This window comes from Salmo salar, chromosome 13, assembly GCF_965601325.2.
Source record: "Salmo salar chromosome 13, fSalSal1, whole genome shotgun sequence".
Taxonomy (NCBI): Eukaryota; Metazoa; Chordata; class Actinopteri; order Salmoniformes; family Salmonidae; genus Salmo; species Salmo salar.
Window position 1 is genome coordinate 41,681,283 of NC_138303.1, and position 144,179 is coordinate 41,825,461.

Here is a 144,179-nt window from a genome sequence, read left to right on the forward strand (position 1 = left end):
GCCTTGCGGGGCTGAGGCGGTGTCTGGTATGCCAGTGTCTGCAAGCTGCAAACTATTGTAAATAAAGCCCAAGTTACACGCTATTTATCAGTGCCCAAAATCACTTGCTAACTCGCTGAGTTCCAACTATGTGTTTGTCAATGAAGCTAGCAAGTAGAAGCTAGCAGGCACATTGAGCAGCCAGGCCACAATCAGCTTATAAAGTTACTGGCTAGTGGTGACGTATGTGCTTCGGTGACGTTTAGTTTGGTACAACTTTTTTACTATCTATTACCAGAGTGTGTGTCTGTCTGGCAGTGTTTCATAGGGAATAATTTTACAAAACAGGTCATGGGGGACACAAGATGCTTGTGAATGGGTTTTGGAATATTGACAAATTGCATTTGGGATACAAGTGCTCGCTGATCTTCTCAATTCTAATTTTGCCCCAAAAAGTGTCAGACACAAGTAGTTACACTATCAAACACATCAACAAGTGGCCACTCCATAAAGGGCTTAGGGCCAAGGGTTATTTCAACATATCATTATCAAGCAATGTGTTGTCTTCTGTAAAAAAGTTTGCCGCGCTGCATATTGGGCAGGTCTGTCTCACTGTCTGGACGTTCTGGCTGCTATGAATGTGCACAGTTGAAAGAGAGCAATCAGCACAGCTGCTTCTCTCAGATTAGTGGGCACTGGGAAAGTGGGCATGATCGTAATCCGTACCCAACCCTCCAGTAAGTTATGACAAACTCACTTACAAACTCAGTTTTGGATAAGACTGACTGTATGAACAAAATCATCCTATTTACACTTTGTAGTCAATTTGGACACTATAATTAATGTTTCTGACTCATATCGATGCCATATTGGCTGTTTAAAACTACAGAAGTTGGTTCTAAGGGTCAGTTGACCTTTCATGACTGACAACTGGTCCGCAGGTGCAGGTTGATGTTTTTTGATTTGTGAGCTAAAAGCTTTGTGTTAAAATGACCAACATAGAGGGCCAAAAGTGTGGTAACGGTTGCAGCCTAAGATGCACCCCATAAGAAGCTAGAGATATGTTGATGTCACATATAGAGAACCGACATTACGAGAGTAACCAAGACATTCTGTAAGGTCGGCATTGTGCTTCATTGGGACGTCATGTCCAGTAATCTGAATGAAGCCTTTGAATCTCTGATGCTCTGGACAGACCACCCTATGAGCTGATTGTAACAGTCAGACTGGAGATAGTTATGGGGCTCCCTGCTTCTGTCTGACCTTCAGAGGGGGATCAACCAGCAGACCAACTGAGTGACCAGACAAGACATAACCCGGAGCATCAACACCTTGAAGCCATACCACTTCTGTCTACTCCCCCTCTGTGAGATACTGTACCACCTCAACGTGTAGTACTAATGATGCCCTGGGTTTGTCAGTTCAAATACAGGGCTGTTTGATCAGGTAGCAGATAAATACCACACCACCACACTGCTCCACCACTCTTCAGCAGTTATTTATCCCAGACATGTAGAGATACTAAGGTTACTGTGAGCCTTTTGACTGACCCCTCTGTCAGTTTCAGTCTTTCTGTCTGTCTGTCAGCCTCTAATAGTGCTCTCTTGGTGAGCCTAAGGATCCATCAGACCGTAAGGAAGTCAAAAAGCTGGAAAAGGAAGATATGTTTTGGATGTTCATAGAGATACAGACCATAAATATACCTGCAACCTAATAAGACCGGTAACAAAGTCTCCTTGACAGAACATCTTTGTGGGCCTCAATACACCTTGGTGTATTGTTTAAAACCTAGGTTTAGGTGTATACAAAGATATTGGAGGGAGATCTTTGCTGACACATGGTATATTAGCTCTAGCCACAGACACCATAGTCCGAGCGACCCACACCATGGCATTTGGAACTGAGAAGCTCCTATCCCCCTGGACAAATGATCTGTATTCTGGCATGAAATGTCAGCCATCACATCACACCTTCTAGTCCATTTATTAGAAACACTATGTTTCTACAGCTTTCGCATCAAACACTTGTGTTGCTTTCATGTGCAAACTTCAAAGAAACAACATGTCAATCATTAAAGAGGCACTGTGGGCTGAAATCTTTAATTTACCCTGCAGTTAATTAGTTTGACCTTTGTGTTCATGTGAACTGGCATAACCTGGTTTGGTTTAGCCAATTAAGCCTTGTTGACAGTGGCAGTTTGAAGCGATTCAAATCATATTTTTTTGCATATCCGATTCAAATATGTTATTTTTCCTGCAGTCTGAAAAGCCAAAAAGCCCATGGAAAATGATATTTCAAGCCACAAATGTGATTCCTGGTCATGCGACTTGTGTCTGAACGGTCAAATCTGATTTATTTGCCCTAAAGTGGTTCTTAGACTTATTTGGCATATCTTGCCAGCTACTCTGTTGACAGTTTGACAAGAACATGGTAGCTAACTAGCTTGTTAATTGTTTACAAAGAGATTGAATGTGCTAGAAAGCTAAACAGCTACCTAGCTAGCTAGTTGACTGCTGTGCCAGCCAGAAAATAATTGTTTTGAAAGTTGGATTATCTTATCCTTTGATGCTTTAAAGGTGTTCTTACACTATGATTTTGAACATTCAAAGCAACTGGGAAAAATCCATTATAGGCATTGTTGTCACCTTAGCTTGCTACGTAACTTCTAAGTGATAAGAAGCACAAGCACCACCACCAATCAGCCTACACCACTGTGCATGCACCCGCCGTTACCATGATAACTAGTGTAGCCATGTCAGCAAATTACTGCTGTCTGAACACACACAAATCCGATTTCATCACTTGTAACTTGCTTTTTGGAGAGTCGGTATTCCAAAACCCCCAAAATATATATAAACCGATTTGAGGAATAAGGCCTGCAGTGTGAACAAGGCTTTAGAAGCCTTGTTAAGTTCGGTTTAACATACTATGGGGAGTCAACGACCAATCATATTCGCCTGAAGAAAACTGAAATCACGCTCAACAAGCCAATGGGTGCCGAGGCCATCCTCTGAAACCCCGCCTTCCTGGCTATAATACTCATGGCTCGCATTTATTTCCTAAATTCTTCGCTCTTCAGCTTGCCTGAAGGAAGAACGTGTAACACAATTTACAAACTTTTCAAGCACACGAAGACTACAAGATTCGGTTCCGACTTAGGTGTCTGTTAGTGGGGAGAGAGTACTCGTCCCCCTAGATGTTGCGAATTTTTGATCTTGCTATCGGTTTTTGTGTTTGCTAAAAGATAACTACTTTCTGCTCTGCTTGTGTAGCCAGTGACTCCTTGCTTGAGTAAGATGGCCAGTGGTAAGAGTAAGTTAAAAAAGGCTAAACAGCCAAGTTTGAACCTCTGACCGTGCCCGAGGCCATGTGGTTTCACAATGAAAATGAAAGATGTTAGTGCTGTCCTATTTTCCTGGTGTGGAAACGCGCTCATGAGGCTTTGGCTTTGGTGGGGGAGACTGAACCATTGGTGCTTAATGTGCCTTTGATGGAGCTGTGTTGTAGGGCAGGAGATTTCCTCTCTCCTTTGAAAGCAGGCGATTCGGGTGGTCCCTATGTCAGAAGTACAGAGCGGTTGGTACAGCTGGTACTTCTTAGTTCCCAACAGCGATGGAACATTGCGTCCCATCCTGGACTTTTAAACAAGCACCTCAAGCACCTATTTTAATGTGGCTACAGTGAACATCCTCCCCACATAATGTGTCTTGGGTTTCATTTCGAGGGTGCCTATGAGTTTCTGGTTCTGCCTTTCGGGCTCTCCCTATCGCCCACACATTTTCTATGGTGGTGGGCAATGCCAGAGGATCAGAATTTTGGCCTATCTGGACGATGTGTGTGGGCTACTTGCTGTGTGTGGACTACTCGGAAAGAGGGATTTGGTAAACAGCGCAACATATCTATGGCGCACATATCAATTTATCTAGAGCTACTGACTGCTTTGCTAGAGCTGAGGCGTTTCCTTCTGATGTTGGAGGGCCAGCATGTGTTGGTAAGGTTCGACAACAGGACGGCGATGGTGTAAATCAACAGGCAGGGGTGGACGCGGTCTCTCTCTCCCAAACCTGTCCTGTTATCTCCTTGTATGGAGCAGGGCGCAATTCCTGTCACTTTGGACGACGTATCTTCCTGAATCTCTCAACATCTGTGCGGATCTACTTTCCAGGGGGATCCTATGTCTAAGGAGTGCAGACTGCACCCCTCTGTGATTGCCAAGATATGGGACCAGTTCAGCTGGGCCGACGTAGATCTTTACACGTCACGAGAAAATGCGGATTGTCGTTTGTTCTTCTCAATGAGTGATCAGGGCGCTCCATTGGGAATCGATGCTTTGGTGTATCAGTGGCCTCGAACCTTGCTCTATGCGTTTCCTCCGGTGGACCTAATTCAGTCCATCATGGTGAGGGTCCATCAGGAGGGTCTGTTGTTGATTCTGGTGGCTCCCCTTTAGCATAGACAACCCCAGTTCCTGGAAGTTATCAACCTGTAGGGCAGGGACCCGTGGAGAGTTCCATATCGTCGGCATCAATTGTCCCAGGCGCATGGAGAGATTGGCACCCACAATCACAGATATGGGATCTATGAGTTTGGCCCCTGAAAGGTTGAATTTGAAGGCTAGGGGTTTACCCTTGAATGTGATTACAACTATACAGTCGGCGTGTGCGCTCTCTATGAGAGGATTGTATACAGTTGAAGTCGGAAGTTTACATATACTTAGGTTGGAGTCATTAAATCTCGTTTTTCAACCACTCCACAAATTTCTTGTTAACAAACTATAGTTTTGGCAAGTTCGGACATCTACTTTGTGCATGACACAAGTAATTATTCCAACAATTGTTTACAGACAGATTATTTCACTTATAATTCACTGTTTCACAATTCCAGTGGGTCAGAAGTTTACATACACTAAGTTGACTGTGCCTTTAAACAGCTTAGAAAATTCCCGAAAATTATGTCATGGCTTTAGAAGCTTCTGATAGGTCATTTGAGTCGGTTGGAAGTGTACCTGTGGATGTATTTCAAGGCCTACCTTCAAACTCAGTGCCTCTTTGCTTGACATCATGGGAAAATCTAAATAAATCAGCAAAGACCTCAGAAAAAAAATTGTGGACCTCAAGTCTGGTTCATCAAGCTGAACCTCGGCAAGACGGAGCTGCTCTTCCTCCCGGGGAAGGACTGCCCGTTCCATGATCTCGCCATCACGGTTGACAACTCCCTTGTGTCCTCCTCCCAGAGTGCTAAGAACCTTGGCGTGACCCTGGACAACACCATGTCGTTCTCCACTAACATCAAGGCGGTGACCCGATCCTGTAGGTTCATGCTCTACAACATTCGCAGAGTACGACCCTGCCTCACACAGGAAGCGGCACAGGTCCTAATCCAGGCACTTGTCATCTCCCGTCTGGATTACTGCAACTCGCTGTTGGCTGGGCTCCCTGCCTGTGCCATTAAACCCTTACAACTCATCCAGAACGCCGCAGCCCGTCTGGTGTTCAACCTTCCCAAGTTCTCTCACGTCACCCCGCTCCTCCGCTCTCTCCACTGGCTTCCTGTTGAAGCTCGCATCCGCTACAAGACCATGGTGCTTGCCTACGGAGCTGTGAGGGGAACGGCACCTCCGTACCTTCAGGCTCTGATCAGGCCCTACACCCAAACAAGGGCACTGCGTTCATCCACCTCTGGCCTGCTCGCCTCCCTACCTCTGAGGAAGCACAGTTCCCGCTCAGCCCAGTCAAAACTGTTCGCTGCTCTGGCACCCCAATGGTGGAACAAGCTCCCTCACGACGCCAGGACAGCGGAGTCAATCACCACCTTCCGGAGACACCTGAAACCCCACCTATTTAAGGAATACCTAGGATAGGATAAAGTAATCCTTCTAACCCCCCCCCCCCCCTTAAAAGATTTAGATGCACTATTGTAAAGTGGTTGTTCCACTGGATATCATAAGGTGAATCCACCAATTTGTAAGTCGCTCTGGATAAGAGCGTCTGCTAAATGACTTAAATGTAAATGTAAATGTTTTTAGAAATGTTGGCAAGTGTATTGAAAATGAATGGTAGAAATATCTAATTTACATAAGTATTCACACCCCTTAGTCAATACTCTGTAGACACACTTTTGGCATGATTACATCTGTGAGTCTTTCTGGGTAAGTCTCTAGGAGCTTTCCACGCCTGGATCTTTTCAAAATTTTTCAAGCTCTGTTAAGTTGTTTGTTGATCTTTCCTAGACAACCATTTTCAGGTCCTGCCATAGATGTTCAAGTAGATTTAAGTAAAAACTGGAACTCAGCCACTCAGGATCATTCACTGTCTTCTTGGTTAGCAACTACAGTGTAGATTTGGCCTTGTGTTTTAGGTTATTGTCCTGCTGAAAGGTGAATAAATCTCAGTGTCTGGTGGAAAGCAGGGTGAACAAGGTATTATCGGATCTCAGGAAAAGACCCAGATGCAGACAGCTAGAGTCACAGGTGTTTATTGACCCAAACAGGGGCCAGGAAAAAGACAGGTCAAAGGCAGGCAGAGGTCCATCATCCAGGGCAGAGTCACTAAGGTACAGAACAGCAGGTAGGCTCTGGGTCAGGACAGGCAGAGGTTTGTAAACGGGTCAGAGTCAGGCAGGTACAAAACGGCAGGCAGGCTCTGGGTCAGGGCAGGCAGAATGGTTAGAACTGGGGTAACTAGGAAACAGAACTTGAGAAAGCAGTGAGATGGGAAAACATGCTGGTAAGACCTGACAAGACAAATCAAACTGGCAACAGACAAACAGAGAACACAGGTATAAATACACTGGGGATAATGAGGGAGATGGGTGACACCTGGTGGGGGTTGAAGGCAAGCACAAAAACAGGTGAAACAGATCAGGGTGTGATACATTTCCTCTACGATTTTGCCTGTGCTTATCTCTATTCTGTTGCTTTATATCTAAAAAAAAACCTCCATAATCCTTGCCCATGACAGGCATACCCATAACATGATGCAGTCACTATGATGCTTGAAAATACGAAAAGTGGTACTCAGTGATGTGTTGTATTGGCTTTGCCCCAAACATAATTCTTTGTATTTAGGACATGAAGTTCATTCTTTGCCAAATTGTTTGCAGTTTAACTTTAGTGCCTTATTGCAAACAGGATGCATGTTTTGAATATTTTGATTCTGAACGGGCTTCCTTCTTTTCACTCTGTCGTTTAGGTTCGTATTGTGGAGTAACTACAATGACATTGATCCATCCTCAGTTTTCTCATATCACAGCCATTAAAATGTAACTGTTTTAAAGTCACCATTGGCACAATGGTGAAATCCCTGAGTGGTTTCCTTCTTCTCTGGCAACTGAGTTAGGAAGGACGCCTGTATCTTTGTAGTGACTGGGTGTATTGACACACCATCCAAAGTGTAATTAATAACTTCATCATGTTCAAAGGGATATTCAATTTCTGTTTTTTAATTTTTTACCAATCTACCAGTAGGTGCCCTTCTTTGCGAGGAATTGGAAAACATCCCTGATTTTTCTGGTTGAATCTGCATTTGAAATTCACTGTTCGACTGAGGGACCTTACAGATAATTGTATGTATGGGGTACTGTTCCTAGGCCGTCATTGAAAATAAGAATTTGTTCTTAACTGACTAGCCTAGTTAAATAAAGGTAAAATGAAAATAAATAAAACAGAGATGAGGTAGTCATACAAAAATCATGTTATACACTATTATTGCATACAGAGTGAGTCCATGTAACTTATTATGTGACTTGTTAAACACATGCAACTTATTATGTGATGTCATAATAATGGCTGATTAGCTCTCCTAAGTAAAGTATCTTTGAAAACAAATTGAAGTAGGACCATCCTGTTATTCTGCTCAAACCATCGATACTGCTGGCTAGCCTATCTTCAAAGAAGCCTCTTCAAGAGTGAATGGAAGGGAAGTCAACTCTGTAGTTCTGTTCAGGACTACAAGACAAGTCACCGGATTCCGGACAACTGCAAAGGACAGCAGTAGAAGATTTGTCGGAACCATTTCGGACAATCAGAGCCTTACAAGCGTGCAGAGAAAAGGCCCAACTCCCTTTCCAAGAATGCCCTTTTCACCGGGAGAGATCCCCGACAAACCCAGGCATTTCACGTAAATACATTCATGATTTCATACTCAAAGCGGGCGGCAGTTTGTGTGCAAAGTATATGGTTACTGAAGGTGAGAATACTTTCTGAATGTATCAATGTTAAGGGTCTCTATCCCTCTCTCTCTCCCTCTCCATCTCTTCTTTAACAAGCAGCCATGTTGTTGTCATTCTGCTAGGGACCTGTATTAAGCGTATTAAGTCCCCAATCAATAACCTGTGCAAAGTGTGAATGTTTATCCTGTGTTCCCATTTAATTAGCTAGTAAATAAATAATTAAACCACTTTGTGTAATACCAAATCATAAGTAGGGCACGGGTTTGTGCAGATGCAAGGAGGTTACGACTGTTCAGAATGATAAGATGAAAAGAGTTTATGATTAATAAGTTGACTGTTTATAGATGTGATAGGTAAAGACCTTTTAGAGTTTAATTCGGGAGATGGTAACTCTTTAAAGAACCGCTCTCGTGGTGCCACAGATCCTAATGATTTAATTGTTACATCATTAATTTAATCGGGTAACAATTAAACATAGTTAATTAGATAAATAACAGTCTTCAGATTAATGTTAAAGTCAAGTCACGACATTTTTACTCCTGAACTTTAGGTTTGCCATAACAAAGGGGTTGAATACTTATTGACTCAAGACATTTCAGCTATTCATTTTTAATACATTTGTAAGGATTTCTAAAAACACAACTCCATTTTGACATTATGGGGTATTGTGTGTGGGCCAGTGACACAAAATGTAAATTTAATCCATTTTAAATTCAGGCTGTAGTCGAATATTTTCTGAAGGCATCTATCTATATATCCGTTATATTACAACATGAGAATATACAATAACTGAACAATACTATAGAGTAGATTCATTATAGGCGCATCATCCCACAGCTGCCATTGGGACTTCCATTAAACCCAGTGTTCCCGTAGACGTTCTGGTCTGATTTGATTCATCAGGACGACGTTGGTTGGCATGATTTATCTATGCCACTTACTTGTTTTCATTTTGCCCGGGGGCTGCTGCCAGCATCAGGGGCTTCTTTTTGCAACCTGACAGCTCCATCTCAAGAGAAAAGACTCCCCCAATGCAAAAACAGTGCATCAAAACAAATAAGGCCCAAGCCACTTAAGAGACGTGGCTGCGATCAGTTCCCATTTTCACAACATGTCAACCAAATGATGCAAAAGAACACATGGAAGTGCACCAATTCTATTCGTATAGGGTATTAGTCTGGCCTTACCCCCTTTGTCTGGGTTGGCAGTCTTGTGCATGACCTTATAATATGGATTGTAAAAAATATGGAAAAACTGTATAGCTGTATATTCCAATTGCACCGAATTTGGGATAAACATTTGGAAATTAGCATTTGGAATATTATTGTTTGTATATGAATATTACAAATGTAATATGAATATGTTTTGTGTCTATGTAGGAACAGGTTTCCATCCCTACTGTACCTGTCACTGTAGCAAAACTGAAATTCTTTGAAAAATTCCCCACCACCTCTACAGTACCTACCCCTGCCCTTCCTTTCCCTTCTCTTCCCCAAATCCTGCAGGCAACAGGACGCTCTTGTACATTAAATAAGAACTGTCACCCTGGGCAACTTGCAGCAATGAAGCATTTATTCTGCCTCACATTTCTTTGCACTTAGAATTATTTCCTTCATGCCTGATAACCAAATTACAATATGGCAGGTCTCCCCGGAGCCACGGGATTGTTAGTGCCAGCTCACAACATACTTTCAACTGATGTGGCATTTCATGTACAGCTGCCAATCAAAGACACTGGAGAAGGGAAAGATGTAAATGAGGGCGGGCCCGACGATGTTCAATTACTACTCTGAGCCCTGCATAATCCCCCCCATCCCTGCTACTGACTGACTGACTGACAGAGACAGACAGACAGACAGCTGCACATTTCCTCTGATTCCTAGTTTTACTCACCCAATTTCAATTCCAACATTTTCACTTAGACCAGGATTAGAACAGCCATTGGAAGTACCTTGGAACAGTGTTTACATTTGGCAATTGTTGTTGTATGAAATCTCACACTTATCCGAAGGTTCTTAAAATGTATTGCATTGTGTCCTGTATTCTGAAAAATATATTTGTTCACAATATTCTGACATGAGAGAAAACATGTTGTAATATTTTCTGAGACTTTCACATTTTCACTGAATATCTAAGTGTATTCCGCCCAATAAAGATGGAGGTGGTGGATTACAAGACATTGACATACATTTCAAACCCCTCTTTCAGTCTCAAGGAGGGGATGTCTCTTTACCTGAGAGGGATGAAGTGCTCTGAGCTGCCTGTTCAGCATCAACCTTTAGTAAATAGTCAGATTAAGGAGATTCATGAATAGAATTCGTCTTCCTTCTTCTTGTAAAGGGAAGCTTTAAGATTTCCACTAATCCTTGTGTTAAAGGTAAGCCAGCTTAAGCAATGTTCAGCAAGTGTGCCAGAATTCAAAGATGAAGGAAAATATGTCACAGAGAAATGGTTTTTATAACATAGTATATCAACTGATGGACACTGTTTCAGGTAGCCTGACTTTATTCAATTCATGTGTTTTTTCTTCTCTCCTGTCACCTGATTTCATGTCTGGTGTCTCCATTGTCTTCCTTTTCTCCAACCTTCTCTTTTTTATGCGCTTTTGTTGCATTCCAAGAGGTTGATAAATCAATCCATCAAAAAATTATTTGCGGTGAAACTCAATCAAGAAAGGTCATGTCTGCGGGAAAAGAACAGATTAAATTAGCATTGAATTAGACATGGAAAGTGAGCTCTGTCAAAACCATCACTGTGCTCAGCACAATTAGAATATGTTAATTATGCATTTCATTAAGGGCCTAGGCGCTCTTTGAATGTGAGATGAAATGTCACTGGTGTAGGCAGCCGAAAAATGGAAGATTGCCAGGCACAACTTTCTTTGTGCAGTGTGTGACACCTTCATTAACATCGGGGATTGCTAGTCTGATTAGACTTTTTGTATTAGTTTAAGCCTTTAGGCTTTCAAATGCTCTGGCTTTTTTCTGCATTTTGATGTGGCAGCCTGTAAAAAGCTGTCTCTGTTTCCTTACAGATATTGTCTATTGGTTTGATTCTTTGTTGAAACATTCCTGAACATAATGCCATGACACTGTATGTAACATCTCGTTGATGTTGAGGTGTTTCATGAGTATTTTGAGTCAATTTAACTGATTCCAGTGGTGTAAAGTACTTCAGTAGAAATACTTTAAAGTACTACTTCAGTCGTTTTTGGGGGTTTTTGTACTTTACTTTACTATTTACATTTTTGACAACTTTTACTTTTACTTCACTACATTCCTAATGAAAATAATGTACTTTTTACTCCATACATTTTCCCTGACATCCAGAAGTACTTTACATGATGAATGCATAGCAGGTCAGGAAAATGGTTCAATTCAAACACTTATCAAGAGAACACGTGGTCATCCCTACTGCCTCTGATCTGGCAGACTCACTAAATATAAATGCATTGTTTGTAAATAATGTCTGAGTGTTGGAGTGTACCCCTGACTATCCGTAAATTAAAAAAACAAGAAAATAGTGCCATCTGCTTTGCTTAATATAAGGAATTTAAAATTATTTATACTTTTACTTTTGATACTTAAGTATATTTAGAACCAAATACTTTTAGACTTTTACTCAAGTTGTATTTTACTTTTAATTTCACTTTTACCTGAGTAACTTTCTATTAAGGTATCTATAGTTTTACTCAAGTATGACAATATGGTACTTTTTTCACCACTGTTAATTTGTGAGTGGTTATTGCGTACATTTAGTGGTATCATGTTTGTTAGTATGAGCTCATGATAATGCCAAGGAAGTTGGGTTGTCATGCTTTGTTTCTTCCTTTCAATATTTGTTTCTGAGAAGCTTTGGAAACTTGTTTGTTATGGCGATGTTATGGCAATGTTATGGGGATGTTCAGGGAGCATTATGGGAACATTATGCAGATGTTATGGTATGGGGACATTATGGGAACATTATGGGAATGTTATGGGGATATTATGGGAATGTTATGTCGTTGTTGTGGGAACATCACAGGGACGTCATGGTGATGTTATTGGAACATTGTTGGGACGTTTTTGGGATGTTATACAGATGTTATGGGAACATTATGGGAATGTTGTGTTGATGTTATGGGAACATTATGAGGATGTTGTCGGAACATTATGGTGATGTTGAGGCATTGTTGCTAAGTGCACCTTTAAAATAAAGAATTGTGGAATATTCCAAACAATGTAATGGTTGACAATCCCTACACATGAGAGCCATACAGTGAATACACGAGAGGTCGAAAGAATGAAAAGAAAAACTTGGACCGGAACAGCTTACAGATCAGTCAACTTGAGAAATTTCATTAAAACAAAATGAAAGTACTTGCCAGCACACTTAAATTAAATAGAAATGCTTGGGAGAGGGATGATGAGAGCTCAGAGTGGGAGCTGTCTGACAATTTCAGTGTTCACATTCTTTCATGGCATAAGATGATTCTTTGTGCCGAAAGTGAAACAGAGAAATTATTATCTTTGGAGGACTGCATCCCGCAGATATAATATAGATGTCTTGAATGAGTGACTACCTGCAGGTCAGGCTACAGTATGTAGCCATAATGGAGATCAGAAATATACAGTACCTGTATGTACTGCCTGGGGAGAGCTGAACATGTTCACAAGGGCTGTGTTATTTGTCCAGAAGAGCATGATTGAAAACTCAAATACCATTTAACCTCATATGATGACATAAGAAGAAGACGTTAGGATATGGTGTGACCAGTGTCACTCATAGCCACAACATTTTTATTTTATCGTCTCTTACTGATCTTTATCGTCTCTTACTGATAACCCAAAAAACCTGAAACACACAAAACAAACACACCCCTGCCACATCCTGACCAACTACAATAACAAAATGACCCCTTTTCTGGTCAGGACGTGACAGTACCCCCCCCCCCCCCCCCCCCCCCCCCCAAAAGGTGTAGACACCAAATGCACCTTAACCATAAGACAAAAACTACAGGGAGGGAAGGGAGGGTGGCCACCATCACTGACGGTTCCTGTGCAAACACCCCCCCTTCCTCAATACTCCCCCTTACGGAGGTGGCTCTGGTTCTGGCCCTAGTCCCCAACCTAACCTGTCCACCCCCGCTGAAGGCTCAGGGCTAAGGTGCATCGCTGGAGACCTCGGGCTGAGGCGCGTCTCTGGAGACCTCGGGCTCAGGCACTTCTCTGGGAGCTCCGGACTGTAAGGCGACTCTGGCTGCACCGGTTCCGGACTGTAGGGCGACTCTGGCTGCGCCGGTTCTGGACTGTAGGGCGACTCTGGCTGCGCTGGTTCCGGACTGTAGGGCGACTCTGGCTGCACCGGTTCCGGACTGTAGGACGACTGTGGGCCGTCACTGTCGGTTCCGGACTGTGGGCTGTCTCTGTCGGTTCCGGACTGTGGGCCGTCTCTGTCAGTTCCAGACTGTGGGCCGTCTGTCGGTTCCGGACTGTGGGCCGTCTCTGTCGGTTCCGGACTGTAGGACGTCGCCGGAAGCACTGGATGGGGCACTTTCGCCGGAAGCTCTAGACGGGGCACTGTCGCCGGAAGCTCTAGACGGGGCACTGTCGCCGGAAGCTCTAGATGGGGCACTGTCGCCAGAAGCTCTAGACGGAGCACTGTCGCCGGAAGCTCTAGACGGGGCAATGTCGCCGGAAGCTCTAGATGGGGACTGCGTACTAAAGGCCTGGTGCGTGGGGCTGGCTTTGGAGACACCAGGCTAGGGACGCGCACCACAGGGCTAGTGCGAGGAGCAGGAACAGGACGTACTGGACGTACTGGACTGGACAGGTGCACTAAAGGCCTGGTGCGTGGGGCTGGCTTTGGAGGCGCCAGACTAGGGACACGCACCTCAGGGCTAGTGCGAGGAGCAGGAACAGGATACACCGGGCCTTGAACATGCACTGGAATTCTGGAGCGCACAGCCTGCACAACCCGTCCTGGCTGGATTGTTACTGTAGCCCGGCACGGGCGGAGTGCTGGCACAGGGCGAACTGGGCTGTGCTGAGGCAAGATGGCTGCCGTGCGTAGAGCAGGCGCAGGGTAGCCTGGGCCCAGGAGATGCACTGGTGGCCAGATGTATTGCGCAGGCATACTGGTATCACCCGTACCGGACTGTGCGTGCGGATGGGCGAGACCGTGCGCACTTCCGCATAGCACGGTGCTCTCTTGATCCGTCACTCCCCGTAATAAGCACGGGGAGTTGGCTCAGATCTCCATCCTGACTCTGCCCAACTCCCCGTGTGCCCCCCCAAAACATTTTTGGGGGGCTGCCGCTCGCACTTGCCACTCGGCGCGTATAACGCCTCGTAATGACGTCGCTCCGCCTTGGCTGCCTCCAGCTCCTCCTTAGGGCGTCGGTACTCCCCATCCTGGTGCCATGGTCCTGCCCCGTCCAAAATGTCCTCCCATGTCCACGACTCCAGATACCTCTCTCGCTGCTCCCTCTTCCGTTGCTTGGTCCTTGGTTGGTGAGTAGTTCTGTCACATTCGTCGTAAGAATGGGACCAAAACGCAGCGGGGATATGAATACTCATCTTCTTTTATTAGATCAAAACAAACACACCCCTGCCACGTCCTGACCAACTACAATAACAAAATGACCCCTTTTCTGGTCAGGACGTGACAGGTTAGGCTATTAACTAGACAAAAATAGGCTACATGAAACGTGTAATACTGTTAATGGTGTGTTAGTGTGGGTTTTCAGTGAATTTCTGTAAATCACGACGCTCATCCGCAATTCTCGGGCAACAAAAGAGTGATAAAATGAAGATCCTATATCTGTATGACGATTGGTTTGCACTACTTATACCACCCAAGTATGTTGGGATTTCATGATATTTCAGACTTCATGAACCATTCTGAGAAAATGTATTACACCATGCAACTATGTGACAATTCCATATTCTATGTGCCTATTGTACTTTTTCTCCACTGGTTGGTGTGGTCAGCATTATGTTCCATGTGGTTAATGGTTCTCAAACTCCACAAGGCTGAAGGGCCTGTAAATAATGAAGTCAGGTCATTCACTGTTTCAGCTCCATCTATGTTTTGGGTTCTGAGGGTCCAAGGGTAGCAGGACAGAGAACTCTGATGGGGAACATTCAAACTCTTTAGTTTGCCACAGGTGTGTCATTTGCTTTTCTTGCCTTGCTGTCAAACGTTTGTCACATTAATAACGGAAACAGTTCTGACAGCTACTCCCCTTAGAGAGGCATGATCATTAAAATTTAATAGAAAAACAATGACTTTTTTTAGCTCATACACCTACTACTTCTTGTTTGATTTCATAAGGACTGTTACATCACAACAACTATTGAAATGTTAAAAAACAAGAATCTCTACTTATAACACCACCAACTGCAGGAAGCACTCAATCAAATGAGAGAAATGGAAGCTCACGTCCCGAGTCCTAAATGTATTCCGTGGCCGGAGAATGAACTTGGAGGCCATGTGACACATGATTTACGCACGAAAGGCCACTGACCCTCTACAATGATAGATCTCCGCCTCAGTCTGCTCAGGCTCATTCTATGACATATAATCCTTCTCTTTTAAGCTGTAAAATAGAGATAGATAACAAAACGCTGTATTGATTTCCCTGTCTGCAGACTGGCTGGGCTTTTTAAGAGAGCACAAGCACATCATGTCCATGTCTGAATCCTAGGCATAATGACAAGATGATTGCTATTGCAGTTTTTTTTCTTATTTTTCTTCTGTTGTAGATAATGTTATTCAACTTTTTACGACTGATGTTTTTACCGATTTTCTATGAATTCCTATATTCATTCAATAACCATTTTCATTTTGTTTCACATGCTATTATTGTATTGTAAATGTTGAATATAATGCTTAGTATGCATATCAACATTCAGGGCATTACAATTACACTTTCTATTGCATTCAAATAACAGCTGGCGATGGTATTGGATGGAATTTGAATTTGGTTTTGTGAGTAAATTGAAAGCAATAATGTGGGTCATGTACCTGTCCTGAGGTCAGTGGTTTCAGGGCATGGGGAGTGCATGGCAGGTTGTTCTTTGGCTTTAGGCCTGCTATGTGAACTCTGCCTGTGTTTACAGACTCAGAGAAATGGCTTAAATCTGCTGGCGTCAACCCTGATTCATGTCACTGTGAGTGAAGGGTGACCCAGGAGCCGCTGGTCTGACAGTGAGACGGATTACAAGTGAGCAAAACGCCAACAACCTCTGGCCTGCTGTGGGGCAACAGATGACAGGAGAGGAGGGCAAGAGGTGGAGAGGCAACCCTGGGCCTGCACTCGTACTCCCATCCCCCCTTTTATTTATCTCTGTACGCTCTTAGACAGACTAGGCCGAATAGACAGAAGAGGGGTTGAAGAGCATCCGGTAGCCTAAATTTCACCTTTCTGTTTTTTATAAATCTAATCATAGACATATCATCAAGTACAGTATGAAGCATTTGCGACATATTATGATATTTGCTTATGAATTATTTCTGAATACTATTATGTAGGCCTTATATAGGTTTTATAAAGGCTTCATTAAGGCCTTGAAAATTATATTTAGTTTAATGTTTTGACAATATAGCTACATTCAGAGTTGGTTTAGTACCCACATTTTGTTCCATCAAACAACCTCATTTGATTCAAATGAACACAGAAATTATTGCAGATGTAACCTCTATTTATATCTCATCCGTGTCTTTATCTCCTCACACTCTACACACATTTTTACAAGCGTATTAAAGTCGTCTGATAAGCATAGGTGTCACCCCCATCTCTAGCGCCCAGCCATTAGCGTTTGGTCTGTGAGTCCGGAGATGCTTGGGAGGCACAAGCAGCCAGTCGGCATGAATTAGCGAGGCATCCGTGATTGTGCTGACGTCTGCAAGGGGGCTAGGCTGCACATTAGGCCCCAATAAAAATGTGTGATTTGTTGCTTTCATATTTGGGAGATGTCAGCTTCAATTTGAGCCAGCACGCTGCCTTGAGGCACGCTCGGTGACACATTTGAAGGATGCACTGATGAACTGCTGGCAATCAAGTGTTATTTCTCTCATCCAGTATATGATGGCAATGAAACGTTGCCCATGCATTCCTATGCTAAAATTCGTCCACAGTTCTCTGTGACAAACTCATCCTGTAAAAAAAAACTGTAAGGGGAATGCAGAAAGATGTGGACTTTAAACAATCTTTTGAATTAAAGCCACCCATGCCGTCTTTTTAATTGTATTTTGAAATCGTCACAATCACTGTGTGTGTTTATTTCATGAAAATAACAGTTTGGGGAAGGCCCTTTCCTGTTTCAGCATGACAATGCCCCCGTGCACAAAGCGAGGTCCATACAGAAATGGTTTGTCGACATCGGTGTGGAAGAACTTGTCTGGCCTGCGCAGAGCCCATACATATGGAAGCAAGTCCCCGCAGCAATGTTCCAAAATCTAGTGGAATGCCTTCCCAGAAGAGTGGAGGCTGTTATAACAACAAAGGGGGGACCAACTCCATATTAATGCACATTATTTTGGAATGAGATGTTCGACGAGCAGGTGTCCACATACTTCTGGTCATGAGGTGTTCTTTAAGAAGGAGGGAGACTCTTTGAAAGTGACTTCAATTGACTGACCGACACATCGGTGAAGCCTTTCAAATGTTATTCTCCTCTCACAGAGAAGTAACAACATGACTCCATCATTGACTGGCCTATGTCTTTTGCGTTGAACACAGAAATGAAACCAAATTAATAATAAAGGAGGACCATTACAAGTTGAACCATAAGAGACAGACAGAAAAGAGGGACAGAAAATCATGAGTAGGCCTAAATTATGAAAGCAAAAAGTTTGAACTATTGTGATAGAAAGTTTTGAAGACAACAAATGGATTATCACACTGTTCCTGGGTTTTCACCTTCACTTTATCAACCCTTATATTTCCTTGTTAGAATCAGGTATCAGGTTACATGATTGATAAAGCATGCATGTGCTATAATCGATAAATGACCAGGAGTTGATATTCATGATGCACGATGAATATGCTGTATCATGCGGCTTAATTGATTGATCAAATGTTTTGCAGTATATTAATCAAGTGTTTCACGTGATTAGCAAATTTGTAACAACACAACAATCTAACAGAAAAGACATGACAGATAGGCCTACCCAAAGGTGGTGGAATGGAGATTGCTATTCATTTAGACCACATCTTCAATCCAGTCATAGCTCATGTAATAAGGCATGTACATGAGAACTGACAATTGAGGCCTGGAAGTAATGACTCACTTGGCACACACTGGTGGAATCAACATTGTTTCCATGTCATTTCAATGAAATTACGTTGAACCAACGTGGAATAGACATTGCATTGACATCTGTGCCCAGTGGGGAGGTGTGATGGTGAGATCCAGGATGTCTTAAAAAGGACATCACATATCATAAGGATTTCAGGGAAGAAGAAATTAAACTCAAAGGCTCGGTTTCTGTCCCTTTTCGCTAGCACTGTTAGACTAACAGGTAATTTTTGAAAATAGTAATTCATTAAACAAATTAGATGAACATATTATGATGTTGTGTGATGAGCTTTTCACCCCTCTTTTCCTCTGTGAATCACAGATAATGCAGAAAACACATCCTTGTCTAAGCCACAGAAGGAAACAAAGTCAGGCAGATAGTAAATGTTTTGTGTGTATCCAAGCAGGAAAATTCCAGTGCACATTTGTCCCATTACAGCACATCAACATCAGAAGGAAGCATGCCAATGTAAGCAAGGAGCGTACACTTATCATTATTTGATAACATGTTTAATGACAGATTGACAAAGGATTTGCAAATGCGAGCTGGCATCAATTTTGCTAAGTTTGGTTTTCACAGCCGCCTCTGCAATGCAAGTATACTTATGTGCATAATTTGATTTTTCTACTAAGCTATTAGTATGGTTTTTAAAAAGAATCCCCAAGCCCTGGCCTGTGTGAAGAGTGTAAGCTGTTCTGATGTTTCGTATCCATCAGACTATGAATAATCAGAATCATGACATTTATAGACCTTAAGATGGTTTAAATGTTTCAAAAACAATTTTACAGCTAGACGTACCGCATAATGGTATAGGCAGGCTGTTACTTTTGATTGTCTGAAAAACATTGGGTAAGAATAATTTCTTTAACACGATATGACTAAGACAGAGAATTACACATACTAATATTTTTCTAAAATGTATTTAATGTACTTTTCCTTCATTCAAGTTTCCTGGATGAGAGGGAACGTGATGACACATAATACAATCTAACATCGATAGAACACCACAGCTGCTGGATGTACAGTACTGTGTATACCACTGTCTCTGCTAACCATGTATAGAGCCCCACAGTGGAGGTGTCATAATACCCATAAAACCTTGTGATCAATCAGGGAAATGGTTCCAATCGTTTTTCCACCATTCATTTTTCCCATAGGGGATTTTACCCTGGCGTAACCTTTTGATAACCATGTAAATCTCTCTAGGATAAGGTGACTTTTATCAATATATTCGCCTGTAAGGTGTAAGGAAGTGTATAATTAGGGTGTCCCATATTATATCAACTGTAATTAAAATGAAAACATCTCAAATGAAAAAAAACATGGATTGTTTGGCAACTCCACTGACTTGCTTACTTGATATGAGTCCGCTTTTTTTTTGGTGTGATGAAATGGCATTTGAACCTTGTGGAATATTTTTTTAGGTCATGGTCACATGTACTTATCTTTTACTTATAGACTATATCTTCTCTGTACAGTAGCAATACACAGCCAATGTGACACTGACTTATTAAACCAAATTCAGGTAAGAGACAATCCTGCTGATTGCATTGATGACAGCATTTTATTTTTGCTAAGCCTAATGTGGATCACTTGCTGATAGAGCAAAACATTTGTATATGCTTTGAATAATATTGTTTCCCCACATGCAATATTGCAGTGAATTTCTATAGACATTTCAAAAAGGATAAAACAACTCAAGCTAAATTGTGTAATTCTGAATGATTACAGCTGCAGCAGTACTGAGGCATATCTCCTTTTTAATAAGCCAATTCAATCTCACGTTTGATTTCCATTAATAAACACAAAAGATCTGACTATTGCAATCAGTGTTTCACTATGTTCCACCCATACCTTAGCCTCAATTTAAAATAAGTTCCTACTCTACATCATAATGGCTCGACAGACGAATCAAGGGATCCATTGGTGGGGCGAGGCATTAAATAATTTATAGCTTTAATCTGTTCACTGAGGTGTGTGGTCTATGAGAGTAATTATACATGCAAGGAGAAATTATATCTGAATATATTTAACTGCATTAGGAGTCATCTGATGAACAATTGAGATTGCCTGCTCATTTCCAACAATAGAGGGCAAGTTGGTGTCACAGTATTCAAATCACCATAGCGCCCATGTGCTCTTTCTCCATTTGCCATCAAATGTCAGTCGCCTGGTTATAAACCTATTTGATGGGTGGTGAAAGGTGGTGGTAATTGATGGACTTGATTGCGTGAAAAAAAAATGGATTCATTGTGTAAAATGTCTATGAATTTAGCAGGCAATTATTTGTATAGCTGTGAAATAAGAGAGCAAAAGGAAATGTTTAATTGCTATGAAGAACACGGTCACTCCCAACCACACATTGGTCTATGCATATATTTTTAATCTATTTCAGGAGACATACAGGAGACTCGTGCAAACTTAAAATGAACACAGGCTGGTAGCAAATGTTAAGTCTTTATTTCAATTGGTAAAAAAAGGTGCAGGTATCATTTGTCTCACTGTCATCCTTTTAACATGAAACACGAATCATTTTTTTGTCTTCATTTTTTTGGTGGCTTTTACATGTGAGACATCCTTGTTTCCAACCTGTCTAAATGTGTTGGGTTCATGTACAGAATCTGAGTCTAAACTGGTTATTTAACATTTATTAAAGTGCTTTTCTGTTCTATCATTGCAACACAAAACATTTTTACATAGCAATATACTGTACAGTTCAGTAAATGTGTTAACATGTGTCTGGCTACCTGTTTAAAAAACTGCATATTTATGCAGGTATCATTGGAGTTAAAAATTACAATTTACCCATTACTTTGTCTTTGAAATAATACAACTGAAACTTGACATATCATACAAATAAATAGTAGTCATAGCCATAGCTATTGCATGCAAACATCAGCAATTATGTTTCAAGCATTAATACATTTCATTACTGGTGATGCATTTGAGCAGGGTGCAAAGGTATAAGTTGGTGTATTATTTAACATTTTAGGGTTTAGTCTAGCCAGTGTGTCCATGTCATCTTCAATTAAATGTTTTCAATCATTATGCATACTACACAATGCTACTGGAAATATGGTTGAAATATCTGACCCGTGTTTTAAAAATCAATAACAAAACATTTAGCAAAAATGAACAACTCCTACTCTTTGTCCATTTCCACATATTGTGAATGGTTCTCAGGGGATTTGCTGTGAGTTTTACTCAAGTGGAGTTTAACCGCATGGTTACTAGCAAATGTCCTACAGCACAGCTTACATTTGAACTTAGCATCAACGTCCTCCTCAGTGACTAGCGTCTCTGTTGCCCGGAAACTGAGAGCCTTAGACAGTTCTGGCTTCTCTACCTTCGTCTGATGTTCGATAGGCAGTTTGCACATATCTTTGATTTGGAACCCTAGGTGTGATTCCAGGTGGGAGATGAAGGCTGGTGGTGTCCTGAACTGGGAAGCACAGTCATTGCAGTAGAAGATCGGATGGCCAGTATCCATGCTCTTCAGAAACTTGGTTCCCCCTGTTTTCCTAAGTTGGTATTTCACATTGGCCAACCAATGGCTGATGGTTGTCATGGACAGTCCAGTAAACTTGGAAATGTGCATTCGTTCCTGAGGACCAAGATCTGAGAGTAAGTACTTGCCCTCAGAAGTCAGAAAGAGGCTGGAGGCGAACTGGGCTTGGAGGATGAGAAGATGCCGGGGGTTCCAGTTCGACTGCCTTCCCTTACGCTTGTGAACCGAGTATACCTCAGCCGACACATCCTCAAAGCGTCTCACGTCTGTTTCCAGTTTCATGGTGGGTATCCTCGATGGCATGGATGATTTTGGTGTGGTGGCTTTAGGAAGAACCTTGACCATGTCAGCAATGTCAGACAGAGCGTGTTTCTGTGGCATTGGGGCAGATGGCCGTAGATGTGAGGAACTTGGCTTGTTAGGTTTATATTTTGTCAGGTCTATTGGCTGATCATTGCTAGTAAACAGAAAGGCATTGTTAACTCTGTTCCTAGCAGGGGTAGCATGCACCACTGCTGGTTTCTCCATACTCCGGTTGAGTTCAGCGAAAATAGATTGAGAGCAAGCAGATAGTTGACTGTTTTCAGATCTTGAATTGGTGGGCTTATTTGCTTTACCCAAATGATTGTTCAGAACTGACTGCAGTGCACTTAGAGGGTTTATGCCCAGTATTTCTGGGGTGTCATTGACAAGCTCTGAAGTAGCGCTTCGTCCATTGCTGGCAGGAGGGCTTGGTGTCTTGCCTCTGTCTGAGAAATCTGGGCTCAACTTCCCTTTGATCGCATCACTCCCTTCATTCAGACAGTCTGCTTCGAGCTTTGAAGAGGTAGAGAAATTGTCCTGACAATCGCTGTCATCATTCTCCACCAGATCAAACTTAATATTCTGACTTTCTTTACCATCGCTAATGCCAACCTTTTCTTTTTTGATGTCCGCATTTTGATGCTGTTGCTGTCCCTTCTGAGTTTCAACTCCCCCAGCACCCTGAAGAAACTTCCCCTTTGGGGCGATCGATCTGAGCTTGTGGTTGAATGTCTGCTTTAGCTGAATAGGGGGAGACGCTGAGAGGGGATTGCTGCTCTTGATGATCCCAGAGAGTTGATAGGCAGCATGGATACTGGGGTAGGCACTCCAACTGGGGGTCCCAGTCTGAGCCTTGTTGATTGCAGAGGCCACTGTGTTGGCTAAAGACTTGAGGATATCCCCTCCTCCACCTGATGATCCCTGCTGCTCCAGATCCTCCTCGCGGAGATATGGATATTTAAATGCCCCTTCCCCTGCCTTTTGATCCTTACTCTCTGCCTTGTCATCCTTCACTTGACTTTCTTCAATTTTGTCCAATGTGCCTTCTCTCTGGTTATCTTTCTCACTGTCCCCTGGGGAAGCAGTTATTGGAGACACTTTATCACCTTCAGTTTCATTAGCAAGAGGCTCAGCTAATACCTGCATCTTCTCTATAGCCAAGGGATCCAGAGCTAATTGTTTCCCCTTCTTAGAGGCTGAGTTTGTAACTTTTATGAAATGTCCAGTGACCATCATATGAGTGGTGAGCTGTTGCAGGGTATCATGTGAGCTCCCACACTCCATACATTTCAGAATCTGAGACTTGCATGTCTCAAACTGCCAAGTGTAGCTAGCCCCATTCTGATAACCATAACGATTACTGTTAGCATTTGAAATAGCCGCGGACCGTTGGGCCTCGCTGTAACCAGGTAACCCTGTGGTAGAATCAGGAGAACAAGGTCTATTGGCTTCGTAGGCCCGTTTCTTTGCTGGTGGCAGTAATTTGGGTGAGAGTACTGGGATTGGTTCTTTCAAAGGCACTTTTTGGTAATGCTTTGTTTTTATCATATGGACACTCAAGTCCTGGAGGGATTCAAAAGAATGGCCACAGAACATACATTTCAGAACTTTCTGTGCATCATCTTTCCCTTCCATGTCTTGCAAATTTCTTTTTCTTGATTTGGAGGACGTGGAGGCATTGCTCGGTTTGCCGTGGTTGTTGTCCTGGTAATGTCCGCTCTTATTCATGTGCACTGTTAAATCCACAATAGAGTCGTAGGCAGCACTGCAGTCCTTACACTTGAACCGACTTGCTCCTGTGAACACCGTCCCACCTGCTTTGCTGCTCTGTCTGTAGAGGTGGACCGAGCTGAAGAGGTTGGGTTTGGACACAGGCCTTGGGGATTGCGTTTGCTGGAAGGTTTTGGAGAGTGCATCCTGGTGCCAGTCAAATTCACTCTTGGTGCTCCCATTGGTGCTGTCACAGTTGGCTTTGCTAGGTGTTTTGCCAATTTTCAAGTCCATCCCAATCCCTGTCCAGTAGGAATCTGAGAGAAAGTTAGCATACGCAGCCCTCATTCTCTCCAGACTGCTGTGCATGTCATCCTTGTGTTTTGAACCGCTGCTCTCCTCGACTTTCTGACTTTCAGGTGGTGAGGCCATTTTGAAGTCTGAGAGCGAGAGTCTATCGCTGGTGTCGCTAAGGCGTGACTCCAACTCGGCCTCTTGATTGGAAAGGACACTGACGGGGGAATTCTGGTAGCTGTAGCTGTTACTGCTTTTGTTGTCCATCTCTTTGTCCTCTGAGGCCTTGGGACTCGTCTTCTCAGAACCCTCCTCTTCAGTTGGAGTGTCATTCTCTCTGTCATCCTCAGGGATGGTCTCTTGCATGATGCCATCTTCATCAGGCTCATATACTAACAGAGAGGGAGAGAGAAGAGATTCAATTGAATGACCATTTCTCAGTACTCTGTACAAATCTGCTAATAATAGTAAGAAATCGCCATTGGGAGAAGGAAATGATTTGCCGTGCAAACATTACAGGGCATTTGAAATAGGTCCAATGTAAAACATGCAAGATATTTTTGAAAAACTGGAAAACCCACAATGCTGCACAATGCAGGCCAGAGCTACTTGAGAGGATCAACGATATGGACGGACATAATGCCTGTACTAACAAACTGCTGGTGGTCAAACAGCTCCTTGTGATTCACGGCGGGCCATTGACTTAGTGCTGTGTCAAAGGTTTCCCTGCCTCATGTTGAGATGTTTACAACAATCGTTTGACCAATGACTGACAAAATGCAATTGATTTCTCCTGGGGTTTTACTAAGTGTTTTTGCAAATGGCCTATTCCAAAGTGATGAGTGTCTCCAAACTGCAATGAAAAAATGTAAGCTTTCTCTCTTGGATAATATTTTGTCATGCGTGGATCTACCAGATTGTGTTGCAGCAAATTACACAGACATAGATATTCTAATATCCCACAAGTGTTCTATTAATAAATTAAAAAGCCTGAGTCTTGCAAGATGAGAGGGGTTTACTTCAATTTCATTTTTTTTCCTGAAATATATAATGTCTCCATTTAAGTGGTCACAGAGTGTCTGTAACAAAGTATTTTATCTGTGTTGACAGACAAATGTAAACGCTTTAAGCTAAATAAAACCTAAATATGGCTAATTATTAACAAATTATATTGTTAATCACAGCAAAGAAACAGTAATATGTCAGAAAATAGATTTACTTAGTATAACTAGATCATTATCTAAAATACAGAGCGATTACTGGCAACCTGTCACTTCGTTATATTGCCCTTGACAGTCTCATAAACAGCAATTATCTATTTCATTATTCACCTGTTTGTTCACACTCATAGGGCACAAATGCTATTACATCAATTAACTGATAATTAAACAACAGTATTTTTAAATCAGTAACCATCATCTAATTTGTATTACTTGTGATACAGCATATTAGGCTATTTTGATGAGGCTGGTGGATATGTTAGTCAAAAGGTAATATCAGCAAAACTATAATCAAAACAATACAATCAAAATATTCTCTGTTCATTAAGTTGCCTCTTAAACGTTGCCAATCCACAATATGGATACACAAAACCCATCAACAGCGGTCACAACACTTTTGAAGAGACATCTTACAGTATATGCAGTTTGTCAGCTTTGTCACATATACGGAACAAAAATATAAACACAACATGTAAAGTGTTGGTCCCATGTTTCATGAGGTGAAATAAAAGATCCCAGAAATGTTCCATATGCACACAAAATTTTTTTGTTAATATCCCTGTTAGTGAGCATTTCTCCTTTGCAAAGATAATCTAACCACCTGTCAGATGTGGCATATCAAGAAGCTGAATAAACCGCATGATCATTACACAGGTGCACCTTCTGCTGGGGACAATAAAAGGCCACTCTAAAATGTATTTTATTTATTTTATTTCACCTTTATTTAACCAGGTAGGCAAGTTGAGAACAAGTTCTCATTTACAATTGTGACCTGGCCAAGATAAAGCAAGCAGTTTGACACATACAACAACACAGAGTTACACATGGAGTAAAACAAACATACAGTCAATAATATAGTAGAAAAATACGTCTATATACAAAGTGAGCAAATGAGGTGAGATAAGGGAGGAAAAGGCAAGAAAGGTCATGGTGACAAAGTAAATACACTGCTCAAAAAAATAAAGGGAACACTTAAACAACACAATGTAACTCCAAGTCAATCACACTTCTGTGAAATCAAACTGTCCACTTAGGAAGCAACACTGATTGACAATAAATTTCACATGCTGTTGTGCAAATGGAATAGACAACAGGTGGAAATTATAGGCAATTAGCAAGACACCCCCAATAAAGGAGTGGTTCTGCAGGTGGTGACCACAGACCACTTCTCAGTTCCTATGCTTCCTGGCTGATGTTTTGGTCACTTTTGAATGCTGGCGGTGCTTTCACTCTAGTGGTAGCATGAGACGGAGTCTACAACCAACACAAGTGGCTCAGGTAATGCAGCTCATCCAGGTTGGCACATCAATGCGAGCTGTGGCAAGAAGGTTTGCTGTGTCTGTCAGCGTAGTGTCCAGAGCATGGAGGCGCTAACAGGAGACAGGCCAGTACATCAGGAGACGTGGAGGAGGCCATAGGAGGGCAACAACCCAGCAGCAGGACCGCTACCTCCGCCTTTGTGCAAGGAGGAGCAGGTGGAGCACTGCCAGAGCACTGCAAAATGACCTCCAGCAGGCCACAAATGTGCATGTGTCTGCTCAAACGGTCAGAAACAGACTCCATGAGGGTGGTATGAGGGCCCGACGTCCACAGGTGGGGGTTGTGCTTACAGCCCAACACCGTGCAGGACGTTTGGCATTTGCCAGAGAACACCAAGATTGGCAAATTCGCCACTGGCGCCCTGTGCTCTTCACAGATGAAAGCAGGTTCACACTGAGCACATGTGACAGACGTGACAGAGTCTGGAGACGCCGTGGAGAACGTTCTGCTGCCTGCAACATCCTCCAGCATGACCGGTTTGGCGGTGGGTCAGTCATGGTATGGGGTGGCATTTCTTTGGGGGGCCGCACAGCCCTCCATGTGCTCGCCAGAGGTAGCCTGACTGCCATTAGGTACCGAGATGAGATCCTCAGACCCCTTGTGAGACCATATGCTGGTGCGGTTGGCCCTGGGTTCCTCCTAATGCAAGACAATGCTAGACCTCATGTGGCTGGAGTGTGTCAGCAGTTCCTGCAAGAGGAAGGCATTGATGCTATGGACCGCCCGTTCCCCAGACCTGAATCCAATTGAGCACATCTGGGACATCACGTCTCGCTCCATCCACCAACGCCACGTTGCACCACAGACTGTCCAGGAGTTGGCGGATGCTTTAGTCCAGGTCTGGGAGGAGATCCCTCAGGAGACCATCCGCCACCTCATCAGGAGCATGCCCAGGCGTTTTAGGGAGGTCATACAGGCACTTGGGGGCCACACACACTACTGAGCCTCATTTTGACTTGTTTTAAGGACATTACATCAAAGTTGAATCATCCTGTTGTGTGGTTTTCCACTTTAATTTTGAGTGTGACTCCAAATCCAGACCTCCATGGGTGGATAAATTGGATTTCCATTGATTATTTTTGTGTGATTTTGTTGTCAGCACATTCAACTATGTAAAGAAAAAAGTATTTAATAAGATTATTTCATTCATTCAGATCTAGGATGTGTTATTTTAGTGTTCCCTTTATTTTTTTGAGCAGTGTACAATATAACAAGTAAAACACTGGAATGGTAGATTTGCAGTGGAAGAAAGTGCAAAGTACAAATAGAAATAATGGGGTGCAAAGGAGCAAAATAAATACATAAATACAGTAGGGGAAGAGGTAGTTGTTTGGGCTAAATTATAGATGGGCTATGTACGGGTGCAGTAATCTGTGAGCTGCTCTGACAGCTGGTGCTTAAAGCTAGTGAGGGAAATAAGTGTTTCCAGTTTTAGAGATTTTTGTAGTTCGTTCCAGTCATTGGCAGCAGAGAACTGGAAGGAGAGGCGGCCGAAGGAGGAATTGGCTTTGGGGGTGACCAGCGAGCTGAGATAAGGGGGAACTTTACCTAGCAGGGTCTTGTAGATGACCTGGAGCCAATGGGTTTGGCGACGAGTATGAAGAGAGGGCCAGCCAACGAGAGCGTACAGGTTGCAGTGGTCGGTACTATATGGGGCTTTGGTGACAGAATGGATGGCACTGTGATAGACTGCATCCAATTTATTGAGTAGGGTATTGGAGGCTATTTTGTAAATGACATCGCCGAAGTCGAGGATCGGTAGGATGGTCAGTTTTACGAGGGTATGTTTGGCAGCATGAGTGAAAGATGCTTTGTTGCGAAATAGGAAGACAATTCTAGATTTAACTTTGGATTAGAGATGTTTGATGTGAGTCTGGAAGGAGAGTTTACAGTCTAACCAGACACCTAGGTATTTGTAGTTGTCCACATATTCTAAGTCAGAACCGTCCAGAGTAGTGATGCTGGACGGGCGGGCAGGTGCAGGCAGCGATCGGTTGAAGAGCATGCATTTAGTTTTACTTGTATTTAAGAGCAGTTGGAGGCCACGGAAGGAGAGTTGTATGGCATTGAAGCTCGTCTGGAGGGTAGTTAACACAGTGTCCAAAGAAGGGCCAGAAGTATACAGAATGGTGTCGTCTGCGTAGAGGTGGATCAGAGACTCACCAGCAGCAAGAGCGACATCATTGATGTATACAGAGAAAAGAGTCGGCCCAAGAATTGAACCCTGTGGCACCCCCATAGAGACTGCCAGAGGCCCAGACAACAGGCCCTCCGATTTGACACACTGAACTCTATCAGAGAAGTAGTTGGTGAACCAGGCGAGGCAATCATTTGAGAAACCAAGGCTATTGAGTCTGCCGATGATGATGTGGTGATTGACAGAGTCGAAAGCCTTGGCCAGGACAATGAATACGGCAGCACAGTATTGTTTCTTATCGATGGCGGTTAAGATATCGTTTAGGACCTTGAGCGTGGCTGGGGTGCACCCATGGCCAGCTCTGAAACCAGATTGCATAGCGGAGAAGGTGCGGTGGGATTCAAAATGGTCGGTAATCTGTTTGTTGACTTGGCTTTCGAAGACTTTAGAAAGGCAGGGTAGGATAGATATAGTTCTGTAGCAGTTTGGGTCAAGAGTGTCCCCCCCTTTGAAGAGGGGGATGACCGCAGCTGCTTTCCAATCTTTGGGAATCTCAGATGACACGAAAGAGAGGTTGAAACAGGCTCGTAATAGGGGTTGCAATAATTTCGGCAGATCATTTTTGAAAGAAAGGGTCCAGATTGTCTAGCCCGGCTGATTAGTAGGGGTCCAGATTTTGCAGCTCTTTCAGAACATCAGCTGACTGGATTTGGGAGAAGGAGAAATGTGGAAGGCTTGGGCGAGTTGCTCTGGGGGGTGCAGTGCTGTTGACCGGGGTAGGGGTAGCCAGGTGGAAAGCATGGCCAGCCGTAGAAAAATCCTTATTGAAATTCTCAATTATAGTGGACTTATCGGTGGTGACAGAGTTTCCTAAACTCAGTGCAGTGGGCAGCTGGGAGGAGGTGCTCTTATTCTCCAAGGACTTTACAGTGTCCCAGAACTTTTTTGAGTTTGTGTTGCAGGAAGCAAATTTCTGCTTGAAAAAGCTAGCCTTGGCTTTTCTAACTGCCTGAGTATATTGGTTTCTAACTTCCCTGAAAAGTTGCATATCATGGGGGCTGTTCGATGCTAATGCAGAACGCCACAGGATGTTTTTGAGTTGGTTAAGGGCAGTCAGGTCTGGAGAGAACCAAGGGCTGTATCTGTTCCTGGTTCTACATTTCTTGAATGGGACATGCTTATTTAAGATGGTGAGAAAGGCATTAAAAAAAATAACGAGGCATCCTCTACCAAAGGGATGAGGTCAATATCCGTCCAGGATACCCGGGCCAGGTCTATTAGAAAGGCCTGCTCGCTGAAGTGTTTGACAGTGATGAGTGGAGGTCGTTTGACCACTGACCCATTAGGGATGCAGGCAATGAGGCAGTGATCGCTGAGATCTTGATTGAAAACAGCAGAGGTGTATTTAGAGGGCAAATTGGTTAGGATGATATCTATGAGGGTGCCCATGTTTACGGCTTTGGTGTGGTACCTGGTAGGTTCATTGATAATTTGTGTGAGATTGAGGGCATCAAGCTTAGATTGTAAGATGGCTGGGGTGTTAAGCATGTCCCAGTTTAGGTCACCTAGCAGCACGAGCTCTGAAGATAGATGGGGGGGCAATCAGTTCACATATGGTGTCCAGAGCACAGTTGGGGGCAGAGGGTGGTCTATAGCAGGCGGCAATGGTGAGAGACTTGTTTTTAGAGAGGTGGAAGTAGAAGTTCAAATTGTTTGGGTACAGACCTGGATAGTAGGACAGAACTCTGCAGGCTATCTCTGCAGTAGATTGCAACACCACCCCCTTTGGCCGTTCTATCTTGTCTGAAAATGTTGTAGTTAGGGATGGAGATTTCAGAGTTTTTGGTGGTCTTCCTAAGCCAGGATTCAGACACGGCTAGGACATCCGGGTTGGCAGAGTGTGCTAAAGCAGTGAATAAAACAAACTTAGGCTTCTAATGTTAACATGCATGAAACCAAGGCTATTACGCTTACAGAAGTCATCAAAAGAGAGCACCTGGGGAATAGGAGTGGAGCAAGGCACTGCAGGGCCTGGATTCACCTCTACATCGCTACAGGTACAGAGGAGGAGTAGGATAAGGTTACAGCTAAAAGCTATGAGAATTGGTAATCTAGGACATCCGGAACAGAGAGTAAAAGGAGCAGGTTTCTGGGGGCGATAAAATAGCTTCAAGGTATAATGTACAGACAGGTATGGTAGGATGTGAATACAGTGGAGGTAAACCTAGGCATTGAGTGATGATGAGAGAGATATTGTCTCTAGAAACATCATTGAAACCAGGTGATGTCATCGCATGTATGGGTGGTGGAACTGAGAGGTTGGATAAGGTATAATGAGCAGGGCTAGAGGCTCTACAGTGAAATAAGCCAATAAACACTAACCAGAACAGCAATGGACAAGGCATATTGACATTAAGGAGAGGCATGCTTAGCCAAGTGATCAAAAGGGTCCAGTGAGTAGTGAGGTTGGATGCGGTCACGGCGATTCAGACAGCTAGCCGGGCCATGGGTAGCAAGTTGGCAGAAGATGGTTTGTTTTTAGCCACCTCATGCGTTTCCATCGGTAGATTAGTGGGGTTCCGTGTGGTAGGGGGGACCAATCCAATTGGCAAAATAGTTATAGTTATAGTGGCCCAAGAAAATTGGCCGATAGACCTGTTCAGATAGCAGCCGATAAGACAGCTAACGATTAGCTGGCCGCAGATGGGCGTTCAGGTTACGTCGCGACGGAGGGGCCAGTTGGATAACTCCCTCGGGCAGATAACGTCAGTAGTCCAGTCATGAAGGCCCGATGGGGCTCCGCATCGGCAGTAAAACGGGTCCGGATAGGTGATTGTAGCCCAGGAGTGGCTGATGGAACTCTTCAGCTGGCTAGCTCCGGAATAATTGATGTTAGCTCCGGGGACCGACGTTAGCCAATAGTCACTCGGATAGCAGCTAGCTAGCTGCAAGATTCAGGTGTAAATGTCCAGAGCTTGCGGTAGAAATCCGGGGATATGGAGAGAAAATAGGTCCGGTATGCTCTGGTCTGTGTCGCATTGTACAAAACTGGCGATAGCTTTTCGAGCTAAGGAATAGCTGATGACCGCCAACCGTGGTTAGCTGAATTCTAACGTTAGCTAGTGAACTGGCTAACTTCTGGCTAGTTTCTGTTGTGGATTTCAGATTTCAGGTAAATAATACTTTTTTTTAAATTGGTGAGGCGGGTTGCAGGAGAGTGTTTTGAAGTTGAGTTTTTAGAAAAAAAAATATATAAAAAGATATGCGAAGAAAAGATGTAAATATATATATATACACGGGATACGACAAGACGAGGACAAAGGACGTCTGACTACTATGCCATCTTGGATATATATGTGCAGTTTTGTCACATAACACAATGCCACAGATGTCTCAAGTTTTCAGGGAGCGTGCAATTGGCATCCTGACTGCAGGAATGTCCACCAGAGCTGTTGCAAGATACTTGAATGTTAATTTCTCTACCATAAACTGCCTCCAACATCATTTTAGAGAATTTATCTGTACCTCCAACCAGCCTCACAACCGCAGACCATGTGTAACCAGTCCAGCCCAGGACCTCCACATCCAGCTTCCTAACCGGATCGTCTGAGACCAGCCACCCGGACAGCTGATGAAGCTGAGGAGTATTTCTGTCTGTAATAAAGCCCTTTTGTGGGGAAAACCTCATTCTAATTGGCTGGCCTGGCTCCCCAGTGGGCGGGCCTTGCTCCCAAGTGGGTGCAAGGCCCGCCCATGGCTGAGCCCCTGCCCAGTCATCTGAAATCAATAGATTAGGGCCTAATTTATTTCAATTGAATGTTGCGTTTATATTTTTGTTCAGTATATAATCCGTTATGTCCTCTTCGAATTCATGTTTGAAAATGTGCATTTTGGGAGAAGTTATGGCAGATGTGCTTTTAGTTAAATATAAATAGGACACAACGGCCTTGTCCAGGCACTTATGCATTTCATGTGGGTAATATTTTTATTTTGAGTTAGGGGCACTCTATGGAGTGGAATGTTGAATGTAAGTAGCACTCAGTACACTGGGTCGGCCCATAGAATGTAGAATGTCATCCTCCTTCGCATTCTGAAAATAAGCCTTTTCTATCAATATTTCACAAGTGCCGCAGGAGAAACCCTGGAGGTGAACTCCTTGCCAGCTAATGGATGAAGATGGAGATGGGACTCAGTCTTTCAAAACAAACATGCAGAATGGGGCCTTTGTGAACAAGGAGCCATGCAGCACACCAGAGGTTCCCCAATGCGCTGTGACCCTGATCTACCGCAGGAGAGATTTCTGGATTGGCCAACCGAGATCGTTGATGGTCTCAAAAAAAACCTCTTCCCCCTCTTCCAGGGTGAAGAGGGAGTGAGTTTTGCCAGAGTACAGAGACATGTTTTATTGATAGTTTTATATATAGTTTTCAGTGAAAAACGAGAATACTATCGGCTACGACAAGCTTCTAGTTGATGTCTTCTCTTTTGAAAGTCTTGAGAGAGACTATGGACAGAAGTCAATGTAGCATAGCTTTTTTGCCAAGTTCAAATTATTGTAGAACCTTTTATTTCTGTCTTCCATAACTGAACATTGACTGATAAAATGTGCATTATCAAGTCAAGTTTCAAGGAGGTTGTCAAGCATGGTCCTATGGACAATCAATGGAGTAATGATGCCCTACCGTATAACTAAGTTTCCCATGACAAACGTGCATGTTCATGATTCTGTAAAATATCCATCCATATGTAACATTTACATTTGAATGATTATTTGAGGCTGTAATACAGTAAACTGGTGATATATTGCAGATATAGCTAAACTGATTTTCTTCTTCATGGGATACTTTATGGAAATAGCAAGCTCTTATAACTAATTAATGGTTTAGGAATTAGCATGAATAAATATTTAACTAAGAGACACTCCGCAATCATACAGCAATGGAGCATGCGGACACACATCCAATAAATTGTTATTTCATGGCAATTAGATGATACGATTTACCATGTTCAAGTAGCTTTATCTACCCTGCCATAGAGCACTATGAAATCCAGTATTGCTATACAAACAAAAAGTTAATCAAGATAACTTTATTTTATTTTTGATTGGTGTTGACTGAATGCACACATTATGATACAGAATATCACCTGCAGTTTATTAAATAATAATTATACAAAAAAATGTTCCCCAATAAATGGTTTGACTGACAAGACTGACAGGCATATATCCACAAAAATAGCCATATAACATTAGCATAATCACTCATTATACTATGGATATATTTCCAGATGACATTGACACAATTAACAGCAATTCCTGCCATTTTGCCCCTTAGATCAGAAGTTCTATACATCTAAAGGCACCAATTAAACTTTGGCAGGGTTCACTCCACCCACATGTCTACTTCCACTTCTCACACTATTCACCACTCCAATTTGCCAACTTTTGGTTGATGCCAAGGAGCATGACTCTTCAATGCAAGATCAAATGCAAGGGCAGAGACTTTGTGTAAGCTCGGGCCAGTCTACAAGACCTCATCTGACATGAAGAGAATACATGTGTAGCAATAAAACATTGGAATATCCTAGACTAGCAATAGATTGTCAACATAATTCCTGTAGTTATAGAATTATAACTGTCAAAATACCAGACGTAATACTACAAGTACATTTAATGATCATTTTTATGACTTTTATTCATTATTCCTACACTTCAAACTAAGCCTACCGACCAAATGGTGTGACTTTAGTATGTTAAAGGCAGCATTCAGTTCAACTAGGCTTACAAAATAAGAGGGCTGGCACGCCAGGAATGAGATTTAGCATGCCATAAACCCCTGTAACGCCTCCAATCTGTGTCACTACAAATGTATATCTTCAGACAGGAGTATGCAGAGGTGAAAAAACCTAGGGTGTCCATCATAAATCAGCTACTTGAAGTGATAATAACACTAATCCGTTAGAACAAACTCCTGGCACAACAAGGCCTGAATATCCAGGAGTGGCAGCCGGTTTGGGAGTCAAGTGCAATTTTACTCAATGTTGAGAGCACAGCAAACTGAATGGGCAGTGGTAGTAGTAGTATAAGAAATCATGTTCTCATACTTACAGGAATTCTTTTTCTGTTAAAGCTATACTGAATGGACAACAATACTAAACATTTTAAAATGTACCACTAAATCTTTACGTTTTTCCTTCAATCTACTCTCAACACAGGACAATCAGCGTGCAGAAATGTGTCAGTATGTTTCCCCAGTAACAGTATTCAATGTCCACTATTAGCCTGCTATTAACTTTTGTAATGGCAAAGATATCAACATTTATCCCATGGAAGGTCAACATTTCCCTTATTAAAGTGACAAGGCAATGTGAGTGAGCAGCCTGAGGGGGTTAGCTAATGGACAGCTTGCTTGTAATACCCTGCGATACTCTGAATATCCCAGGAAATACTATCTCACAGAAGATTGGGTAATTCATATCTGCAAGTGCCAGGTCTGCATGTCTGTGCCACTTTCCCCAACTGCTCTTTGGTTGTCTCAAGCTACAGTTTTCCCTGCTTGCAAATCAATATCTCTTTTTACTTCTCATTGATTGCCTGGTGGTGGGACTGACCTAAGCAGGACTGTTATGACATTTCTAGATTTCCCCCTGTCCTTGGAACAATCAATTACACGCACATTGCAATCAAAACCTCTTTGCAAAATGAACCTGCTCCGTGACATTTTCATCTCCCGGATTTATGCCACGTTAGAAAAGAAGAACGAAAAGAAGGGGAAAAAAACACAGCAGGCCCGTCCGTCTACGGTGTCCCACATAAGAACGTAGCTTCTACACGTTAACAAAGCAGGTCAGGCAAGCGAAGCAATCCACAGACATCTCTCAGCCTGCTAGAGTCCAATCTTCACTCCAACCTCTGGAAGACTGTTGTCGATATGCTTGTAAATGAGCCTTTTAATTTGTTGTCACCATCGATTTTTTTCTATATGATTAAAGTAAGTGAGGTATGTTGTAGGTTGCTTTTCAGAATCCTATAGAGCTGGAGGGCTCAGAAGTGTGGAGGGAGACACTACTCAAAACGAGGCTGTGGGGGGCCAAACACACTGTACTTTAATGTTGATCAAAGATCTACTAAAACTATACTTTTGTTGTTGACGTCATACTGTCTGCAAGATGGCTACGCACTTACCAGGGTTTCCGTTAGGAAAATGTGGCACCGGACATTTACCGCAGCACTTTAATTTGCCGGACATTTGAGAAATGTACTAGACCCATATGCTTTGGGTGCGTAACCTGATTACGGCGTCCACCCACGGTGCTCAGAATGACAGAAATCACATTTAGAATATGGTAATTCATATTAACAGAACATGCAAGTTGATGATGCAACGATGTGAGGTCTTTCTTACCGAATTCAGATGCTCACTTTGAAGGTGTTAGAATGACTGTCCACATTTACTTTTCCTCAGCCAACAAGACACGTAACAAACAGCAAAATCAGCCTATGTCAGTCTACTATCCCCCATAGTAGAAAAGTTGACCTATTCTATTGGTCAGCTTGTCAAGAAAGAAATAGCCTGTTCCAAACAAAACTTTGGGACAGTTGTGGGACGATAGATCCCAAATTCATACAACCAGCAGGCCTAGGCAACATAAAGAGTCTGATGCAACAAATCAGAACATTTAGCATAAAATGTTGATAAACTATTAGTTCTTCACATTACAAGCAAAGCAACGTGCACAAAGCAGTAGGCTACACGCAAATATTCGTTTAATAATGTAATTACTGGGAAAACCCTGTTGTCAAAAGCGCATCGCACATGCAAGCGGTTTCATGTGACAGAGATTAAAATATCTGTTATATATTCAGAGAGAGGAGAGATCTAATATGCAATAACTAGCATTGGTTGCTAATATGACTAGGAGTGTGTCTTTGGCTACTGGACAATGAAAGAAAGTTGATATAAAATAATTTCCTCCGTGGATATGATTTTGTCTAGGCTACTTTGAAGCAAGGTAAGACATGCCTCATAATATGTAGTGAAACATTCAGGTTTCAAACAATTAAATATGTTTTCAAAATGCATACTGCATCTAGCTCATTGCAAAATGGTGTGTAATGCACTAAAGAAGCTTGCCTTCTACTGCCTATGCATTTGATGTTTAAGATGCTGTAGCAGCAGCTCTCGTGCTGTCCGGCTAATGGAAACCCCAGACACTTACATTATGTACAGTATTAACTTCTGCTGGATGCACAAGGCAATCATAAAACTATCTGAGCCCAACATGCCAGAGATGTAATATTTGACAGAGATGTCAGTCAGGTAAAGTCAGGTGTTACAGTACACTGTTTATCAAGATCAATCTGAGAGCAGGATACATGGCTGACATTGCATGAGTTAATTCTTAACTGATCACATACCGTAACATTGTTGTAAAGCAGTGAACTCTGTAAATACTTTCCTTTATTGTTGCAAGTCAAGATAGAAGACAAATGCTTCCCCAAGTGAAGGATACTGTCTTTAAAATAAGGAAATAATCATTGAACTTACAGTAAGTTATTGTCTCTTATTAATTATTACTGGAAGGTAATACGAAATATAAAAAAAAACATGTATCTTTATTATTTGATTGTGAATTCAGTAGGCCTACATAACTTGTATGACCTTTCTCACCACCTAGCCTAATGTGTTCAACATTTCCTCATGACCCCAGCTGGTTTATATAGCGAGATACAATACGTCAACCCCACAGTCATAGATAAACCCAGAACAACACTGTTATGTTACCAACAACCATAAGATGCAGTCATACAGTGGTTTAAATGCTGTAAAAGGAGGTTAAAAACCTATCTACCTTTCCACAAAGTGGTTATGTTAAGATCTCTCTGAGGGTACTGCCGCAGTGCAAAACCATACGACTCAGAGATTAGTGTTAATTTTTGTATGCATGAAAGGGATGTTACTTAAAGCGCATTACCTACTTCACTAAACAGGGGCTATTCATGCAGATAAATGCCTTGCTTTCATACACCCGCACATTAAATATTTAATAGTCTAATATACTCAAATAGAGAACCTTACCATTTCAAAGCAGACAACATGGACAATGTGAAGAAAGGCAGACTGTGAATTTTGCTTAAGGCAGCAGGATGTACTGGGAAGGACTCATACCCAGATTAATATGATAGGATCACAGATATGACACCATATCCTACCATCTGGCTGTTCATTTGGGCAAAAATGATCACAATAATTATGGCAATTAATCAAAGAATGTTTTTTTTTTTCACAAACCAACATTCTGTTCATTAATGACGGTAAAAACTACTTGAAAACGTGACTCTACAACCTTGATAGCAGCCTCTTTACAATGGCTATAACACATCACAACCCTAACATGCTGACCGCACTGCTCGCGTCACGTTCGCGAGCGTTTCAAAATAAATGTACAAATACATGTTATTCAATCATTGCACCCACACCGCTCGTGCACGTCAACGAGCGTCTGCATGGCCAGGTGCTAAAATAAATGTTTCTATTTGTGATGCATGACGCGCTGCAAGTCCCACCTCTCCCATCTCCTCATTGGTTTTTAGGACCATATACCCACGTGAGTGATTGAAAGATGAACTGAGGTCCACACTCCATTGCAGTTGGTGGTGGTAATGCATCTTAAAGTTTGTTGCCAACTGCAATATAAAGTCCCAAAAAAAAGAAGGAGGAGAGATTACTAGAAACAAACTCGGTTTACCCTTTTATCTGTGGATTAATTGTCGGAGTAGAGGCCCTTGTGCATTTCAGGTAAAATAACAACCCAATGTTTATATCTCAGGAAATATTAGCTAGCATGCGCAAGCTAGCTAGCTAAATTGCCATAAATGTTTAATGCTTTTCGACCTGTCCCCAAATTAATATAATTGGTTCAGAGTTCGCTTTGATATTTCAACCTGCGTCTACTGATCGCGTCTGGTGTTGGCGAACAAAATCAACATGCATGCTATGGCGCACGCGGACGCACGCGAGCGAGCATTCTGGTCAGCATGTAAGACGGCTGTGTTACAACGATGTAAGAGAAAAATAGTAGCGAAAACAGCATGCTTATTTGGAGATTTTATCTTTTAGATTTTGGGATTTTCATGTTACAAAATACAAAAGCTGGTATTTGCTAGTATGTCCCTGTCTCTCCATCGATATTAATCACAATTCTTACTTAGTCACATCAAGCTGTGGCTGCCATCCTACAGTAGCTCCAGGAGTCCCGTCCTCCCTCCATGATGTCACTGAGCGACGCTGCTCTTTTTGATGCCTGGCTGCTAGAAGCTTCTGCTCCAAGACGCATCACTCGGCCCAATGCCTAATTGGAAGTGAGCGGCGGGAGAGCATTCCAATCTGCACTCCAGCACCTAAGTCATCACTTTGAGCGTGCCACGGTGCTACCGCCAGCCGCCATGCCGCCTGCCTGCCACCGCCTCACAGGCAGTACTATTGCTTCATGTTGCATCTCACCAGAAGAGGGGAGCCACCCTTTCAGGGCTGTCAGGAGAGGTTTTACACCCCTTCCCAAAAAACATGGATGGAACCACGTGAATATTACATCACTGGCAGTGGCACTGCTGTCCAAGTTCAAGGATTTTAGTTTCTGGAAAATGCTAAATATCCTTTCTTAGAAAAAAGAAAACTACATTTAATTATGAACAGCAAAAATTGTCAACATAAACTCAGCAAAAAAATAAATGTCCCTTTTTCAGGACTCTGTCTTTCAAAGAAAATGTGTAAAAATCTAAATAACTTCACAGATCTTCATTGTAAAGGGTTTAAACACTGTTTCCCATGCTTGTTCAATGAACCATAAACAATTAATGAACATGCACCTGTGGAACGTAGGAAAATAAGGTCACAGTTATGAAAACGTAGGACACTAAAGAGGCCTTTCTACGGACTCTGAAAAACACCAAAAGAAAGATGCCCAGGGTCCCTGCTCATCTTCGTGAACATGCCTTAGGCATGCTGCAAGGAGGCATGAGGACTGCAGATGTGGCCAGGACAATAAATTGCAATGTCCGTACTGTGAGATGCCTAAGTCAGCGCTACAGGGAGATAGGACGGACAGCTGATCGACCTCGCAGCGGCAGAACACGTGTAACAACACCTGCACAGGATTGGTACATCCGAACATCACACCTGCGGGACAGGTACAGGATGGCAACAACAACTGCCCGAATTACATCAGGAACGCACAATCCCTCCATCAGTGCTCAGACTGTCCACAATAGGCTGAGAGAGGCTGGACTGAGGGCTTGTAGGCCTGTTGTAAGGCAGGTCCTCACCAGACATCACCGGCAACAACGTCGCCTATGGGCACAAACCCACTGTCTCTGGACCAGACAGGACTGGCAAAAAGTGCTCTTCACTGACGAGTCGTGATTTTGTCTCACCAGGGGTGATGGTTGGATTCGCGTTTATCGTCGACACTGAGGCCTGTACTCTGGAGCGGGATTGATTTGGAGGTGGAGGGTCCATCATGGTCTGGGGCGGTGTGTCACAGCATCATCGGACTGAGCTTGTTGTCATTGCAGGCAATCTCAACTCTGTGTGTTACAGGGAAGACATCCTCTTCCCTCATGTGGTACCCTTCCTGCAGGCTCATCCTGACATGACCCTCCAGCATGACAATACCACCAACGATACTGCTCGTTCTGTAAGTTATTTCCTGCAAGACAGGAATGTCAGTGTTTTGCCATGGCCAGCAAAGAGCCCGGATCTCAATCCCATTGAACATGTCTGGGACCTGTTGGAGGGTGAGGGCTAGGGCATTCCCCCCAGAAATGTCCGGGAACTTGCAGGTGCCTTGGTGGAAGAGTGGGGTAACATCTCACAGCAAGAACTTGCAAATCTGGTGCAGTCCATGAGGAGGAGATGCACTGCAGTACTTAATGCAGCTGGTGGCCACACAAGATACTGACTGTTACTTTTGATTTTGACCCCCCCTTTGTTCAGGGACACATTATTCCCTTTCTGTTAGTCACATGTCTGTGGAACTTGTTCAGTTCATGTCTCAGTTGTTGAATCTTGTTATGTTCATACAAATATTTACACATGTTAAGTTTGCTGAAAATAAACGCAGTTGACAGTGAGAGGACGTTTCTTTTTTTGCTGAGTTTAATTAATAAACTGCATTTAAATTGACTTATAAAACAACTACATTTGTATTTGAGAAAGGGAGAGAGCTAATGCCCAGTTCAGCCCAGTGCTGCAGCTTTCTACTTTCTTTGTCACTTGGTTTTTGAAGAGCTTGTGACATGGCACTCCAGGAGCGACATGATGAGGTCTGATGGTTCCTTTCTGCAGAATAGCAGTTTACCCCTCATTCACCCTTATCAGAGAGAGAACCCATCATCTTAATGTACGCCACTCATCCAACCCTCGCATATTGGAGCTGACCAGTCAAGCAAACAGGGAGGAACTAATAAAAGACCATCTTGCTTCGGTTCAAATTTCCCTGATTGAATGTCAGTCAGGAATGTTTGCGTGGATGGCAGGCAGGCAAGCAGGGTAGGGGAAAGTGGGCCATCGTTTAAAGGACCACTGCCTCGCACAGATTAGGCCTTTGTTCAAAGCTTTTATGAGCCACTGGCTGATAGGAGGAATATGTGACAATCTATTCTACACTTGTCTGATTGGACTGGGAGTTTATGATGCCCAGCAGTTCTACCGCATACAAACTCATTAAAAGATCCACAATAATTTAACCAGGTCATTTGATTTCATATGTCTTTTTATATATGTGGATACATTTTCATTCTACACAGAGGAATTGGTTTTAATCGTTTTGGAGTATGTTCCAAAATGAAATCAATGAAATTATATTTTGGTCCTTTTCTATATGATGTGTACAGTGATACAGCGTGTTTTCTCAATAACATATATCATATCAGAGAGTATTCAACATGTGATAATACAATATGAAATAAAAAGGCGGTGGTGGTCCATCTCACTCCAGTGCATTCGGAAAGTATTCAGACCCCATGACTTTTTCTACATTTTGTTACATTACAGCCTTATTCTAAAATGTTTCAAATTGTTTTTTTTCCTCATCAATCTACACACAATACCCCATAATAACAATGCAAAGAATTTTTGAAATGTTTGCTAATTTACATATATATTTTTAATAATATCACATTTACATAAGTATTCATAAGTACCCTTTACTCAGTACTTTGTTGAAGCACCTTTGGCAGCGATTACAGCCTCAAGTCTTCTTGGGTATGACGCTACAAGCTTGGCACACCTGTATTTGGGAAGTTTCTCCCATTCTTCTCTGCAGATTCTCTCAAGCTCTGTCAGGTTGGAATGGGCGCTATTTTCAGGTCTCTCCAGAGATGTTTGATCGGGTTCAAGTCTGGGCTCTGGCTAGGCCACTCAAGGACATTCAGAGACTTGTCCCAAAGCCACTCCTGTGTTATCTTGGCTGTTTTCTTCGGATCGTTGTCCTGTTGGAAGATGAGCCTTTGCCCCCGTCTGAGGTCCTGAGTGCTCTGGAGCAGGTTTTCATCAAGTATCTCTCTGTACTTTGCTCCGTTCATCTTTCAGTCAATTGGAATTCAGGCCAAGGAGTTTAATCTTGGTTTCATCAGACCAGAGAATCTTGTTTCTCATGGTCTGAGAGTCCTTTAGGTGCCTTTTGGCAAACTCCAAATGTCATGTGCCTTTTACTGAGGAGTGGCTTCAGTCTGGCCATTCGACCATAAAGGCCTGATTGGTGGAGTGCTACAAAGATGGTTGTCATTCTGGAAGGTTCTCCCAACTCCACAGAGGAACTCTGGAGCTCTGTCAGAGTGACCATCGGGTTCTTGGTCACCTCCCTGACCAAGGTCCTTCTCCCCCGATTGCTCAGTTTGGCCATGCGGCCAACTTTTTCCATTTAAGAATGATGGAGGCCACTGTGTTCTTGGGGACCTTCAGTGCTCCAGACATTTTTTGGTACCCTTACCCAGATCTGTGCCTTGACACAATCCTGTCTAGGAGCTTTCCAAATCATGTCCACAGGTGGACTCCAATCAAGTTGTAGAAACATCTCAAGGATGATCAATGGGAACAGGATGCACCTGAGCTCAATTTCGAGTCTCATAGCAAAGGGTCTGAATACTTACGTAAATCAGTTATTTCTGTTATTATGTTTAAAACATTTGCAAAAAAATCTAAAAGCCTGTTTTCGCTTTGTCATTATGTGGTATTGTGTGTAGATTGATGAGGATTTTAAATTTTATTTCATCAATTTTAGAATAAGTCTAACGTAACTAAATGTGGAAAAAGTGAGGGGATTTGAATACTTTCCGAATGGACTGTAGGACACTCGCTGTTACATTTCCTCTTCCCCTGAGATAAGTGAATGTATACAGTCACAGTTACAGCATCATGAACTTTACATGAGCCAAAACACTGGCCATCAACAACAGCAGACCCCAGTCAAGGTCAAGCCTAGCCTGATGAATCTGATACTGCAGCTGCCTGGACAAGAGTGCGTATTCTATTAAAACAATCTGCATTTCACTAACTCTCCCTCCCTCCTCTGACTCTCTATGGATCCTTCATTATATTCTGGATGGGATCCAGCCTAGGCATTCCCTTATACAAGCAGTTTTCAGCAAAGGGAGGCATTTTTTTTATATATTCCAAATTCATTAATAGTGGATTGTTTTTAATGAAGGGAAAAAGTGGCAATGAGGCTACACAGTAAATTTGCAACAGAAGCGTGGTACTGTCAAATGGTTTCTTGTGGGACCAAAGGCTGTTTCATGGCAAGCGTAAAGGGGAGAAGCAGACCCGCCAAACCTGCAGCAGCTCTGGGGGACGAGACGAGCTAAAAAGTAAGGCAGAAATGCTTCAAAAACACTCTGCCTCCATCCCATTCATTTTAAAGGCAAATTTGTTGTCAAATGTCCTCTTGCAAAATGATTAGGGCCTGCTGTTTTTCTGAAAAGCGTAAACTTTGGGATTTGCCTGGCGCTGCATTGTCACTTTGACAGCTCGTTCTGAGAACAATGGCTGCCCAAATAGTGAAATGTGTTGGCACCCAATCACTGAAAGTTTCCTCTCAATACAGGCTGGCTTCTTTCTGCTGTTTGTGGATATTCTGCAGCATTGATATCTAGATGTTGATTAGAATGAAAAAAGAAATACGCCAGTGAATTGAAGCTCCCTGAGGAGGCCCATCAGCTATTGTTGAGAGATTGACAGTCACTCCATTGAGTCAATGTTTCAGTTCATAAAAACCTATTTCTATAGGAGCTGCTTAAAGAGTACATTGTTGGAGTGTACGCCTCAGTTTGTAAATCAGTAACATTTAAAGTAAAGCAATATCATTTAGTGGTAGGGGCCTAACACTAATACTGTTTTCACTACAAAAATAACTGTACATACCATAACCTTGTCACCCTGGCTACATTATTTTAGGATGATATTATTTTAGGTTGTTTGATTTTCTAGAGTTCAGTAATATTTGTATGTAACCGAGTGAAAAAAAAATCCCTTATAGTTTAGATGTGAGCAGTGGAACTAACAGCCAAATACATACGGAAAATCTGAGTAGGCTACGTTTATTATTACATGCATATAGAGGTGTTCCAATAATATTTCCATTGCAAAGTTAGTAAACCTACAACAACACAAATGTTGTCTTTGCACTATATCCTCATTTACTCTGAGCGTCTCAGCAGTGACATTTCTGTGGTGTTCTACCGTAATGGAGGAGGAGGAGGAGCTGCCTGCCTGCCTGCCTGCCTGACGAGTGCAGGGCCTTTTTTATTCATTGGTTAATTTATTGAAAAGAAGGTAGGCGGATGGACGAGGCAGTGGAACGGAACCGATACCCCGTGTGGCTGTAGCTTTTGAACTGAGGAAGAGGGAGGGAGGGAGGAAGGAAAAGGAGGGATGGAAGGAGAAAAAAAAAGGTTGAGAGGAAGGCGGAGACCAGAGCAACAGAGGAACGTTAATGGAAATGAGTGACAGGCTTTCAGGATGATTTACAACGGGTGGCGCGCCGGCAGAGCCGGAACTTGATGGATGATCCTGAAAGACGGAGACGAACCATAAATCATGTCTTTGAATCATTGACAGAGATAAAGGAGAAGGAGGAGAAGCGATGGCATTGACGTTCATTCTTCCAATAATGTACATTGACGAGTTACACTACGGAGCCTTAATTAAAAAGTGAACACGGCGGGTCCTCTCTCTCCCCCTCTCCTTTCCCTCCCTTGTTCTACTCCTCTTTCCTCCCTTCTTCCCTCTCTCTCTCTCTCTCTCTCTCTCTATGTGGCGATATCAATGGTAATTAAAGATGTAGTAGCATCCCTGTCCCCTCTCCCTGCTCCTGTCCCGTATAGCCGCTTCCTCCAGCTTCCCAAAGCACAGCGGACAGATTAGATAAGTGCACTGCTTAAAGATAATGTCACTCCTCAACAATATCAAGGAGGTCCTACTCCATTTGTTTTTACGTGTGCAAACAGACCCGGCAACAGACACTGAGAAAAACATACAGCGGGCCTACACACCTACACAGTGATAATAGCGTGGAGGTACACACTAACAGTTTATTTGTCACATGCGCCGATTACAACAAGGTGTAGACCTTATAGTGAAATGCCTATTTACAAGCCCTTAAAAAACAGCATTGTTGGTTGAGTAAGAAAACAGTTGCAAAAAAAAGTAATAAATAACACAATAGAACACAATAGGGGGTACCGGTACCAAGTCAATGTGCGGGGGTACAGGTTAGTCGAGGTGATTGAGGTAATATGTACAGTGAGGGAAAAAAGTATTTGATCCCCTGCTGATTTTGTACGTTTGCCCACTGACAAAGAAATGATCAGTCTATAATTTTAATGGTAGGTTTATTTGAACAGTGAGAGACAGAATAACAACAAAAAAATCCAGAAAAATGCAGGTTAATAATGTTATAAAATGATTTGCATTTTAATGAGGGAAATAAGTATTTGACCCCTCTGCAAAACATGACTTAGTACTTGGTGGCAAAACCCTTGTTGGCAATCACAGAGGTCAGCATTTCTTGTAGTTGGCCACCAGGTTTGCACACATCTCAGGAGGGATTTTGTCCCACTCCTCTTTGCAGATCTTCATTAAGTCATTAAACTATCGAGGCTGACGTTTGGCAACTTGAACCTTCAGCTCCCTCCACAGATTTTCTATAGGATTAAGGTCCGGAGACTGGCTAGGCCACTCCAGGACCTTAATGTGCTTCTTCTTCAGCCACTCCTTTGTTGCCTTGGCCGTGCGTTTTGGGTCATTGTCATGCTGGAATACCCATCCACGACCCATTTTCAATGCCCTGGCTGAGGGAAGGAGGTTCTCACCCAAGATTTGACGGTACATGGCCCCGTCCATCATCCCTTTGATGTGGTGAAGTTGTCCTGTCCCCTTAGCAGAAAAACACCCCCAAAGCATAACGTTTCCATCTCCATGTTTGACGGTGGGGATGGTGTTCTTGGGGTCATAGGCAGCATTCCTCCTCCTCCAAACACGGCGAGTTGAGTTGATGCCAAAGAGCTCCATTTTGGCCTCATCTGACCACAACACTTTCACCCAGTTGTCCTCTGAATCATTCAGATGTTCAATGGCAAACTTCAGACGGGCATGTATATGTGCTTTCTTGAGCAGGGGGACGTTGCGGGCGCTGCAGGATTCCAGTCCATAACGGCGTAGTGTGTTACCAATTGTTTTCTTGGTGACTATGGTCCCAGCTGCCTTGAGATCATTGACAAGATCCTCCCGTGTAGTTCTGGGCTGATTCCTCACCGTTCTCATGATCATTGCAACTCCACGAGGTGAGATCTTGCATGGAGCCCCAGGCCGAGGGAGATTGACAGTTCTTTTGTGTTTCTTCCATTTGCGAATAATCGCACCAACTGTTGTCACCTTCTCACCAAGCTGCTTGGCGATGGTCTTGTAGCCCATTCCAGTCTTGTGTAGGTTTACAATCTTGTCCCTGACATCCTTGGAGAGCTCTTTGGTCTTGGCCATGGTGGAGAATTTGGAATCTGATTGATTGATTGCTTCTGTGGACAGGTGTCTTTTATACAGGTAACAAACTGAGATTAGGAGCACTCCCTTTAAGAGTGTGCTCCTAATCTCAGTTTGTTAGCTGTATAAAAGACACCTGGGAGCCAGAAATCTTTCTGATTGAGAGGGGGTCAAATACTTATTTCCCTCATTAAAATGCAAATCAATTTATAACATTTTTGACATGCGTTTTTCTGGATTTTTTTGTTGTTATTCTGTCTCTCACTGTTCAAATAAACCTACCATTAAAATTATAGACTGATCATTTCTTTGTCAGTGGGCAAACGTACAAAATCAGCAGGGGATCAAATACTTTTTTCCCTCACTGTACATGTAGGTAGGGGTAAAGTGACTATGCATAGACAATAAACAGCGAGTAGCAGCAGCGTTAAAAAGGGTGTGAATGCAAATAGTCTGTGTAGCCATTCGATTAACTGTTTAGCAGTCTTATGGCTTGGGGGTAGAAGCTATTAAGGAGTCTTTTAGACGTAGACTTGGCACTCCGGTACCGCTTGCCGTGCGGTAGCAGAGATAACAGTCTATGACTTGGGTGGCTGAATTTTTAGGGCCTTCCTCTGACACCGCCTGGTATAGAGGTCCCGGATGGCATGACACATTTGAAAAAAAAAGCTGATTCAATAGAGTAATAAACGTCAGTTCAGTCTTTGACCACAGGGATTGGCTCTATGGAAGAAAACAAAGCTAGAAGAACCCTGGAGTAGCAGTGAGGCTGAATGAGTGTCATTCCACATCAGCTGAGCTCTGTGAAAGTCTGCACAATGGAGCACCGAGGTGAAAGTAATCCTAAACATCTGTCGTATGTGTCCTACAAGCGCACACTGTTTGTTCAAGTTCTAGGAAAGGTATTAGCAAGCGGAGGAAAGAGAGGGACATATCAATTCATGCACTAGTTTCAGGGATTCAGAATGCAGACGACATCTGCTGTGCGTTGTGTCACTGCTCAGGCAAACAAAATGGAGATGACTGCTCTCGTAATGCTAACACTTTGATTTTTGGAACATTAACAGCAAAGGGATTCTCTACATCTCTGTTTGTTTATGGATGCTTTAACACACTGTGACATCAAGTAGTGCCCCCGGGGCATTACCGTGTGGTTTGTTGCATGTGCGCGGCCTCCATGGTGAGTATGTAGCTGGACTGGTGGACTGTCCTAAGTGTCCTATATACGATGTCTGTAGAAGGAGACTGGGGACAGTTGGGATGTATACTGGGTGTGGGGATATTCACCGATGTTGCCGAAGGACAGACAAAGCACTCTCACTCCAGCTGGGAAAATCTATTTTGGCAGGCTAAAATGGAAATGAAGACACAATGGCCATCTAGAGTTGAAAAGCTGTGACAGTAGAACTCATATTGGTGACTACTGTGAATATAGTATACACAAGCTCACATGCACATTGACACAAACAGCTTTTCAAACGCAGTAGTAATCATTTTCAGGTGGGATTTGACATTGTATATCAATCATGTTTGATCCAACAACGGAATCAAGACAGTTTGATGGACAACAGAAGTAATTGCTTGTCATTCATCTGTTTCAGTTTTCCTTTCTCTGTTTTCTTATTGTAGTCCCAGCTCATATTCTTTTTTTCAAATTCAAGCCACTGAGGGAGATCTCAGAAGTCAAACAAATACCATATCTCCTACAAATAAAAATAATAATGTACTGTATGTCATAACACTGGTGGTATGCGTATTCTGTACAGAGAAAACAAGCACATCAAAGAAGTGCTGTCCAGCTGAATGAATGAAAGAGCTTAACGAACCTCTGTGAGTGTTGGAGCAGTCATTACTTGACTCTGTGACTCTGGGCACTGTGATCTTAAATGGTCTTAAAAGATGATCCATACAGTAATGAAGCCAGTTCTCCTGTTGGCTCCCAGCCCAAAGTGGAACATAATCAAAGTGAAGTCACAGGGGATAATACTGTAGCCCTGACTACTAAACCACAGTGTTTCTTCATTGTCATATTTATCTTACAATTTACCAAAATGTCTGTTTCGATAAAGCATCCTGAATACTTGTATTCAATGTATCCTGAATAATATTGTTTGTATTCAAAGAGGCAAAATCATATTCAACGAGCCCTACCCACCAGCAGATTGAACTGAAGTCTACTGCGTCTGTGCAAATGCAGCATGTAATGGCTAAGGCCCACCCTGTCCCTCTTCCTGACTCCTCTGCTCAGCTCAGACCACCCTGCTCGCTGCATAGCTGTGGCTGGAGCTGCACGTGACAGGATGATGCTGCTCAGTCCTTGGACCCATCGCATTGTTTTTCCTGGACCGTGGTGAAAGCAAATAGCAGCTTAAGGGCCCCGGCACTCACAGTAAAAACCAAAAACCCGTGGAGTCATTCATCAAAGCGTCAGACAACCTCCCCCACCTACAGTACCTCCCACCCCCCAAGACATGGCTATCTCCCCCCACTCTGGGTTTTAACTAGGACTCCAAATAATTCCAGAAATGACAAATGATACTTATAGCTCTGGTCTGTGCTGAATCAATAAGCATGCAGAACAACTATCCATCTTGAGAGGTATTGACAGCAGCGGCTTGACCAACATTGCTGGAGAAGCTCTTGGTGGCTTTATTCAAGAGTAGGATGCGGAGGGAGGGAGACAGTACACACAGTAGATTAATAATATTATACAGTTCAAAATCCAGCCTTTATAAACCTATTTTAAAAATGGCAGCCGCCTCGAGATAGAAGAGCCAGGATGTAAAACAGTAAAACCTCACAATGCAACGTGAAGGAGAACAGGCCATGTCCTCTATCCTCCCACTAAACAAGGACGACTATCCATCCATTTGTGGAAATAATGTGACCCGCTGAACTGGGACAGGGGTTATTTTGACAGGAGCACCTGCACGTGTTTACATGGCAGTTTGTAGCTGGGCTATGAGCTGATGGGCACTGATAGGGCCCCTCTTCTCTCCTCTCTGGGGGTGTCAGGCCTGTATCAGAGCAGCAGCTGACAGATAGCACTTCAGCCCAGCTTTAGCTGCAGCTCCCCTTGAGGGCCTGTGATTGATGACTAGCACTGCCACCTAGATCCATTTTCTGCTCCAATCTGACTCTTTTACCCCAGGTAGCCTAGCTGGTGGATACCCTACAAAATCTGTTATTTTTAATTCCCTTTTCTCTTCTTCTTCCGAAATTCAAGGGTTGTTTTAGTGAAAGAGTTTACAAACACAGTCACTGGAAAACATCTAGGTTAAACAAATTATTTAAACTCAATGCTTGCTAGTGAATCTTGATCTTAAACAGCATTTAGAACTGCAGGATGTTCAGAACAACAATACCATTAGTACTGAAAATGTTTGGACCCCAGACCCCTGCAGGTCTAAAGGCATTTAAGAACACTTAGCTTAGCCATCTGGTAGACAATTACACAGGAACAAACACTCCGCCTCAGCAAATAAGGCCTGGGTCATCAATCACAGAGGATAGCCAGAAGTTCAGCTGCTATTGCTCTAATGATTTAATAACCCCATGAACTGAAGTCCTCTTTTCTACTCTCTACAACAACTGACGAGCGACACAAAAATAAACCATCGCGTCCAGTTGGTGGGGGTTCGATTCTGAAAGAAAGCTGTATTTTAGAGTTTAATTTTCAAATTGTGATATCAGCTATCCGTAACAAATGTGAATAGCTATCATTTAAAAACAAAACAATTTGTTTTAAGACACAGCAACTATAATGAGTATGCCAGTTAAATGCAGCGTTATCATTATCTTAATGTGCAACAGGCAACCAAGATAAAATGGAACTTAAATTGTAGCACAGGGTTATAAGTCAAGGAATTTCAAGCATGCATTGTTTTCCGTTTCAAGCAGTTTATTTAATTAACATTTGGCCAATGCTTTTTAATTGCAATCATGGTTCCCTAAGGGATTCATAAGGGGGCTGTGCAGTAATTGCGAACGTTTATATGAGTTGGTGACACATTCTTAACCCTCCATGGTGAATTTGCAGAGTAGAAAACAGATAGACCAGCAGGTTGATTAGTCATGCCTGTCTACGGAACAGCAATACACTAGATAACAGGAAGAAGATGCTCTGTGTTTCCATTCCTTCCACTGTAGTAGTGCTATGTTAAGTTATTGAAACATTTTACCCAGGATACTTACAGTTCATATACAGTATGTTACTGTAGCACTATGCCATATATCATAGGGAAGTTGGATAATGGTTTGATGCTGTGAAGGCTGTGGCTAAAGGTTGAACAAATCCTGTAAACCACCTATTCATGTTTTATGCAAGGAGGATGTTTCTGAGCCAATAAGAATTCATTGGGTTGTTTCTGGGTTGTGGCCCAGGCCTGCATGGAGACAGTAGAAGAAGTAGGCCAGCACCACACTACAGTCTCTAGTCTAGATCTCCTCTCCTCTGGTACACGTGTCACCTGCTTGCCTGCCTGCCTATGTGGCCCAGTTGAGACGTGACTTGAGCAGGTCTGGCAAGAACCAAATGTTTTCATTTACCTCAGGGGCAGCTACACTCTCCTTCAGCAGGAAGTGGCAGCCTTACATGTCAAGATACCGGCCCCAGACTCTACTGCTACCTGAAAAGGTTGTGCACTCTGAGTTGGGTTTAGAAGACTCCCCGACACACCTCTGCACTCAGTGAGAGTGAAGGTTGTGAAGGGAGCGACGATGTCTGTCTACAGTGGCTAGGAACCTGGTCTGGTGTTTGTGTGTCTGATAAACATTATGAAGTAAACCCAGAAAGTTAATGGCACAATTGGACATTAAATACAGGTCAATTATGCCTTTTCATAGAACCTAGACTCTAATATTGTATGTAACAACATAGTGAAAAGTGAACATATGTTCAATCAATTGCACATTCACAGTATGATCAGGTTTGCTTATGTGTTCACCAGATTTGATGGATCTCTATTCAGCCGGGCAGCATGAGATAGAGGTACTTTATAAACTAAGCTCAACACATTTATTTCTAGCTGAGGACTTGGTGACAGCACATTTAACATTGTGATCTCCATATGAGAGACAGTTAACACTGCTGACAGTTGAAAGGCTCTGAGCATGCAATTTCCTATAGGCCTACAGTATGTTCTCATCACTTTTCATTGGATGGCGACAGAGTATCACTTCCTGATAAAACTTTTAGTTGGACCAATAAACTTAGATTTGATTTTGGGGGAAATAAGATGAACAAAGATTGCATTCCACATTCCAGCAAACCCACAAAAACCAATAAAGTGGTGGTTAAGGGGGTTTTCTTGATGGGGTGGACACAAGAGGAGGGTTGGGGGTTGGGAGGCTGGGTCTGTCTATAGAAACCTGATTCATGATGTACTTAGTTTAGTGTGTGTGTTCACAGGTTTCAGGGATTTACAGTCAATTAGAACAGCAGGGGTAAAAAGGGGAAGGAAAGGAGGTATTGCTCTGAGAATAAGTTAAGGCTTGACACATTTATTTCTGCTACTGCAGCTGAAGACTTGGTGACAGCGCATCAGAAAAGATTTTGTGTGATCACCATATTCAAAACGTGAGAAACGGTAAATGCTGGAGACAGCTGGAAAAATATTCCAAAAGAGATCAAAATGCCTGCAGCGCCTTATCTTACAGTTGGTAGTGTGTTTTGATTGTTTTAAGTATGTTCATGATTATTCAATGTTTGCCATGTGACAATTATACAAAACCTACCACAGAAACCACTGGATATCGAAACAGTTTACAGGTATCAGTTAAAATAAATAAAAACATGTAACAATAATACCAGTAGCTCTATTTGATAACTAATCAGAATTCAACACACCTGGACGTTTTCACACCCGGCAAGGTACTGCTATTAGCCCCTTCAAATGTTATGTAATTATAAGCAGATGTTAGAAAATGATTATGATACCATGATCATGCTAGATTGCCAACCCAACAAATACTGCAATGTTCAGTTATGGATCTACCAGCAGGTTGAAAAATCCTACTGCTAACGATATGTCACAAGCCTTCTGCCTCCATTGAGATATGAAAACTCTTAAATCTTCTTTTCTGAGACATTGAGTGATTGAGCCAACCAGTGCAACAGGGCACAAAGTAACATCTAGGAGAGGTACTACTCATATCCCCCTTTGAAAAACTCCAGTGTTTAATGATCCCCCACTAAGGAGAATCCACACAATTCAAAATCTCTTTTCCCACAGCCTCTTTCAGCCTTTATGATAAATGACACCCGTCATTCCACCGTTGCCAAACAGCACAGAGGGGAATTGTACTGATATATGATTCACAAGAACAGGAAATAAACTCTCCCTTTCTCTATTGCTGCGTCTCTTGCCAAGTAGGACGGACCTGGACAGTGTCAATGCTCAGGCTGAAAGCTCAGCTGAAGGACTGAGGCACTGACTAAACCTAAAAAGGAATAGACAACAGTATCAAAACCTGAACTCTACCCTTTCTCAAAAGCTTGAGCTGTTACTAACCAATGATGAAAGATGGGTCATTGTTTTAAAAAAGAAAAACCTAACAAAAGAATGTATGAGAACAAGCTGAGGAAAAGACAGAAAAAAAAATCAAGCTGGCTTGAGAAACCTAAAGTACGTCATTATAAAATAAATAAAAAAAGCATTTGAGAAAGAGCAACCTCCTCCTGCCCTCAATTACTATAAAGCAAGTCAGGCTAATTACCGCTCCTTGATTATCTCAGATTCCTGTGTGAGTGAGTGATAGAGAGAAGGGGAGAGAGAGAGATACGAGAGAAAGCAAGAAACAGAGAGAGAGAGAGAGAGAGAGAGAGAGAGAGAGAGAGAGAGAGAGAGCGAGGGATAGTCCTATTTGAAACTGAAAGTTAGCAGGGCACACAACAAACTGTATTGATATGTTATAGTATGTGTGAGGCTAGGTGAAGAAACATTTATCACATGATCTACTAAAAGTTTTTATTATGTTTCTCCACTACATCCATGGTAACAATATGATTAAACACACCAATTTTCACATTTCATAAATGTTTGTACGTTTCTCCCCATAGATGTAGGCCTAATATGAGACAAAACCCCATTTGCTCTGTGTTCACGGTGTAGCTGGCTGGTCTCAAAAGGAGCAAGGGTCTCTGCTGCTTCTATGCTGTGTGTGGCTGTATGACTGCTCCTGCTCGGCCTGCTTTAGGAGTAGAGCCCCCTCAGGCCAGCCAGCCAGCCCAGTGCTCTGCTCAGCTCAGCGGTAGGCCTCCCACTCGGGCACTGAGCGCAGGGATGTGCCCAGGGCCAGGAGCAGGAGCACTCAATCACCCAGACAGCGACATCCTTTCGCCATCACCATCAGAGGGGCCCCTATGGGGGGACGGGGATATTTATGAGCAGCACGTTCAGACACACGCCCATGCGGCTGCGATTCCGCTGATATACTACCGGCTGGACTGTGGGATGGAGACATATAGTTCATCTACTCCTCATCCCAGAGTCAGAACTCTGGAAGTGCTCCTCAGAGCTTTGTACTGCAGGTTGGGTCAGCCACATGTAAATCTGTTCAGGATATGTTGTTAGGATGTCTGACTTGAATTGATGTAATAGTTAACGGGGTCGTTGTTAACAACGCCTTTAAAAGTGAGAATATGTTGACCATCAAAATACTTAACTATCTGTGATGGTGAATAAGGGCAAAAATGTTTCCATTGCTGTGATGTATCTGTATTATTACTAAGTGCCATTATGTGTTTTGATTGCATCAATCTAAACATAGATGGAAAAAATTGATTTACCTCAGAGTGTTGTGTCGGTATCTTTCTTTACTTATATTTCAGCGAGTAGAGTGAGACCAACGGAAACCATGTATAGCCTACTGACATATAAGGAAATGAATTGGGAACGGCTTAAAACTGTTACTGTAAAGAAAAAAGGCTACTTTGCACCACAAGGGGTTTCTTTCCTCCGGGCGGGTGGCTGGGTGTGTCGAGGGATTAAAAAAAGCCATAAAAAGGTCTCTGTAATGGCATTAGTAGTGTTTCACTGCCATTAAAAATGGCGAGAAATACATCTGCTTTGCATTTTTTGCTCCCTCTGTACTAATTTGTCTTCCAAATGATATTTTTGTGAGCACTGATTTAAATGCTCTCACCTTTTTTTTAACAAAACAAAAAAAGTAAAAAAAGTCAATTATATAAATATACTGTACGATATTAATCATTCCATGGAAAATGATTTCACTCCCACACCTGAGCCAACTATACGTGTCTACTACTTTTACATTAAATCAGAAACCAATAAAATAACCAACTCTTACTGTCAATCTGTAGCGTCAGCATGTACAGTGCCTTCAGAAAGTATTCATACCCCTTGACTTTTTGTTGTTGTTACAGCCTGAATTCAAAATTGATTCAATGGAATTTATCACCCGCCTACACATAATACCCCATAATGACAAAGTGAAAACATGCTTTTAGACATTTTTGCTTAATTGTTGAAAAGGAAATATACCTGGGTCAATACTTTGGCAGCGATTACAGCTGTGAGTCTTCTGGGTAAGTCTTTAAGTGCTTTCCACACCTGGTTGTGCAACATTTGCCCATTATTCTGTACAATTTTTTTTTTTTTTACTTTTCAAATTGGTTGTTGATTTAAGTCAAAACTGTAACTCGGCCACTCAGGAAAATTCACTGTCTTCTTGGTAAGCAACTCCAGTGTAGATTTGGCCTTGTGTGTTAGGTTATTGTCCTGTTGAAAAGGTGGATTCATCTCCCAGTTTCTGGTGGAAAGAAGCCTGAACCAGATTTTCCTTTAGGATTTACCTGTGCTTAGCTCAATACCATTTATTTGTTATCCCAAAAAACTCTCCAGTCCTTAAGCATTACAAGCATACCCATAACATTATGCAGCCACCCCTATGCTTGAACATATGGAGAGTAGTACTCAGTAATGTGTTGTATTGGATTTGCCACAAACATACCAATTGTATTCAGGACAAAAAGTTGAATTGCTTTGCCACATTTTTTGCACTATTACTTTAGCGCCTTATTGCAAACAGGATACATGTTTTGGAATATTTTCCTTCTTTTCACTTTGTCAATTAGGTTAGTATTGTGGAGTAACTACAATGTTGTTGATCCATCCTCAGTTTTCTCCTTTCACAACCATTAAACTCTAACTCTTTTAAAGTCACCATTGGCCTGATGGTGAAATCCCTGAGTGGTTTCCTTCCTCCCCGGAAACTGATCAAAGGGATATTCAATGTAGTTTTTTTTAACCATCTACAAATAAGTGTCCTTCTTTGCAAGGCATTGGAAAATCTTCCTGGTCTGGTTGAATCTGTTTGAAATTCACTGCTTGACAGAGGGACCTTACAGAGATGAGGTAGTCATTCAAAAATAATGTTAAATTAGTGCACACAGAGTGAATCCATGCAACTTATTGTCTGACTAGTTAAGAAAATGTATACTCCTGAACATACTTAGGATTGCCATAACAAAGGTTGAATACATATTGACTTAAGACACCGCAGCTTTTAATTTACAAATAATTTGTAAAAAAATAACAATAAAACATAACTCCACTTTGACATTATGGGGTTTTGTGTGTAAGCTAGTGACAACAAAAGAAATCGCAATTTAATCCATTTTAAATGCAGGATGTAACACCAACAAAATGTGGAAAAAGTCAAGGGGTGTGAATACTTTCTGAAGACAAAACATCCACAAACAACACAATGTTTATGTTATTTTTATTTTCTTGCCTCTCCTCCTACTAAAAGAAAGAATGTATAAAGCTTAGCAATCACATTCACACCCAGGTCACATAGCCAGTGTTGAGTAAACACCTTGATTGCTTTATGGCTGGCCCTCTAACCGTCAGCTATAGCAGCCCTGTCTGTCTGTCTGTCTGTCTGTCTGTCTGTCTGTCTGTCTGTCTGTCTGTCTGTCTTGTCTGTATCCGTCCTCTGTTTGGTTCTGGGAAATCCAGGCCCGCAGTAATCTTTTCCCTACTAGCCCTTTAATAAACCACAGGTCGCTTCATTAGCCTGCGCTCACACAGTGATTGATTGCTGCCAGTCAAGAAACCCCATCCTACCTCTTCTCTCCCTCAACCCACAAAATGAGCCACTTTTTCAGCTACCTCCCATCATACTATTAAAGGAGTGTATTCACTTGGAGCCAGAGAGGGGAGTGGCCTCAGCTCTCTAACATGGGCAATGTAACAGTGTTCCTTTTGTTCAAACGCTTGGGTCAACATCGATTTATGTGATGCGCTATACAGCCTCGAATTCTATTATTTAGGAGTTCACATTCTGTTTGGTACGAGTAAAGACACCAAAATGATCCAATGAGCGGGTTCAACAATGAGCTGTTCATTCTAATAAAAAAAAACTGTTGAATGCACCTAGATTGTTAAAGAACCAGTTGGCTTTAGTAGGGAACGTTTTTGTAGTTGACATTTAAAGAAAAAGTCATATATCATAATCTCAGTTGTAATTCCAATTTATTTTGTTCACCACATTATAGTCCTTGGCACACATTCCTATTTTGTGTGGGAAAGTCTACTACATTGTAGTAAATTAATTAATTTCAGAAATAAAACATTTTTATGGTGACGTTGGTGCTTATAATATAGAAATATCGAACATAATACAAATGGATAACACAATTTAGGTTCATATTATAAGGTGTAAACAAGTCGGTGCTGGAGAAAACACCACCACTACTACCAAGGGCCACAACTACAGTAATTTAACAGAAGACCAGGAAACTGTATGACGCCTTTAGCTACAACAGTGATAGAACATACAGTATAAATGGGTAATAAGGTTTTATGTTTGGGTGGCTTTTCGTCCTCCTATCCTGTACTATACTGAAGCACCGTTTCAAATATTCCCTTATCTAAAATGTATGGGCTATGCGATCCTTCACAATACTCAATAGAGGAAGAGAGATACAGAGGGGGAAAGTGCTAGATGGTGTTCAGCTGCAGTAATATCACTATCTCGCTCTCCTCACCAAGAATTGCTATAAAGCTATTTCGAAAATTGCACCCATATATTTCTGGGAGACAGTTAGCTCCTCTTGGTGACAGTGCATCTTTTACATTGAATTATACCATTCAGAAGAGTTATCAGAGCAGGTCAATTACTCACAGCACAGGCCGGACTCAGAGCCAGCCAAGCCCAGCGCCTGACGCCATAGCCAGCCTACTGCCCACAACCTACTGCCTTCTGCCCCTGCAGAGAGAGGACTCAAGATAGACATTCACAGTCACACCCCTACGGTGCTCATATCTGTCCACACACCAATTCAACACAACACCTTCTTTCGCTCACAGAAAGGCGTCTGCATGCTTCTCATCCGAAACAGTTTGTGCATATAGTGCATTCGGAAAGTATTCAGACCCTTTGACTTTTTCCACATTTTGCTACGTTACAGCATTATTCTAAAATTGATGAAATTGTTTCTTTCCACATACATCTATACACAATACCCCATAATGACAACACAAAAACAGGTATCTAGAAATGTTTGCAAATGTATTAATAATAAAAATGTGAAATATCACATTTACGTAAGTATACAGACAATTTACTCAGTAGTTTGTTGAAGAAACTTTGGCAGCGATTATAGCCTCGAGACACTACAAGCTTGGCACACCTGTATTTGGGGAGTTTCTCCCATTCTTCTCTGCAGATCCTCTCAAGCTCTGTCAGGTTGGATGGGGAGCTTTGCTTCATAGCTATTTTTCAGGTCTCTCCAGAGATGATCGGGTTCAAGACTGGGATCTGGCTGGGTCACTCAAGGACATTCAGAGACTTGACCCGAAAGCCACTCCTTCGTTTTTTTGGCTGTGTGCTTCGGATCGTTGTCCTGTTGGAAGGTGAACCTTTGCCACAGTCTGAGGTCCTGAGTGCTCTGGAGCAGGTTTTCACCAAGTATCTCTCTGTACTTTGCTCCGTTCATCTTTCAGTCGATTCTGACTAGTCTCCCAGTCCCTGCTGCTGAACAACATCCCCACAGCATGATGCTGCCACCACCATGATTCACCATAGGGATGGTACAAGGTTTTATCCAGACGTGACGCTTGGCATTCAGGCCAAAGAGTTCAATCTTGGTTTCATCAGACCAGAGAATCTTGTTTCTTATGGTCTGAGAGTCCTTTAGGTGCCTTTTTTGGCAAACTCCAAGCGGGCTGTAAAGTGCCTTTTACTGAGGAGTGGCTTCCGTCTGGCCACTCTACCATAAAGGCCTGATTGGTGGAGTGCTGCAGAAATGGTTGTCCTTCTGGAAGGTTCTCTCATCTCCACAGAGGAACTCTGGAGCTCTGTCAGAGTGACCATCGGGTTCTTAGTCACCTCCCTGGCCAAGACCCTTCTCCCCTGATTGCTTGATTGCTCAGTTGGGCCGGGCGGCCAGCTCTAGGAAGAGTCTTGGTGGTTCCAAACTTCTCCCTTTAAGAATGATGGAGGCCACTGGGTTCTTGGGGACCTTCAATGCTGTAGACATTTTTTGGTACCCTTCCCCAGATCTGTGCCTCAACACAATCCTGTCAAGGAGCTCTACGGACAATTCAGTTGACCTCATGGCTTGGTTTTTGCTCTGACATGCACTGTCAACTGTGGGACCTTATATAGACAGGTGTGTGCATTTCCAAATCCTGTCCAATCAATTGAGTTTACCACAAGTGGACTCCAATCAAATTGTAGAAACATCTCAAGGATGATCAATGGAAACAGGTTGCACCTGAGCTCAATTCCGAGTCTCATAGCAAAGGGTCTGTATACTTACGTAAATAAGGTATGTTTTTTATTATTAATACATTTGCAAAAATGTCCAAAAAAAACATGTTTTTTCTTTGTCATTATGGGGTATTGCGTGTAGTTTGAGGAAAAAACATATTTTAATCAATTTTACAATAAGGCTGTAATGTAACAAAATGTGGAAAAGTTCAAGGGGTCTGAATACTTTCCGAATCCACTGTATATTATGACAAAACATTTTGACGTTTTTGTTTGTTTTGATCTTCTGCAAGGGTAGCCAAAGTCGGTAGCCAAAGTCTACGCTTCTTCATCTGTGATTGGTCAACAGTAGAGATTCTTCAACTAAGTGTTTGTTGACTTGTTTCATGCATATTTTTTCATTGAGAAATACTACACCAAACATCTTAGTTAGATGTAAAATTAATGGCAGTTTTCTTGTGTTATCTTAGATTAATTTGAACTATTTTGGCTACGGCGTCTCAAGATTGACAAACAGTATTTTTTCTCGTTTTTCAAGCTAATGTTGGCTACAGTAGGTGCCAGCCGAACCGAAACAGGCTGCCGCCTTAACACAGCTAGTACAAAGCAAATTTGTAAGTGTTAAAATCTGGGTGTTAAGGTAAAATGTGTTGTGAGCGTTTTATCTGAGTGTTGATTCTAGGGGGGTTAACACCAGGGGGATTGAAACTGACACCACATGCGGGGAATAAATTAAGTGTTATTTGAATCACTGTGGAATGAACACTGCATGGTGTTGTTGTTACTTTGACTGTGTCGAGTTAATTTCCGTTAACCCTCCCAGAGTTAAAAAGACGTGGGAGGGGCCTCATTATCATTCTTCCTAGAATGCTTTGTTGCAGGTTGATTTTTAGAAAAGTTTGTTTTAATATCTATGTTTCTGCATGCACATTGATTGATTAATTAATCAATAAATAACAAATAAAAATCTAAACTAATCCAATCTGTAAGGAGATGGACTCAGGTTGTGGGTGATAAAATATTCCAATTGTTGGATATCCTTCCTCTGGCTCGATTCTGATGGGAATTACTAATCATTTGACAAACCAGACAACAACAACAACAACCCCCCCCCCCCCCCCCCCCCCCCCCATCCCAATAGTTTAACACTATTTTGGTGGGTCACATCAAATTTCTAAGTGTTGAAGGTGTTTAATTTAACACTGTGGCTGTTAAAATTCTGATCTCAAATTTGCTGTGTACGATTCCATTACTAATGAAAAACGTATTTAGGCACTCTAATTATACTATTTTTCTATTATATTTTGTTTCAGTTTCCATTTAGTAATCTGAATCTGGCCTTTATAACTGTCACAGCTGCCAATACAGTAGGTACTACATTATGACTGTTAATATGAATCACATCACCTATTTCAAAGAAGAAGGAGGTGTCTTTACAATAACTGTAGTTGTGTTTCTGTTACTCAGATCAAAACACAAAAGGTTCTGTTCTTGCTAAAATAAGCATAAACCATCATATGACTTTCTGTCATGAATAATGATCAATGTGGGCTGTTTGCAGACCGCAAACATTCTGTTCAATGTGCCTGAAGGCGGGAGGGAGGCAGAGAGCAGGGAGCACATTCCTCTCTGACTGAACAGAGCTGAGACAGAGACCCCTCATGATCGGAGCCAGAGGTGGAGATGATCCTCTCAAAGCTAAGGCGTTGAGGTTGTGTGTATGTGTGTTTAGAGTTGACATGGCAACTATACAGAATCACAGAGCTATAGCGAAGCTACCCAGCCCAGGCCTGCGTATGTAGAAGAGGGGGAAGGATACTTATTGTGCTGATGATACCGGAGGTTTGGATAAATAGGGTGATGCGTATACTGTCTGTGTCATATCATCAAAGTATGCCAGTAATTACAGAGTTGAGTAACATGACTGACTGACTGTTGTTTTCATTACCATTCATTTCCTCAGTAACATACAGCCAGCAGTCTTATGATAGGGTTGGCTATTTATTTCAAACCATCACAGTTATCTCTATGATATCAGGCCCTAATAGCTTTATTATATAAAGCAACTTAGAATGTCATTACACATTTTTTTAGTAAAAACGTGTACGCTCTAAATACGAAGGATCTCAACAAAAAGAGGTCAAACATTTTCTTCCACTTAGTCACTTCCCCAACACTACACTCAGTAATCATCCATCCTAACATAGAGCTTTCCTTCCTCCCTTTGGTGTGGCATGACAATCATGTGTAAATAGTCGAGGGTCTAAATCCAATGGGAATGAGTGTGCAGGTCTTTTCAGATTTACGTTGTGTTGTAAGTTACGCAGGCAAACTTGGCAGGAAATAAGAGAGGGGGGAAGAATCTCGCCTTTCATCATTTCCCCCAAATCAGAGAAGGAAATGAATATGGATGCCCTCCGGCAGGCGAGAAGGAGAGGGAGAGTGGGGAAGGAAATTCAGTGCCTGATGAGGTCCCTAAAGAATGCGTCTGGACACAGCCGGAACCTTCTCAGCTGGGTCCGTGCCAGGGTGGGAGGGCTATCATGGAGCATGTAGGGAACATGCAAACGGACACACATGTACATATGCACGTACACACAAACACATGCACAAAAATACAGTGTTGTCAAAATACGATGGAAATGCAGTTAAAATGTAAGATGGATAGGCCTACATTGTTTACAAACAAACCCAGATCTATATAAACTACATCAAATGTGTTCCATCTGGTATATAGTTTCACGTATCAAACAGCCAATCACAAAGTCCCCTTTTTCAAATGTAATCAACCTCTGTCACTAAGCCTCTTTCAGCCAGCCTTACAGGGCTGTGTATGAATACATATATTGTACTGAGACATGCCATGGTTGTTGTTGGATACAAACAGAACTGAACCCAGTCCGTCTCAAAACATAACAATGATAGAGGTTCAGACCGTTTAGATGTATGTTTATAGTACAGTAGATATGAAGGGATAGGCAGTTCAGCTGAGAAAGAGCCAGTCCAGTGTTAATGTCATGGCTCCGGGCGATGGGCTATGATCTGTGTATGACCTCTGTGACGTTGTCGTGGAGATGATCTCCCCACAGGCAACGGTTACCAAAGAGACACCAGAGCCCTGAGTTCTGGTCATGTCACTCACAGACTCACAGACGATTGCTGTGGCTTATGGCCAAGGAGACGACTGGTTCGTGGTTGAATCCAAATATGATCACTCTCATCACCAGACACAATGGGCCAATCTTCCAGAACTTCCCAAAATAACCTGAGGGAACTGTGAGGCAATTCGATCAAACAGAAAGGAGGATGCTGAGCTCCCACAACAAGACGTCCTACAACAGTTTCTGATCACGTCACTGTTAGCTCAATGCTAATATTTAATGCCAGAGTATCCCTAAACAACTACAGGTACTCAACAAATTATAAAGGGAAACAATAAACAACAAAGATTAGACAGATTTTTTTTGAATTTCCTATATTTTATTAATATAATATCCCTTTTCCCCTTGTATTTTACATTTTATTGAAACACGTAAAAATTGACACTATGTTCAGGGAACAACAGAGGAAACGCCTGAGAATATCTAGATCTTGTTTCCATTGAAATGCATATTGTCGTTATCCCTCAGAATGAATTGAACTACAGTATGATGTGGAACAGGATCCTGCTAACCCTTAATGACTCCCCCTGGCAGTGTAATGGCAGGTATTAGAGTGCTGATCCCACAAAGCCCTGCCTCCCTGGCCTAGACACACACACAGGCCCCTCAGACTATTTGCCATCATCAGACCAGATGATCTAGTTAGTTCTCAGACGTCACCCGCCTTCTCACTCAGTTCATTTTCATGTTCAGTACAGCAAAACGTTTTACCACGGAAAATGAAAATGAGCGTTCCTTATCAGTCAGTTTTCAAAACGTTCTTTCCCTACTGCTTTTGGTTTATGAGTGCAATCTGAAAGACAGGAAGAGAAACGTGGAGATACTTCACTAGCTTGACAGCATGACTTATGAGGGGCCTGGTTAGTGACCGCTTGAATGTACATTATGTGATGTGAAATATGGTGAGCAGGGAACACAGGGACAACAGACAGGGGATAGGATACAATATACTTTATTGCCCATTTACATATAAATTCCTTTAGTGACGTCAGCATACAAATACACAAACAACATCATATATTATATGCAGTACAGAAAACTGTAGTTAGTACACAAGTCATTAGATTTTCACATATTCAAAGTCTCTGGGGCCTACTGTCCGACCGTGTATTGGGCCTGCATCTGTCCAATGTCCAACTCTTCCCTGAAATTCCTGTATCAGAGGACACAGATGAATCTGTATCTGCTCATACTGTATTGTATGTGGATAATCAGTTATTAATGAGTTATTACTAAAGTAAGTGGTATTACTAGGTATTCAATAGATAAATGTTACCTTGAAGACTTGTATCCAATAACAAAAATCTTACTTTGGTTTCATATTAATTCAATCCCTTTTCAATCACAATACCTACCTTTTTAACCAACAGTTCTTTGGAAAAAGTTGCCTGGGTGTTATTTAGAACTTTGTAGAAATGCCAGAAATGCATTTGTCCAATCAGTCATGAAACATTTGCGGTTCTCTAAATCTCATCTGTGACATCATCACAGGCATCCAACACCCACATGAACCTTTCCTGATGACAGCTAATGTTCTTTCTTATGTGTGAGATGATCATCTTAAAGAAGAGGTGAGGAAAAGGCTAAGAAATTGCTTAAATAATCAGGGGTTCGCAGCGAAGCTCTAAAACATATTGTTATTCTGTTATTTAAAAAAATGACATGGTCAAAGAACTCAAGCATAGATTGGAAAAAAAAAATCTAATTTGACACACAGAAAGTAGAGGCCATGAGTAAGTTGGTAAAAAATAATGGCAATGATTGGCCTATAGGGGGCACTGTTATAAGCATCATAGCTATCACCGGGGTTGACCTAAAGATTATACCATGCGCCAATATGCTAAAATATGCTAAAAGTTACATCAAAAGTATTTTTCCAATGAACCATAGGACCAAATGACACCGCTATCATGGTCATCCCTAAGATGAACCACACTGAATTTGGTATTGATATCTCAAATCATCTGCAATCATCTTCTTCTCGTGATCCATACGTCAGATTCACTCATTACATCAGTCTTAATGGTTTTGATAAATAGATACTGCATTAAAATATGGCTACACTGTACCTATAGATGCACGGTAGCACATATGCTAATGCTAAAAATACTTTAAAAATGTTCTAACGCATCCACCTGACGGGTGTGGTAAATAAAGCTGACTAAACATCATGATCATTACAGATAGCAAAAGCTCAGGTTACAAAAGCTCAGCAAAAGCTCAGGTTGCCCAGGCCGGCGGAGATACAATCTTCGGCAAAATCATTCGCAAGGAGATTCCTGCAAAAAGATTATTTGAATATTATTTGTGCTGGGGACAATAATAGGTCACTCTAAAATGTGCAGTTTTGTCACACAAGACAATGCCACAGATGTCTGAAGTTTTGAGGGAGCGTGCAATTGGCATGCTGATTGCAGGAATGTCCACCAGAGCTGTTGCCAGAGGATTGAATGTTAATTTCTAGACAATAAGCTGCCTCCAACATCGTTTTAGAGAATTTGGCAGTACCTCCAACCAGCCTCACAACCGCAGACCATGAGTAACCATGCCAGCCCAGGACCTCTACATCCGGCTTCTTCACCTGCAGGATCGTCTGAGACCAGCCACCCGGACAGCTGATGAAACTGAGGAGTATTTATGTCTGTAATAAAGCCCTTTTGCGTGGAAAATCTCATTTTGATTGGCTGGGCCTGGCGCCCCAGTGGGTTGGCCTATGCCCTCCAAGGCCCACTCATGGCTGCGCCCCTGCCCAGTCATGTGAAATCCATAGATTAGGGCCTATTGAATATATTTAAATTGACTGATTTCCTTACATGAACTGTAACAGTAAAATTGTTGACATTGTTGCATGTTGCGTTTTTTGGTTCTGTACATGTATACTCAATGAATTAGCCTCTAGTGAATTTGAAAAAGATAACCAACCTACAGCACTAGTTTATTATTTCACTTGTGTCATCACTGTGGTATTATGAGATAAACATGGCAATGGTTTCACTGATTGCACATAAAGGAAGATAGTCCCTACATGATATATTGCTTGTTTTGTTATCCAACTGATCTTGTGTCCTTTCTGTCTTCCTGTGAACCCCGTTCATTGCTGCTTGCAGCTATATTATTTGAAAATGTTTTTGCACTGGTCTCTAAACAGAAGCATAACATATCCTCATAAATATAAAAATATACTATCTATGCCCTTTTCATGTATCACACATGTGAGACAGGTTACCACCAGACTATAACAATGTTAGAAAATATCTACTGAGTAACTTGCTATCATAGATTTCTTGGGATATTAAGTGGAATTAGTCAATCTTCATGGTGTATCAAAATGCAACAGAATCATTATATCTTGGGTTTGCCCGCATACATTTTCTTTCCTTAAATTATACCATTCGTCATACGCTCATTACAAGGACAGACAATTTTGAACCAACTCCAATTTCCTTTCATTGCTAGCTTAGATGATACAGGATGCATATTTTTCAAAACTCTGTCTAGACTCTGTTATTGTAGCGAAGAAAATATATTGTGCAGTGCATGAATAAATACAATAATACGTTAACATGATTCACATTTTAGGTTGCATGCGAACGGTCCTGTTACTGTATGTTGAGTATGTTGAGTTTTCACGTTAACACTTCAAATTAGGTTCCAGAGTAACTACCAGTGGAAAAACGTATGTAATTACAAAGTAACAGGCTATTACAAGCTTTGACATACATATTACAAGTTATTACATACATATTATTAACGTATGCAGTAATTGCTCAATCGTTGTTGTAGTATTGCATTTTATTGCAAACGGAAATAACTGTGATAAGTACTATGCACGTAAGTAACCTATACCTGTTACCTAATATGTACATATGTGGTACAAAGCCATTACACAGGTTATTCCCTTTGATGATTTACTTATGAATTCTACATACCAGAGTAGACCAAGGCATAGAACATGAATATGTTCTCTGGATCCTCTTAATCAAGTTGCAAGTACAACAGAAGTATTCTATATTCAACACGGACACCTAAGCTGTCAGTGCTATTTAATGAGTCTCAATTACGATGTTAGTTTCAACAGACTGGCTCAGCACATGCAGGCAAATTTTCAAGGCTTGAAAAGCACACCAATGGAAAGTGAAGAGCAAGAATAGTCTTACATTATCACATTGTATGGGTACTCGTACTACATTTAACGTATTTCCAACCATGTCGCATTTTCAGGAATATTGTACAGTATGAATCCTTATTGCCATATGTTATTAAAGAGGCCCATTAACTAACATTATGAACCGAAGCTACTATAAGAACATGGTTTAAAATGGCAAACATCAGAAGAAATCGATATACGGTTCTGCTTATGGAATCAAGGAATTGATTGAATGTCAAATACAATACGTATACAGTAATTGACATTGGAAATATCATGTTTTTATTGGCCGCTGTATATTCCTGATGGGTTGTATTCTAAGAGGTTCATGTCCAAGCATTGTTCTTCTAGACACCAAATGTGATTGAATTGGTGAACATTTCAAAAGTGAAAGCCCCCGTTTGACACCAGTCTAGAGAATGGAGAGCATAGGCCAGGGAGGTCAGCCTGGACGACAGAGTATTGAGTTGATTCATCAAATTAGGTCCTATGTAATTACACTGTGGAACGACTCACGAAAGGTGTCAGCTATAAAACAGCCAGACGGGCAATCAGTGCTCATATTAAATGAAAGTGCAAGGTGTCCAACTTCCTATTCCTCTGGCATTATAGAGATGAGGTGTTTTAAGCCGGCTTGGGCAATGTAGCAATTAAGCCCGCTGATTACCTCAACAAATGCAATTTTCATAGATGAATTTGCTAATCAATTTTGTTACGCCTGTCAATTTTGAGAAAGCAGTACAATAGTTTTTCTTAAAATAACACATCGTAACAGCACATTACCAAAAAACTCAGTTTAAACCTATGAAGAAATGTAGTGCGATTGTTTGGTCCTTGTTCCAACTTTCTGAAAATAATTAGAAGAATGGAGTCTTTCCTGGATGGAGCCTTTCCAATATACTAATAAACTAAATACGAACAACATTTAAATGCAAATTGAACTGCCTGTTAACCTTTAGGAAAAGCATAGAGGCACAGTATGAAATCAGTTACCTTTGTAATTGTTACAGATCACACCATTAGCACAATATTGTCATAGCTCCTGCTACTGCAGACAGTAACTACTGAGGGTTAATTTGCATAATACATCTTAATTGAAGCCCATTAAGGATTTGATTAGAAGCAAATCAGGTACAGCGCAGATAACTTCAGATGAATATTTTCCCTGTGTTTTGTCTTTTTGTTTATCTTGTATAGTTTGTATAGTTTTTCTGTCCTCCATTTTGCATTTGCTCTACGCTATTATGTTCTTCACAATTTAAGTAACTTACAATACAATGTGGCATGTAAGTCCTTGTATAGAGCTGAAATGAGAGAACATCTTTGCATCTAGGATATTCTTCTGTGAATTGTGGCAATTAGAACAGATATGGATCTGTATGGATATCTATTTGAGAGGCATATGGTGGTGGATACCTGATCCAGCACTGACTTCAGAGCCATATGGCTGACACTTTGGTGTACAACTATACATTTCAGTCAACAACTCAATGTACCGGTCCTATTTTTTACCTCATTGTGTAAGAGTAAACTGTGTTTCAGAAGGTGATGTACAGGGTAAAAGTGATTATAACATTCTTCTAAGAATGCAGTGCGCTTTGCAAGTAGACAAACTCCACTGCACTTCATCATGGACAAATGTTCTTCATGTAATCAAATAGCAGGACCACAGAGTGTTGTTATATGATCTATACTAGTCCCTTCCCAATTTTCATTCTCAAAGTACATTGATGAACTGCCTTAGCTCTTCAGTCTTTTCATCATTTCGGTCTTTAACCCATTGTATCTGTAGGGACCTGGACAAAACACAGTGCCGTGGCATAATTTCCTTTATACTTGGGATGTCAGGTAGAAATAATGAGATTTAGCCTGCTTACAATAAACTCTCCCAATACTCTAGTTATTGTCTGCCTTAATGAGGAAATAAATCATAACAAGAAATAGTCTTTTTCTGCTGTGATGATCACATGGAAACATTATCCACATGAATCACCCAGCCCAATAGCATATCAAATTGTGTAATTTGCCTGGAAACTAGTGCAGGTCTCAGAGGGAACACAAGGTGAATGAGCGGTTGCAGGCTGCAGTTGCGTTGTGACTGAGGAGCAGTCAGGCACTTGCCTTAAGACCAATCATAACAGTCTGTTTTCCACACAGGAGAGGAGGAGAGGAGAGGAGAGCGAGATCAGTACGCTGGAGGGCACAGTAGTCTGTGTTCTTATCACCTAGACAGTGCACCGCCCTGTCTGACTCCCTCTCAGAAAAACAAAAGCCTTCCAAACTATTAGCTATCCACACCTGCTGTCACCTCAGCTCACTGGCATGGCATGCAGGTGGCAATGCAATGAGATCAAACAATACAACCCCATATTACTCTCACACCAAATATAAGCGAAGGATGGGGCCAGCTATAAAGGGGAGCAAAACCAAGCCACCAAAATCCAAGACATGCAGCAAAGTCTATATTTTTGGAACAAAACATGATAATAACAAAGGTGGTAATCTTCTACAGAAAAACAGGCCAGATAATTTCTCACAATTTTATTTGGTGGTGTAATTTCCTTTTATCCATGTCACTCAAATCAAACAGCTGCTTTGGACTTATTATTTACCTAAACTAGGATCAACAACATCTGCCTTAATGGTAAGATGTTTCCAGAACAAACCACTTAGGAGGAATTTCAGCTAGCCAATTCCCACAAGCTGCTGTCACTCACTTAATGGTACTGCAACACTTAATGCCTTTGTCTGTTCTCCAGTTTATCTTGTTAACAGCAAATTGGGCTAACGGTTTGAGGCACAGCTAGAGGTATTGTAAGACCGATAATTCTTCCACTGCCGCAAAATAAACGTATGGCCACTTTCACTCAGAAATGTATTTAGTCCACTTATAAGGACTAACCACTTATAGGGTTAAATGTGTATCCAACATATAAAACCAAAATACACATTTCATAATTGTTTACTATATTCCTTCCCATATTCATTAACGTTTCTATAACGGTTTAATGTGTAGACTTACATCTAAAGGTTTAGTGTGTTCTACAGTGTGCCAGGAAGGAATTGTCACTTTAAGTTACCTTATGCTCAATGAATGTTGAAAAAAATCTAATAGTGTAACTGGCCTTTACTTGAATGTCTGTAGCCTCAAATGTACAAACATACCTATTAATAGTACTATTCTCCAAGGAGAAGAGAAGCACCCTGAAAACCAAATGTCCCATGAATTAATGTGTACCCTGAAAACCAAATGTCCCATGAATTAATGTGTTGTTGCTTGAGGATATTGTCTTTACTGCACCTTAACATTTTTAATTTTCACAGAGGGATAGGCCAACTACATCTTTAAGAGCACTACATATAAATGAAACCTATTCCTTGCATCTCTTATTTCAATACCACTCTCTCCTTGTTCCCTTCCACACATCATTAAACATATTATTATAACATGACTGTCAGCCCACGTCTCTCTTCGCTCCATTCTTGCTCTGCCAGGTAATCAATTTGTCGTCACTCTCTGTAACCCCAGTAAAGTCATCAAGCGAAATGAGTTACAGCTGCAAAGACCTTTCAAGAATTACAGAGAAAAAAAGCGAGCGAGAGAAATGACAACACAGCCCAGGAATATTCTGCCGCCTGATAGCACATCCCAGGTCTTGAAGATGAAATATTAATGCACAATTTGTTTATCTGCAGGCCCACATCTCTCCAGTGCCGAGCTGTTAATTTTCTATCGGCACAGACAACGGATCAGTCAGTCATGAACTCTTCACAGCCATTACCGGGAGACATTTTGATTAAGTATTCCTAATGTAGTGGATAGGAAAGAATGAAAACACTCTGCCTGCCAACTTTTGATTGACCATTAAGCCACTGATGAATGTGCCTGTCAAAGAGGAGACAATTACCTCAACAATGAAGAAACTCTTCTGGAAGGCTTATTTCTCTATAGGGCTGACACATTTACCAGATTACAGGCGAGGCAGCTGAGAGCGTGTAAAGGGATCGCTTAGGAACTCTCAACAGTTCCCAGAATAATAGTGGGATGGGGCTTTTTTTCAGAGTGGAATGTGGGACAAATATTTTCTGTATGAAAATGAGGATGAGTCTCTGTGTTTGGTGATGTTTTTTGTTTTTCTCTCTCTCGGTGTGTGTGTGTGTGTGTGTGTGTGTGTGTGTGTGTGTGTGTGTGTGTGTGTGCATACACTTGAGTGTGTCTATTAGATAAGGGTTTCACTATCTTAAGCGGATATAAAGATCCGCCATTATTGGCAGAGAACAATCACCATCTGGTGTCTACATCGCAACCATAATAAGGACTGATAACTTCTAAACCCACTGAGCAGCATCCCACCACCTCCACTGATAATACCCTTCATCAATTCATTCATATCCATCATCTCAATTATTTGGATTCCCTCTTTTAATAACGCCACTTGGATGCACTATAGTATGCTATTGTGTAAACACTATCAAGAACAAAGTCAAGGTTAATCATACGAGTGATCAATTACTAAGCAATAACAATAATTATTTTGCTGTGTGAGGTAACAAAGGATGAACGAAGGAGTAGTTTTTTTTGTTGGTACTGGCCTATCTGGTCTTAGTAACCAGGTTAGTAAACACTCAAATGAGTTGGTCACCATAATAAACCCACTATAGGCACACTGATGACCCTTAACACTACAGTAGGCAAAAAAGCGTGGTCTACTCTCGTGTTTATATTTTGCACATTGTACTGTAAGTGTAGGCCTACTGTATGTATTCAGCTGACTGAATCCAGATGAGTGACAACCAGGTATAACTATTTACATAAAATGTGCATTACACTGTTACAGTGTGTGTCAATGATTGTCTCAGGTGTAATCCATCTAGGAAAAAGAATAATTGTTTATGAACATCATAAACAACACAGTACACACACACACACAAACCAAAATGTGACATGCTTGAATAATAATAATTATATATATTTTAATTTAAAATAGATACTCTCTCTCTCTCTGCGTGTGCGTGCTTGTGTTCTCCATTTGTCTGGGCTATAGATATAAAGAGTTCATCGGAAGTTCAAATGTTTAGGACAGCCACCCGAAGCACACATGAAATATACATTTACGCAAGCCTTAATTCTTTATGGCAATACACACCACTTTTGCGTTATACTAAAACAACTTTTGAACGACTTGGACTAAATTACAATACATTTCCTTCTAATTCAAAAACAGAAAACTTAAAAATTTCAGCCGAAGATAGCCAAATATTCAAATATGATACTCGGCTATAAAAGATTGCCGAGTATCATATTTTAATAAATTGCACCTTCGTCATCCGGTATTACTGTCACTTTGACATTCGATTTGGGCCAGTGAAGACGGGCTACTACCCAAAACATCATACAGATCAAAGTCTACTGCTATACTGTTTTAACATATACAATATCAGTTTGATAATAACAACATCTAATACTGTTTAAGACGAATATGATAGGTGTGAATGTCCTCTTACCCGCAGCCCGTTTCGGCGCCTGCTGTTTTCTTCTTGGCATTTTTGAACTGGTAGTTCACGTAGCTCACTCTGCCCAGGTGAAATCGGTATGCGGTCTAGTATGATAGTCCATGCAGAGAGAGCGACTCTTTATTTAGAGTAGCCTACTTCTCTCACTATAAAATCCAGAGTCAGAAAATGTTGTCTAGGCAAAACAGATGTCAGAGCAGTTATTCTTCTTTCACCTCCGTTCCTAGATCATCTAGGGCGGATTGTCTTCTTTTCTTTTCTTGTTGGACCACCAAAGCCATAGGACTACGTCCGTCAGATGCCAGGCAGGTTTTGAGAGCGCTCTGTATTGAATCGCGTGTGTTCAAGGAAGAGCGTAAAACGTTGGGTAATGGTAGGCTATCACGCACGGAGCAGGCAGGGTGAGGCGATGCCAGCAAACATCGATCCATAGAACAAACTGAACATTAAAAACTCCTCCCTCCTCGCCTGGACTTGATGATGGCAGCGAGACATTTGTTACACCAGATAATCATGAGTTTATTAAAGGGACAGGGGCCAGAGAACACACCAGGATATGTCAGGGCTGTTTCAGCGATAATAATGTGCTAGATGTCATTGATTTAAGTTCCATTTTGTTTTTACAAAGGTTTTCTGAGATGATGGAAGAAAGGAACTCTAATTATTTCCATAGATAGTAAATGCTATATTACCAAATCAAATTGTATTTGTCACATGCTTCGTAATCAACAGGTGTAGACTAACAGTGTAGTGCGTTGTTATGTGCCCTTCCCAACAATGCAGAGAGAGGGGGAAAAAGATAAATAATAGAAAAAGAATAACATTAGGAATAAATGAACAATGGTTACGCTAACTTGGCTATATCATTTTTTTTTTAAAGATGACGCCAACAGAGATGGTCGCCTCGCTTAGAGTCCTTAGGAAACTATACAGTATTACATTTTTTTCATGTATTATTTCTTACATTGTTACCCCAGGAAATCTTAAGTCTTATTACATATAGCCGGGAAGAACTATTGGATACAAGAGCAACGTCAACTTACCAACATTACGACCAGGAATACGACTTTCCTGAAGCGGATCCTCTGTTTGGACCACCACCCAGGACAATGGATCTAATCCCAGAAGCCGACCCAAAACAACAGTGCCGCAAAACGGGCAGACGGAGTGGCCTCCTGGTCAGGCTCCGTTGACGTGCACATCGCCCACCGCTCCCGAGTATACTACTCGCCAATGTCCAGTCTCTTGACAACAAGGTAGACGAAATTCGAGCAAGGGTTGCCTTCAAAGAAACATCAGAGATTGTAACATTCTCTGTTTCACGAAAACATGGCTCTCTTGGCATATGTTGTTGGAATCGGTTCAGCCACCGGGCTTCTCCACGCATCGCACCAACAGAGATAAACACCTCTCTGGGAAGAGGAAGGGCAGGGGTGTATGCTTCATGATTATCAACTCATGGTGTAATCATAACAACATACAGGAACTCAAGTCCTTCTGCTCATCTGACCTAGAATTCCTTACAATCAAATGCCGGCCATATTAACTCCCAAGAGATTTCTTGTCAGTTATCGTCACAGCCGTGTACATTCCCCCTCAACCAGACACCAAGACGGCCCTCAAGGAACTTCACTGGACTCTATGTAAACTGGAAACCATATATCCTGAGGCTGTATTTATTGTAGCTGGGGATTTTAACAAAGCAAATTTGAGAACAAGGCTACCTAAATTCTATCAGCATATTGATTGCACTATGCGTAGGGGTAATACACTCGACCACTGCTACTCTAACTTCCGCAATGCATACAATGCCCTCCCCCTCCCTCCCATTGGCAAATCCGACCACGACGCCATCTCGCTCCTACCATCTTATAGGCAGAAACTCAAACAGGATGTACCAGTGACTAGAACCATTCAGCGCTGGTCTGACCAATCGGAATCCACGCTTCAAGATTGTTTTGATCACGCGGACAGGGATATGTTCCGGTCAGCCTCAGAGAATAACATCAAACTGTACGCTGACTCGGTGAGTGAATGTATAAGGAAGTGTATTGGAGATGTTGTACCCACTTTGACTATTAAAACCTATCCTACCCAGAAACCGTGGATGGATGGCGACATTCGTACAAAACTGAAAGTGCGAACCATGCATTGGAAAGAGGTCTGGGAATATGGCTGCATATAAACAGTGTAGTTATTCCCTCCGCAAGGCAATCAAACAAGCGAAATGCTGGTACAGGGACAAAGTGGAGTCGAAATTCAACGGCTCAGACAAGAGACGTATGTGGCAGGGTCTACAGGAAATCACGGACTACAAAAAGAAAACCAGCCACATCACGGACACCGACATCACGCTTCCAGCCAAACTAAATACCTTCTTTGCCCGCTTTGAGGATAATACAGTGCCACCATCGCGGCCTGCTAACAAGGACTGAGCCCCCCCCCCCCCCCTTCTCCGTGATCGACGTGAGTAAAACATTTAAACGTGTTAAGCCTCGCAAGGCTGCTGGCCAGAATGGCATCCCTAGCCCATCCTCAGAGCATGTGCAGACCAGCTGGCTGGTGTGTTTACGGACATATTCAATCACTCCCTATCCCAGTCTGTTGTCCCCACATGCTTCAAGATGGCTACCATTGTTCCTATACCCAAGAAGGAAAATAACTGAACTAAATGACTACTAACCTGTAGCACTCACTTCTGTCATCATTAAGTGCTTTGAGAGACTAGTCAAGGATCATATCACCTCCACCTTACCGGCCACCCTAGACCCACTTTAGATTGCATACCTCCCTAACAGGTCCACAGACGATGCAATCACCATCACACTGCACACTGCCCTATCCCATCTGGACAAGAGGAATACCTATGTAAGAATGCTGTTCATTGACTACAACTCAGCATTCAACAACATAGTATGCTCCAAGCTCATTATCAAGCTGGAGGCCCTGGGTCTCAACCCCGCCCTGTGCAATTGGGCCCTGGACTTTCTGACGGTCCGCACCCAGGTGGTGAAGGTAGGAAACAACATCTCCACCTCGCTGACCCTCAACACTCAGCCCCCTCCTGTACTCCCTGTTCCCCCGACATCTGCGTGGCCACGCACACCTCCAACTCAATCATCAAGTTTGCAGCCGACACAACAGTAGTGGGCTTGATTACCAACAACGACGAGACGGCCTACAGGGAGGAGGTGAAGGCACTCGAAGTGTGGTGTCAGGGGAACAACCTCTCACTCAAAGGCATCAAAACAAAGGAGATGATCGTGGACTTCAGGAAACAGCAGAGGGAGCACCCCCCTATCCACATCGAAGGGGCAGCTGTGGAGAAAGTGGAACGTTTTAAGTTCCTCTGCGTACACATCAACGGCAAACTGAAATGGTCCACACACACAGGCAGTGTGGTGAAGAAGGCACAACAGTGCCTCTTCAACCTCAGGAGGCTAAAAAATGTTGGCTTGTCACCCAAAACCCTGACTAACTTTTACAGATCCACAATCGAGAGCATCCTGTCGGGCTGTATCACAGCCTGGTACGGCAACTGGTCCACCCTCAACCGCAAAGCTCTCCAGAGGGTGGTGCGGTCTGCACAATGCATCACTGGGGGCAAACTACCTGCCCTCCATGATACCTATAGCACCCGATGTCACAGGAAGGCCAAAAAGATAATCAAAGACAACAACCACCCGAGCCACTGCCTGTGCACACCGTTGCCATCCAGAAGGCAAGGTCAGTACAGGTGCATCATGGTGCCGAGAGACTGAAAAACAGCTTCTTCTCTCAAGGCCATCAGATTGCTAAACAGCAATCACTAACTCAGAGAGGCTGCTACCTACATGGAGACACAATCACTGGCCACTTTAACAAATGGATCACTAGTCACTTTAAACAATGCCACTTTAAATAATGCCACTTTAATAATGTTTACATATCTTACATTACTTATATCATATGTATATACTGTATTTTATACCATCTATTGCACCTTACCTATGCCGCTCTGCCATCGCTCATCCATATATTTTTATGTACATATTCTCATTCACCCCTTTTACATTTTTGTGTCTTAGGTAGTTGTTGGGGAAATGTTAGGTTACTTGTTAGACATTACTGTACTGTCAGAACCAGAAGCACAAGCATTTCGCTCCACTCGCATTAACATCTGCTAACCATGTGTATGTGACCAATAACATTTGATTTGATTTGATTTGAGATTTTGATTTACACGGGGTACCAGTAACGAGTTGATATGCAGGGGTATGAACTAATTGAGGTAGATATTTACATACAGTACAGGAGGTTGGTGGCACCTTAATTGGTGACTAGGCAACAGGATATATAATACACAGTAGCAGCAGCTTATGTGATAACTCAAAAGATTTAGTGCAAAAAGGGTCAATGTACTGTAGATAGTTAAATAGTTAACCAATAGCAACCTGGAATAACTACTGTATTCATCATTTTTTATGGCTTGTGGGTAGAAGCTGTTCAGAGTCCTATTGGTTCCAGACTTGTCGTGCGGCAGCAGAGAGAACAGTCTATGACTTAGGATGCGGGAGTGTCTGACACCGCCTGGTATAAGGCAGGGATATTATGAGGTTATAGAGTTGTCTAACAAGTATACAACAGCTGCATGTGTATATCTTTGTAATCTGCTACTCTTATACAGCGTCATATTCATCAACCTCACATTCACCCTCATTCAAACACAGTGTAATAGATAAGCTTTCATGTTTTGTGATATAAAGGTGTGTGCAGGTGTAACCCTAACCCTAATGTTTTGGAAATCTCCTGTACAGTATGAACTGTGTGAGAATTTGCAATGCTGCAGGATAACTTGACCAACTACTTCACTGTCCTCACCTCTAGATTATTGAGGTAAACTGGTACCTTTATGGTTTGACAAAGTGTGTTCCTATGACACAGAGAAGCTACTCATGACCTAATCAGAAACCAGGTTTAGGTGATATGATGGATGACTTTGGCAGACCTCTCAGTGCAACATGATCTCATGAATGTGGCCCTTTTGGAGAAACTGGTTTGCCCTGCCTAGTTCATCACTCCATTAAAAATTGCTTCTCATAATATTCCATCCTCCCATTTATGTGGATGTCAGTTATCTTGCCCACAATGGCAGAGACCTCCCCTGAAATCGTCCTGAATCTGTGTGATCAATCATGGCTTAGATCCAACCCCAGTCTGACAGCTTTTCACACCAAACACGGCCCGGGTGTGTGTACAAAAGAAGCATGTGCATGTACACTGACAGACAGGTCCCACACAACCACCATCACCCACCACCCCTCGATTCAGCGTATCTCAATTCTCTACCCAACAAGCTCTCAGAGTATCACTGCAGAATTAGACGTTTTTCCACGTTTCTCCAAATGTCAAATTTCGAAGTCAAATCAAATTGTATTTTTCACATGCTTTGTAAACAGCAGGTGTAGACTAACAGTGAAATGCTTACTTACGGGCCCTTCCCAACAATTGAAATAGTAGTAAAATAGAAAAATAATAACACAAGGGACAAATAGAAAAATAATAATATAAGAAAAAAATACACAATGAGTAACAAAAACGTGGATATATACACGGGGTAATAGTACCAAGTCAGTGTGCAAGGGTATGAGGTAATTATGAATATTTTACCAGGTAAGTTGACTGAGAACACATTCTCATTTACAGCAACAACCTGGGGAATAGTTACAGTGGAGAGGAATGAGTCAATTGTAAACTGTGGATGATTAGGTGGCCATGATGGTATGAAGGACAGATACGGGAATTTAGCCAGGACACCAGGGTTAACACCCCTACTCTTACAATAAGTGACATGGGATCTTTAGTGACCACAGAGAGTCAGGACACCCGTTTAACATCCCATCCAAAAGACAGCACCCTTCACAGGGCAATGTCCCCAATCACTGCCCAGGAGCATTTTTTTTTAGACCAGAGGAAACGGTGCATCCTACTGGCCATCCAACACCACTTCCAGCAGCATCTGGTCTCCCATCCAAGGACTGACGAGGACCAACACTGCTTAGCTTCAGAAGCAAGCCAGCGGTGGGATGCAAGGTGGTATGCTGCTGGCTAAAAGTGACTAGGCAATAGGATATATAATTAACAGTAGCAGCAGCTTATGTGATGGCTCAAACGATTTAGTGCAAAAAGGGTCAATGTCGATAGTTAAATAGTTAACCAATAGCCTATCACTGGGATTGAACACGCGACCCTCTGAGCCGGAGCTCGCGGATTACACCCATCCAACACCCACGTCTGCAACGCCCTACTCCTTGACAGTAATAGCACTCACTGTTTCCCCTAGTGGCGACGTCCTGTATTTAGGCATACAGCTCCCTCATGAGTTGTAAAAGCATATTAGGCACTCAGAAACAACTCTACGGTTAGGTTAAGGCATTCATTCAGAATGGGTTAAAGGTTAAGGTTTGGGATACAGAAACAACTCTAGGGTTAACAATTCAGCCATTCTATTGGTTACATTAACGATTAAGGTTTGGGATAGATTGCGGGTTCAATCCCAGCTCTGGGCGTTAGGTTTTTATTTTTGCCCATAATAGATGGTTTTGACGGCGTCTCCCGACGTCCTGGGGAACCGCAAAAACAAAAAATTCCTCTTTCAATCTGGAGTGAACTCTGCTCTACCAGCATGGCACGCTCCGCTGCAGCTTTACATCTAGCTATCCCAGTCTGACTTCATCTTCTTACATGTTCGCCAGCTATCTATCTGTATCCATCCCCTGTAAATGTGTGTCTGTGTGTGTGTGTGTGAATACGACGTTTGTGTGAAATGTGTCCAAAATGTGAGATGTTTCGCTTAAATCACGCATTGACGTCTATGGGATATTGTTGCAAACTACTAAAACTAGTAGCCAACAGTGTATGCTATAGTACGGTCCCACATCTTCCAGGTTTGTCGAGCATTTCTGTTTTACATGGCTGCATCTCTCTTACTTGGCTGCTTATGGATTTTCCACCACAGAGCTGATGATCCACTACCATAACATATGGTAGCAAATATATCGGTGGGATTCTTTTTCTAGCTGTGGCTACTTGTGGCTTTATCCTTCCATCATTTTCAGCATAGCAGCAATTAGATGCATTGTGTTGCCTGCATACTGAGAAGGCAGTTAACAAAGACACATTGATGTGTGTATAGTTTGAACTATGTCTGTCTGAGGATATCAAAGCCCCAGCGTTATGAAATCAAATCATATATTTGTTACCTGAAATTGAATTGCAGATGATGTTGCTCACATGTACTCATTCAATGATGAAACATGTTGATGGTTGCTATACACAAGAAAGGCACAAACTTATACTTAGACATCAATCAATCCAATTTCTTTGTCAAAAAATGCCTCAACATTTCTCTGTTAAATGTTTACAGTTTACTCTTTCAACATGATTATAAAACGTATACATTCATGAGATTATAATATTCTTCTCAATTCATGTACCTATTGTACATTATACCTTTGACCTGTAATACAGGCCTACCTTCGCATTGCACAACCATGATTTAATCACTTTTGTTTTGCATGAACTACAGTACATACTGCGTATACCACACAGCAGGATAGGTGGGTCACACTTTATTCGGATAGTCCAGATCGTCCATCTGTAGATGCTCTACAGATGGACATACTATTAACAAGCTATCTGTTGATAAGCAACTGCTTGCTAAGGTTACAGTTAGGGTTAGGTTTAGAATAAGGGTTATGGTTAGGGTAAGAGTTCAATTTAGGGTTAGGATAAGGGTTAAGGTTAGGGTTAGGACTAGGGTTAGGGTTAGTAGATAGTTTGTTGAAATGTTAGTAGTTGGAAGAGCATCTATGGATGGACTATCTAAATAAAGTTTTACCGATATCATATGTGAAACACAATAAAAACCTTTTGAACATGACCTCATGTTGAACATGGGTGTTCTTCAGCAAATCAGTGTTCCAAAATTCACTAAGAGCAGTTAGTTTCACCTCCTCCTGACTGTTTCCAATATTGCAAGAACCCAACAACCCAGTACTCATTTGCATCTTGTGGTTCAACTATTTAGTTACGCAGGCTTGCTACAAATCAGAGCTGCATAGCCAGTCTAATTAAAATGCACTAGCCATGATGAAAGGAGGAAGGCCTGGGGAATCCAAACCTGCTTTTGATTCAAAGCTGAAATTTCATGTGAGACGGACAGCCGGTGATTGAAGTCTTGAGAGTCATAATTTTCAAAGTAGAACAACAACATATGCATACTGTTAACAGCAGATGCCGATTTAATATTCTAATAAATATAACCCAGTTAAGAAGAAAAAAAACAGCTAAAAGGACAAAGAGCTTGAATTAAACATCAAACTATATTACAATTAGCTGTGCATGAGAACTTTGGGTATTATCAGGGATTCAATTTGCACAATTTAGACTAAATTGAAATGCATATATTTATGACAATGACTAACACAATGCTTTACTGTTTTATGCTAAGATTGCTATCCTTGAAGCAGATGCTTCATTGAGAGGAATCCTTGTCAAAGTTTGCCAAGACTAACATGCTTGAGAGTGACACTGCTTAACTTTCAAGAATATTGTATTTGGATCTAATTACCTCTGTTGGTTTTTTTATTCTACATTTGGTGTCTATTATCTAAAAGGACGGAGTCATTAACTGAACAATGGCTTTGGAAAATATATCCTAATATATCCGTTTTGGCCTACGTAAATCAAACCTGTTAGTCAATTTTGAAGGTGGTTGCGGTGTTGGGAAGAGAGAAAGTGAGAAGGTTAGGTTATTTCTTACCAAATTAAAGTGTGTATTCTTAACCCAATAATATCCCATTCAAACAATATATTTACTGTCGAGCTGCTTGACCTATTTCCTCTCCTGTAATATATCGTTAAAGCAGCTTCGTGAAATGACTTAATTATTCATGCTTGATTTTAAAATGAAGCGCTTTAAGAACATGATTCAACTGGAGGATTGACACACGGAACAGTGATCTTACAAGCACATACATTGAGGCACACTGGGACAAGGCAGCAGAGCTATTCGAAAACACTCCACCTCCCTCCACTGTAGTGAGTGTGGGTGTGTGTAGGTCGGGGTGTGTGTGTGTGTGTGTGTGTGTGTGTGTGTGTGTGTGTGTGTGTCGTGTGTGTGTGTGTGTGTGTGTGCGTGTGTGTGTGCGCGTGTGTGTGCGTGTGTGTGTGCGTGTGTGTGTGTGTGTGTGTGTGTGTGTGTGTGTGTGTGTGTGTGTACTAAGGCATTAAAGCAGGAGTGAAGATAAATACCCTGTCAGTGTCTTTAACGATTTATCTCTAACATTTCACTTGATCCTCTAAGGTTACCCTGTGGCAGGTAATTGCTTAAAAAGAAAAAGGGAATTTGTTTGTTAAATTACTGAGCATTGAACACACTGTTCCATCTTACCTAGTCTAGAGCTGTACATCAACGTACAGTGCATTCGGAAAGTATTCATACCCCTTGACTTTTTCTACATTTTGTTACGTTACAGCCTTATTCTAAATGGATTAAATAATTTTTTCCCACTCGTCAATCTACACAAAATACCCCATAATGACAAAGAAAAAAATGGTTTTTAGAACATTTTGCAAATGTATTAAAAATAAAAAACTGAAATATCACAGTTACATAAGTTCTCAGACCCTTTACTCAGTACCTTGTTGAAGCACGATTGGCAGCGATTACAGCGTAGAGTCTTCTTGGGTATGACGCTACAAGCTTGGCACATCTGTATTTGGGGAGTTTCTCCCATTCTTCTCTGCAGATCCTCTCAAGCTCTGTCAGGTTGGATGGGGAGTGTTGCTGCACAGCTATTCTCAAGTCTCTCCAGAGATGTTTGATCGGGTTCAAGTCCGCGCTCTGGCTGGGTTACTCAAGGACATTCAGAGATTGTCCCGAAAGCCACTCCTGCATTGTCTTGGCTGTGTGCTTATGGATGTTGTCCTGTTGGAAGGTTAACCTTTGCCCAGTCTGAGGTGCTCTGGAGCAAAAAAAAAGAATTTGCCAATCAGTGTTGAAGTTCAATATGTAGCCTAGTAGCCTCACATTAACTAACGTTAGCTAGCTAACTTAGCTGGCTTATTGTTGCCCATGCGAGGAAGTCAGGCTAGCAAGCATTTTACTATGTACATAGTTTATGACAACAAAAACTAAAAGTGGAATGTATGACAGAGCCATAGACCGTTTTGTCAACATGAAAGAGAGGAGAATGGCATTGGAGTTCAACTATTTTACTTTTTACCTTTATTTAACTAGGCAAGTCAGTTAAAAACAAATTCTTATTTTCAATGATGGCCTAGGAACAGTGGGTTAACTGTGTTGTTCAGGGGCAGAATGACAGTTTTGTACCTTGTCAGCTCAGGGATTCGATCTTGCAACCATTCGGTTATTAGTCTAACGCTCTAACCACTAGGCTACCCGCCTCCCCTGCCGCCCTAGGTCTAGTATGGTGAGTCAAAAATGTTGTTTTACTTGCACACGGACGCACACACCCACACACACACAGACAGAATTCAGTGCCATGGACAGCCACATGATATTTAGCAACATTGATTGGACAAAATAGTTTTGGTATCTTTACGTTTTTTTTCTTCAGCGTGTTAAACTAAGAACCCTGTATATAGCCTTGTTGATTTGACGTTTAAATGTTTAAGTTGAAATGTTGCTGGAATAGTGGAGACAGTGCTCCTGTTGTCTTTCTGCTGACTTGAGGTGACTCCGTGGTTCCAAATCAGTAGTTGTTTAGTAAACTGTCGAAAACATTAACTTGCTTGACCACGCTGCAGGTGGTAATGCAATCTTTGCTTTGTGGACTTCACTGGATAGATGTTGCTTTCCGGTCTTGTGATGAAACAAACGTATGTGTAATGGAATTTATTCCACCACTGTGTGACTGTTGTCTTTTTGTTGTCACAGTCTTATTGTATATCTTGGGGGTGTATGAACTAATGGGTATAGAGCAAACAACATAGGTTGTAGTATGACGTTTTTCCTGGCTTGGCTTGGCTTCCCCAGTGATTTTAACCACACAGCTCTACAAGACTGTGTGTGCATGCGTGTGAGTGGCGTGTGTGTGCTTGTGTGCGTTCTGTGCGTGCGTGTGCAGTACTGTGTACTCACACTCATGAGAGTATCCGCTCCATGTACCTATTTCTGCCTCCCTGTTTGCATGTGGGCCTACTGCAGTGAGCAGTTAGGTAAGGCATCAAAGTAGCCTGTCACTTGTCCCTTGGCATTGCTTTAGTCTGTGTCGACAGTGTGTCCACCCTGGGTTTGTCAGTGTCAGTTCAGACCTAACCTGTCTTGTTCAGCACATGGCACTGGCTAGAGGATGCTGATGGACATTTCCAGTGCTCCTTCTCTGTGTCCATCACCCATCCCAGGCAGGATGCATCCCTGATGCAGCTTACTTTGAGCTCCTGAAATTTGTTGACAGGTACAGAGGGTGGTCTGCAGTTCTGCCACCCTCAATTACGAGAGATCTGATCTGATCCTGACTTGAGGAGTTTAGGTTGGATGTTGCCTGCTGTGCATGAATGCCTGATTGTGGTAAATCAATATGTTGCTAATTGACTCTGAAAATGGAAAGTAATTTGATTTGATCTCATGATGAGATTTTGAATAATAATTGTGCATCATGAAGATACGACCCAGTCGATAAAGTAGTATCATACAAATAGTATCATAAGTCATAGATGATATTTGATGAATATTTTTCCAGTTTTCATGTCTGTGTTTATAGTGACTCATAGCTCTCTTAAAACATCTTAGATGTAAAGACTTTGAGCGGTTCTGGACTGGTTCCGACCGACATTGTTATTTACAGAGCAATCTGTGAATGGCATGACATCCATTGCTGTGCACTCTGGTTGTCCCGCTTCACATGCCGCTCTCTGCTCTCAGCTGAGATGCAGTATGTGGGATCTGACACCTCATTTGCATAGGGAGCAAAACGTCACATTTTGTGGCCTATCCAGACAAAGTATAGATTTCCTCTTGCTGTGAACCTCGCAGCTCTGCCTGCAAATCTTCATGTCAGCAGGCATTTGAATGGCGTCTCTGCGTCGCTCCAAAAAGTTATATGGAATGGTGCCAATTTTGTACTATTACTAAGCGTGATCTTATTTATAGGTGAAATAAAGTAAGTTATTTATAATGTGATTGTTACTGAGTGTACAAAACATTAGGAACATGTTCCAAAACTCTTTCCATGACATAGACTGACCAGGTGAATACATGTCACTAGATAAATCCACTTCAATCAGTGTAGATGAATGGGAGAAGACAGGTTAAGTAAGGATTGGATAAGGATATGGGTGCCATTCAAAGTGTGAATGGGCAAGAAAAAGTGGCTTTGAATGGGGTACGGGTAGTATTCGGAAATGCATTCAGACCACTTAACTTTTTCCACACTTTGTTACGTTACAGCCTTATTCTAAAATGTATTAAATAATAAAAACGCCTCATCAATCTACACACAATACGTCATAATGACAAAGTAAAAACAGGTTTTTAGAAATGTTTACAGAAATACCAGCATCAGTATTCAGACACTTTGCTATGAGACTCGAAATTGAGCTCAAGTGCATCCTGTTTCCATGGATCATCCTTGAGATGTTTCTACAACTTAATTGGAGTCGACCTATGGTAAATTCAATTGATTGGACATGATTTGGAAAGGCACACACCTGTCTATATAAGGTCCAACAGTTGGCAGTGCATGTCAGAGCAAAAACAAAGCCATGAGGCTGAAGGAATTGTCTTTAAAAGCTACAATACAGGATTGTGTCGAGGCACAGATCTGGTGAAGGGTAGCAAAAATGCTTGCAGCATTGAAGGTCCCAAAGAACACAGTGGCCTCCCCCATTCTTAAATGGAGAAGATTCTCTGGTCTGATGAAACCAAGATTGAACTCTTTCGCCTGAATGCCAAGCGTCACATCTAGAGGAAACCTGGCACCAACCCTACAGTGAAGCATGGTGGAGGCAGCATCATGCTGTGGGGATGTTTTTCAGCGGCAGGAACTGGGAGACTAGGTAGGATCGAGGGAAAGGTGAACAGAGCAAAGTACAGAGATCCTTGATGAAAACCTGCTCCAGAACGCTCAGGACCTCAGACAACAGGACAACGGCCCGAAGCACACAGCCAAGACAATGCAAGAGTGGCTTCAGGACAAGTCTCTGAATGTCCTTGAGTGAACCAGCTAGACTTGAACCCGATTGAATAACTCTGGAGAGACCTGAAAATAGCTGTGCAGTGACGCTCCCCATCCAACCTGACAGAGCTTGAGAGTATCTGCAGAGAAGAATGGGAGAAACTCCCCAAATACAACATCACACCTAATACTCAAAGCTGTAATCGCTGCCAATCGTGCTTCAACAAAGTACTGAGTAAAGGATCTGAATACCTATGTAAATGTTATATTTCAGTTTTTATTTTATACATTTGCAAAAATTTCTAATAACCTGTTTTTGCTTTGTCATTATGGGGTATTGTGCGTAGATTGATGAGAAAAAACAAACAATTTAACCAATTTTAGAATAAGGCTGCAACGTAACAAAATGTGAAAAAGTCAACGGGTCTGAATATTTTTTGAATGCACCGTAGGTGCCAGGCACATTGGTAAGAGTGTGTCAAGAACTACAACGCCGCTGGGTTTTTCACGCTCAAAAGTTTCCCATGTTTATCAAGAATGGTCCACCATCCAAAGGACATCCAGACAACTTGACACAATTGGTGAAGCATTGGAGTCAACATGGGCAAGCATCCCTGGGGGAACGTTTTTGACACCTAGTAGGCTGTTCTGAGGGCAAAAGGGGGTGCAAAGCAATATTAGGAAGGTGTTCCTAATGTTTTGTACACTCAGTGTATTTCGAAAGCATTTCAAGCCATATTACCCCACTTTTGCTAAATAGGAAGAAAAAAAATTATACGATTTTGGAATTTGTAAAAAGTGACTACACCTCAGTAATTTATAAAAATTCTTTACCAAAAAAGTTAGATTTTATTATTTCTGGCAGTATAAGCATTACAAGGTGTTATTTATGGCCCTCTCATGATAAACAATTACCTTTGGGTATGTCTATTTAGGCGGAAATCTACATTTTGACATTACATTTCACTGAAAAGGAAACAACAAACATTTAATCAGCATTGCCACTGTTCTATTTAAACTGTTAATTAATATTTAATGGGAGTTGGAAATTAATCCCCCAAAATTGTCTAATGGAGATGACGGAGGCAATCGGATTACAGACAGACATTGCCACCGCATATTCTTTTTTTTTTTGTTGAAGAGGACAACAACTCCAGCTTTTAATAAACATGTAATAAGAAAGAAAACAGCTGGCAGCAGCCTCACAGATGGCTCCGTTCCTGGCATCTCCAAGGAGGAGACCACACATACAGATGGCTCATTATTCCAACATTTGGTTATGCATATTGCACAACATTTTATTCCAATGCTTAACAACCAGTATAAGCAATACAGGTGTTACTATTTTTCACGTGGCTGAGTCTCTGAGTCAAAAAAGCATTTGGGTCTGGATCTTGTTTTGGTCATCTTGCTATCATTGGTGCGGATCAGTTGCCATGTCTTCTACTGTTCTTGTATCAATTTCTCAGTCCCTGCTGTCTCTGTTTGTGATTGTGAGGTATGCCATGTTAATCTTTAGTGAGAGAGTGATTCATCGGCCGACTGTCTGTCAATCTATTTCTGACTGCAACTTTGTCTCAAGCAGAGCTGCACGTTTTGTCGTTAGGGCAGCCCACCAATATTTCAGCCAAGTGTCCGTTGCTTAAGACAGGGCAGAAAGATATTGATTACAAAGAAAAATAGCCAAACATGTCAGCCAGATGTGAGCCTTGTGATTTCTGGCCCTAACCTTGACCTCATGTACAAAGTAGGGCTGGGACGACACCAGTATCATGATATTTTTTCCATGGAAAAAATTCAAACACGAAGCAGACCCAACTCTTTGATGTATGTAAAACATTGTGTGCTTTAGCTTGGAAAATAAATCATTGTGACTCTAGATGACAACATAATGTTTGTTTTCAACATTAGATCTGTTTTCCTACAGACGTTAACTGTGCTTCGTGTTTCCTTTACTTGCCACGATACTAATAAGTACCGCAATACTGGTATCGTCCCGGTCCTAGTACAAAAGTATTCACACTGTTCTCTATCATCCCAAGTTTCCAAGTAGATAGATGCTGTAAGCCATTTACATGCATTTGAGTCTGAATATACCAACGGCAATATCTGTATACACTCCAGTAACGTGTTTTACTGGGAAAAACTTAATTTGAATGAAAACAAGGCAAAGATGGAGTCCCATGAGAAAAATGTGTTCTTGGCTAAATAAGTTTTATTTTATTTAGGTTGAATGTTTTAAATTACAGATGGTCTCTAATTGGCCACGGTCAAATAAAACCCTGTTAATGAGGCATTGCATTCATTTGCTTACTTCCTTTCAAGTCTCTCTCTCTCTTTATCTCTCTCTCTCTCTTGCTCTCTCGCTCTCTCTCTCTCTCTCTCTCTCTCTCTCTCTCTCTCTCTCTTGCTCTCTCGGAGCAAACTCTCTCTCTCTCTCTCTCGCTCTCTCAGAGCGAAAGTCTGCTGCTTGCACACTGGCTGCTCCTGACAGTGTAGCTGACAGACCATTATGGCTGCAATGAATATGTAGATATAATACATTCTGAAATAGAATAAATAAGACCTCAGACAATAAGACCTCAGACAATATCATGGAGCAGAGATGAATTAGCCAGTATGAAGTGTTCGTTAACTGTTCCTGCATGACGCAGTATTCCTATGACCCCCTGGCATGTTTCAAACCTTCTAGTTCAGACAGAGTAGTGAAAATCAAAAGGGCATTGTCACATTTAAACACAGAGGCATAGTATCTCCATGTCTATTATATCTCTATTATATGATGAACTGGTTAAAATACTTTGCTCTCTCTCTGATAAATGTGATGATTAAGTGTCTGCTAATCACAAGGACAGAAGGGAAGATCTTTTAATACGATCTCTGCATGTGTCCCTAAAAGATCCAAGGGGATTTCCCTTCAGACCTCCTCCCACTTGACACTGCATGTATGCTGGAGCTGTCCTATTTCATTTATAACAGCAGGCTACATGACCTTTATCCCAGCTATAACCATAATGCACTTTAGCACATGTCAGTCTGAGGTCAGGATCATCCTGTGTGTCATATGGTTTGTCTTGTACGTAACACAATCAGCATGAACAGCCATGGGATTGGTTGGGGCTGCATCTTATAGTAACCTATTTGGTAACACTTAATTTGACATTTGGTATTTATTTGTTGGGGTATGCTGGGTATTAGGAATGTGTTATGACGTCCTTACATAGGTAGCTATCCTTCAAATAAAGTGTTATCATTTGACAGTGAATGAAGCCTTACACTTTAAGGGGTGTCAATATACTAGCTAAATACTCTATGAAGAGATTGTATGGCTGCTAACTGAACAAAGCATCATAAAGAAGTGTTGAATATCACAATATCATTCATCTCTTTGGGGGATAAAAATTCAGGAGTTTAAGTTGTCATTTTCATGTACTTTATAGTGTATAAGGTGCACAAAATAACTGTCACATGTTTTTCGGCTCTAATTTCATCATGCTCATCTCATTGCTCATCAGCTATGTTGTCAGGTCTGCTACATCCCCTTTGATGGCATCACTGACAATTAGCAAGACGGTGCCACGCAAAACCATCTGGACAGGCACATCTCTCACTGCTGAGGGAGACAGTTTTAGGTCTGACAAAAATACATCTCAAGGTCATCGTTGTTGTCACTTTAAAAGTATCAGGTTTGCTTGGAGACAGACAGATTTACAGGATGACAATTATTTTGAGAGGGCAGACTCACTGATGAGGTGTTTTGGAGAATGTTAAACAGACAAATGCAGTTAAGTAGTAAATCTAACCAATGGTTTTACACTCCACTGTGATTAGAGACAGAGTGTAGATTGATGGATGAATATTGATAGAAAGATATATACTGTAGATACATAGATATGTCATGTTAAATGTGTAAAACAGGGAAATCTACAGTATGTCTATAATCTCAGATTTTACACATTTACCATAACACATACAGAGATAAATATATATAGATACATACATACAGTTTATAGATAGAAATATATGTGTGACAGTGATATTGACATTTGGAACTGTTCCAGGCCTGGTTGATGAATGAGTGTTGGCTCTAGGCATTTAAGAGAGACACTGGGTTGCTCAGGGGTCAGAAGCCTACAGGAAATTAGGCCCTGGCAGCTTTACTACCGTTCCAAATATGATAGACCTGGCTTGTCATCTTTCCCTCCAGGAGCACACTCAGAAAAGCCATCAATTATCAGTAGGAGCGGGAAATTGATTCCACACTTTTCCATACGCAGCAAATGTTCCCCATAAATACCCACTGCTTTGACATACCTCTGCATTAAACATGTGGAAACAAAGGATTGGTGTATTAGAATCATAGTTCGGTGTACAAGATGATTAGCATTACATGACTTTAGCTCTCTGATTGACCAAGACAAAAAGTAAAAAAGGATCAAAAGCGGACCAGTAACATCCCAAAATGTATACAAATATATGAATTTGCTAAAAACTCATCATTCATACACTCTTAAAAATAAAGGTGCATGTAGGAACTAAAGAAGGTTCTTGAGAGAAATGCCATAGGTGAACCATTTGAGGGTCTCTGAAGAACCTATGCATGGGATGGTTCTTTGAAGAACCATACAAAAATCCAAAACAAGAAATATTTTGGCCCTCCAGGAACAGAATTGAATAGTCCTGCTGTAGGGGTTTAAGCCTTATTTGCATCTTTCCCAGGGTGCCTTTGAAGTGAATTTAAGAGTTACCAGTACCACCCATGACTGTGTTTGCTATTGACAGAGATATGGTTGTTGCATTAATTAACTTTCAGTCCTGTGGCCTATACCAAGTGAGATCAAATGTATTTATTTAAGATAATACAATTCATATTTCAAAAGGCCTTCATTTGAGAGTTTTACCCTAATACAGTGGTCCGAAACTCATTTTACAGGCCACATCAGGCCTGCAAGTCACATTATGCTGGCTTGCAAAGTAATGTGTATTTCCTATAGGAATCCAGACAGCGTGGGGATATCCAAAATTCGGAGTTTGTATCCACCTGCAACCTGCATTCAGAATAACTGCCAGGTTGGGAAGACTAAGATATGAGAGTACCTTTAACATCTAAACTGGAACAACCATTTCAGTACAGGTACAATAAGTCCAAGTAACAGATTGGAATAGTTTAGGAAAATGTATGTTATTTATATTTGAGTAGCATAATCAATGTACATGCAAAAACAGATATTGAAACAATATAAAACACATGTAAAAAATATGATAATGATGGGTGTGGTTTTGGTTTTGGTTCAACTCTGGTTATTAACACCAACACTGGGATTATTTTACACCACTGAGTGTTAATTTAACTCTATGGTGTTAATTTAACTCTTGAAACAACACCAGAAATGTTACACTAAAAAATCAACACTAGTTAACAATGGCCAATTTGCTGTGTGCTATGAAAGGGACCCATCTTCAGGTTTTCATACAATTCAAAAACCTTTTCAGCCTTGTACACATTTTAAGCTTTGTACACAGATTGAAGGTACTCAAATACCATTTTTGGGCATATCCGATTCAAATCTATTATTTTTCCTGCATTCTGAATAGCCAAAAAGCACATGGAATAGGATATTTCAAGCCACATGTCAAACCATAGGCATAGGTGGTTTGAAATCAGATACAAATCTAATTCCTGGCCATGCGACTTGTGACTGAACATGTCAAATCGGATTTATTTGGCCTCATGTGGTTTTCTTATTGCTTGCTAGCTACTCTGTTGACAGTTTGACAAGGACATGTGGTAGCTAACTAGCTTGTTAATTGTTCACAAACAAATTAGTGCATGTGCTAGAAAGCCAAACAGCTACCTAGCTAGCTAGTTGACTGCTGTGGCTAAGCAAAAATGATTTGTTTTGAAGTTGTATCGTCTTGTTCTTTGAGGCTTTAAAAGTGTTCTTACACTATGATTTTGAACATTCAAATCAACTGGGAAACGTCCTTGGCAGGCAATGTTGTCGCCCTAGCTTGCTACATAACTTCTAAGTGGTATGACGCATGAGCACCCCCACAAATCAGCCTACACCACTGCGCACACAACCATCATTACTATGACAACTAGCATAGCCATGTCAGCAAATGACTGCTGTCTGAACACGCACAAATCCGATTTGGTCACTTGTAACTCGCTGTTTGGACAGCCAGTATTCATAAACGGATTTGAAAAACAAAACTTTTGAAAAACAAAACAATGCTTTTGATTTCTGAAGAACCGTAGATGCCACATCAAGAACCCCATTTTTAACTCAAAGCTTCTTTATTGGGCAAGAGTTTTCCACAGAACCATTGAAGAACCTTTATTTTTTTCAGTGTAAGAGGCATGTGCTGCTTAACATAGCTGTCCCTTTACCTTGGCCTCACAGGAGATTGGTGGCACCTTAATTGGGGAGGACGAGCTCGTGGTCATGGTTGGAGCGGAATAGGTGGAATGGTATCAAATACATCAAACAGTTGGTTTCCTTGTGCAGAGGTTTCAGCATGTCATCCTTCACTACTGGCTGACGCTGACATTATTCCGATGGGGATTGTTTGACTACTAAGCATTTTCACTTCACTGTGAAGTGCTGGCTCCATTCAATGCCACGCAGTTCTGTATTTGTAGAGGACACCTTGTTGGAGGAAAGGGTGGCCAACACCATTAAATGCAGCCACTGATCTGGAAAACTCACTGTGATTTCATTAGGAAAATCATAAAATGATCCAAAACTTACTAACTGAGTTGCGCTTTGTCTTTTAAAAAACTGTAGTGTATGCTAAAACATTTGCTGTCAGGTAACGTTTTGATGCTCTAACGTTGAGTAAGGCTTGCAGTGGACAGTAAAGGATTGTTTTTTTTTTTAAATGTATAAGATCAACATTTGTACATCTGTACAGATTTCCCCCAAGACACAAAACATTATAAGTCATCTAAATCCAGCAATGTTGTCATATCAGTGAAGAGAATGATGTGAAGTCTCCGAGTAGTTCCAGGAACAGATGAGCACCTCTCATCCAATTCCATGTACAATCTAAGAGGGGCTGTATTGTCCACATATAACTGGTGATATTTTCACTAGAACTTGCTGTTCCTCTGAGTTACAGATTCTGTTTCTCCTCTCAATTTCGTAAATATTTGGGGTTTGGCTCTCTTTGTGTGTGGCATACTGATTGGAATTATCCTCGTTAGTCAGGATGTGTTGCACCTGTTGTCCTCGTTAGTCAGAAGGCATTTTACCTGTGCTAGCAAAGCTGATATTCAAGGGCTTCTGGCCAAGTACTTGAGATGGAAAAATAGATTTTGGAAGCGCTAAAACCTATGTTTAGCTCTTCCATTTTAGGAAGCCTTTACCTTTTTATTTTCCCTTGTTTGGGTTTGCTCCACTTTTGTTTTCACAACTTATCCTATGTACAGTACCAGTTAAAAGTTTGGACACACTTAGTCATTCAAGGGTTTTTCTTTATTTTTTACTATTTTCTACATTGTAGAATATTAGTGAACCCATCAAAACTATGAAATAACACATATTGAATCATGTAGTAACCAAAAAAGTGTTAAACAAATCAAATATATTTTAAATTAGAGACTCTTCAAAGTAGCCACCCTTTGCCTTGATGACAGCTTTGCACACTCTTGGCATTCTCTCAACCAGCTTCACCCGGAAGGCTTTTCCAACAGTTTTGAAAGAGTTCCCACATATGCTGAGCACTTGTTGGCTGCTTTTCCTTCACTCTGCGGTCTAACTCATCCCAAACCATGGGGTGGCAGGTAGCCTAGTGGTTAGAGTGTTGGACTAGCAACCGTAAAGGTTGCAAGATCAAAACCCCTAGCTGACAAGGTAAAATAATCTGTTGTTCTGCCCCTGAACAAGGCAGTTAACCCACTGCCCCTAGGCCATCATTGAAAATAAGAATTTGTTCTTAACTGACTTTCCTAGTAAAATAAAGATAACATTTCAATTGGGTTGAGATCAGGTGATTGTGGGGGCCAGGTCATATGATGCTGCTGTCCTTCATATGTGTTATTTCATAGTTTTGAAGAAAAACCCTTGAATGAGTAGGTCAGTCCAAACTTTTGACTGTTACTGTAGGTGTGGGTTTTCTACTTTAGTTTTCTGATATCAGGCAAATCCAGTGGGGCTCCATGGAGGAGAGCTTTTAAGACCCAACTGGAGTTGCTTGGCCAGCACTCAGTAAGCCCCCCATGGATGCCATTCAGAAACCAGTGATTAATTTGTTAGTTCCCTTTTTCTGTTATTTTGTATTGGGGAACGTACCAAAATGGGGTCTCGTCCGGCATGTTGTGTCCCATGTTTGTTGTAGTCGCTCAAATCACTCTGAAGAAGTGGAAAGTTGCATAAACACTCACAGAGTAAATAAAAAAAGACCATGGACTTCGAAGTGAAAGCATTTGAAGAAAACCCACTAGGGAAGTACAAGACTGATGTATCAAGGTAAATCTGATCCTCATTGCTAAGCATTTTGACATCTGTATAACACCTTCACAGTCAGAAGCAGTAGTTAAAGAGTAGCTTGAGGCTGCTTTGGTGGAGGAGGGAATCTACTCCAAGAGAGAGACTGATGAAAAGGGTGCTAGGGGTAGTGGGGTGAGTCCCGTAGACGTGCAACTGCGGGAAGAAGAACTAAAGGCAAAATGGGAACAACAGAGATTAGACCTGTAGCCAAGAGATCCTCTGCTGGTGGATGGAAATCTTTACAACCAGAAGGGCATCTTATTTATTTATTTTTATTTCACCTTTATTTAACCAGGTAGGTCAGGTGAGAACAAGTTCTCATTTACAACTGCGACCTGGCCAAGATAAAGCAAAGCAGTGCGACAAAAACAACACAGAGTTACACATGGGATAAACAAACGTACAGTCAATAGCACAATAGAAAAATCTGTATACAGTGTGTGCAAATGAAGTAAGAGGTCAGGCAATAAATAGGCCAATAGTGGCGAAGTAATTACAATTTAGCAATTTACACTGGAGTGATAGATGTGCAGATGAGGATGTGCAAGTAGAAATACTGGTGTGCAAAAGAGCCGAAAAACAAAAACAAACATGGGGATGAGGTAGGTAGCTGGTTGGATGGGCTATTTACAGATGGGCTGTGTACAGCTGCAGCGATCGGTAAGCTGCTCTGACAGCTGACGCTTAAAGTTAGTGGGGGAGATATAAGTCTCCAACTTAAGTGATTTTTGCAATTCATTCCAGTCATTGGCAGCAGAGAACTGGAAGGAAAGGCGGCCAAAGGAGGAGTTGACTTTGGGGATGACCAGTGAAATATACCTGCTGGAGCGCGTGCTATGGGTGTGAGTTGCTATGGTGATCAGTGAGCTGAGATAAGGCATAGCTTTACCTAGCAAAGACTTATAGATGACCGGCAGCCAGTGGGTTTGGCGACGAATATGTAGCGAGGGCCAGCCAATGAGAGCATACAGGTCGCAGTGGTGGGTAGTATATGGGGCTTTGGTGACAGAACGGATGGCACTGTGATAGACTGCATCCAATTTGCTGAGTAGAGTGTTGGAGGCTATTTTGTAAATGACATCGCCGAAGTCAAGGATCGGTAGGATGGTCAGTTTTACGAGGGTATGTTTGGCAGCATGAGTGAAGGAGGCTTTGTTGCGAAATAGGAAGCCAATTCTAGATTTAACTTTGGATTGGAGATGCTTAATGTGAGTCTGGAAGGAGAGTTTACAGTCTAGCCAGACACCTAGGTATGTATTTATAGTTGTCCACATATTCTAAGTCAGAACCGTCCAGAGAAGTGATGCTGGTCGGGCGGGCGGGTGCGGGCAGCGATCGGTTGAAGAGCATGCATTTAGTTTTACTAGCATTTAAGAGCAGTTGGAGGCCACAGAAGGAGTGTTGTATGGCGTTGAAGCTCGTTTGGGGGTTTGATAACACAGTGTCCAAAGAAGGGCCAGATGTATACAGAATGGTGTCGTCTGCGTAGAGGTGGATCAAAGAATCACCGGCAGTAAAAGCGACATCATTGATATTTACAGAGAAAAGAGCATCCAAACAGAAGTGGAACTTCCCTCAGACTCACGAGTCTCCTCATTTCATGGAGGCTTCTTCAATCACATGGTATGCAAAATGCTGTAGTCTCTCATGGTAGAGTTTTGGTAAAGGTTCAACACACACAAGACACCGTCATTTGAAAAACATCTGTGACTCTGACAAATAATAAGTGCACTGGCCCTCTGGGGAAAAGGAAATACAAGCTCCATAATTTATTTTCTGTGTTTGTGACACCAAGGCTGCTGTCTGTGGTGAGCTGTACCTTATTTCTAATAGAACAACTGATATTTTAAGGGCATTACCCTTGATCCTGACAAGTAAGAACAGTAGGCACAATGACATAACAGTAACAGGAGGAATGAATATTGTTTTATTTACAATATTTGATGTTATGTGACTTAATCCCAAATGAAGTCCTATGTAAATATGTACAGTGGGTATCATAAATTTCAACGCCCTCGGATTTCAGATTTTTTTATGACTACCCCTTCCTCTATCACCCATACAACAACATCTGGGTGGAGGGTGTGTGTGTGTGTGTGTGTGGGGGGGGGGGGGGTTACTGTGAAAGTTACCAGAACATTTGTTTGCTTGCGGCAAAATGTTCTCATACTGTAACACAAAAACTGTCCAGTCGTGCTGATGATTATTCAATGTTTGTATAAAACAATCGCCTGATGTTTCAAGAACGTTCCCAGAACACATTTTGTCCATTATTTAAAGGTTTCCAGAATGTTTCATTATGTTATGGGAATAGTCTGGTTGGAACATTGTGGGGACATCACAAAAGATATGTTCCCAAAACACAAAAACTGTCCAGTTGCACAGATGATTCTACAATGTTTCTTTTAGGGTGCAAAAAATATTTACCTGATGTTGCAAGAATGTTCCCAGAACACATTTTGTCTGTTCTTTAAAAGGTTCCCAGGTTGTGGGAAATTAGTAGGTATATCACACACTAAAACTGTCTATTTGTGCTGACATTGAGATAATCTTTGTATCCGGGTGCACAAAACATTCCTTTGATGTTTCAAGAATGTTGACAGAACAGCCTTTGAGTTCTTTAAATGTTCCCAGAATATTTAATTAGGTTGTGGCAACAGTGTAGATACATTACAAGTAACAGGTTCCCAAAACACAAAATATGCTCAGTTGCACATGACATTCTCTTCATGTTGCAAGAATATTCTCGTGATATTCACGAAGGTTGCACAGAACATTCCCACAATGTTGGATAATGTTCGACAATTTCCAAATTAGTCCGGTTTTATGAAGTTCACAGCATATTTGTTTTAACATAAAATTCAATTGATGTTCACCCTATATACATTTGACCTTGTCTTGAAGTTACTCAGAACATTTAGATAAAAAAAAATTAAAAAAGTTTTACCTAATGTCTGCACATTATTTCATGGCACATTTTTAACAGCAGTTAATCATACAATCTCAACTGTATTTTTTGCACTTTATATGGTGACAATCTTAATGTGGGGTTTGAGTCTGGAATGTTTGGTTCTCAAGCCAGGTCTTTTATCCTCTACCCCACCATATTTTTCAATATATAGCCATGGCAGTATGGTCAATCAAGACTCCATTCTTCCTTTTTAGCCTTCTTAGACATAACTAACCCAGGGATATACTATTAACTGGGGTTTTCACCATCACCCACCCACTTTATATGCTGCATACCTTACTGTGATTGTTTTCAATTAAAATGCAAAAAAAGAAAGGTGCAATATTAAAGAGCAAAATCATAAAATGCAGTGTTACAAGTACACAACATATGAATAGGATAGGAACTTTTTTATAACTCAGAAATTGTGTTGTGTCCTGATTGACCATATTAAAAAAAAAATGATAGTGGTGTGGGGGCTGTGCTTTGGCAAAGTGGGTGGGGTTATATCCTTCCTGTTTGGCCCTGTCCGGGGGTTTCATCGGATGGGGCCACAGTGTCTCCTGACCCCTCCTGTCTCAGCCTCCAGTATTTATGCTGCAGTAGTTTATGTGTCATGGGGCTAGGGTCAGTCTGTCACATCTGGAGTATTTCTCTTGTCTTTTCCGGTGTCCTGTGTGAATTTAAATATGCTCTCTCTAATTCTCTCTTTCTCTCTTTCTTTCTTTCTCTCTCTCAGAGGACCTGAGCCCTATGACCATGCCTCAGGACTACCTGGCTTGATGACTCCTTGCTGTCCCCAGTTCACCTGGCCGTGCTGCTGCTCCAGTTCCAACTGTTCTGCCTGCGGCTATGGAACCCTGGCCTTTTTCCCTGGTCGTGCTACCTGTCCCAGACCTGCTGTCCCAGACCTGCTGGAACCCTGACCTGTTCACCAGACGTGCTACCTGTCCCAGACCTGCTGTTTTCAACTCTCTAGAGACAGCAGGAGCGGTAGAGATAATCTCAAAGATTGGCTATGAAAAAGCCAACTGACAGTTACTCTTGTGTTACTGACTTGTTGCACCCTCGACAACTACTATGATTATTATTATTTGACCATGCTGGTCATTTCTGAACATTTGAACATCTTGGCCATGTGCTGTTATATTCTCCACCCGGCACAGCCAGAAGAGGACTGGCCACCCCTCATAGCCTGGTTCCTCTCTAGGTTTCTTCCTAGGTTTTGGCCTTTCTAGGGAGCTTTTCCTAGCCACCGTGCTTCTACACCTGCATTGCTTGCTGTTTGGGGTTTTAGGCTTGGTTTCTGCACAGCACTTTGAGATATCAGCTGATGTAAGAAGGGCTATATAAATACATTTGATTTGATAATAATAAAAAAATAAAAACAGATGGTCACAAATATCTCCTGGTGGTACACAGGGTTAAAACTCTGACCACACATCCAAAGATTACATGTTCAATCCCACATTCTTTAACCATGTTTCTTTTGGGGAAAAACGGTTCAATTGAAGACCAGATATACTAAATGAGAGGATGTCTTTATTTCGTCCAGATTTATAAATCCAGTCAGAAATGCAGAATTTAAACGAACTGTAAAAATAAAACATTGTTTAAAAATGTACTGTTCAAACGCACCCAATATAATTCCTACTTTAAGACACTTGACATGGTCCCCCCTCTCTTATTTGTCATGATCTGAAAATAAAAATGTATCTTAGAAGAGCACTCATAGTCTTTGATACCTTGTAAATATGGACTCAGAAGTACGCAGCATATAAAGAGGATGGGTGAAGTGATGATGAATAACCCAGCGACCAGTATTTCCCTGAGTTAGTTGTCTAAGAAGGCTAAAAAGGAAGCATGGAATTCCTGATTGACCATACTGCGGTGGCTATATATTGAAAAACTAAATGTAAAAGAGCTTCCCTGGTGGCGCATAGGATAAAAAAAAAACATGTGCAGATTGTCCACATATGAAGTGTAAAAAATATGGTTGTGTTAGTATGATTAAATGTTTTTCAAATGTCCTATGAATGAAATGTAAATGCCATGTGTCTCTATACCACCTTGAAATGCAAACTGCCATTCAATCTGGAGAGAAACATAATTGGGATGTATTCCAATATGCTTTCTTATTCTTTAAGGAGCTGCATATTTGCATGCTGAGAATGTTGCGGTAATATTAAGTAAAATTTTAATATAACATTTTCTAAATGTTCTTGAACTGTTCTGAGGACCTCCAAGACGAGGTAAAATATATATTGCGTGAACATCAACGGAATATTATGTTAAACCTAAAAAATAAAAATGCTATGAACGTCATAAAAACGGACTTGTGGAACATTGTGCAACATAGTGGGAATGTTCTGTGCAACCTATGTGAATATCACAACAATATTCTTGCAACATCCCAGACAACTCGCACAACTTTTCTGGGAACCTTTAAGAACTTAAAAAAGGTGTTCTGACAATATTTTACAGCATTATAGAATTGTCCTCTGCAAAGTTAAACATTATGTGAATCTCATCACAACTGAGCATATTTTGTATTTTGGGAACCTATCTCTTGCAATGTACCTACACTGTTCTCACAACCTAATTAAATGTTCTGAGAACCTTTAAAGAACTCAGAAAGGCTGTTCTGTCAACTTTTTTTTCTTGCAACATCAAAGGAATGTTTTGTGCACCCTAAATCAAACATTATCTGAATGTCAGCACAACTGGACAGTTTTTGTGTTTTGGGAACCTATCTTTTGTCATATCCCCACAATGTTCCCACAACCTAAATAAACATTCTGAGAAACTTTTAAAAAAAACTGATGAAATGTGTTCTGGGAACACTCTTGCAACATCAGTTAAATATTTTTTGCGCCCTAAAAGTGGTGGCAGGCAGCCTAGTGGTTAGAGCATTGGGGTAATAACCAAAAGGTTGCTGGATCGAATCCCCGAGCTGACTAGGCATAAATCTGTCATTATTCCCCTGAACAAGGCAGTTAATGTTCAGTGTAAAAAGAAACAGGATGGAGCTAAGCACAGGCAAATTCCTAGAGGAAAACCTGCTTCAGATCAAACACTGGGAGAGGAATTCACCTTTCAACAGGACAACGACCTACAACACAAGCTCAAATCTACACTGGAGTTGCTTATCAAGAAGATGGTGAATGTTCCTGAGTGGTTTAGCTATGATCACCAACACCTTGACAGAAATGGAAGACTTTTGAAAAGAGTCATGAGAAAAATATTGCACAATCCAGGTGTGCAAAGCCTGGATTGAGATTTACCCAAGACTCACAGCTGTAATCGCTGCCGAAGTTGTTTCTAACATGTATTGACTCATGGGGTGAATACTTATTTTATCAAGGTATATTAGTGTTTTCTTTTTAATAAAGATTTCTTTTTAATGTAGATTATTGACAAAAAAATGACAATTAAATCCATTTTAATCCCACTTTGTAACACAATAAATGTGAAGAAATCCAAGTGGGATGAATACTTATGATACCCACTGTATGTACGTATGTATCCTATATTTCATACTTTGTCTTCAATGTACAGTAGACACAGCCTGACCCAGGGCCTATGTACTATATGAGTTGTCTTTACCCTGGGCGCTAGCAAAGCCAAGACAGCACTGCACTGCTGTCGTTTTCTAATTCTCCCCAGTTCCTCCTGACTTAATTGAGAATTTGAACAAACAAATTAATCATTGCAGACCATAAAATGACAGGATTCATGCAGTAGCATTCTTCATTCTCTCTCATTTGTTGTGTGTTGTCGTCCCCCCCTCCCACCCCACTCCCATCAATTTCTCAAACCCCCACAGCATTTTTTATGCTGAATCTGCGAGTTTACCCCTTATGAAAATTACAAATACTTGTCAAGGTTAACGAGTTAATATTCTCATTCAATATTTATTTTATGGGCAAGAGAGCGTCTCCCTTCAGCGCGTCCTCTTGCAGAGCGAGGATGGGTTTGTTAATCAAAATGACAAGGACAGTGTCCTTTTGATAATCCCCTGAATCATCGAGAATAAAAAATTAACTTTATTAATCAGCGAACTCTGATTAATTGTTATGAAGTGTTGCTCGTCCATTTCCCCCTGCATTTCCGTAATTTCCACAGTAGATTTACATTTTCCCCAATGATTTGAAGCCTTTTGGGCTGCATGCACGGTGTTGCAACAGCAGCTCAGCAATAATAAACTGGGCTACACATTATCCTTAGCTGGGCGCATGCATACTGTAGTTGACTGTAAAAATAAATATGAAATTATTTTGTGTATTTTATGTCTTATGATGCAGAATCTACAGCTCAACATGCAAAACAAAACTAAAGAAAAGTTTTGTTTAATCAATGTTAATAACAACATCGATAAATCATGGTTCAAATGTTTGATTACATTTTTGTTGAATTGCATCTGAAATCACAGGAGGCTGCTGAAGGGAGGATGGCTAACGATACTGGTCGAAACGAAGTGAATGGAATGTCACCAAACACATAGAAATGGTGTGTTTAATGTATTTGATACAATTTCCCATTTTCCAATCCAGCCATTACCACAAGCCCATCCTCCCCAATTAAGGTGCCACCAACCTCCTGTGTCTGAAATACATGAAAGTGGTTGATCACTGAAATGAATGAGTTAAGATGCTGTTCAAATGGACACATTTCATGGTTTTGTCCAGATATGAGCTTATGGTCAAGATACATAGTATGGGGAAAAATGACACCCCACTGAGTTTAGTTTGAAGAACACACATGCATACAATATGAAGTGTGATCCCAAAACTCTCCAACAGACCCTCTTTTACAGTAAATCATATATACTTAAATAAGTAGGGCGATTAATACTGCATCCATTGAATGTTTATAATTAATATATACAATTAAATGCTGTTTGCATAGCAATGGGCTCAAGGTTGGGGTTCTAATCTAATCTAATTTACATGAGCATGTCAGACGTATGGTGCTCATTTGCTCTGAAGTTCTGTCCATCAAACAGAATATACAAGCTGGGAACATTTCATATCTCTTTCCTTTCTTTCTCTTCAATGCACATTACTACTTGAGCAAGCCAAGATGAAGAAAGGACGTGACACTAGACCTCAATTTCCTGTGTGTCTATCTACTGTAGCTTACCAAATATCTGATGCAATTCATTTAAGCATCCAAAGAGATGTTTACATAACAGTGTAAGTATAAAATTGCTATTAAAAAAAGAATCCTGAAAAAGCCTAAAAGTCAACGAATGGTGGTTGGCTCTGCATTGACTACAGTATCTGCCCTGTCAGTAGTTTTCAGGGGGGTGCTGGTTGCTCACATGCAATTAATTGTGGAGGTGTTTTATCCATCAGAATGAATAATTTAAAGGGAGTGTTAATAGGTTGGCCAGACTAGGCTCGTGGAAGAGAGACAAAGCGTTTTTTGAAGGACTTGCCATTACTTTCCTTCTGATCAGAGGCTTCCCACAGTCTCCTGGGTCGTCTGTGGCGCAGCAGAGATCGGAGGGAAAAACAAACGTCACACACCCACTGGGGCAAAACTGGTTGAATCAACATTGTTTCCACGTCATTTCCTTTTATTTATTTTTTATTTCACGTTGAATTCACGTTAGCTGACAACTCAACCATATGTAAATCAAAACTAGGCATTGAAAGGACTTCTGTGCCCAGTGGGCAGGAATTCATACATTCACAAGAAGGTAAAGAAACTGATATGAGATTTCCTGCATGTCCCATTGCAGTGGTTTACCTAATGTATTGTATTTTCCTCGTAAAGTGTAATGGAAGTGGACATGCAAGTCAATGAACTTTGTGATGAGAACATTGATTACTCAACAATCACTTATCAGGAAAAGGAGAACAACCGTTCACAACTTTACTTTCAAAAACATAGAAGTAAATGTCTAAAGATAACAAAAGGAATAATGTAATTGTATCTGAATCAACAGAATCAATTTGTCACAGACTGGTATGCCGTAAAATGAGCTGATTCTCAAACAAAAACCAATAAATGGTGCAAAGTAAAACATTAAAGCGGAGATAAATATTCCCTCTTAAATCGATTAAGATTAGTGTGCTGTGGCACCATTTGTCACATAAACGTCTGATGGGGAGAGGAACATAAGATTATCAACCCCAAAATATCTACAGTAGACTCACAAGAAATAAGAAGTTTTCCTCTTGGTCCTCCTAAATGATTCTGTCATTTCTATGAACAGTATCATCTTGGCCTGAATTACTCTTTCACAAAAAAAAAACCCCACTTCAAATCATCAACATGAATTCTATTGAACAAAACAGTCATCCAATGATGATGGCCAAAAGTTTCTTGTTGCAGCTTTGACTGAACCTCATGTGTTCCTGTATCTCCTCCGGTGGGAAAGTATGTGAACTACAGACTAGGAACTCCCACATGTACAGTACAGACGATGACACAACATTAAGAAGTAATCTCTGTCAGATGCAGTAAAGCGAAGACCACAGGCGCATACTTTCCCATCCTTCACACAGTTATATACAACCACTCCAAGACATAAATTAGCTAAGGTGATTATTCCTTTTTATTAACCATTCAAGACAAAGAAAGACATCTGGAAAAATACTATCTGAACGTGGCCAAGTTTTTCCAAATTTGAACAGTAAATTCAGTTGAGATATGGCAATATTAATATTATGACAGTTTATCCTTCCTCAACCAGACATGTTTAAAACCAAACAGGCATTTGAATATTCCCAGTCGTTTTTAGACTTTTCTGAGAAAATCTTAAAACACACCATGTCCCAATGATTATATTTACAACTCACATTAAGTGCACATTGTGATACCAATGACATACAGTTTATCTTACACGTAGATGTACTGTAGATGATATTGTCGTAAACATACAATACAGTTCAAAAGTTTGGGGTCATTTAGAATGTCCTTGTTTTTGAAAGAAAAGCACATTTTTGTCCATTAAAATAACATCAAATTGATCAGAAATACAGTGTAGACATTGTTAATGTTGTAAATGACTATTGTAGCTGGAAACGGCTGATTTTAATGGAATATCTACAGAGGCCCATTATCAGCAACCATCACTCCTGTGTTCCAATGGCACGTTGTGTTAGCTAATCCAAGTTTATCATTTTAAATGGCTAATTGATCATTAGTAAACCCTTTTGCAATTATGTTAGCACAGCTGAAAACTGTTGTCCTGATTAAAGAAGCAATAAAATTGGCCTTCTTTAGACTAGTTGAGTATCTGGAATATCAGAATTTGTGGTTTCGATTACAGGCTCAAAATGGCCAGAAACAAAGAACTTTCTTCTGAAACTTGTCAGTCTATTCTTGTTCTGAGAAATTAAGGCTATTCCATGCGAGAAATTGCCAAGGAACTGAAGATCTCGTACAACGCAGTGTACCGCTCCCTTCACAGAACAGCGCAAACTGGCTCTTTAAGGCCAGTTTTATTGCTTCTTTAATCAGGACAACAGTATTCTGCTCTGCTAACATAATTGCAAAAGGGTTCTCTAATGATCAATTAGCCTTTTAAAATGATAAACTTGGATTAGCTAACACAACGTGCCATTGGAACACAGGAGTGATGGTTGCTGATAATGGGCCTATGTATGCCTATGTAGATATTCCATAAAAAAATCTGCCGTTTCCAAAATGTTTTTTTTTTTTTTTTTTAAAACACGGACATTTCCAAGTGACCCCAAACTTTTGAACGGTAGTGTACGTTTTTATTAGGAGGATACTCACAAATCAAATAACTATCTATCGAAAAACACAATGTCCTCGTTGTATTTCTTGAGACTTTGGGAGGATTATATCCCACATAAGATTTCACCAATGTATTAGTATATCAGTCCTCTTGTTCAGCCATTCCCTCTCCATGTTGATCTATGAGCTCTGGGAACAAAAGACACTCCTTCAATGACAAGTGGAGAGTACATCAGCCCTGTCCCTCTTTTCAAGTAATTCCAGCCCTGGCTATTCAGGGTTTGCCCTGTGGCAAAGACCCAGCACTTCATTCTCCAGAAATAGCCATAGCTCATCCTTCACAAGGACTCAGGTCACCTTATCATAGAGAATGAAGTTCATTTGAATTTCTGTCTCTTCATTGAGGCTGGCGATCATGATGCTTGGTTAATATTGAAGTTTGGGAAGCGCTTGGTGTTTTCCTCCCCCCAGGGCCCCATGGCATGCAGAAGGAACACGTAACTTGTCATCAAACATCTTATCACCTAACTTTATCTGCCAACAATGGCTGACATTTTCACTCCCCCACCTTGCAAAGTTGATGATCATCAGGCTAATATAGTATTTTTTTCTTTGATATTCATTCGCTTAGACTAAACAGATTTGTTGTGTTACTTTTTGGGATTTTGGAAAAATATTGCAATATAGTATAGTGTGATCGAAATATCAACATAAGTCTAAACAGTAGTTGACCTTTATAACAATTTTGCTCTGGTGGCTTCCTGTTCATTTGTTGCTGAATAGAATTGTGTCGGCCCGGCTCCACGAGCGGGCTAAAGGTGGCTTAGGCCTCTCAGTTTTAGTATGACCCTATATAAAAATAGAAAAAAGTAAAAATTATTGAGTGTCAGGTTGGGACCAAAAAAATCTGTATCTCCACTGCGCTGTCAGCACAATGGACAGGGTGTGCTGGATCTATGGAAATCCACTGGCTGGTTAGGTATGGCTCATTTGGTTTTCCGTTAAAAGCGGGAAAAAACACTTCTCATCTCTCGTCTCTGTTGTAGGCTAAGTGAATAATGTAATGTGCCTCCGCCAGTAATATTTGATATTGGTTTATAAGGGCGGGGTCAAGTTTACCATTGAAGCTGCTTCACTCTTAGCTAGCTAGCTGTAAAAAGCATTAGTGTTATTAGTCTTAGCCTATTCAGCTAGCTCGAACCAGCTAATCTGCCATGATGGATATCAGAAATAGGCTTCGCCAAAGTACCCAAACAAAGGAGAAGAAGGAGAGCGATGAGCAGCAGCAGAAGCATTAAACCACCGAGGCCGCCGCCAAGCCCAGCTGCGATGATGCTGCCGAGCTCCAACTGGCTCCATGTGCAGAGCCTACCCACCCTTCCACAAGAGCCTCCAGGATAATGGCTCCACAGCCGCCTCCCACTCCGACTGTTCCTGATGATCTTGGAACAGAGGAGCCAGCCTAGGTTAGCCTAGAATCCTACCCTATCCACAGGTTTTCTGTCCAAAAACGTTAATTTAATGGCAAATGATTCATAGGAAGAGAGTGGCTGGAATACTCGGTTAATGCAGATGTATTATGGTTTTCTTGGTAGTCTATTGGTTTTCATTTCTGTAAATGGAACTGTACTTATTGGAAACATGTTTATTTTAGGCTGGCATTTCTTAATTGATTACGTGGGTCGAATTTGATTCACAGAAGTGTATTGTGCCATATCACAGCGTTTTGCTGAACTCATGAGCGAGCAGCATGATTTTCCATGTTTGAAGTGGGCCTGTATAGGCCTATTTATTTGGCAAGACAGCTGTGCAGGGCTGCATTTCACTGTAGTAGGCTGTAGGCTATGTTTTCCTTATTTGCATCACAATTCTCCATTTATTTACGGCGTTTGTTTACTGTTACTATAACTAGACTAAATATAGATCGCCTTTATCAATCTGATATTTTGTTTACTAGGCCTCAGCGGAGGCTGCTGAGGGGAGGATGGCTCATGATAATGTCTGGAACGGAGCAAATGGAATGGCATTAAACACATGGAAACATCGAAACCGTGTGTTTGATGTTGTTGATACCTTTCCACCTATTCCACTCCAGCCATTACCACGTGCCCGTCCTCCCCAATTGAGTTGCCACCAACTTCCTGTGCTAGGCCTACGACTTGGTACCGGTGTTTTGTTCTGGTCGTGTTTGTTCGCATTCACAGTTGTGTCGGTATTATAAGCCAAACTGCTATGGACTATTTTTGTTTGCATGCATGAATAGCTGTAGGCTACTACTTTCAGCATTTAGTTTGCATTATTTTGGTAAGACAGCTGTGTGTTCAGCTGCATTCACATAGGCTGTTTGTAATAGGTGAATTGCCGTATCTTGTAGCCTATATTCATTCCCAAAACGGCCTAGCTGTAGGGCTTTGTCCATTGTACTGATAGAGCGCAGCAGAGATACAGTAGGCTACAGATTTCAAAAGCTCTCAATGATCTTGGACTCTTGGCATTCGAACTTTATGTTTATTGTGGTATAGTGTGATTATATAAGCAGAATTCAATATAATTCCAATGCAAGAAACCCCCCCCCCCCCCCCCCCCCCACCCAAATGTAGCCTCACCACCAATTTAAAATTCCCCCTTGGTCACTTTATCCTGACGCCGGATCTGGTGAAATGTCCATACAGAATTTACACTGCCTCTTTTAAATAATTACTATAAAATAATATTGCTTATCCAGTTGATCCAATATAGCACGATTACATACACACTCAAATCTGTTTTTGAAAATGAAATATGCATGAAAAAGAATCAACAAAAAAAGAAAATCCCATCGTGAAAAAAAAAAGTATTTTGATACATTTCAGATAAAATACGTGACTGTCATTTCCCCCGTGACATATTTGTTCTTTAACAACAAATCAAGGGCGGTGGAAGCTTGGCACCTGAACACAGAACAATGGAAGAGATGAAGAAAAGATTGTCTTCATTAGTTACATTAATATTCATAGAAAGTAAAGAATCTGACACCAGAGAGGACTTGGTAACCTTTTCTCATATTAGATTTTTCTTCTTCTTCTTACACAATTAAAGTCCAGAAATGACTTAATTAATGCCGCTTTCTGTCAGCCACTTTAAAGGACTGTCAATTTGGCCCCAGTCTGCCTGTCAGTGTGGAAGAGAGACAGTCATCCTACTCTTTCTGGGAGACAGTCGAAACCACAGTGCCGGATAAAGTCACATTCCCAGACAACTTGCCAAATTGATTCTTTTAAGGGCTTTCTCTGGCAGATTAGCGTTTTCTGCCCTGTCTCTTCTTCATCTGAATGAGTGTCAAATCTAGGGTAAATCTAAATCTGGTGTCGGTTTTAGCCATTATCATTATCTCCTGCTCTGTTTAATTGTGTTTCCCTGAATTATACTAAACTAAAGTAGCCTACATAATTTTGTCCATCATTCACTCCCACAGCCTTCTCTTGCGAACGATATGAACGATTTAATGTCAGGGTAGTGTTTTTCTTGACAAATCAGAATTGTCAGACACAGTATATGCCCAACTGTAGAATAAGACTAAAATAATGGGGGAAAATGGGGAAAAAAGAGGGTACATTTCCTGGAGAACTACAGCCGTAGCTGTCCTATCAAGATGACAGTGTAAATGTCTGCAGCAATGACAGACTTTTCTCCTGCCTGTGTTTTGATCACAAATCTCTTGCCACAGTACTTCTGCTAGCTGGGGATATGGCAGTGGCCAGAATTGTGGTAATTGCACCATATCAGGTCAGCCTATTCTATTCTTAGTGATGGTTTGTTATCACACACCCAAAGATCTAATGAAGTCATTCAAAATCTATACTACAGACGTCAGTCAATCCATGATTCTAGGAGAATCTAATACCAATGTAGGATTATTTTATGAGTTATTATTTTTTTCTATGTCACTGTTTTATTTTTAAAGACTGGTAAATCAGTTCTTTGCCATTTGTACAGTTAGGGATTATCTACTTGGCAACTACTTTGCTTAGTTCTGATTGGTCAGACTTAGTTGAGAGTTAAAAAGAGGACAGGAAGTAAGGCAGTTCACGCATGGCTTGTACCTGTGGTAAATTGATGATTAAATCTACAAAAGAGTAATCTGTCTCCATCCAGTTTGTGTCCACATCCATCCACCATTGAAAGAACCTTCAAACTACACCAATGTATTGTAAGATGGAAGCTGTGGTGACACGGACCCTCCATCCACCTGTAGAGAATAACTCGAGAAAATGTGAATATACATTTTCACACGTGTAACCTAAGGGACGTTTACACTCCTATCCTCTGTATTAATTAACCAATACTTGTGTGATCATACGCTACTAGCTGTAATTCACCTGGCAGGTGCTGGCTTATACAGGGAAAACAGATTAAACAGCCTGGGCTCCATTCCCTGCTGTACCTAAAACAATGGAGTCTGAGGCTTCACATGGTGGTAATCATGCCATAGTGTGAGAAGAGGGGCCTAATTGGAATGATACTAGAACAGGCAGAGGGCTCATTAAAAGCTGTGAGCACTACCTCATGATAAACAGTCACTTTAGGGGCAGGCACTAATATGATGAGGCAAAGGCTTTATTTCTCACTTTCCAATGAACATGTCTCATGTTTAAGCTCCTTATATTCACTCAGAGGTAGCAGCGGTAGGAACAGCGCACTTTGCAATGTATAAGGCTACTAATTGCCTCTGTAAATTAGTCAAATGCTTGTAGAGCTATTGAGGATACAGCGGGACTGAGAGATTCCTAATTATACTGTATAGGTACTGCAGCACATGGCTTTGCATTTTCTCCTCATGGCCAGTTACAGGCGAAGATAGTTTTATTATTATGCTCTTGATTGTTAAAAAATGTGTTACTCATGAAACACATATTTGACAAATGTAACGTTTTTGTTACGGTACAGAAATGAACAATGGTGACGCAACAGTCTAAGGCACTGCATCTCAGTGCTAGAGGCGTCACTACAGACCCTGGTTTGATTCCAGGCTGTATCACAACCGGCCGTGATTGAGAGTCCCATAGGGCACACAATAGGCCCAGCGTCGTCCGGGTTAGGGTTGTCCGGGGTAGGCCGTCATTGTAAATAAGAATTTGTTCTTAACTGACTTGCCTAGTTAAATAAAGGTAAAAACTGGCAACAGTAGGTACCGGGTATTTGCCATTTGTGTAAATACCAGAAAGTACTCATCGATACCACATCATTTTCTAGTAAACACCAGGCACGTGCCAGTGGAAAGTACTGTAAAATAAAATGCAACCAAATCTCCACTCAATAAACAGTACAATGTCCTAATTATGTCCAATAGTCGTCATAATTTCATTACAGCAATAGGAAACCACACGGGTGACATAAATAACAATAGCCAGCCACCATGTTATGGACTATGAAGACCAATTATTCAAATTCAGACTCATTTTGCTCAATGAGAAATTGGTCCTACCCAAAATAACTATTTTATCCCCTAGCATTTCAACCAACCACACTTCATTAGCTACATCTTAGCTCAGAATCATCTGCAGCTACGCCATTTTGTCTGTATTCAAATCTCTTTAATACCGTCTCATGTTTAAGGACTGCTCATAAATCCCATATCAGTTCTTAATGACCATTGCCGGCCAGCCGGTAATATGTCATTGTTCGCAGGCGATCACCCAGTGGGGAATAGACCATGCCAGTCTTTGTAATTGCACACACAAAAAGATTTATATCACCATTATGCACACCCATGAGAAATAATTCAAACATATCATTGAAAAAAATCCTGCCAGTTACTAATCCCCAAAACCTCAATTGGGAGCACTGTACTATATTCTAGAATTGACTTTAGCATACATAGTATTACTTCTTCACAACAAAGATCACTCGGAGAGTATAATTGGATGTTCTCAATTCAGTCTGTGCATTGCAGGTCCTTGTTCTGCAAGCAAGGTACAGAATTAAAAGAAGGAGGACATAGAGTGTAATACTGAATGGAAGACAATACAGGATTATTGTTTGGGGGAGAATACAGTGCATACTTGTGGAAAAGGACCATCCCTGGTTATAGGAAGTGGAAGAAGTAATTTATTTACTTTGATCAGCTTGTTTAAATCTTAAACCAGTCCTCAAATTCGATGCAGTCCTCCAAAATGTATTTTCTAGGTATTTCAAATCCTTCAATGGCCCTCAGAATGTGATTGGAGGAGATGCTTGCTGAACTTCCCTAGTGTGCCGCTACTGCTTCGTTGTGCAACCTCTGTGGCGTCCTCCAGAGATGAGGCAGGCAGGTGCAGGCTGACGCAGGTTTGATCACCTTGGTGAGCACAACACAACACTGGGGAGCACAACACAACACTGGGGAGCACAACACAGCACAGAAGAGGACCACTGTTTGACTTTGGCTAATGAATAGCCTCATTGAGAGCCCTTTCATCATGGTTGTTGTTTTTATAAGGGTTTGACAGTGGTTCAAATGTTAATTAGTTGTCGATTCTAGTTTAAACTAAGATATCAGCACCAGTTTGAAGCAATATAAAGTTGAAAATGTTGTATATAGACTATTACCACCAGCACTAGCAGGAATGATTTTATGTATTTGTTACTATATTTTACAATCAATAAGTGATGTTTATACATTTATTCCATGTTTCTATTTACCCCAAAAATCATAATAAAACTCCTATCAAATCCCCATAATTAAAATGACAGAAATAGCACGCTTTGTCTTTGTAGAAAGTCTCAGGCCAACAGAGAGCAAGGCTAGGCAACAGAGGAAAGTTGAAATGCACTGTTGGAGTCAGCCATCAAAAGCAGGCCAGTCATGCAGACTCCTGTTCCTGAGTCTACTGAGATTGCTCTGAGGGACTCTATGTCCTTCCTCAGCCAGGCTGCTGCTGTCTGGGAGCTCTGGGGGCTCACTCACCAGTGACAGCACAGTCAGATCATATCCTCACAATCAAATATAGTTTTATTAAATCTGTCTTGCGGAGTAGCACTCCACTGCAAAAACATGTTTTGTTCTCTTTAACCTATTCCACCGGGGACGCAAACCAACAGTGACACTGTCATTTGTGAGCAATGCAGTATGACTCCCTTGTGGTACAAATGTCAGATTATACCGTGCAGTACTAGTTATCCTCACTAAATATAGCCTCTCTGGTTTCATAGGGCTGTCGCAAGAAATTCATGGTTTCACACACATGCCCTTTAGTGAAGGCCAGAGAGACACTGTCACAAACCTTAAGATGTTCGCCAGGATGAAGCTAATTGTAAATTCATGACTGTCTTCTAACTCTCCTTGTGATTCCAAAGAATAGGAACCTGCTCCTGCTTGATCTTGACTCTTATGGTATGACATGCACTTTTAAGTCCCGACGGGCACCAAATTGACTGCACACAGAATTGCCATCTCTTATTATGCCTGTATTTAAGATGTATTAGATTCAAATATGCAGATGTATTTAAAATACATGAATCATTCCCATTTGTGACTGCATCAATTCGATAGCTTGGGACTATAAGGTTCTATCTGCAAAAAGATAATTCTGAGATAATTGGCTTTAAAGTTCCGAATCCTTATTGGTTTGAATGGTGTCAGCAATTTTTTATCTTGTATTTCTTTTTACTTAGCAACATGAATTGGGGTATTTAGAGTACTCTATAGGTGGAGAACATTGCACAGAGCAAGGCTACAGATGTAGGATCTTAATTTGATCACTATTTTGTTGCTGAGAATTTTCCTGCACAGCGGGAAATGCAAGCTTGTAGTGTATTTGAGTTTTAAAAAGGCTTCTAAAGTTTGTAATTTCCACTTTGAAATTTCAGACTTGATTTGCCCTAACAAAAAATGTATCAACCCCCACAAAAATGTCCAATAATTATAATCCACATAATAATTCACATTTCCTGTTGCTGCAGGATTATTTTCCTGCTGTAGCAAACTTGCTCAAATTAAGATCCAGATATAATCGTATAGTCCCAAGCTCTCAAATTACTAATATGACAAAAATATTGGTATAATTTTGACACAAGCCACTTATAACTGACATCACATTACTATTTTGCCCATTCTCTCTCACTCTCTCCATGTGGTGCGCTTTACATGTTGGTATAATTATGAGTGACTCATTGAGTGACAGGGCCTGAGGTCATGTCATACTGTAGATGGTAGAAAACAATACAGTGACTGTTTGACTGCTGGACAGAAGGTCTCAGTCAACTGACCTGACGTGGACGAGACAAGGAATCTTCAGGTGAAGGACAGCAGAAAACACGAGTGAAATTGTGGAGGATGTCAGGGCTGTGAAAAATGGGCAACATATTATTGGGTAAATCCATTAGAATTCATACAATTTATACAAAACTTTTCATACATGTTTGATCAAGGAAGAAGTGGTCAGAAAGTCACTTCTTGGACCTAAATTCCAAAACATTCAGGAGATAAACGTGCTCAAAGTTCACTCATTATGCAGACCCCACCATAACATGAGACATCCATCCATATCTTCCTCACTTAAAGGTAAACGGTTAAGTTTGATATCATTTTTAAAGCTTACAAACAGTTGTCAAAGTATTTGATTATTTCTTGAAAAATAAGTGTTTTAATAAAAAAAATCTGTAATTTTTAAACCTTTAACATAAGTTATCTAAAAAAGCGTAATCTCCTGTTCTTTTTTCATATTCGCATGTATAGTAGCTTAAACCCTACTTTACATCATCTGAGGTTTTTCAGTTTTGCACACCGTCAGTTGAGACACAACATGCTCTTGAATACAGAGTGGGTGACATTTCAATCCTAGAAATATATTCCATAGAATGGACCTATCCCTTCAGACCACTGCAATTTAGCTGCTACACCATGAAGATTTTAGATTTTACTTGACTTGAAATGTTAACTTTCAATTACTACCACAAAGATGAACGCCGGTCCACCCACTGTTGAATGTCAACTTAGTCATGTCTATTCTGTTATCTAGATTTCTATTGGTTTCCTATGGAAGCTTGACAGTATAATTGAATAAAACAACCGTTCAAGTCAACATTCTCTGATGTGTGGACCTCCAACCATCTTTGTGGTACCATTTGAAAGTTTAAATTTCAATTCATTCTCATTTTACTACATGTATCTGCCAAAACATGACACCCACCCTGTATTCAAGAGCAACCTTCGATGTAAAGTAGGGTCTAAGCTACAACATATGTGTTTTTAAATCATTTATGGTAATGGATGAAAAAATACATCATTTGTATTTATTTATTTTTATCCAGAAATTACACAATAGTTTGGCAACCCTATTTGTAAGCTTTTAAATGATATCAATCTCAACTGCTTATCTTTCCCAGTGAGGAAGAAATGCAACTTTTAACACATTCATGTCCTGAATGTTTTGGCATTCAGGTCCAAAAAGTCACTTTCTAAGCACTTCTATAATGGAAAAATATGTACGGAAGTTTTCGTTCAAATCTGTCGATAGCATCTTTTCTGCGTGTTTCAGTAAGCATGTTTCCTACAATCTTAATAATTAATTCATTTCGATTGGGACAGAAGAAAATAATGTATAAATGATTTTGGCTTGTAGTTATACATTTTTTCTTCCATCAACCCAAGGAAAAGGGAAGTGGGGACTTTAGTTTTCAAGGCCAACTGTGTTATTGTACTCATCTACATCATTTGGTGAATTGTAAATCAGTCCTTCCAATGGCTGAAAGACAAAAGACAGAACCATTAACCTGTAGGGATGACATATTATATACACTGATACAACATAAGAAAATCCTGAAGTTCTTTCAAAGCTTAATATTCTTGTATTATTACTAATGTGAAATAATTCAAAGCTGGATATAGCAGCACATCCAGATCCAGACCCATAAATAATCAAGGCCTTCTTGGAACCCTGCAAGTAATTATCTGTGTTCGCTGACAGCCAAAGGCAGCACCAAAATGACAGGCCTCCAAGAGGGAGATGTAGTGTAAATTTTATGAGTGACAAAGAAGATTAGCAGAGCGACGTTGTACATGTAACTTTGACCTCCATGGGGCTATGCAGGCAGACAGGAAGGAGAACAGGAGGCTGGGTTAAGGAGGAAAGAAGATGCTGGGGTTAGTCCAAGCACAGCATCTACTCCAGTAAGAATCATCTGTATTTGTATTCATTGTATGTATCTAGTTTATAATAGAAAATCATTTTTGAATATGGACGGAAATAATTTTTGAAATGTGATCACTGTTCAAAGCATATCTCAATTGAAAATGACGGAAGAAAGAGACCGATTTTAAATCATCTGATGTCAGTCATTCTTACCGTTATCCTCTCAATACTGTGTTGTAGGTTACTGTATGACCCATTATTATTGTTCGGTGTGATTACCTCATCTGCATCCTGACATGTTTTGACAAAATAGTTACAGATCCTATTTTGAAAGAGTAGTCACTCATTTCTGTACTGATATAGTAATTCTGTAGAAATCCTCAGCCATTGACTTGTAACATATCTTGATGATTTTCTCCACTGAACCCGCATTCTTACACAGTCCCATTGTGTCCCGTAGGCAATGTCTACCCCAAATATTATTCTCTTGCCATTTGAATGATGTGCCATGGATGGTCTTTTATACTGGGTACGGACTCAGAAAAGCTTTGTTCTCCGCATACTGTAATTACAGGCCCTGTTATTTCTACACGCCCTGCCTTCTGTCTGTCTGCCATTGTCAGAGATACTTCATGGTGGCATCGAGCACAGAGAGGAGTGAGTGAAGGGAACATATCCATGCCCGTGTGTGGGTACGTTTGTGTTAGGACACGAGGAGTCCTCCTCTCCGCCAGGAGTGTCAGGGAGAGGGCTGATGTTATCCTGTGAGTGAGTAGCCATGGCAGTGGCTGTGAGAGAGAACAGAAGAGGTATGTAGGCCTCGGTAGATTCCTCTCTGGACGTGTTGTGGAAAGTGACGGTAACAGGATGGTGTGTGTGTGTGTCTGTGGCGTTCAATGTTCAGCAGACATGCAGGCAGCTCTGGAGCAAATCTCCCTGGCCATCTTGCGCTGCTCACACTGTTCAAACAGGTTCCACGTCGGTTTGTGTCTCGTCTTGTCAAGTGGCTGACATCCTGATTTAATCAACATCCACGGCTGCCAGATGAATTAGATCACTATCAAAAATGTGCCTGGTACGCCACGTCCCTCACTTGTCAGAACCAAACTCGTCCTCTCATTTATTTATGACATTATTTTCCCTTAGAGAGGCATTGTACTGTCGCACCAATGGGGGCTAAAGGTAAGGTTGTCTATCTTGATGAGATGGTTTGGTTTGTTACATTTGGATGAGCTCCAGGCATTTCAATCATTCTATCACCAACTTGCATCATATTAATAACACAATTTGGTGACGTGGAGTCCCAAAGATAAACAAACATAGCATTCCAACCATAGAGACACACATGCTCTGTTCCGTTATGCGATCCCCATGCACAATGGGCGTGGAGGCAATCTCACCAGCTAAATGACGGTTTGTAGTCAACAGAATGCAACCCTTAGTATTAGCGAACTGCTCGTAACAACATAGCTAATTAAAGCACTAAAAACATCTCTGATTCTTTTATATTTATTTTGTTCAACTGTTCGACCTAGAAGTCCAATGCTGTTGTGCTTGTTTGTGCAAGACATCAGAGGAGGAATAGAACCTGGTCATCCTCCATATGGAGTCACATGACCATTGTGTCCTTGTCTTGTGCTTCCTAGGTTTTGGCCTTTCTAGGGAGTTTTTCCTAGCCACCTTGCTTCTACACCTGCATTGCTTGCTGTTTGGGGTTTTAGGCTGGGTTTCTGTACAGCACTTTGATATATCAGCTGATGTAAGAAGGGCTATATAAATACATTTGATTTGATTTGATTTGAACAGCTACTGAAAATGGAAATGGAGGATGGACATCCAAAGCATTCTAGACGGGAACCCGGAAAGACATAGATATTCTGAAAATGATTGAAATGGCGTCCTCTCGTTCCAATGTGGTCACAATGCCAATAGCATTGTACTCTAAATGGACATCATTTCTCAAACACAGTGCTTTGGAGAGAATGCTTTCCATTGACTGCGTCATTGTCCTTTTTCCATCCACTTCAGTACTTTGTTCTATGTCTGAAAATAGTTCAGAGAGCCATATACTTATTTTGAATGGACACAATTGATATGTACACATAGGCTCTTTTCATCCTACTGATGGCCATATCTCATAAACGATGACAATCGTGTGTGGACATAGCGCAGTAGATCAGTTAAAGATCAGCCTCAGAAGCCTGGCCATGCGCTCCGGGCAGAAAATGATTGCAGAAGTTTGTGCCTTATTTGTGAGTAATGTGAGTCTACGTTGCATGAATTGTCTGAAGGAGTGCTGTTAGGCAGGCATTGGGCAGAACAGAGCTAAGCAGGATTCAGATTGAGATGTCCATTCACGGCTCACTGGGTTGATATTTCCATCATGGACAGCGAAGGAGACCCTGACAGTTGGGCTGTTCACAGCCAGCTGTTTCCATGGGTTAAAGCGTCCTGAACATACACCAGAGTTGAAGGATTGGTAGGAGATTATTAAACAAAGTGACATCCACACAACCCATGCATCCACTGCTGGAAAACCACTAGGAAAAACCGTATCTCTGTTGGGAAAAACCCATCGTATTTTAGAACGTATAACAGTGTAAAACAAAACATACATTGAATTCATGATCTTAAATGCCCCCGTCACGTCTGCTTTGAATGTCCCCTGAAACAAAACTTCCTGAACTCAAGTGAACTCTGAGTAAAATATTTTAGTATTTTGTCCATATGAAATAATCTTCAGCATGGTTAGATCTTGGCGTCCCCAGTCGCCAGGGTAGGGATGTAATCAGTACCCTACCTCCATACACTGCTCTGCAGCTACTGCCTTATCCAAACAATAACACCTGCATCCTTACATCAACCTTGCTTTCTTTTCTACCCTGTGAGGTCTGTTGAAATCCAGATAATTGTGCAGGTACAGGGACAAAACACAGGATCAGAAAATGGATAGAGATTTAGCTCTCTGCTTTGATCTATGTTTGTGGACCTCTTTGTCCGCAAACATAGAATATAGTGATACATTTCACATTGTTACCTATGAATCATTCTAATGAAGTCATCATAGGTCGAGTGTAGGTCATCTCCAAAATATGGTCCGAAACCATGACTACCACAAATCACAAACCTGTCACTGCAAAGGTCATTTAGTCACACTTTTGGCCTACCGCTGGCCTATAGGGTCATTGGATCAGTATTCCTCTCAACCCCTGAATGCTAAAGGGTGAAACAATATCCAGTTGGAAGATGCTGGCATTCATCTTTGAATGAGACTTCGTACCTACTTAAACACCTCATTGAGCCACCATGCAAAAAAAAACAAATGAAAACTTCAAGTTGGAGAAGAAATGAAACCCCCAGCGCTGCTCACTCATCTAAGAAACATTAAATGTGCGTTTTGTTTACCCGCGTGTGCACTTCTGAATCCCAAGGGTGCCGCAACCTGTGTATAACTCACCCTTAGGGCCTCTGAGTATTTTTCACTATGAAATGAAATTTTATGGCATGCGAGATTAGCCGACACTAATGCAAGGTCACAAAGAATAGATTCGATAGAGCAGGCCGGGCGATGTTAACATTTACAGAAAATAATGGGTTGAAAAGCGCCATTGAAAACAGAATGAAACAAGTCTCTGCTGAATTCTTATTGATGGCTTTTCATTATTCCTGATAATTTGACTTTTCTTTTGTGTCCTGCTCCTGCTGCAGCGGGCCTTGTTGTGGTGTGGTTTATCTTCCTGCGTGTGTGTGTGTGTGTGTGTGTGTGTGTGTGTGTGTGTGTGTGTGTGTGTGTGTGTGTGTGTGTGTGTGTGTGTGTGTGTGTGTGTGTGTGTGTGTGTGTGTGTGTGTGTGTGTGTTTGTGTGTGATCGTATTAGTCAATCAACAGCTGCCAATGTCTTTCTAAAGCCAATCAAGTCATCTGTTTTATTTGATTAATGACATTGAAAAAGAGGGGGATTGAATAGGTTATTGTTGTTGACGTCGGCCCTTTTGCGGGGGCTCAAGATGTATGACCGACGAACAACATTTCACCATCTTCCTGAAGAATAAAATACAACAAATGTAAGGTCCAGGTGAACTCCATCCCTAGTTTTATTGCCCATCATCAGCACAATGTCATTATCTTCTACTAATGTACGACTGGTCACAGGAGGGTTAGAGAGTGTTCTCCGTCCTCCCATATAGTTGTATTGTCTTTTGCCTGGACTAATGAAAACAACAGTTATGGATGTTTTTTGTGGCATGATTGTCACATCCAGTGTTTTTATCGCTGTCATTATAGTTTAACATCGCACTGTTAATTCTGTTAATTAAACCGCTGATTGCTTTTTGCCAGTCTGTGATCACCATTTGGTGAGTCCATATGGTAAAGGACGACTTGTTGTTAATTTCAATGAAGCAATATCACACTGCTACTTACAATGAAGAAGGACAAGTACTAGAATTACGTATAAACTTTTAAATTCCCCTGGCTTCAACCGTTCTACACAACTTCATTATCGGTTCCCTGGTAGTGACCATTTTATTCATTATAGGGTGTTGTTAGAGCAAAATTGTGATGAGGAATAAGACTTTGTTTGGCCTCAGAGTTTGGGCATCCATTGGCATTTTGTCTTTACGATGACAATCCAAGTGTGGGTGACAAGATCGCTAAAACACTAGACTTCAAGTTGGACGATAAACTTGAGCTTTATCATATTGGGAACAATAAACAATGAAAGACGGCTCCTCGTCCAAAATATATGTTTTACACTTATGCAAAATGTACGGCTTCTCTTCTCCCACGACAGGCGTCTGTTTTTGCACTTAACATTCTTTAGAGAGGAGACGTTGCTTGGGATGTGAGCTATACACTCTGTCAGATAGCTATTATATTTAGCACTTTACTGCCTATCTAAGGTGGGTCTAGGGTTCTGAATTATGACATTTAAAAGATTCGACACGTGATATTATTTTATTGTTCTGGAACTCTCAAATCTCTGTCATGGTCAACGGCCTATCATTGGCTAGGGTTCTCCTCGCTCAACCGTTTGAGGCAACATTCTCTTCTAGTTCACATGAGTTCTCTACTACGACGGCTCTACTACGCTGATGAATGATTACAGTAACAACAACTAAGACCTATTCTGAGCTGACTGATTTGGATGGTCATGTCCAGTCACTGCCAAAAGAGGTTGGGCTCCCCTCAACACAGCAAGTACAGAAAACACTCTCCGTGTGAATGTCTTGTGAGATGTCTAGTGAGCATTCATACACCCAGCTGACATGTCTAGATCAGGGTGGGCTAGGGGGTCTGTTGTGGGCTATATCTGACAGGGTCTGTTGTGGTAAGAGGCTGTCAAGTGGAGTAGCAGAGAGCAGCAGAGAGCGTTGTTACAGTCAACACCTTAGTCCACCGAGCACGTCTCCCATACAGCACAGTAGTAGGTCAGTGTGTTCACCTACAGACGAGTGCTGTTGTTGACCTACTTTGGCTGTATTTGTTATCTAGAGTCCTCTAGCTCACTCCTCAGAGAGAGAGAGAGAGAGAGAGAATATACTGTATGTATGAAGGACAGACCAACCCCATATTCACAAAACTTTATATCTCATCAAGACATATGTAGCATTACCTCCTTTCAACTGTATTTGAGGGCAAAAACATGAGCATTTAAAATACTTTGGCCATGCAGTAGTAATAATGCATTTTAACAACACTATGTGCATGATTATTGTATCTCCAAAAAGCAACTTTTTAGGCCTTTATATATCCCTTTATAGAATTATCTCCTGGAAGCACTAAACTGCATACATTTGGTGATTTGTGTTTGAGCTTCAACAGGCTAGACGGAACGAGCTCCATAACTCTTGTCTTTGAAATCTCGACCAAGATTTTGCCAGATGATGTTCTCATGTCTGTGGAATGCCAGTGTTTACAGAAAAGACAGTGAGAGGGAACGCTCACTGACATGTCTGTTTTGCCACTTGCAAACACTGGCTTCTCTGAACTGGACGTCTGTCAGTAGAGAAGTCAGGAATAGACACGAGACGTCCATTCCTCAGTCTCTGAATGTCTCCCCCTGAGAACCATGGGATCGGTGTCTGTTCTACAAAGGTGGGATCTGTTTATGCCCCTCGTGTTTAAATATTTACATTTGACTGATATAAATGTTTATTGTCCAACATAGTGGGTTTGGTTTGAATTTGTTGGGATAGTTTGGTTTCGTCATTCGGTATCTATCACAGCTAAATAGCTTTTCCAATCTGAAGCACTTAATATACATTACATACTCATTTTATGGATACTAATTGTATAAGTATATTACTTTTAAATTATTTTTATTCCTTTAACTTTAATTTGCGGATTAGGAAAATAAAATGGGAAGGCTGTGCCGTAACACTAGTAATAAACTGGACATGTGTCACTGGACTTGTATCATTTCCGGGTGAGATTTTGGTATGAGAGGAAAATAACACCTTTAACAGAACACTGCAGTCTTAATTTGGCGAGGCCACCATTCTGTGCTTTTTTCAGAAAGCAGGTCATTTATCATTTAGGCGGCCGTTATTTTTAATGAGTCTGTTATCATTCATTTTAGGGCATCCCACCTTTCCTTGACATGGATAGTATTTCTTTTTATGTAGGACATAGGATTTATGCCTCCCCTCGTCTCGGCCTCTCTCCTTTTTCCCTGGCTGGTACTGGAGCTGTCAGCTGGTTGCTTCCTGATGGCAGGTTCAGGGGGTTTGGGGGGTGGAGTTAGTGCCGGGTTGCCATCAAGCCCCCAAGCACAGAGGCCAGGCGGCTCATAGTCTCACATTCAAACCTGTCTTTGTGAATTCCCTTACACAACAAAAATCTGTCCACTCTGTGTCTTTCACTACAAGGAAGGTTTAAGTTTTTTCCCAGGTGCAACAACTACGGATGTGGAGCGTATTGGACATTGCTAGTTTAGTTGTGACCAAGGTAGCCCAGATGTAGGATCTTAATTTGGTCACCCTGTTGCAGGATACATTTCTTGCAATGCAGGACATATTTTACTTGTAGTGTATTTGAGGTTTAAAAGGCTTCTGAAGTTAATATTTTCCACTTTGAAATTTCTAAGTTGATTGTCCCGTACGAAAAATGTATCAACCCGTACAAAAATGTCCATGATTTATAATCCACATAATTCATATTTCCTATCGCTTCAGGATTAGCAAACTGGCTCAAATTAAGATCTTACAACTGTAGCTGTGAAGGTCATTGGTGGCTTTTCACAACCACGTATTCAACACAATATAGTTGTGTCAACAGTCAAATATAGTATTGTTAAAGCAGCATCCTCTTCACACTGTTCCTATGTTAGGATCTGATGGCACTCAATGGCCTGTAACTTGTAGTGCTGATCAGGGCCTTATGTGACGCTGGCAGAGAGAGACACACACAACACACACACACACACAACACACACACACACACACACACACACACACACACACACACACACACACACACACACACACACACACACACACACACACACACACACACACACACACACACACACACACACACACACACACAATACTTTGGCTCTGATTTGCCTGCTAACACAAATGTCTCCCCTTGTTTCCCCTGCTGTACTTCTGGTGGCGATTTCAGGATGTTCATTCCATGCCAAGTAACAGAAGCCTTGTTTACTAACCAGAGTTTAATGGATCACTTCATGTTGTACTTCTTGTTTGCAAAGTCTCAGCAGTATTTATCTATGCAAAGGTGAGGCATATTATCAAGAGACACATAGTTGTCTTGCTGGGCAATGTTTACAGAGTGAACAGCCTAGATTTCAAGTGATAAAGTAGCAGACTGTTTCAGTGGATAGGCAAAGAAGCGCCCTTCATTGAAAGTTATTGCCAGCCAGCTCAGGGTAATACATCACTGATTCTGTAAGGACAATGCCTAAGATGCTGAATCCAGGCCCAGATGCATCATAGTTGCACAGTGAGCATTTTGTTACAAATAATGCTGTCATCAATTTTCATCTTTTTGTTTAAACATATTAGTCTTTTGGACAAGATAGGTCATATTTCAGCAGGTTGATAAATTCTCCCATCTCTCCTGTTCACAGAATGTGCACTTAATAAATTACACATCCTTTAATTGGACAGATTATTCATAATGGTGCTACTGGGCTAAATGTACACACAGAGGTTCTCAGGAGTAATTATTTTAATGCCATATTCTCAGCCTGTAATCAGTATATTTCAAATAAGTAGTCCGTTTCATCGCATTACAATATTAAGATGCAGAAACCCCTAAAATAGACAAATTACATTTTCATTTGTGTGTATTGGGAGTTTTTTTTCTCTTCTGTTGCTCCCATTTTCTTGTACAATATTTTAGATGATATGCACGTATTAAGGCGAGAGTGATCACTGTTAGATTTTTTTGTGGTATCTGCAGGCATTAGCTCCCTGTTTAATTAGCTTTGTAATGTTCGTTGATGTACATGATGGATTTCATGGAAGCAGACTTAACTACCGGATGCAAAAATATGGATGATCCTCATCATCACTGCAGTGCATTTAGGAGATTCAATAATGAACTGGAATAGATTGTGACGTGGTAAGGTTGGACCCAGGTGCAGAGAAGAGACCAGACGAGGAATCAGCGGTTAAGGATAAACATAAACATTTACTGAGAAACAGTAGCCGCAGGATCAAAGTACACTTGAAAAAACAACAAACACTAAGTCTCGAAAACTCACTCAGGAAACGAACGCACATGGTAAACCCGAACTGACACTCAAATGGCGACAGTACAGTGGACGAGTTCGGCAATGTGTTATGAGCATACTCTGCCCAGATGAGGAACTTGCTCCAGTTGCTGGCCTGAGTGGAGACAAAGCAGCGGATGAACTTCTCCAGCTCCTGGTTGGCACGCTCAGTTTGCCCATTTGACTGAGGGAGGAACCCCGAGGAGAGAATCACCAATGCCCCCAACAGGGAACAGAAGGCCTTCCAATACCGTGTGATGAACTGGGGCCCACAATCTGAGACAATGTCCTGGGGAAGTCCGTGTAGTCGAAAGACATGGATAATCATGAGAGCAGCGGTCTCCTTCACTGAAGGCAACTTGGGTAAGGTGATGAAATGGGCTGACTTGAAGACGACCACCAGGATAGTGGTAAGCCCTTGAGATGGAGGTAACCCTCTACAGACAGATGAGACCAGGGCCGGCTGGGGATGGGCAGAGATTGGAACAACCCGGCCGGTCGCTGACGTGAAGACTTGCTCTGGGCACAGATGGAACAGGCCGCAACAAAGGATCTCACATCCTCCATCATGTTGGTCCACCAGAATGTCTGCCTCAGGAACTCCAGCGTCTGATTAACCCCTGGATGCCGAGTTAATTTAGAAGAGTGTTCCCATTGTAGTAATCGGGACCATGCTGATCGCGTAAAGTCTGTTAGTGGGTCCCGCGCTGGTGTCAGGTTCTTAGGTCTGGGCTTGTCAGACCATGGTCTTAAGACTCCATATCACAGGGGCCACAATGTGTGAGCGAGGGATGATGGGCTCTGAGTCCCTCTCCTCGTTAGCGACATCGTGTTGGCGGGACAGGGCGTCTGCCTTCTGATTCTTGGATCCCGGGTGATAGGCTAGTGTGAAATGTAACCTGTTAAAAAACAGAGCCCACCTAGCCTGGTGAGCATTCAACCTCTTGGCTTCTTGAAAGGAGACCAAGTTCTTATGGTCCGTCCAGATCACGAAAGGATGAGGTGCCCCCTCCAACCAGTGTCTCCACCCCTCAAGAGCCCACTTAACTGCCAAGAGCACTCGGTTGCCTACATCGTAGTTGCGTTCTGCTGGCGAGAACCGCTTGGAGAGAAAGGCACATGGGTGCAATTTCTTGTCCTGCTCATTCCGCTGTGAAAGGACTGCCCCTGCTCCAATGTCCGAGGCATCCATCTCCACCACAAAGGGACAAGTCGGTCAGGATGAACGAGGATGGGTCCCGAGGTGAAACGTCCCCCGAGCTCCATGAATGCCAAGTCAGCCTCGGGTTCCAGCAAAAACGTGTCTGGTACCAGCGGGTTAGGACCATGAGAGGCGCTGCCACCAAAGTTGCGTATAAAATGTCTGTAAAAATTGGAAAACCTGAGGAACCACTGGACCTGCTTGAGTGAGGTGGGATGGGGCCAGTCGGCGACCGCCTCAATCTTTACCTCATCCATTTGGATGCCTGCGGTAGAGGTAAGGTTTCCTTCCTTCCCAGGGATACGTGGAACTCACACTTCCCTATCTTGACATATAGTTGACTCTGCAGGAGGCGTCTCATGACTTGGCGGACATGCAGTATGTGTTCCGGAAGGGTCTTGGAGATGATCAAGATATTGTCGAGGTAAACAAAGGCGAACCAATTCAACATATCCCTCAGGGTGACATTGACCAATGCTTGAAAGACTGCCGGTGAGTTCGATAATCCGAAGGGCATGACTAAATACTAATTGGGGCCACTAGGGGTGTTAAAGGCAGTCTTCCACTCATTTCCCTCCCTGATTCTCACCAGATTGTATGCATTGCGGAGGTCCACTTTGGTGAAGAATTTGGCCCCTTGGACCAACTCCAATGCGAAGGACATCAGGTGTAAGGGGTAACGATTATTGATTGTAATCTGGTTCCGCCCTCTGTAGTCAATACAGGGATGCAGGCACCCATCCTTCTTGCCCACGAAGAAGAAGCCTGCACCAGCAGAGGATGTAGAGGGGTGAATGAAACCTGCCTGCAGTGACTCCCGGATGTAATTGCCCATGACTGCTGCTTCAGGGGTCGAGAAGGAGTATAGATGACCCCGGGGAGGTGTGACGCCGGGTAGGAGTTCTATGGCACAGTCATAAGGACGATGAGGTGGAAGGGTGGTGGCCTGCCTCTTACTGAAGGCCTCCCGGAGATGGATGTATTTGGGAGGGAGAGCGGAAAACTCCTGGTCTTCAAGGGATGCAGGAGGACACGGCGAGGCTCTTGGTGGGGGTCTTAGACATTTAGTCTGGCAGTCCTTAACCCAGTCTTGTAGGTGTCCCTTGGACCAGGAAACTAGTGGGTTATGTAGCACTAGCCAGGGGTACCCTAGGAAAAGGGGGTTCTCGGGAGCAGTGATCAACAGAAAACTAAGAGTCTCAGAGTGGTTCACCCCAACCTGCAGTAGAATGGGCTTGATCTGATATTCCACTTGGCTGGAGCCAATGGGGCATCCATCGAGGGCTTGAATCTGCAGAGGGATGGGACATTTCACGCAGGGGATCTGTAACTCTCTGGCGATGTCTTGATCAATGAAATTATCCGCAGCCCCGGAGTCCATGAAGGCTTGAATCTGGTGCTGACGGTTATCCCAGTGGAGGGTTGCGGGTAGTAACAGACGGTGACTGGGTAGCCAGAAGATAACTGCACACCTCCTCAGGGTCTCCCCCTGTCCTGGCGAACCCTGGCGTTTCCTGTCAGCTCTGGGCAGGTAGCACAGAGATGGCCGAGATCTCCGCCATAGAGGCAGCAGCCATCGCGCATGAGCCTGAGCTGGGCTTGGTTTGCTTGGGATGCTCAGGAAATCAGATTGCTGGAGTAGTGTCAAAAGGGCGTTGTCTCACCCGTTCCCAGATGCGGTTGTCAATCCTGATTGCCAGCGTTATCAGGTACTCAAGGTCCTCTCACAGTTCCCGAGCAGTCAGTTAATCTTTGATGGAGTTAGACAGACCCTGGTGGAAAGCGGTAACCAGTGCCTCCATATTCCACCCACTCTTGATGGTGAGGGTGCGGAAGCGGAACTCAATGGCGAGGTCAGCCACTGGTCTGGCCCCTTGGCGGAGGTTGATCAGTCGGCTGACCGCTTCTGCCACTTCTCGTCTGCCAAGTGGGTGGTCGAATATTCGTCGCAGCTCGGCAGTGAAGGCTACTGTGGATCTGCAAGATGGTGGCTGCTGTTCCCACACCGCCATTGACAACGCCAGGGCTTTGCCCGAGAGTATAGAGATGATGTAGGCGATCATGGCCCGACTGGTGTGGAACGAGGAGGACTATATCTCGAACACCAGAGAACACTGAGTGAGAAACCCCTTGCATCCTCCCGGGATGCCGTCATACCGCTCGGGGGCTTGGATCATTGGTTCCCGGTGCAGGTTCCCTGGAGGAACCACGACGACGTCTGTAGCACTGGGCGATGAGACCTGGGCATTGGCTCCTCCTGGGTTGGGGGCATGCCGTGGTTGGAGGAACTCGGCAAGTGCCCGAAGGGTCCCGGAGATTTGGGAGAGCTGTTCTTGCTGCCATCCTAACAGTGCTCTTTGGTGGGCTACCACATTCCAGATCTGGGTGTTCTCTGCTGGGTCCAATAGTAAGACACACCTGAGTCCAATAAAAGTCTTTAGGGCGGTCTCTGCCGCCCGCTGGTGCCAGGAGTAACCATGACATAGATTGTGTTCGAGGACCTGTGGGCTATACAAGTATTCAAACACGAGATCCTGCTGAAACTGTATGGTTTTATAATGTAGATAACACTGTAGGCTGCTGAGGGGAGGACGACTCATCATAATGCCTGGTATGGAGCAAATGGAATGGCATCAAACACATGGGAATCAAGTGTTTGATGTATTTGATACCATTCCACTCATTCTGCTCCAGCCCATACCACGAGCCTGTCCTCCCCAGTTAAGTTGCCACCAACCTCCTGTGGTAGACAACAATACATAATAGACAAACAACATATTTTAAAAGTGTACTTTCACAACAAATGATGGGAGGAGTTCACTCACATTACGATAAGAACACAAGGGTCAAAACTGATGTCCTTCGAATGCATTTATCTCAAGAGAAGCTTCTTCCACATACCACAACCTGTCACAGTAAAATCAGGGAGAAAGTAAGGTAGAGATGACATTGTTAGATCGTCACAGCTTGGCTCTGAGATAAGGAGAGAGGTGAAGTAACGGCTGAGGATTGAACTGAAGGCGGAGAGGCCTCGTAAATCCTGTTACAGTGGACCATGTCGACCTACTGTCATTACCATGAATGATTATCTTCTCTCCTGCCTGCTTGGCACTGAGAACCTGGAGGTAGTGCTTCATCTAACGTTGATATGTGTAATAAACAAAAAAGGATGTGTGTAGTAACTAAAAATAACAAGATAACAAAATATACTGTGTCCGTAAAATGTATGTCGATTCAGAACTTTTGTGAAACAGCACAGTTGAAAAATATATGTCAAATATAAATCAAAACTGGATGGTCTTCAGAGATAGATGGAAGGGGTTGAGGGTAGGATGGGACTAAAAACAAAAGATAACCATTGTAAAATATACTGTGTCAGTAAAATGTATATAGTATGTATAAGGTGGAATGAGAAGCCTAAGTGTTGCTGTCCATTAGTTTACTCCAATTAGAGTAGGGGTGATACCCCATAATGACAAAGCAAAAACAGGTTTTTAGACATTTTTGCTAATTTATTAGAATTAAAAACAGAAATATTACATTTACATAGGTATTCAGACCCTTTACTCAGTACATTGTTGAAGCGTATTTGGCAGCGGTTGCAGCCTTGAGTCTTCTTGGGTATGACGCTACAAGCTTGGCACACCTGTATTTGGGGAGATTCACCCATTCTTCTCTGCGGATCCTTTCAAGCTTTGTCAGGTTGGATGGGGAGCGTCACTGCACAGCTATTTTCAGGTCTCTCCAGAGATGTTCGATCAGCTTTAAGTCCGGGCTCTGACTGGGACATTCAGAGACTTGTCCTAAAGCTCTTGGGCAGATTTTCATCTAGGATCTCTCTTGGCTCCGTTCGTCTTTCCCTCGATCCCAGTCCCTGCCACTGAAAAACAGCCCCACAGCATGATGCTGCCACCACCATGCTTCACTGTAGGGATGGTGCCAGGTTTCCTCCATAGACTTGGTATTCTGGCCAAAGAGTTCAGTCTTGGTTTCATCAGACCAGAGAATCTTGTTTCTCATGGTCTGAGAGTCCTTTAGGTGCCTTTTGGCAAACTCCAAGCGGGCTGTCATGTGCCTTTTACTGAGGAGTGGCTTCCGTCTGGCCACTCTACCATAAAAGCCTGATTTATGGAGTGCTGCAGAGATGATTGTCCTATCTCCACAGAGGAACTCTGGAGCTTTGTCAGAGTGACCATCGGGTTCTTGGTCACCTCCCTTACCAAGGCCCTTCTCCCCCGATTGCTCAGTTTGGCCAGGCTGCGAGCTCTAGGAGATTTCTTGGTGGTTCCAAACGTATTTTTTGGTACCCTTCCCCAGATCTGTGTCTTGACACAGTCCTGTCTCGGAGCTCTACGGACCATTCCTTCGATCTGACATGCACTGTTAACTGTGGGACCTTATATAGACAGGTGTGTGCTTTTCCAAATCATGTCCAATTAATTTAATTTACCACAGGTGGACTCCAATCAAGATGTAGAAACATCTCAAGGATGATCAATGGAAACAGGATGCACCTGAGCTCAGTTTCGAGTCTCATAACAAAGAGTCAGAAAACTTATGTAAATAAAGTATTTCTGTTTTTGTTTTTTTATAAATTTGCAAACATTTCTCAAAACCTGTTGTCCTTATGAGATATTGTGTGTAGATTGATGAGGGAAAAAATTAATTGAAACCATTTTAGAATAAGGCTGTAACGTAAGAAAATGTGGAATAAGTCAAGTGGTCTGAGTTCTTTCCGAATGCACTGTGTAAATATATATATATTTGTGTAACTATATACACTGCTCAAAAAAATAAAGGGAACACTTAAACAACACAATGTAACTCCAAGTCAATCACACTTCTGTGAAATCAAACTGTCCACTTAGGAAGCAACACTGATTGACAATAAATTTCACATGCTGTTGTGCAAATGGAATAGACAACAGGTGGAAATTATAGGCAATTAGCAAGACACCCCCAATAAAGGAGTGGTTCTGCAGGTGGTGACCACAGACCACTTCTCAGTTCCTATGCTTCCTGGCTGATGTTTTGGTCACTTTTGAATGCTGGCGGTGCTTTCACTCTAGTGGTAGCATGAGACGGAGTCTACAACCCACACAAGTGGCTCAGGTAGTGCAGCTCATCCAGGATGGCACATCAATGCGAGCTGTGGCAAGGTTTTCTGTGTCTGTCAGCGTAGTGTCCAGAGCATGGAGGCGCTACCAGGAGACAGGCCAGTACATCAGGAGACGTGGAGGAGGCCGTAGGAGGGAAACAACCCAGCAGCAGGACCGCTACCTCCGCCTTTGTGCAAGGAGGAGCAGGAGGAGCACTGCCAGAGCCCTGCAAAATGACCTCCAGCAGGCCACAAATGTGCATGTGTCTGCTCAAACGGTCAGAAACAGACTCCATGAGGGTGGTATGAGGGCCCGACGTCCACAGGTGGGGGTTGTGCTTACAGCCCAACACCGTGCAGTACGTTTGGCATTTGCCAGAGAACACCAAGATTGGCAAATTCACCACTGGCGCCCTGTGCTCTTCACAGATGAAAGCAGGTTCACACTGAGCACATGTGACAGAGTCTGGAGACGCCGTGGAGAACGTTCTGCTGCCTGCAACATCCTCCAGCATGACCGGTTTGGCGGTGGGTCAGTCATGGTGTGGGGTGGCATTTCTTTGGGGGGCCGCACAGCCCTCCATGTGCTCGCCAGAGGTAGCCTGACTGCCATTAGGTACCGAGATGAGATCCTCAGACCCCTTGTGAGACCATATGCTGGTGCGGTTGGCCCTGGGTTCCTCCTAATGCAAGATAATGCTAGACCTCATGTGGCTGGAGTGTGTCAGCAGTTCCTGCAAGAGGAAGACATTGATGCTATGGACTGGCCCGCCCATTTCCCAGACCTGAATCCAATTGAGCACATCTGGGACATCATGTCTCGCTCCATCCACCAACGCCACGTTGCACCACAGACTGTCCCGGAGTTGGCGGATGCTTTAGTCCAGGTCTGGGAGGAGATCCCTCAGGAGACCATCTGCCACCTCATCAGGAGCATGTCCAGGCATTGTAGGGAGGTCATACAGGCATGTGGAGGCCACACACACTACTGAGCCTCATTTTGACTTGTTTTAAGGACATTACATCAAAGTTGGATCGGCCTGTAGTGTGGTTTTCCACTTTAATTTTGAGTGTGACTCCAAATCCAGACCTCCATGGATTGATAAATTGGATTTCCGTTGATTATTTTTGTGTGATTTTGTTGTCAGCACATTCAACTATGTAAAGAAAAAAGTATTTAATAAGATTATTTTATTCATTCAGATCTAGGATGTGTTATTTTAGTGTTCCCTTTATTTGTTTGAGCAGTGTATATATTTACAACAAAATCAAATGATGCAGCCATTTACATTGATGGAAGCCACAATATATCTGCAATATTAAAGCTGATCGACCCGTCCCGTCCCGTCCCCCAACAACAAAAGAAACGTTGATGTGTATTATTGAAGAGACGATCATAGTTCGAATCCCCGAGCTGACAAGGTAACAATCTGTCGTTCTGCCACTGAACTCATTGTCAATAAGAATTTGTTCTTAACTGACTTGCATTGTTAAATAAAGGTAAAAAAAAATGTAAAAGAAATGTAAGGAGGAAAACATCTAGAAACTAGTTATTTAGGCCTACACACAAAGCAACTACAAAAAGATGCAGTATATTGTAGCAATAATAAAGAATAGTATATGATGCAATAAAGTCTATTTCCTGAATTGTGTGGTCATTGATGGCCCAAAAAGCAAAATCATGTAGTTTAAAAAACACACATTTCATATATTTAAATGCTCAAACACATAGAAATCATGATTCAGTAGCGATCATTCTTCTCCTCCTCCAGACTGCATATGGATCTTTCTTTTTTGGTTCTCTCTCTCTCTCTATCTCTCTTGTCCTTCTCTTTTATTGCTTTGTACAGCAAAGCACCATTACTGATCCCTTCCAAAGCACAAACTAAAAATCTATCCCGTTGTCATTTGCTGCACCGTGCCATCTATCATCGGGGGTGCTTGGCAGCGTCTCGACCAGAGAGGAGGTGCTGGAACAGGAGGCAGAGTCAAGGACTTTCACTCGCAACAAAAAACTTGTCACAATTATTTATGGCTCTTGCTGGGACACATAATAGGACACATCAAACTGCTGTTTTTTCTGTGTGATGAGCGCCCTCACATCGCCGGTTCCCTTGTCGAAGTGGGTCACAGGCATCTCTTGCCTTACACATACAATTTCCAAGACAATGGCGGAGCACTTGGAGAAGTGACAGTGACAAATACTGGAGCCCCCACGGAAAGCTGGGCAGGCTGTTACATGAGTGATTGCGCCAATAATCATGCGGAGTCGTCACGTGTCTGTGGAGTGCCAGGGAGGAGAGAGATGGGCAGCAGGGGTGGCAAGAGAGGAGAGAGGAATGGAGAGATGAAAAGAGAGAGTGTGTGAGAGTTAGTGTGTGTGAATGAGACAAGGAGGAGGAGGGAAGAGGTGGGGGGGAGTTGAAGCAGGGAACAGTGGGCCAGGGCCTGGTGGTGTAGAAAGAGAAGTGGCCAACAGGTCCTGGCAAATAATTGTATATTTCCTTATCAACCATCTCTTCCCTCCCCTCAGATGAGTTGCTGCTAAATGACTGTCACTCCAGACGGTGCTGTGATATGTTCTGCTGTAGCAGACCGTAATTGGGAAGAGGTCACCGGTGCCTGTTTCTGTGCGTGACCTTTCTAAAACTCGGGCAGAGGCTCAGATTAAATTACTTCTCTAGTGCCTCGGCCCTTCACCTTAAATGCTGCCACTTGGCTCCAGTTCATGGGAAAGAAGCCCCGTGTTCCCGCTTCAGCGCTTCCCTTCTGCCTCGGCACGGAACCGGGAACTAGGCACCAGGCTACAGGCTGAGGCACAGACCTACCCTGTCTGCCAGGATCAACTAATGGGATAGAACATGGGCAGACTAACTAAAACATACATTATCCTCTCGCCTTGAATTAAATGTTACTTATTTACAAAGTATTTACACTTCATATATTAGGCATGTAGTGTGGCTCAGTTGGTAGAGCATGGTGCTTGCAACACCAGCGTTGTGGGTTCAATTCCCACTGGAGACCAGTATGAAAAAGTACAATTATTGTAAGTTGCTCTGGATAATAGCGTCTGCTAAATGACACAAATATAGTGTAACATACTGCTCTAAAACCTAATTGTGCTTTAACACATTTGTCTTTTTTACAGCATTGGATGTGCAAACGCACTAAAATGTCTTGTGTTAAAATCTCTCATCATTCAGAGATGTTTATTGATTTTTAAAAAATGGTTATTTTCTTCTCCACTCCCCATCATGGTTTAGCCTATTGTTCGTAAATACAGTATAGCACCAAAGACTTCAATCTGAAATCATCTTGCTGTCAACAACACACCATCCTCGCCCCATCACCGCGTAAAGAATGGCACATTGACCTGACACAGCAATGTGTGGAGGGAGGCAGCTACTCAGTGCTCTGTTAGATATGATATAATGAGGCTGCGACGCTGAGAGACTGACAGAAGAAAAAACACCATCCAATTGTTCTCCAAACATTGGTGGAACGTCTAAATAAAAATGTCACATTTTGACTCGCTATCATGCAAATTAATGGCAACTCTGGTTGTAAAATAGACATTATGTGAAATCAAATCATCTCCAAAGACATAAAAATGCTCTGATCAAGTGTTTATTTTTCCCTTTGAGTGTGTTCAACAGCCAGACTACCTCCTCAATTACTTTGGGTGTCAGCAGACAGCTATCTGCAACCAGGGCATGCTTTCTCACGTAATGACAACTGATAGCTGGAGTCAGTCAGGTTATGCCTTTCAATTTGTGTGTGGCAATAACAACAATTACAGCACAAGCATGTCTTCATCATTATGAGGTTTGTTTATATATAAACTCTCTTGTCTGTTCTATGACACGGTATACAACTTTTTCTCTCACACGTTCCCTCGGAACATATGAACCACTTGAGGTACAGTAGAACACAGATAGGCACACGTAGAGCGACATACTGACCATTGGCTGTTTCTTACAAGGTACTGTTAAGGTTTGGCTTTGCAGTGACCCAGGCAACTTTCTTTATGATCACATGATGAAAGGGTGCCAGTCTGTTTTTAGCCAACCATCGAATCATGCAGCAATGTGAATACAGACACATTCTGGCAACAAAGCTACACTAGACTAGGGGCCACAGTACATTCACACTTCCCATTTTTGCTGCCTGGCATGGTGCCCTGAGACCCAGCTCTCATACAGAGGATTGACTTGGGCACACATAACAGAACTGGCAGACATGACTGTCTCCGTGGTCAAGGCCTAGTGGCCTACCGACATATGTCCTTTCATGGCATATGTCCTTGTATAACCAACGTATGTCCTCATTATACACAGGCCTACATTGTACTCCCGGAGGATCTAAATGATGCTATGATGAAGCTGGAGAAGTGATCAGCCATTGAGATGGTTCGATACAGATTACGAAGAAATTGACAACACAGGGCCAGCCACTGAATATCATTGACACAACGAAATGGAACAACAAAATGGTTGGTGCTCCAGCAATTGGATAAGGTCCGATGGTAGCATGGCGATAATCTTGAACATTTACAGTGTCCAAAATATGTATATATTCAAGTCCAAGTCTGGAATGAGAGATTATTATAGGGCAGCTAAATACACTCAGAGGTCAGGGTAGTGAAGGGGTTTAGCCGATTCAGTCCACATCTCGACTAATTCTTCAGACATGTTGTAAAGGAAGGCTTGTATTACACTGGCATCCATGGTGTGTCTGGTTCTGTCAGCTCCATGAATGTGTAGCCAAAGCTGTACTCAGCATTGACACCGAGTGATGCCTCTTCAAAAGCAGGCGGAGAGAGGAGAGAAGGGAGAGAGGGAAAGAGGGAAAGAGAGAGAGATAGGGAAGGAGGGAGAGAGGGGGAGAGAGAGAGAGAGAGAGAGAGAGAGAGTGTGAGAGAGAGAGAGGATCCATGATAAATCATGTCCCATGTGAGAGCAGTGTGTTAAATAGGACTTGGACACTGCAGCATGATAATTTTCTATAACAGCAGTTTATAAGTATCTGACAGCCAGAGCCTTATGCTGACTCTGCAGTCTGTTACAAAATGGCAGGCATGCCCTTTTATCTCGGCACATGTTTCACGGCAATTGGACAATCAGCCACTGCAGTGAAAATCCATAGTATTGATCCGGCCCTGTATCTTCTCTATAATTCTCAAGCAGGAAATCCCTGATGACAAATTATATCTGCACCAGTTTTTGATTGGTGCTTTGATGTAAACGATCTCCAAGGGCAGTGGGTAGACAGACACAGGAACAGATACTGGCTGGGGGTTTATTAACTGAGTCTAGCCCCCGTCTGATCACACAATCCTATTCTCTTCTCACACCTGCACAAGGCTGTCAGATGAGGGGTCTAGTCAAACCTGCTTCAGCAAAGTTTACAGCCAACAAGGCAGCGACACAAACACACACACAGCCCACCAAGCTGCGTAGGCAGGCAGAAATGCAGGTGTACCTAACTGTGCTGGACGGATAGCTGGCTTGGCTGTGAAGGTGACTGTCTACATATTGTGTCTGGAACACACTCGCACGCTCTACAGCTAATAAATCACGCACGCATCAGATTTCAAACTTTTCCCGTTTATTTCTAGATCAGTGGCAAAGTCATTCCTGTATTTCATTACAGTTTACTACATGTGTACTGCTCTTTTACAAGACTATCCTGAGCCAGTCGCTGCTTTTTATTATACCTTTATAAATTGTGCCGCAGTGTTGAGTTTCACTTTACTGTCAGCGTAGGCAGTCCTTTCTTTTTGCAATAAAAGTGCCAATGGCGATGTCGACATTTCACCTACAAGTGCCATTACGTTTCTACCATCTCCTTCTATCTGCGGGCTCGAAATGTTTCAAAGTAGTACACACACTGACTTCAGGGTTCATAGGTCACGATGAGCCTTGTGTTATACCGTGCTATATAGCTCGTCACAGTAGTAGCGCTACACAGAGGAGAGAGCACATCACATCAAAGGGCCTTTTAATCCTGCATGGGACACTTAGCAGGCATCAAAATTGGCGCAGAAGAACTTTCGCCGAATCCTGTGTCATACATCCAAAGACCAGAAAGAGCCCTCCTTTGTCGGAGAGTCAGGGAGGGATAATGTCGGCCGTAATCCAGCATCTGACAAGGAGGAGGGGGAAAGTACACATTCACAGAGGAGGCATATGCTCAAGTCCCAAATGGCACCCTATTCCAAATATAGTGCAATACTTTTGACCCGAGCTCTATGGGCCCTGGTCAAAAGTAGTACACTAAATAGGGAATAGGGTGCCATTTTGGATGCTGTCATGTTCTCCCTCCCTTCCCTTTCCTTCTTTTCCCTTCACAGAGAGCAGACCAGAAAGACATGAACTACAGCAAAGCAGCCTTTTAGCAGCCAGTCAGGGGAGGGTAATCTTTCCCCTCGCAGCACAATGTGGGAGATTACACAGGGAACATGTCAGTCTGCACTGGATTTGCTCGACACCAGATCTCTTGTCCCTATCGATTTGCAGGCTGCTCATTCATGTTTTCACACGAGGCTCACAGCAGAGATGTTGGGCCAAAAGTATATGGTTGGGGAGGCAACCATTCTCCTCTCTTTTTCCACTCTGGAGCCCTCTCTTTGTGTGTGTGCGTGCGTGCGTGCCTGCCTGCCTGCTTGTTTGTGCCTGTGTGAGTGCTGTGTGCAATTCTACATGATAGTAACTGTGTCAATGCAACACCTGCTCCCGGGGAAATGCGTTTTGTAATCACAGGACAAGTTAACCTCGACACCGCACACTGCAGATGTTGTAGTCCCAGGTGTCCCTCTGTCACTGTTCATTTTGTTTTGCACATCCACAATCAGGACTCTCATTTAAAGGCTCTAGTTTTCCCCAAAGCTTTGCGTGTATATTAATCAATTATTGTATTGCACATCTACTACACAAATAAAGGGGAGTGATAGTTTAGAATCACTAACGGACCCAATTGTTTTCACTATCTTAAACAACTATCATAAACATACATTCTGTTTGTCTGTGGTGTTTTAGTAAGTTTGTCTATTGTTTATTGGTGATGCATCATTGCAGCAATTTAAACCCGGTGGTAAGGAACTTCATTGTTGTTGAGAAACAAAGCTCAGGGAAGCATGGATCTTTGGTTTATTGAACACATCTGTGCCAAAAAACACCCACATAATGTTGACAGCTAGCAAAGCATCTCATGACATGGTTGCACAAGTGTTGCCGGTAAACTGCTCTTTCTTTCCATAATGAATCTATTACAGTGTTCTGAAGGAAAACATGTTCACATAACTTTTTTTGCCATATGTGCGACATTATTCAAAGGGTTCATGTTGTAACTTCCTGTTTTGGCGTATAAATCAATGTTGACTGATGCCTTATAACCAATTGAAATGGTTATTGTCAGCCCCTTGAAACAAAGTTCTGTTGTTCTGCTGTTTTCCTTGAACTTTACCATGTTTTAAGAAAGAAAGCCCTAAAGCGTCTAATGCATCCTGGACTTGAATGATAAATGACCTATATCATGGTACATGCAGCTGGTCAGATTAAAAACCAATGCGGTGGACAGTGACAGGAATCCTGTGGGCTCACAATGCCCAGTTTAGGGAGAAAGCTAGAAGCAAAAAAATAACTCCTCCTCACTTGACCGGTTTTCGGTGATCAATATGCTAACTCGTGGAATGCTAAAATTGAGGCGGACGCTTGACAAAGATGGATAGATTTGCACCGTCCGTGAAATGTCACTGATTCAGTGGAGGATGTCACCTCAGGATCGCTCGGCTGGGTGATAAGCCTGACACATCAGCTTGGGGTGGATGCTAGTGGTGGCAGGGAGCCACACTCTCTCTCTCGCGCTCTCTCTCTCTGTCGACCGATCTGTGTGTCTCTCTCTCTCCCTCTCTATCTCTCTTTCTCTCTCTCTCTGTCGACCAACCTGTGTATCTCTCTCGCTCTCCATCTCTCTCGATCTGTCTCGGTCTGTCTCTCTCTCTGACTCTCTGCATCCCTCTCTGTCTCTCGCCCCCCCCCCTCTCTCTCTCTTCCTGTCACGGCAGATGGATGACAGCGACCACCGCCGCAGCCAGCCCCAGTGGGACCTGCAGGTAAAAAATAAAACACAATTAAAAAATGGATGAGTTGCAATCTGTTGGAAAGTCAATGCAGGGTTTCAGGTGGTTGCTAACTGACAGTGGTCTTGAAAAAAAATCTTAAATGTTTAGGGACGCTCCCCAAGCAAAATAATTGTGTATTTTATAAGGCTAAAGGGTAACTTCTCTGCTTGGAATAAAACAATTAGCAAATTAACTGCAAATTAAATTAAAGGAGAATAGACGTTCTGCACATTAACATTACATGATCTATTCGAACATATTCTGATTGACATCCATCACTTTAGCTTAAAACTCATCAGGGCTGAAACTCAATGCCCATTTCTCAGATGATGGGAGAACAAAGCTTAGTCATTTTGCATGGATAATGTAATTGTCACACGACAGTAGCCTTAATGAGGCCAATAAGGCCTACATTTTAGTGTCTCCCTGAATTTTACCCTTTATGATGCCATTTCCTGGTGCTTGGTAATGCCCTCAGGCTGCAGCACTCAGACCATATTCTCTATTTGTCAGAGATCAAAGGTCCAGGGAGATCTAACGGCTAGAACCACAGAGAGCCTTGTCTCAATGTGTTAGGCCTAGCGCTGGGTTGGAGAGGAGAGACCTGGGGATTGGTAGGGTGAGAGGTTTCGATTTACTCTTTACCTCAGCACTCTGTCAGGGAGGCTATGCTCGGGGGAGACGGGACGGGTTTGTGTGGTCATAGCAGGAGAATCGCACAGGGAGGGAAGCTTAGCTAGCTAGCTAGCGCTAGACCTCTACTTGGATATGACCCGCAGCCTGACCTGCTGTTTAAAGGCACGAATCTCCCACCTGGTTCCCTCCTGATTTCTTTCTTTGTCAACAGACTTGGTGCTGTAAAACCACAACTATACAGAATGCTTTTCTCTCTGTGTGTAGGCCACTTTAGGGACTAGAGAACGGTGTATGATGTCTTGCTGATGTTGTCTTTTGTTATTCTCTGGTCTCTCCTTCCCTTTCCTCACCTCTGGGAGCGACAGGTTATTTCTCATGCTGAATGAATGCCACCGTCTTTGATTCCAATCCTGTTGGATTGCAAAGGATAAACACTGAAGGCGTGACAGAAGACAAATCACCTGGATACTCACAGGTTCCTGTGTAACTAATAGCACAGGTCACCGTCTGTGCCTTTATTTATAATAATCCGCCCAATGAAATATGATGGGGGGTGAGATGGAGATGCAAAACTTCCTCGTGTTTTTTGTTGTTGGCAGGAACAGTAAACCCTCAGAGCTCGGACAGCAGAATGATGAAATGCTGAGGCTAAGAGGTAAACTATTAATAGACTCCAGCACCTGAAACTGTCATACTGTTCTAAGGCCCTGTGTCCACATCAGTAATACCAGCTTCGGTACCGCAGTGGCGGTCGGTGCCGTTTAAGATGAGAGAGGATGATATTTTTTTGTTGTTGTGAGCATGGCCTTATTTCTTTCAGAATATTGGATGACTGTCATTCATATTCCATTCACCCAGTTCAATGTAACACCTATAGGTTTAGGCTACTACATGATACTTGAATTTTCCCTATACCCATCATGAGGTTGGAAAGGAAAGCGGGGATACCTAGTCAGTTGTATAACTGAATGCCTTCGAATTTAAGCCAAGCCCTCTGAATCAGAGAGGTGCAGGGGGCTGCCTTAATCGGCATCCACGTCTTTGGTGCCCGGGGAACAGTGGGTTAACTGCCTTGCTCAGGGGCAGAACAACAGATTTTTTCAACCTTTTGGTTACTGGCCCAACGCTCTAACCACTAGGCTATCTGCTGCCTCAACCTAGTCAAGTTTACAACGTAGGTGCACAGAGGTTGAGAGAAAAACTTCAGGTGACAGACAGACAGTGACACACCGCCTTCCACACTCTTGCCTGCACCTAGCTGATCTAGGGTGTAATCATTAGTCCAACAGTTGCAAACGAGAGTGTCTATTGGACAAATGCAGGTATGTTTATCCCCATTTAGTTTTGTTTGCTTCCATTTAAGAAAAGTTTTTCAACAGAATCAGCAGAATGAATAAACCCCTGGTCACACGTAAACACAGTTCACTTTCATAGCAGCCACGTTGTATTTCTTCTTGCATCTACGTGCTGTCCTCCTCTCACCTTTTCCCTTCGCTTGTAGACTTCAATGCACAACACATCAGCTGTCTCTGACCAGGCACAAAAAACTTTCCAAGCCTAACCATATCATAACTGCTACACACAGCCTTCATTGCTGTCACCATATTAGCTAAAGTAACGTCATAGTCAACATAGCTAATAGAACTAGCATGTTAGTAAACCTGCTACAATCACGCAGTACAGTTAGTAAGCAGTTTAGCAGTTACACCAGCGGGCCCATAGTGGCAATAAATTAGTAAAACCAAAAGCTTACCTTCACTTGGAAGAGTTCCAGTGTTGGATTGTCATAGCCAGCTAGCTAACATAGCATCCCTCTGTTTGAGCTCTCTGTTAGAGCCATAGTGTTTGAGTAGGCTAAACTAGCTAGTTGCATTTACTAGCTAAGTAAGTGAAAGTGAAAAAATGAAAAAATATCTCTCTCTTCTCCTTCATTTAAAAAAAAGTATTTGTTCAAAACTGTAAAAGTATTGTCTTTCTCTCTCTGAGTCAATTATGCACTACAGTGCTAGCTAGCTGTAGCTTATGCTTTCAGTACTAGATTCATTCTCTGATCCTTTGATTGGGTAGACAACATGTCAGTTCATACTGCAAGAGCTCTGATAGGTTGGAGGACATCCTCCGGATGATGTCATAATTACTGTCTAAGTCTATGGAAGGGGGTGAGAACCATAAGCCTCCTAGGTTTTGTAATGAAGTCAATGTACCCAAAGGAGAACAGAAGCTAGATGTCCTCCGGCTACACCATGGTGCTACCCTACAGAGTGCTGGTGAGGCTACTGTAGACCTTCATTGCAAAACAATGTGTTTTAATCAATTATTCAGTGACGTGAATATATTTAGTATTGTTGTATATTTTTTAAATGTTTAACTATTTTTATGAAATTCACTGAGGGAGGAGCCTGCACCGCTGTACTGTATGTGAGACCTGTGAAATGCTAGTGAACGGGTTAATATATCGGCTAGTCTGGGTGAAGGTTTTCATGTATCACTTACAGCATCATGCAAGTGTTGCTCATTCTATTGTGGATTAGGATGACTATGTTGCATGCAGTGATCTAGACATCTTTAAATAGCCCTTTAATAATATGTCCCGGTATTATGAAACAATATGTATCAAATATGCCTACATATTGGGGATCATGAATAAAATGCTAATTCTAAACATGTTGAGCATGTAAAATCAGCCAGCATTAAAGTTATGTCAAAAGTCACTACCGTGCCTGTAGCTACTAACACTTGCACAAATGATCATTTATTACCCCACACTATTTTAAGTGGGAAACTGGCAGCCTCTCTTTGTCAAATCTAACAAGGGAATAGCTTTCAGGTGCTTATACCACCATAACTCATTTTCCTGACCTTTGGAGCGGGAATTAGGGCACTTTTATCCTTGCTCAGGTGCATGTGGAAGACCATTAGCATTTTGTTAAAAACATTCAAAAGTATAAAAATACTCAGGGGTAGTCTTAGTAATAGACCTGCAGAGCTTTATAACTATGGTATTATGGTAAGTAGATGAATATATAACCAAATACTAATAGTGTTGTTTGTAACTGGTTATAGTTGCCTGACAGACAAATACTCAACACAACAAGCTATAGTAGCAACAAGCTACTACTGGGCCTTCAGAAAGTATTCATTCATCTTGACTTATTCCACATGTTGTTGTGTTACAACACGTGTCAAACTCATTCCACGGAGGGCCGAGTGTCTGCGGGTTTTCGCTCCTCCCTTGTACTTGATTGATGAATTAAGGTCACGAATTAGTAAAGAGCTCCCCTCACCTGGTTGTCTAGGTCTTAATTGAAAGGAAAAAAACTAAAACCGTCTGACACACTCCATGGAATGAGTTTGACGTCCCTGTGTTACAGCCTTGTATTCAAAATTGATTGATTATATATTTTTTCCCTCACCTATCTACACACAATACTCCACAAGGAGAAAGTGAAAACATGTTTTTAATGTTTGCAAATTCATTGAAAATGAAATACAGAAATATCTCATTTACATACAGTACCAGTCAAAAGTTTGGACACACCTACTCATTCAAGGGTTTTTCTTTATTTTTACTGTTTTCTACATTGTAGAATAATAGTGACGACATCAAAACTATGAAATAACACATGGAATCATGTAGTAACCAAAAAAGTGTTAAACAAATCAAAATATATTTTAGATTTTAGATACTTCAAAGTAACCACCCTTTGCCTTGATGACAGCTTTGCACACTCTTGGTATTCTCTCAACCAGCTTCACCTGGAATACTTTTCCAACAGTCTTGAAGGAGTTCCCACAAATGCTGAGCACTTGTTGGCTGCTTTTCCTTCACACTGCTGCCCAAATCATCTCAATTTGGTTGAGGTTTGTGGAGGCCAGGTCATTTGATGCAACACTCCATCACTCTCTTTATTGGTCAAATAGCCTTTACTCCTCCAACTGGAGGTGTGTTTGGTCATTGTCCTGTTGAAAAACAAATGAACCACACATCATCTGTTCACCTACTCTGCATCTCACAAAGACACAGCGGTTGGAACCAAAAATCTCAAATTTGGACTCATCAGACCAAAGAAAAGATTTCTACTGGTCTAATGTTCATTGCTCGTTTTTCTTAGCCCAAGCAAGTTTCTTATTATTATTATTAGTGTCCTTTAGCAGTGGTTTCTTACGAGGAATTTGACCACGAAGGCCTGATTCACACAGTCTTCTCTGAACAGTTGAAGTTGAGATGTGTCTGTTACTTGAACTCTGTGAAGCATTTATTTGGGCTGCAATTTCTAAGGCTGGTAACTCTAATGAACTTATCCTCTGCAGCAGAGGTAACTCTGGGTCTTCCTTTCCTTCCTCATGAGAGCCAGTTTCATTATAGCGCTTGATGGTTTTTGCGGCTGCACTTGAAGAAACTTTAAAGTTCTTGACATTTTCCGGATTGACTGACCTTCATGTCTTAAAGTAATGATGGACTGTCGTTTCTCTTTGCTTATTTGAGCTGTTCTTGCCATAATATGGACTTGGTCTTTTACCAAATCAAATCAAATTGTATTTGTCACATGCACTGAATACAACAGGTGTATACCTTACAGTAAAATGATTACTTACAAGCCCTTAACCAACAATGCAGTTTTAAGAAAATACAACAAAAAAAAGTAAAGATAAGAATAACAAATAATTAAAGAGCAGCAGTAAATAACAATAGCGGGGGTACCGTGTGTGGGGGCACCGGTGTCGAGGTAATTGAGGTAATATGTATATGTAGGGAAATAGGGATATCTTCTGTATACCACCCCTACCTTGTCACAACACAACTGATTGGCTCAACCGCATTAAGAAGGAAAGAAATTCCACCAATGAACTTTTAACAAGGCACACCTGTTAATTGAAATGCACTCCAGGTGACTAACTCATGAAGCTGGTTGAGAGAATGCCAAGATTGTGCAAAGCTGTCACCAAGGCAACGGGTGGCTACTTTGAAGAATCTAAAATCTAAAATATATTTTGATTTGTTTAACACTTTTTTGGTTCCTACATGATTCCATGTGTTATTTCATAGTTTTTCATTGTCTTCACTACTTTTCGACAATGTATAAAATAGTAAAAATAAAGAAAAACTCTGGAATGAGTAGCAGTGTCCAAACTTTTGACTGGTACTGTAAGTATTCACACCCCTAAGTCAATACATGTTAGAATCACCTTTGGCAGAGATTACAGCGTTGAGTTTTTCTGGGTAAGTCTCTAAGAGCTTTGCACACCTGATTCTACAATATTAATTATTTTTTTATTATTTTTATTTTTATTTGACTAATTATCTTCAAGCTCTGTCAAAATGGTTGTTGATCATTGCTAGACAGCCATTTTCAAGTCTTCCCATAGATTTTCAAGCCGATTTAAGTCAAAACTGTAACTAGACCACTCAGGAACATTCAATGTTATCTTG

The 144,179-nt window shown here is 41.8% G+C and overlaps 1 protein-coding gene and 1 long non-coding RNA gene across 3 annotated transcripts; one reads left to right on the forward strand and one right to left on the reverse strand.

Annotated features, from left to right (window-relative positions):
* Positions 1-20,870: 20,870 nt before the first annotated feature.
* LOC106567119 (teashirt homolog 2) lies at positions 20,871-82,469 on the reverse strand. Of its 2 annotated transcripts, none has more exons than XM_082960097.1 (2): positions 82,206-82,469; positions 20,871-24,639 (listed from the first exon to the last, which is right to left on the reverse strand). In XM_082960097.1, the coding sequence occupies exon 2, from the start codon at positions 24,611-24,613 to the stop codon at positions 21,575-21,577; it is 3,039 nt and encodes a 1,012-aa protein (XP_082816223.1). In that variant the 5' UTR covers positions 24,614-24,639; positions 82,206-82,469; the 3' UTR covers positions 20,871-21,574. The 2 variants fall into 2 exon arrangements, with proteins under 2 accessions (XP_082816223.1, XP_013991511.1); XM_014136036.2 differs by lacking the exon at positions 82,206-82,469 and adding an exon at positions 72,514-72,978.
* A 180-nt stretch (positions 82,470-82,649) lies between these two features.
* Positions 82,650-100,599, forward strand: LOC145860038 (uncharacterized). Its single transcript, XR_014380089.1, has 2 exons — positions 82,650-82,997; positions 97,888-100,599. It is a non-coding gene; the product is annotated as an uncharacterized LOC145860038 (long non-coding RNA).
* Positions 100,600-144,179: the final 43,580 nt, after the last annotated feature.

Excerpts from the sequence above, each read along its gene's own strand:
- LOC106567119 (XM_014136036.2), bottom strand. The coding sequence starts at position 72,553 with ATGCCAAGAAGAAAACAGCAGGCGCCGAAACGGGCTGCGG. Across the intron at positions 24,640-72,513 it reads GGCGCCGAAACGGGCTGCGG|TATATGAGCCTGATGAAGAT; the intron begins GTAAGAGGACAT and ends CCTCTCTGTTAG.